The sequence below is a fragment of the Pongo abelii genome, chromosome 8, assembly GCF_028885655.2.
Source record: "Pongo abelii isolate AG06213 chromosome 8, NHGRI_mPonAbe1-v2.0_pri, whole genome shotgun sequence".
In the NCBI taxonomy this organism is placed as follows: domain Eukaryota; kingdom Metazoa; phylum Chordata; class Mammalia; order Primates; family Hominidae; genus Pongo; species Pongo abelii.
The window spans coordinates 18,059,909-18,204,087 of NC_071993.2; the positions used below are offsets into that span (position 1 = coordinate 18,059,909).

The 144,179-nt window shown below is 39.8% G+C and overlaps 1 protein-coding gene and 1 long non-coding RNA gene across 4 annotated transcripts; one reads left to right on the top strand and one right to left on the bottom strand.

The window, feature by feature from the left end:
* The first annotated feature begins 6,935 nt into the window (after positions 1-6,935).
* SLC39A12 (solute carrier family 39 member 12) lies at positions 6,936-91,434 on the top strand. Of its 3 annotated transcripts, none has more exons than XM_002820569.3 (13): positions 6,936-7,043; positions 8,196-8,542; positions 16,375-16,656; positions 20,308-20,515; positions 32,622-32,794; positions 36,009-36,180; positions 42,157-42,329; positions 45,833-45,985; positions 47,839-47,949; positions 50,317-50,383; positions 55,254-55,412; positions 57,749-57,936; positions 90,852-91,434. In XM_002820569.3, exons 2-13 carry the CDS (start codon positions 8,282-8,284, stop codon positions 90,978-90,980), a joined length of 2,076 nt encoding a protein of 691 aa, XP_002820615.2. In that variant the 5' UTR covers positions 6,936-7,043; positions 8,196-8,281; the 3' UTR covers positions 90,981-91,434. The 3 variants fall into 3 exon arrangements, with proteins under 3 accessions (XP_002820615.2, XP_009243433.2, XP_002820616.2); XM_009245158.2 differs by having other exon boundaries at positions 47,842-47,949; XM_002820570.3 differs by lacking the exon at positions 47,839-47,949.
* LOC103891593 (uncharacterized) lies at positions 56,368-65,122 on the bottom strand. Its single transcript, XR_655851.2, has 5 exons — positions 65,089-65,122; positions 64,234-64,322; positions 63,119-63,252; positions 58,891-58,989; positions 56,368-57,974 (listed from the first exon to the last, which is right to left on the bottom strand). It is a non-coding gene; the product is annotated as an uncharacterized LOC103891593 (long non-coding RNA).
* Positions 91,435-144,179: the final 52,745 nt, after the last annotated feature.

The window sequence follows — 144,179 nt, forward strand, 5'->3', positions numbered from 1 at the left end:
ACATCCCTTGTAAGTTGTATTCCTAGGCATTTTCTTTGTAGTAATTGTGAATAGGAGTTCACTCATGATTTGGTTGTTAGTCTGTTATTGGTGTATAGGAATGCTTGTGATTTTTGCACATTGATTTTGTATTCTGAGACTTTGCTGAAGTTGCTTATCACCTTAAGGAATTTTTGGACTGAGATTATGGGGTTTTCTAAATATACAATCATGTCACCTGCAGACAGAGACAACTTGACTTCCTCTCTTCCTATTTGAATATCCTTTATTTCTTTCTCTTGCCTGATTGCCCTTGCCAGAAATTCCAATACTATGTTGAATAGGAGTGGTTAGAGAGGGGATGCTTGTTTTCTGCTTGTTTTCAAAGGGAATGCTTCCAGTTTTTGCCCATTTAGTATGATATTGGCTATGGGCTTGTCATAAGTAGCTATTATTATTTTGAAATATGTTCCTTCAAGACCTAGTTTATTGAGAGTTTTTAGCATGAAGGGACGCTGAATTTTATTGAAGGCCTTTTCTGGATCTGTTGAGATAATCATGTGTTTTTTGTCATTTGTTCTGTTTATGTAATGGTTTACGTTTATTGATTTGTGTATGTTGAACCAGACTTGCATCCCAGGGATAAAGCTGCCTTGATCATGGTGGATAAGCTTTTTGATGTGCTGCTGGATTCAGTTGGCCAGTATCTTACTGAGGATTTTTGCATTGACGTTCCTCAAGGATATTGGCCTGAAATTTTCTTTTTTTGCTGTGTCTCTGCCAGGTTTTGGTATCAGAATGATGCTGGCCTCATAAAATGAGTTAGGGAGGAGTCCCTCTTTTTCTATTGTTTGGAATAGTTTCAGAAGGAATGGTACCAGCTCCTCTTTCTACCTTTGGTAGAATTTGGCTCTGAATCTGTCTGGTCTTGGGCTTTTTTTGGTTGGTAGGCTATTAATTACTGCCTCAGTTTCAGAACTTATTATTGGTCTATTCAGGGATTCGACATCTTCCTGGTTTAGTCTTGGGAGGGTATATGTGTCCAGGAATTTATTCACTTCTTCTAGATATTCTAGTTTATTTGCATAGAGATGTTTATAGTATTCTCTCATGGTAGTGTGTATTTCTGTGGGATCAGTGGTGATATCCTTTTTATCATTTTTTATTGTGTCTATTTGATTCTTCTCTCTTTTCTTCTTTAGATGAAGAGTCAAGACCCATCAGTGTGCTGTATTCGGGAGACCCAGCTCACGTGCAAAGACACACATAGGCTCAAAATAAAGGGATGGAGGAATATTTACCAAGCAAATGGAAAGCAAAAAAAGCAGGGGTTACAATCCTAGTCTTTGATAAAACAGACTTTAAACCAATAAAGATCAAAAAAGACAAAGAAGGGCATTACATAATGGTAAAGGGATCAATGCAACAAGAAGAGCTAACTATCCCAAATATATATGCACCCAATATAGGAGCACCCAGATTCATAAAACAAGTTCTCAGAGACCTACAAAGAGACTTAGACTCCCACACAATAATAGTGTGAGACTTTAACACCCCACTGTCAATATTAGACAGATCAACATGACAAAAAATTAACAAGGATATTCAGGACTTGAACTCAGCTCTGGACCAAGTGGACCTAATAGACATCTACAGAACTCTCCACCCCAAATCAACAGAATATACATTCTTCTCGGTGCCTCATAGCATGTATTCTAAAATCGACCACATAATTGGAAGTAAAACACTCCTCAGCAAATGCAAAAGAACAGAAATCATAACAGTCTCTCAGACCACAGTGCAATCAAATTAGAACTCAGGATTAAGAAATACACAAAACTGCACAACTACATGAAAGTTTAACAACTTGCTCCTGAATGACTACTGGGTAAATAACAAAATTAAGGCAGAAATAAATAAGTTATTTATTTATTTCTTTATAAGAACAAAGAGACAATGTACCAGAATCTCTGGGACATGGCTAAAGGACTGTTAAGAGGGAAATTTATAGCAATAAATGCCCACAACAGAAAGCTAGAAAGATCTAAAATTCACACCCTAACATAACAATTAAAAGAACTAGAGAAGCAGGTGCAAACAAATTCAAAAGCTAGCAGAAGACAAGAAATAACTAAGATCAGAGCACAACTGAAGGAGATAGAGACATGAAAAACCCCTAAAAAAATCCAGGAGCTTGTTTTTTGAAAAGATTAACAGAAGGATCACTAGCTAGACTAATAAAGTTCTACAATTTTTTTTAAAATTAATTTTTTTCTGAGACTTTGGGCTGAAGAGGCTTTGGAGAGAATGCAAAAATTAAAAAGTAGTAGCTTATTTCCCTTTTTGATGAGTGTTTGTCTGAGTCATTTGTGTATCCATACAGCATTGTAAAAAGAATCTTAGATTACAGATAAAAATATGGGGTTCCATTGCAACAGGTAATTGCCCAGTAGCACAAGCACAAATTGACACAGAGAGACCTGCATTTCTGGTGGTACCTACTAGCTGTGTGACCCTGGGTGTTTCTGAATTGTATCGTGAGAAGTTCACTAGGTTTCATTGCTATTATCTGAGAAAATATAATGTTACTTAGCAGAGTGCCCAGACATAAGAGATGATCAATGTTAATAAGCATTATTATAATTATTATTTAGCAAGGTTAGTGCCTTTGAGAAGAGGGAAGATGACATCACAAAGGGACATATGGGGAGAAGCCAGGCCTAGAGGTAGATCATAGTTGAGGGACCTCATACAACTGCCAGAGAAGGCCCCACAAGAGGTAGGCTGGGTGCTGAGGAGGAGAAGCCTCCACTGTCCCAGGAGTGCACTGGTCAAAGTGAATCAGGATCCAGTCCTGCAGCAACAAGGCAGGTTATCCAGTGAGACTTGAGCAGATTTCATGATCTGCTCACTGGAGATGGGCCAGGAAGTGGGGGTAATTGCAGGGACAAGGGCAAAGGACAGGTACTTGGAAGTATCAGGTGTAAACTAAAAATCCTAAGCCACCCAATTGACTGAGTGGATCCCCTCTTGGCCAAAGGGACCCAAGAGAAAGCTTAAAAACTGAGTTCCTGGCTATGACTGATGGAAGGTCAGATATGCCTTGTCGTACCCCTTCTCTTTTGCAGTTTAGACACAACCACTGACCAGCATTCATATTAAAATAGCAACTGTAAGATTGGAACAGCCCTTTTGTGGCAATAAGATGCCAAATTATGAACAGGTCCTAAGACCATACCATACAAGGGTTGAGTACCATACTCTAAGCTATGTTCTAACTGCCACTAGGTTTTTATTTTTCTCTAGCAGCTAAACAAGCACTGGCCTTGAGGTAAGCAATATGAAAACAATTACAACTCATCCAGCCTGCAGGCACTGACTGACACCCCATTCTACCAGCCAGAACTACAGCTTTGATTGGCAAGAGACTGATTTCAGTAATTTTCTCCTGATTGGAGACCACTGGCCATGGACTGGTTCTAGCCGGTTTTCAGAAGCTACATACTGAATACCTTTGTGTGTCTCCTTCACCTTTTGACATATAGGACCTAATTGTAATACATTTAAACTTTAAGTCTCCACCTCAAGGTGAACATGGGTTGTGTGTTACATGCATGTTCAATATGCATGTATCAGGATGACCTTTAATGAATATTCATAGCACCTCCTGTAACCTATTCAATATGTATGTTTTGCCAACCTGTTCACAGCATAAATCTCCTGCCCCAGTGCCTCCTCCTGTGAAGTGCCTGCAAATGCTGGATGGCCAAGGCTGTGATTCCCAGCCTATCACAGTGGCCACCTTGCAGGCTGTAACCCATTTATAAGAAATAAAGTCTATTTTCTAAATTTGTGTGATTTTTTTTTTTCAAGTTAACGTATGTGATAGTGGGACCAGAGAACTTGCTGAATTGGGATTGGACTATTTTTCCTTAGTGATCTCATCACCAAGTGTTAGAGGCTGGGACACAGCTAATAAATGATGCTCAATTGAGACCACCCTGGCTAACATGGAGAAACCCCGTCTCTACTAAAAATACAAACAAATTAGCTGGCTATGGTGGCACACGCCTGTAATCCCAGATAGTCGGGAGGCTGAGGCAGGTGAATTGCTTGAACTTGGGAGGTGGAGGTTGCGGTGAGCCGAGATCACACCATTGCACTCCAGCCTGGGCAACGAGCAAAACTCCGTCTCAAAAAAAAAAAAAAAAAGAGATGCTCAAGTGGTCCCTGTGGGGAGGAGAGCTGGCACTGAGAGGAGCTCACAGGGAGCTGTGGTCGGGTGCCCCTCTGGTCCTGAGCCTGCTCCCTCCTTGATTCTCAGCCTCCACTGGACTCTCAGCTTAAAGGGCATGACTTTCAGTCCCAACTCCCTGCTGCCCTCTTTGACTGCAGATTCTAGACTCTGACTTCAGTTCATCTCAGCACAGAGCTCACAAGACACAAGCCAAGTCCCTTTCCTTGACCGTTTAGTTAAGCCCAACTGTTCCCTGAGGGCTTATTACAGAGAAGCCCGGGCTGGGCGCAGTGGCTCACGCCTGTAATCCCAGCACTTTGGGAGGCCTAGGTAGGCAGATCACCTGAGGTCAGGAGTTCGAGACCAGCCTGGCCACCATTAAATGGCGAAACCCTGTCTCTACTAAAAATACAAAAAAATTAGCCAGGTGTGGTGGCACCTGCCTGTAATCCCAGCTATTCAGGAGGCTGAGGCAGGAGAATCACTTGAACCCAGGAGGTGGAGGTTGCAGTGAGCTGAGATCAGGCCACTGCACTCACCCCTGGGTGACAGAGGGAGACTCTATCTCAAAAAAAAAAAAAAAAAAAGCCTGGAAATTTCTAGGAATATTTGCCTTCTGTATTTCCATTAGTGTTACTGTGTCCAGAATTGGTGGGTTCTTGGTCTCACTGACTTCAAGAATGAAGCAGCGGACCCTCGCGGTGAGTGTTACAATTCTTAAAGATCGTGTGTCTGGAGTTTGTTCCTTCAGATGTTCAGATGTGTCCGGAATTTCTTCCTTCTGGTGGGTTGGTGGTCTCGCTGACTTCAGGAGTAAAGCTGCAGACCTTTGTGGTGAGTGTTAACAGCTCTTACAGGCGGCGCGTCTGGAGTTGTTTGTTCCTTCCAGTGGGTTCGTGGTCTTGCTGGCTTCAGGAGTGAAGCTGCAGACCTTCGCGATGAGTGTGACAGCTCATAAAGGTGGCGTGAACCCAAAGAGTGAGCAGCAGCAAGATTTATTACGAAGAGCAAAAGAACAAAGCTTCCACTGCATGGCAGGTGACCTGAGCTGGTTGCCACTGCTGCTCCTGTTGCCTGCTTTCATTCCCTTATCTGGCCCCACCCACATCCTGCTGATTGGTCCATTTTACAGAGAGCTGATTGGTCCATTTTGATGGCGTGCTGATTGGTGCGTTTACAAACCTTTAGCTAGACACAGAGTGCTGATTGGTGTGTTTACAATCCTTTAGCTAGACACAAAAGTTCTCCAAGTCCCCACCAGATTAGCTAGACACAGAGCACTAATTGGTGCTTTTACAAACCTTTAGCTAGACACAGAGTGCTGATTGGTGTGTTTACAATCCTTTAGCTAGACACAAAAGTTCTCCAAGTCCCCACCAGATTAGCCAGACACAGAGCGCTGATTGGTGCTTTTACAAACCTTTAGCTAGACACAAGAGTGCTGATTGGTGTGTTTACAATCCTTTAGCTAGACAGAAAAGTTTTCCAAGTCCTCACCAGTCCCAGAAGCCCAGAAGCTCTCACTGACACTAGCCAGGGGACTTTGTGGCACCTAGCCCCAGCACTAGCCCCAGCACTCGGGCAGCCTAGAGGGAGCTCCTCCCAGACAATCAAGAGGAAAAGAGGGGAAGCAAGAAAGAGATGGAGACCCGCCATCGTGGCCAACGTTCTGGTCCACGCAAGGGATTCAGCCTCTGATCAAGCCCCAATTCCTGCCCACGCCTCTCCCTCCACACCTCAAGGCAAGCAGAGGGAGCCAGCTCCGGCCTGGGCCAGCCCCAGAGAGCGACCCCCACAGCGCAGTGGCGGGCTGAAGGGCTCCTTGAGTGCGGCGAGAGCCGAAGCTGAGGCTGAGGAGGCGCCAAGAGCGCGCGAGGGCTGCTAGCACGTTGTCACCTCTCATTACTAGCATTCTCTGTGGAATATCCTACCGCGTGGTTCCCATGTTTCATATCCAATTAGTGATGAGGCTAATCATCCTGATCTCAAATTTCCTCTGCCTGCCCACCAGCTGACTTAAACCCCTATACTGTGGGCATGCATTCTGCCCACTCTGAAATCTTAGGATTTAACTTCTCTTGCTTCCTAGAAAATGAACCACTTTGTTCCTTCAGTCATTTACTCACTAATAATTTGTTGAGAAGCTTTGTTTTGAGGAGCGTGAAGGATCTGAGGTAAGAACTACCACCGATGCTGGTGATCACAATATGTGCAGCTGATTAAAGTTCCTCGTTTACACTACCTACATCCCGGGTAAGAATTTCATTCCCTCAACCAATACTTTTCGTTTGAAAGCATCTCATTACGAAAGCCTTCAATCTTTTAGGCTTCTGCGTCCTGCAAAACAAATATGCTTCCAAAGAGCCTATCTTTTCAACAAATCCTTGGTTTGAGCCTGGATGAAACGGTTATTACAGAATCAACTGGAGAGGAAAAAATCTTCATCTAACACTAAAGTCTTTCTATTCTGCAAGGTGAAATCCTTTGACCTAGATTCTGTCCCTTGAAAGGCAAGTGACAGTAGGCGAGCCTAAGAAAATTGGTTAATTCTTGATCTAAAAAGTTAAATTCATGAACCACACTGATTTGATTACCTTGAAAATCTACCAGACAGAAAGTTCTCCCTTTTATCCACCTTCATTGTTACCTTCAGAGCAGCTCTCTCCATAGCAACTGAAAACTTTTCTGGGCTGAAATAATCCTCTCTAGCTCCCAGTGCACAGTCAAAGAATTTTAAAAACAGGGAACTTTGTAACTGTGAAATACTCTCCAGGATTTAAAAGGCTGTGGAGCTCCAGATAAAGAATCGTTTATCTTTCTTCTGAAGGTAAGCACTGGGGTTAGAAATGGTTGCATCATCCTCTGTTACTTTTAAATTGCTAACATAACAACCTTAAAGTGTTGTTGTTGTTGTTTTTAACTCATAAAAGTAATCCCAGTACCTTTGTTACTAGCCCACAGTCATTTACCAGCTCATCTCTGGTCCAAGATTGGACGTGAGATGCTGTTAACATTTTACATGCCTTAAGCCATCAACAGAAAGATAATTTTTTTTTCCAGGAAGTTGATTGGCTCTAAAGTCATCCCCCACTCCTTTAGTCACACTGAGTGAGTGTGTGTGTCATGTTCTTGAGGTCTTGAAAATTCTGTTTTTCTAAGATGCTTCCTGCTCTAGAATCTTGATTGTTAATAAACTAAAAAAAAGACCTGTGTTTTCTGAACATTACTATTTTCTTCTAGTACTTTTCCTTGTCTAAAACTTTTTTTTTCTTTTCTTTTTTTTTTTTTTTTTTTTGAGATGGAGTCTTGCTCTGTCACCCAGGCTGGAGTACAGTGGCACGATCTCGGCTCACTGCAACCCCCACCTCCCGGGTTTAAGCAATTCTTCTGCCTCAGCCTCCCGAGTAGCTGGGACTACAGGTGCATGCCACCATACCTGGCTAATTTTGGTATTTTTAGTGGAGACGGGGTGTCACCATATTGGCCAGGCTGATCTCGAACTCCTGACCTCGTGATCTGCCTGCCTTAGCCTTCCAAAGTGCTGGGATTACAGGTGTAAGCCACCGTGCCTGGCCTAAAACTTTTAAGCTCGACATGATGTTGGTCATTTAGTAGAATTTATTTTCTCTTTTTATTTAGGGATGAGGACCATGAATCACTCGGAGTTCTTTATAATGGGAGAAACATAAAGTGTTTCCCAGCCTGGGTCCTGTAACTTGTACCACCTGTTGGTAAATGGAGAAACTTATGTGATGCTATGTTTAGTTTAGGGAGAGATAATCTAACAAGCTTTTTTGGCTGCTGAAAGTCTATAGCCATGGTACTTTCCTGCCATTTGGGGTTAGAAATTACCTACAGACCCCCTGCTGTGTAGAAACAGCTTGTTATTGCAAATCAGCTTAGCCACCCAATTAATGAATCCTTTCAAACATGTTGGAGGCACAATAATTGAAGGCTTTATTTTTCCCCTTTACCACAGAAATTCCTTTGGTTACAAGTTTACCCCGTAAACGGCAACCCACTCATCTCCATCCAAGACAGACTCAAGGTGGAGGAAGCGTGGAAATGTGCTTCCAGACAAAACTTTCAGTATCCTGGGTGCCATTGTTTCTTCTACTCAGCCGTGTTTTTTCTACTGAGACAGACAAACCCTCAGCCCAGGACAGCAGAGGCCGTGGGAGTTCAGGCCAACTGGCAGACCTGCTACAGGTTCTCTCTGCTGGTGACTACCCACCCCAAAACCACTCAAGAAGCCTCATCAAAACATTGTTGGAGAAAACTGGGTGCCCACGGAGGAGAAATGGAATGCAAGGAGATTGCAATCTGGTTAGTGAAATAGAATGGGGTCAGTTATCAGAGCATGTCCAAAAGAAAGCAATGGATTCTATAGGGATTTATTTCAGTAAAGCAAAATCACAGGCAAATCTTCCAATATGCAATTGGGCAATGCATTCTGGTAAAATAATTTCCATATTTGGGATACAGCAAATCAGCATTCTATGTATAGCACCTAGGGACATTTTTGTTTTTGAAAGGATGATGTTTATGTAAGGCTTTCTAGAACCCTTTTGCATATTTAGAGGTGTTTATTTGTGAGCATGAACTTTTAGTCCTCTTTTCTGATTGACTAATCTTTTTTTAAAGCCTTCAGTGCACTTGCACGTGACTAGTTTTAGATGCTATTTGTTTGCTGGAGCATAATGTGATCTGATATTTGTCCAACATTGGATTTTTGAGTACTTTTTCCTGGCCTGGTATTTCCTAATATTATGCATGGCGGGTAGTTAATGATTGGATAATCATCTTAACGATGAGGAATCTGAGCTGGGGAGACAGATGCTGCAGGTGGAGCTGAAATCGCACCCATGGCTCCTGAGGCCTGAATCACAGCCTGATCTTAGCCTACAAAGTGAATCTCAACCCTGATTGGAATCAGCTGCATAGGTTTCCCAGCATAGCCATGTTTAGGTGTCATCCTCTAGAGACTGAGATTTTACTTGCCTAGGATAGAACTTTTAAAAGTCTCTCCAGGTTATTATTTTATTTTATTTATTTTGAGACAGAGTCTCTCCCTGTTGCCCAGGCTGGAGTGCAATGGCATGATCTTGGCTCACTGCAACCTCTGCCTCCTGGGTTAAAGTGATTCTCCTGCCTCAGCCTCCTAAGTAGCTGGGATTACAGGTACCCAGCACCACGCCCAGCTAATTTTTTGTGTCTTTAGTAGAGATGGGGTTTCACTATTTGGCCAGGCTGGTCTCAAACTCCTGACCTCGTGATCTGCCTGCCTCCACCTCCCAAAGTGCTGGGATTACAGGTGTGAGCCACGGCGCCCGGCCTCCAGGTCACTTTCATATGACGTCAGTGGTGTCTGAGAATTTCTTCATTAGGGAGGGTTGGGTAGGATGGAAGGTGAGAGCTCATGTGTTTAAATGACTACAAAAGAAAAAATAAAACCTACTCCACCATCCCATTCCTGACCCACGAGATTTTTTAGGATGAACCCATAAATACGTAAATGAAAGCATATATAAATAAGTAAAACAAAAGCTAACAACCGTCTCCAAAATATATTTTGGCAGACTTTCTCAATCATGCAGAGGTGAGGGAGGGAGGGGAGGGGAACATTTTCTGACCAAGTGTTTTGTTTTTTCATAACAGAAGAGGTCTTGCTCATAGAGAATTTTTCTCTGCTTTGTGTGAGCAATAAATAATTCAATAATTATTAAAATACCCAATGGTTCCCAGAGGAAATGTGTTATAATAGGCAACTCATCTGTGATGACATTAATATATATAGATAGCAACACAAGACGTCCCACTGGAAATAACCAGAAGTCATCTCTTATTCATGTCCTCTGAGGATTCGCTTCAGGGGAATGTTCTCCTTTAATGACGTGAAGTGCCTTATTAAGGCAGGTTGAATAGTAGTTTTGCCGGGGGGAAGGTAAATATGCAAAATTGTTCTCCATTTTCAGGGCTGGGGGAAGGATTGTTTAGCACTTATTGTTTTCTGTGACAGTATCAGGAGTTTAGCCAACTTGGTCCCCATTTGAATCAGTTCCATTCCTAGGACTTGAAACACCATCTTTAATAGCTTCACCCTCCTTCTCTGTGAAAGAAACGCAGGTGAAGCAGAAGTGAGTCTCAGCTTTACCTGCTCAGAAGGCTTCAGTTCACCCCAATCACCCATCAGGAAGGAGCTTAGGAAACGTCTCCCACCATTCATGAAAAGAGGGAGGAAACAGAGTCCTCTGGATTTCACAAACACGCCGGTTCTGGCGCAAACCACAGGGCTTCAGCTTGTGGCCAAGTCTGTTCTGTCATCTGAGGGGCTTTGTCTGCTGACAGGCAGGGTTCATGCTACAGATTCCATGGTAAAAAGAGAGGTTAAGGGGGTTTCTTCATATCCCTAAATGTCTGAAAAAAGAGGGAAGTAGGTATGTTGAATTTGTTGGGAGGAAAAATGCTTCCAATTGTAGGTCTGTATAAAAAGTGAATTTTTTAACAAGCCAATCTGAAGTATCTGAGAGCACTGCACATTTAAAATAAATTCAGTCAAGCTGCAGTCTTTGAAAATTAATAGTTCTGGACTGATCCTGGCTTTTTCTTTCTTTAATGAGAAGGGTTAGAATATAGTTTTAATGAACTTCATGAGAGATTAAATAACTCCAAAACAATACATTCCACTTCAATAATTATGAGAAGCATAACCCTACACCGGTTTCTGAAAGGAAGAGAGCCCTTTTCTGGCACCTTCTAGTGTTGAGACATGTGGAGCCTCAGCTTCCTCACCCGGAAGGCTGGGATAATAAGCCCCTCAGGGAGGTCTGTGAGGACCATATGGACAAACCCGTGTTCCTCAGGGGTCAGATGTCTGTGAGGGTCAAATGGATGTAGATGTGCCTCTGAGGGAGATATCTGTGAAAATCACATGGACATGTGTGCTCCCCAGGGAAATCTCTGCAAGGATCACATGGACACATATGTTCTCAGGGATCAAATCTCTGAGAATCACGTGGACATACATGTATTATGTCCCAGGAAGATCTCTGTGGACCTCATGGACATGTGCTCCTCAGGGAGATCTCTGTGGGGATCTCATGGACATACATGTTCTTAGGAATCAGATCTCTGAGGATCTCATGGACACATGCAGAAAGTCAGATAAGGAGCTCAAGTTCCTTCTGTTCCCTCTGCCTCACAGCAATGTCTGATTCCTCCTTTTCCAGGGACACTACAGCAGCGCCATTCCTCAGAATCTCCCACCCACCTGTGTCCCAGGCCCTCCTCCACTGTGCTAGATTCAGAGGATTTTGAACCAAGTTCTCCAGGCAATTCTTAGACACATTCAAAGCAGAGAACCACTGCTTTAAGGGTCTCCATTTAATTCACACCTGGCCCTAGCCCCTGACATAACTGTCATGGAATAAAGTGGGGAAAACACCCAGCTTTGTCTTATTATCTAACAATTTTATCTTAACTCTTCTCAGTTAAAAACTTTTTGTCAGTCAGAAGACCCACTAAATCTAGTACAGACCCTAGAGCCAGTACCTGCCATCAGCAACATCCTTCCAGCTCTTTGTCAGGAAAAAAACACATACACGTTCTCTCTTATATTTACAATCAATTGTTAGCCACACCCCACCTCCGAAAAAAAAAAAAAAAAGACCTTATAGAAACCTGAGAACTTAAAAGAGACTGTCTTCTTTTAAGTTCTCAAGTTTCTATAATATAAAAATTCCCATTATTTAAAATCAAATGTTTAACATCTTTCAGTCTAAACCCCCTAGAGTTTATCCTGGAGGCCTGACAGCTGTCTTACTGATGTAGGAGAAGACAGCAACCATGTCGTTTTTTGTCAACTGAGGCTCTCACCTGGCATAGATCATAAGCAAAGTTGAATTTCAAGGCTGGGTGAGGCCATGTGATGTGGCTACAGGATGTGGTGGACAATTATTACCAAGTGTCCGAGTAGCCTGTTTAGCTTGTAAGGGGAGCCTCTCCTTGCATTTTAATCAGTCTTTTCCCAAAGTTTATTTCCTTATAAAGTCATTAAAACTAATTCCCAGAATTTATGAGATTTCCCCCCACTTAAACCTTTTCCCCCACCTGACAAGATTAAAAGGAAAATCAATGGATTATTCCTGAATGAGTCCATTCTTCTTAAACAAAGAATTGCTTCACCAGAGGCAGCAGCCTTGGACAGATCTTGATGCCTGTGGGGTGGCAGTATTTGCAACATTTTGCTAAATAGCCTCTCCCAAACACAACTGAGCCAACTTCTAAAACATTAACAACAAAACAAATCTAGTGGCGTTGAACTGAAAATTCCAGCTCTGTCCTCATCCAACAGCCCCAGTAGTGCTTTTTGTCATATCTATGTCCAGGGGAAGAATTCTTATTTTATGTTAGCTTTTCTGAGGCTTCCACCCGTATTCTTTCCTCAAGCCAACGCCTTCTGTATTAAAATAAATTCTTTAAGATTCAAATATTATAAAAGGGAGAAAGGTTTCCAGCCTATGGTCATTTGATTCACAATTAAGCTTTGATTTAGCAGGCCTCAAAAAATCAAAGCAAATGTGATGCAACACCTGTTCATTCAAGGTTACCAAAATCTCTGTTCAGACAAAAGAAGATGCTTCTACAACTGTTTCAAGCTTTCCAAAGCCAGAAACCAATTGTACCTTCCATATTGTGTGCCTTTTACACAGTTCTGGAATGCCTACCCACACGATTACAGTGCGGACCCTGCTCTCTGCTGTTCCATGCCATGCATTCCAATTCCAACCCTGGAAAGGTACATGGCAAAGACATTGAGGAAGAATGATGCATGGACAGGAGTCTCCGCATCTCAGATGGGTTGAAATATGGTCACAAGTTCTGCCATGTGCTCATACACCAAGCCTTGCCCTGGTCTCATGGCCCCATGAGCATCCTACTCCTTGCATCATAGACATTCTTCTTCCTACCTACCCAGCCCCATCAAACAACCTGAGTAGCACTTGAAAGTATAACATAAACTCATTAAACGCTCTCGTTGTACCATGTCCTTGTTCTGATTGATGTTAGACTTGGAGCAATCTCTTAGCCACCTAACTGACCTCTACTCCCATCAAATAGGAGGGAGAGAAAATTACCTGTCAAAGTGGTTGCCTATCAAGTACATCAGTGAGTCCACAGCCTGTGTTCTCCATGGCACAAAAGGAAGGAATAAAAGAATGGGTCCTGTTCTTCGAAGAGCAGGAATTGTGACTAACAGTGCTCTCAACCATTAGCTGTGTAGCTTTGGGCAAGTTTCTTACCCACTTTAGTCTTGGTTTTCACACATTCTATGAGTAAACTTTTCTCATGAAGAAAGGTGTAATTCATGTGTTCTTTGCAGTATCCTTGCATACTGTACACAAATGTATCCATTAATTCATTGTGCATGAAATAATTGAGTAATTGGTCTTCTAGTTGCTTTATACTGTAAAAATCAAATATTTAGAAATATTTGGTGGATTATTACATAGGCTGGAGACATTTTGTTTTTCACATTTAAAATAATAAAATAGGGTTCTTATTATTGAAAAATTCATTACTTTATGCATTTTTCAGAACCGATTAGATTATGCACCAAGGAATAACTGAATGCAAAAGGTACTCTGCACATTGCTGGGCACATGGCTACCAACAAATTGTAGCTAATAGTACCAATAGTTTAGTTTCAGGAGGTTATTTGGTACAAAGAATGGCTTTATTACACTTTTATTTCAATGGATTCGCCTTTTGGGTCTTGGTGTCAGCCTTACAATCAGCTACCAAGGTGTGGACTTTTCTTCTGGGCTACTTAGGGAAAAGAAAAGGGATGCTGAGGTTTTAGAAGTGGAGCCTGATAACCACATCGAGAGTTGGTCTTAGCAGAACCCCTGGGTCCCCTCTGTTTGAGTACTTGACCCCCTGGAGTTGGGTTCTGGAGAGATTAAAGTCTGTGTGGTTTTATGAAGAATGTGATTATGCTTTGATTTGGAGATGGATGACATTTGTTTTTTCCTGACTCAGATGATTACATAAGCAGATGCTACACAGTGGGTTGTACAGCAGACCTGGAATTAGAACCCCCAAAACTTCCACTTCAAAGAAGACTAGATTAAAAGATATTGTAGTACAATATCCCCACCATGGAACAAATCTGTCTGGGAGTCAGGAAAGGCATTTCTCAATGCTTTCACTCTGTGGCTGTGTCCTAGGGCTGCTTCTCAGATCCTGTGAGAATTTTCAGGAGCTCCCCAACTGTCTCTGAAGAAAGGCAGCTTCCCTCTTGCTGAGAAAGCTTCTGGTCCACAATTCCTGTGTCCTTTTTTCACTTTCCCACAACATTTATCCAAATCCCTTATGCCACGTAAACTTCTCAGATTGCAGGAGCTGGGCATGTGCTTGTGGTTTATGAAACACAGTGGAAGGGAGGAAAGACTTTTCCTCTGACATCTTAAATTCTGTAGCTGGGGGTTGTGAACTAAATGGACAAAAGATGGATTAACAGGAGAAAAAGCACACACATTTGATGTTAATATTTTTATGTGGAATAGGGGCATCATAGAAAAAGTGAAAACTCTAAAGAAGTGCTTAGACCCAGGGGTTTATATACCATTTTAACAAAGAGTAATAAATTGTGGGGATGTGACAAGAGTAAGAAAAAAAGTGAATTTGGACTAGAGATGGTAAATTGTGGGAAAGTGACTAGGAAATATGTATGGGAAACCAAAATGTTTTCTTTAACATTATACCAATGGAGGATTATTTTAGTAAGGTTCATTTGTATAGGTTCATCTCAGCATTAGTTCCCCATCTCCAGTGATAAGAATGTTCTCCTCTTCCTGATACAGCAAGGATAACTTTCTCATGGGAAATTCATGCCCTGCTTTTAGATAGTAAGGGGAAGGGCAGAGAATCCTTCCTGTACCTGCTGTTTCTCAGTTGCCTTCAGCTCAAAATAATCAATATGCTACAGTGGCATATTTTGGGGCAGTATATTCTGATTCCCTTCAACAAAATCATTTTTGGCAATTTCCCTAAATAGGATAGAAGAGGGGCAGATGGAAGTCATTTGTAAAATTTTTATACCTCTTAAGTGCCAGGTATTGTGCTATATGCTGAGGACAGAACTACACAAAAAGCAGATGAAATCTGCTCTTAATGGACCACTGGTTCTCATAGAGAAGAGAGAGAATAAACAAGTAAACAAAGCAATTTTACAATACGAGTGCTATGAAGAAAAATTTTTAAATGGTGTGTTCCAGAATTGTGCTGTCCAGCACAGTAACCACTAGCCCGCATGTAACTGTTGGGCACTTGATTCGTGGCTCATCCAAATTGAGATGTGCTGGTAAGCATAAAATGCACACCAGTTTTCAAAGACTTTGTTCAAGAAGAAAAATATAAAAATCTTAATTTTTAAAAATTTTGATTACATGGTAAAATAATTTAATCTTGGATGCATAAGGTTAAAATATTACAAAAGTTACTTTTAGCTGTTTTTACTTTTTAAAATCTTGCTGCTAAAGAACTTCAAATGACATATGTGGCTCATATTTGCAGTGTGCCTTGTATTTCTATCAGATAGTTCTGTACTAGGGAACGCAGGTTGGGAATCTTTAGGAAGGTGTTGTGAGAGGGTGACAATTTAGGCTGAAACCTGAAAAATGAGGGGAACAAGGAGACCTGGAAGATTGTGGGAAAGAACTTGGTGAAGCTGACATAAAATCACAGGGGCAGAAGTTGAGTGAGATGCTGGACTAAGGCTAAGAGAAGGAAGGAGGGTAGATTAGACAGGAGCCATACCAAAAAGAAGATTGCAAGGAATTTGGATTTTATTCTAAACACAAATGGGCATCACTTTAAAAGCCAAAGAATAATCTGTTTTACACAAGGCAACAGATCAACAACTTGTGGCCAATCTAGTTGGAGACAGGAATTACTCTTAGTGGAAAAAAAGAGTTCCCTAGACGGGCATCATTGTTATGTGGGAGTCCAACTCTCTGAATCTGGCTATTGGTCCTGCCTGCTTTTCTTTTCTATTTGTAAAATGATAAGCAATGAAGACCCTGGTGGTCATTAGTGTTCTGGAACTATTGGCTAAGCTTTGTTTCTTTTGTTGTTGTTATTGGTTTCTTCCACAGTGCTTTGAACCAGATGCACTATTACTAATAGCTGGAGGAAATTTTGAAGATCAGCTTAGAGAAGAAGTGGTCCAGAGAGTTTCTCTTCTCCTTCTCTATTACATTATTCATCAGGAAGAGATCTGTTCTTCAAAGCTCAACATGAGTAATAAAGAGTATAAATTTTACCTACACAGCCTACTGAGCCTCAGGCAGGATGAAGACTCCTCTTTCCTTTCACAGAATGAGACAGACGATATCTTGGCTTTCACCAGGAAGTACTTTGACACTTCTCGAAGCCAGGTAAGAAGGCAAAATTGCTAACTGGCTCTGCTGCTAAGATACAGTCCTAGAGCCTTATTTTCAGTTCCTTATTTATTTCTAAGACATTCAAGGACTTCTAAGGGGGGTAAGTATTTGTGGGTTTTGGTTATGAGATGTTAAATGACATAACTAAAAATTCCAAGTCCAAAGGAGGAAATGTAATGACTAATTGGAAGAGGAGTTTTCGCCAGAAGTTGGGTGGATGGACAGGCAGTCCAGGTGACAGGGCAGCTGTCTTCTCTTGGGTCCCTCTGAGCACTCAAATCAGTGTGACCCAAGGCTTTTTGACCAATTTCCAAGGACTGAGTTGTAGTGGTGGAGAGCAATGTTTCTATTTGCCTTGCCTTCTGGCTGGGAAAGGAGAAGGCAGAGACATTTTGAAAGAGATAAATTATCATTAGTTATTTCACTGAAGAAGCAGCTTGCAAAAAGCATTACTCGTGGTTGCCAGCCCTAGATGATATCCCTTTGTGGCATTTGAATTGTGCTGCCTGTGTAGAGGGTCTATTCAAATGCCTCTCCTCTCTCCCAGCTCCCACCTGGTCTCTGTTGCCTTCATTACTCTTCTAGCAAAACTGGCCTTTCAGTTAGGTTTTTGCTTTCTGGTTTGCAGCGGGAAATCTCAGCAGATAAAGTTCTCTGAACATAAGGTTTATTTAAGCCATTTTTTTTTTAAAGAATTAATTGAGAAGCCATTACTACATTTTGAAGAGTATGGGGAAATCATTTTTTTCTTGAATTATTCATAAACATGTATACACAAATTTAGTTCCTGCTCTCAATTCTGGCATTCTGCAGCTTAACGACCAGCAAACATATCCTCTAATTTGCTGTAAATATGTTTAATTTCTTTTATTGGCAGAGCAAATGGAGAAGCTGTTTGCTAAGGACTTTGTGACTATCACATCTGCAGCTCTAATCCTGTTAATTTCAAAATGCGACCATATTTTTATTCCTATTTTCATTTTAGGAAAAGGGATTCCTAGGCCCAGTGGAGTGGCTCATACCTACAATCCTAACACTTTGGGAGGCTGAGGCAAGAGGATCACTTGAGGCCAGGAGTTTGGGATCAGCCTAGGCAACATAGCAAGACCTTGTCTCTACGAAAATAGAATTTAAAAAATTAGCTGGATGTGGTGGCATGAGCTGGTAGTCCCAACTACTCAGGAGGCTAAGGTGGGAGGATGGCTTGTTCCCAGGAGTTTGAGGTTACAGTGAACTATGACTGTGTCACTATACTCTACCCTGGGCAACAGAAAGAGACCCTACTTCTAAAAGAAAAAAAAAGAAGAAGGGGGAAAAAAAAAGAAAAGAAAAACGGGTTCCTTTACAGAACTGTTTTCTACTTAAACCAGGAGGCGTGCCTACATATAATTTCTTCAGTGCAACATCTATATAATCCAAGTTTGATTCAAACTGGCTGCTAACATTTTAATCCTACCCATTACTGCCTCATGGGTAACTCAGCACTTAAAAGCACTTAAAAGGTGATGTGGTGTGTATTTCTAGGTTTCTGGTTATCCCACACATACTGCAAATACCCAGGCTTCTGAGTATTTCTGAGATAAAACAGCCCCAGAACAGAATAAATCAGTATTAATTCTAGAACTCTTTTTTCCAGCTAGTTTCAGTCATTAAGAGTTGAACACCATTTGTCATTAAGGGTTGAACCCCTGCTGAGTCATAACCCTTCGCTACACCTCAGACCAGTGAACACCTGGATGACACCACTGTCTCTAGTTCCTAGGAAGGGTCCATGAGCTCATTCAACTGGACTAGGATTCTCTAGGAAGTCAATCCGTCAAGACTTTGCAGAAGGCTTTTGGCACTTCACCACATCAGCTGTTCTTTCTGACTAGATGGCGTGAGGTCAGATGAGGTTCTGGCTCACCAGGCCCATCATTACTTGAATTTGCAGGTCTTGGTCTGCACGGGACCCACCTTCCACAGATCAAGTCACTAACGGCTGCTCCAAGTGGGCCTCAACCAGATCCCTAAGAGAATCAGCTTGATACCCTAATCCAGGCAAGCTCCCTAATGGCTCAGAAAGCAACATCTCTCCATTCCTTCAATCTGTTTTGTCCAAACCTCTCTGTGTTTTATCTTCCTGACTCAATCTCTTAATGTTCCCACCTCTTGAATTCTCTCCACTGTTGGCTGATTCCATGGTAAATGAACAGGGATCTCTCCCTAGTGTTCCCATAGCCCCACCTACTGCATGGAGGCTGGGCGTTCCTGACCCCACGCAAAGGACTTCAGGGATGTGAACAATGGTTGGAATTCTCCTTTATCCTCAATGGTGTTTTGAGACCATTATTGTTTCACAACCTGCATGAAACACTCATGCTTCTGTGAGGTTCAAACTCTGTTATTTCAACTTGTTCTTTTCACCCATTGAACTTCTGGCTACTTCTCCAAATTTATCAAAATTTTGGTAACTGATTCTTAGCCTTCCACTCTGCTCTGGACCATGGTTATAAATATGTTCCTGCCAAGCTCTTCAATTACAGACTTTAAAAAAATAAGTTCAATGGGCACTTTTTCTCCTTATCCTAAGTCATTAGAATGCAACCTTGACACAATAACCTTCGCTTGATCTGTCTTTTGATGAATTTATTTTCTCCTTCACTTCATATGAAATGGGCTTAGTACAGTGCCTGGCACATCGTAGGCACTCAAATGTCTGAATGGGAATATGAATGGGAGATAAAGCAAAATTAGAGCTTTTCACATGCTTATAATTTAATTGAGGAAAATTGATATACACATTTGAAAAAGGTCCTATGTCCTCTGGGAGTTCAAAGAACATGGACAGTGTGCCAGGTTTGATGTGCAGTGAGCACATACTGAGCTTGGGACCAGAGGCAGATGAGAAGTAGAGGGGCTCTGTGATGATGCAAGGCAGCAGAGCATGTGTGAAGTCAGGGTAGGGAATGTCAGCTTGAAAATCATTCTCCTGCAGGTTGCACTTAAAGCGGGGAGAGAAACAACCCACCAGTTTTAAGGATGTTAAACAATAAGAGCAGGAGATCCCCTTGGAGAAAACACATCTTTAAGAGGATAGTGAGGCTGGGTGTGGTGGCTCATGCCTGTAATCCCGGCACTTTGGGAGGCCAAGGCAGGTGGATCACCTGAGGTCAGGAGTTCGAGACCAGCCTGGTCAACATGGTGAAACTCTGTCTCTACTAAAAATACAAAAATTAGCCAGGCGTGGTGGCAGGCATCTGTAATCCCAGCTACTCAGGAGGCTGAGGCAGGAGAATCGCTTGAACCCGGGAGGTGGAAGTTGCAGTGAGTCAAAATTGTGCCACTTTACTCCAGCCTGGGTAGCAAGAGCTAAACTCGGTCTAAAAAAAAGAAAAAAAAAAAAAAAGGATAGGGAGAAAAGCTGGATAAATAAGGACCAGTGAGATGAGGGTTAGAAAATTCAGTGCCATGGTAGATAAACACGTAATTTCCAAATAGAGTTGTATCTGAGACAGGAGAAAGATGATGGTCATATTCCTCAAATGATTCAATTTTCTTTTAGACAAACTATTCCTTATCACTTTAGGGGGAAATTTCAGAGATGTTTGAATCAAAATAACTTCAGAAGTTACAATTTTCTCTTTATTTTGTATCTGATTTCAGTGTATGGAAACCAAAACGCTGCAGAAAAAATCTGGAATAGTGAGCAGTGAAGGTGCTAATGAAAATACGCTTCCTCAGTTGGCAGCCACGATCATTACTTTGTCCCTCCAGGGTGTTTGTCTGGGACAAGGAAACTTGCCTTCCCCAGACTACTTTACAGAATATATTTTCAGTTCCTTGAATCGTACGAATACCCTCCGCCTATCAGGTAAGGATGTTTTCATGAATTTGACTTCCAAGTCACACCTACTAAATAAACTATGCCAAAAACAAAGGCCAAAGCTCTTGATGACTGAATTCGTTCAGGTATGTTTTAAATACCATTTTTTATAGAGTCATAAAGTCCGACAGCTTACGTGGCCTTTCAAGGCAAGCATGCTATGAAAGCTATGCGGTGATGAGGCAAAAACAAGGACTTGGCCTATTTCTAAGTGATTGGAATTGTGGATGTAGAGGGAGTAGGAGATTTTATGATTTGCCCTAAATACTAACTGAATAGTTTCTTATTTGGGACGTAATGCTGGGCCAGGCCTAACAAACTGTTGTGTAGAATGAAAGAATAGTATTCCAAATTGTGCAAGACATTTGGCAGCAGTTTCCTTGCAATCATGAAAGTCATTTAATTTCAAATAGAAGTAATGTGAAATAGCCATCCTTGCTGCATTTCTGACTACCTGCTTTTTGGGGCTCCAGGATGAAATGGGATGTCAGAACTGGAATTAGAATGTTTGTTTTGCACATTTCTTTGTACTTGACAAGGCATTAAAAATGAAATGACTAATTCTTAAAATAGTCACCAAAATGCCCCTGAGATGGATTTTTGTTGTTGTTTTTAGAGACAGGGTCTCATTCTGTTGCCCAGGCTCAAGTGCAGTGGTGGGATCATAATTCACTGTAACCTCCAACTCTTGAGCCCAAGCAAGCCTTGCACTCCAGCCTCCTGAGTTGCTGAAACTACAGGTGTGTGTCACCATGCCCAGCTAATTTTCTTATTTTTTGTAGAGACAGGGGTCTCACTATGTTGCCCAGGCTGGTCTCTGATTCCTGGCCTCAAGTGATATGCCTGCCTTGGCAGTTGGATTTTATTTTTTTAAAGCAACTCATTATCATGAGTAAAAAATTGATAATGATTCCTTAATATCATAAAAAATTCAGGCTGGGTACAGTGGCTCACGCCTGTAATCCCAGCACTTTGGGAGGCTGAGGCGGGTGGATCACTTGAGGTCAGGAGTTCGAGACCAGCCTGGCCAACATGGTGAAACCTACGTCTCTACTAAAAATACAAAAAAAATTAGCCAGGCGTGATGGCATGTGCCTGTAGTCCCAGCTACTCCGGAGGCTGAGGCAGGAGAATCGCTTGAATCCAGGAGGCAGAGGTTGCGGTAAGTCAAGATTGCGCCACTGCACTCCACCCTGTGAGACAGAGCGAGATTCCATCTCAAAAAAAAAGTTCAGTTAGTGTTCATGTTTTCATAATTAAAAAAAATTATTTTTATTGAATCAAGATCAAAATAAAGTCCATAAAATGCAAATTGTTGGTTTGTCCAAGTTTCTTTTATACATGTCACACTTAACACTTCTTCCATCTTTTCTATTTTGTTGCAAGTTTTTTTTGTTGAAAAACAAAGGGGGTTGGTTTCCATCTGGAGTTTGCTGATTGCAGTCCTAGTCATCTACCACGCATTTCTATGCATTGTGTTTCTTGTGTAGGGGCTGTTATATGTAGAGGCTTGATAAGGTTGCTTAGCTGTTTTACGTTAGTACCTTCCATTAGGAAGCATGTAACATCTGGTCATCTCTTTTTCAGAAGTTATAAGCTATTGGTGATAGTTGCCTAGATTGATTAATTATTTAGGACTTATAAAATAGTGATCTTCTAACTCTCATTTCTTCCTTACTAGTGTAATAATCCCATAATAGAAAAACTTCCTCTCCTCACTACTTCATCTTGTTGAGGTTCTTAAGGGAAGGTAAAAATAAATTCTTGACACTTTAATTTGACAGTTTTAAAAATAGTAATAGTGGCCATGCATCCTTCAAAAGAGAACAATTTGCTTTTAAAAATATTTATTTCCCGGGCCAGGCGTGGTGGCTCACGCCTGTAATCCCAGCACTTTGGGAGGCCAAGGTGGGTGGATCATGAGGTCAGGAGATCAAGACCATCCTGGCTAACACGATAAAACCCAGTCTCTACTAAAAAATACAAAAAAAATAAGCCAGGCATGATGGCGGGTGCCTGTAGTCCCAGCTACTCGGGAGGCTGAGGCAGGAGAATGGTGTGAACCCAGGAGGCGGAGCTTGCAGTGACCTGAGTTTGTGCCACTGCACTCCAGCCTGGGTGACAGAGCGAGACTCCGTCTCAAAAAAAAAAAAAAAAAAAAAAAAATATATATATATATATATTTCCCTCACATAGATTGTAGGCATTTGTTGTTATGTTTATACCTATGCCTTTAACATTCTTTTTGGCTCTCTTAAATGAAGTCCTCTTTCATCTATCTTCTAGTTGATCTTTGTGTGTGTGTATATACACATATATGTATATATGTGTGTTTCTAATTTTTATAGGTTAATTTTATAACCTGCTTCATGATTATTTTTGTATGATTTTTAGGGGTTTCAGATATATAATACTATCTCTAAATACATATAGTTTTGCCTATTTATTTCCAATTCTCATGCTTTTATTTACTTTCTCATCTAATTGCATTGGTTAATAACCTCAATATAATGTTAAATAGTAGTGGGGATGATCTGCATCCTTATTATGTTTCTGACTTTGAAAGAGAAGCCCATAGTATTTTCTCATTAAGTTTAGAGAACAAATGAGAAAAAATATATTTATGGAGTCTTTCATATTAACCCACATTTTTACATCTCCACTGCTGGTCATTTCTTTAAGTGAACTTAATCAAAATGGGAAATTTACCCAGGTGGTAAATTTGGTCATTTCTTTTCAGCTTAAATAACTTCATTTTGTATTTCTTATAAGGCAGGTCTGCTAGCAATAAATTCTCTCATTCATTGTTTATCTGAGAATGGCTTTTTTTAAACCTTCAATTTGAAGGATTATTTTGCTGGATATAAAATTCTTGATCTTTTTTTCTTTTTCTTTTTTCAAATTTTTGTGGGTACATAGTAGGTGTATGTATTTATGGGGTACATGAAATGTTTTGCTACAGGCATGCAATGTGCAATAATGACATCATAGAGAGTGGGGTATCCATCCCTTCAAGCATTTATTGTTTGTGTTACCAACAGTCCAATTATATTCTTAGTTATTTTAATATTAATATTTACAATTAAATTATTATTGACTATAATTACCATGTTGTGCTGTCAAATAATAGGTCTTGTTCTTTCTAGTTAATTTTGTTATACCCATTGACTATTCCCCTCCCCCAATACATTTCCTAACCTCTCGAAGCCATCCTTCTATTCTCTATGTCCATGAGTTTGATTGTTTTGATTTTTAGATCCCACAAATAAGTGAGAATATGCAATGTTTGTCTTTCTGTGCTTGGCTTATTTCACTTAACATAGTGTTCTCCAGTTTTATCCATGTTGTTGCAAATGACTTGATCTCATTCTTTTTTATGGCTGAATAGTATTCCATTGTGTATATGTACCAAATTTTCTTTATCCATTCATCTGTTGATGGACACCTAGGTTGCTTCCAGATCTTAGGTATCATGAACAGTGCTGCGACAAAAATGAGAGTGCAGATATCTCTTCAATATACTAAGTTTGTTCTTTTGGGTATATACCCAGCGGTGGGATTGTTGGTCATATGGTAGCTCAATTTTTAGTTTTTTTGAGAAACCTCCAGATCATTCTCCATAGGGGTTGTACTAACTTACATTCCCACCAACAGTGCACCAGGGTTCCCTTTTCTCCACATCCTTGCCGGTATTTTTTATTGCCTATCTTTTGGCTATAACCCATTTTAACAGGGGTGAGGTTATATTTCATTGTAGTTTTGATTTGTATTTCTCTGATGATCAGTGACGTTGAGCACCTTTTCATATTCCTGTTTGCCATTTGTATGTCTTATTTTGAGACATGTCTATTCAGATCTTTTGCCCATTTTTGGATCAAATTATTAGATTTTTTTCCTCTAGAGTTGTTTGAGCTCCTTGTATATTCTGGTTATTAATTCCTGGTCAGATGAGTAGCTTGCAAATATTTTCTCCCATTCTGTGGGTTGTCACTTCACTTTGTTGTTTCTTTTGCTGTGCAGCTTTGTAACTTGATGTGATCCCACTTGTCCACTTTTAGTTTGATTGCCTATGCTTGTGGAGTATTACTCAGGACATTTTTGCCCAGACCAATGTCGTCAAGATTTTCCCCAACGTTTTCTTGTAGTATTTCATAGTCTGAAATCTTAGATTTAAGTCTTTAATCCATTTTGATTTGATTTTTGTATATGACGAGAGATGGGTTCTAGTTTCATTCTTCTGCATGTGGATATTCAGTTTTCCCAGCACCATTTATTGAATAGACTGTCTTTTCCCCAGTGTATGTTCTTGGGACCTGTGTCTAAAATGAGTTCACTTTAGGTGTGTATATTTGTTGCTGGGTTCTTTATTGTGTTCCATTGGTCTATGTGTCTGTTTTTATGCCAATACTTCCTGTTTTGGTGACTATAGCTCTGTAATATAGTTTGAAGTCAGGTAACATGATTCCTCTAGTTTTGTTCTTTTGCTCAGGATAGTTTTGACTATTCTGGGTCTTTTGTGATCCCATATAAATTTTAGGGTAGTTTTTTCTATTTCTTTGAAGAATGTCATTGATACTGTGATAGAGATTGCAATGAATCAGTAGATTACTTTGGAAAGTATGGACATTTTGACAATATTTATTCTTCCAATCCATGAATATGGAATACTTTCCACTTTCTTGGTGTCTTCTTCAATTTCTTCCATCAGTGTTTTGTAGTTTTCATTGTAGAAATCTTTCATTTCTTTGGTTAATTCCTAGGCATTTAATTTTATTTGTGGCTATTGTAAATGGGATTACATTTTTATTTCTTTTTCAGATTGTTCACTGTTGGCATATAGAAATGCTGCTGATTTTTGTATGTTGATGTTGTATCCTGCAACTTTACTGGATTTTCTTATCAGTTCTAATAGTTTGTGTGTGTGTGTGTGTGTGTGTGTGTGTGTGTAGATGAAACATAAATTGTGTCATCTGTAAATGAGGATAATTTGACTTCTTCCATTCCAATTTGGATGCCCTTTATTTCTATCTCTTGTCTGATTTCTCTAGCTAGGATGTCCAGTACTATGTTTAATAACAGTGGTGACAATGGACATCCTTGTCATGTTCCAGATCTGAGAGAAAGGGCTTTCAGTTTGTTCTCATTCAATATGATACTAGCTCTGAGTCTAATGTATATAGCTTTTATTATGTTGAGATATGTTCCTTCTATACCCCATTTTTTAGGGTTTTTATCATGAAAGGATGTTGAATTTCATCAAATACTTTTTCAGTATCAATTGAAATGATCATATGATTTTTGTTCTTTATTTTGTTGATGTGATGTATTACATTGACTGATTTGCATATGTTGAACCAACCTTGCATCCTAGCTAGGGGATAAATTCCACTTAGTCATTATGAATGATCTTTTTTAATGGATTGTTGAATTCAATTTGCTAGTATTTTGTTGAGGATTTTTGCATCAATATTCATCAGAGATATTGGCCTGCCCCTCTCCTCCCCTCCCCTCCCCTCCCCTTCCCTTCCCTTCCTGATGTGTCTTTGGTTTGGGTATTAGGGCAATATTGGCCTCATGGAATGAGTTCGGAAGTACTCCCTCCTCCTCTATTTTTTGGAATAGTTTGAATAGAATTGGTATTAGTTCTTCTTAAATGTTTGGTGGAATTCAGCAGTGAAGCCACTGTGTCCTGGGCTTTTCTTTACAGGGAGGATTTTTATTATAGATTATATAGATTTTTCTATATAGATTATATAGATTGTATAGATTTTTCAAATTTATTGGCATATGGTTACTCATAGTAGCCATTAATGATCTTTTGAATTTCTGCAGTATCAGTTGTAATGTCTCTTTTTTCATCTCTGATTTTATTTATTTGGATCTTTTCTCTTTTTTTCTAAGTCTGCTTAAAGGCTTGTCAATGTTCTTTAACTTTTCACAAAACCAACTTTTTGTTTCATTGATCTTTTGTATTGTTTTCTTCATTTCAAATTCATTTACTTCTGCTCTAATCTTTATTATTTCTTTGCTTCTACTCATTTTAGGTTTGGTTTGCTCTTGCTGCTCTAGTTCTTTAAGATGCATTGTTAGATTGTGAATTTGAAATCTCCTCTTTTTCGATGTAGGCACTTATAGCTATAAACTTTCCTCTTAGTACCACTTTTGTTGTTTCTCATAGGTTTTGGTGTGTTGTGTTTCCCTTATCGTTTGTTTCAAGACATTTTTCTATTTCCTTGTTAATTTATCCGTTGATCCATTGGTCATTCAGGAGCATATTGTTTAATTTCCATGTATTTGCATACTTTTCAAAAATTCCTCCTGTTATTGATTTCTAGTTTTATTCCATTGTGGTCAGAGAAGATGCTTGATATTATTTCAATTTTTAAAAATATGTTGAGACCAGTTTTGTGACCTAACGTATGGCCTGTCCTTGAGAATGACCAAGTGCTGAAGAAAAGAATGTGTGTTCTGCAGCTGTTGGATGAAATGTTCTGTAAATATATATTAGATCCATTTGGTCGTATAGTGCAGATTAAGTTTAATCTTAGTTTGTTGATTTTCTGTCTGGAAGATCTGTCTTATGCTGACAGTGGGGTGTTGAAGTCTCCAGCTGTTATTGTACTGTGGCTTATGTTTCTCTGTAGATCTAACAATATTTGCTTTATATATCTGGGTGCTCCAGTGTTGGGTGCATATATATTTAAAATTATTAAGTCCTCTTGCTGGATTGACACTTTTATCATTATATAGTGACCTTTGTCCCTTCTTACAGTCTTTGTCTTGAATTCTATTTTGTCTGATATAAGGATAGTGACTCCTGCTTTTATTTTTGGTTTCCATTGGCATGGAGTATCTTTTTCTACCCCTTTATTTTTAGTCTATATGTGTATTTATAGGTGAAGCGTGTTTCTTATAGGCAATAGATCAATGGTCTTTTTTTTTTTTAATCTATTCTGCTAGTCTATGTCTTTTGATTGGAGAGTTTAGTTCATTTACATTCAATGTTATTATTGATAAGTGAGGACTCGCTCCTGCCATTTTGTTATTTGTTTTCTGGTTGTTTTATGGTCATTTTCTTTCCTTTCCGTCTTCCCTTAGTAAAGGTGATTTTCTCTGGTGATATGATTTAGTTTCTTGCTTTTATTTTTTGTGTATCCATTGTATGTTTTCTGTTTTGAGGTTATCATGAGATTTGCAAATACTATCTTATAATCCATTATTTTAAACTGACAGAAACTTAGCACTGTCTGTATAAACAAAAGCCAAGCAAAAAGAAAATTAATAAAAACTCTGTGCCTTAATTTTGTCCCCCAACTTTTAAACTTTTTGTTGTTTCTATTTATATCACATTGTGCTGTCTATGTCTTGAATAGTTGTTGTAGTTATTGTATTTCATTGGTTTATTATTTAGTCTTCCTGCTTGGGATGGGAGTAGTTTATACAACAGTTACAGTGTTATAGAATTCTGTGTTTTTCTGTGTAATTACTAGTGAGTTTTGTAGCTTCAGGTGATTATTATTATTTATTAACATCTATTTATTTCTGATTGAAGTAGTCCCTTTAGCATTTCTTATAGGGCTGGTCTAGAGTTAATAAAATCCCTCAGCTTTTGCTTGTCTAGGAAAATCTTTATTTCTCCTTCATGTTGGAAGGATATTTTCACAGGATATACTCTTCTAGGATAACAGTTTTCTTCCTTTGGCACTTTAAATATGTTATGCCACTCTCTCGTGGCCTGTAAGTTTTCCACTGAAAAGTCTGCTGTCAGACATGTTGGAGTTCCATTGTATATTTATTCCTTTCCTCCTGCTGCTTTTAGGATCCTTTCTTTATCTTTGATCTTTGGTAGTTTGCTTATTAAATGCCTTGAGGTAGTCATCTTTGGGTCAAATCTGCTTGGTGTTCTATAACCTTCTTGTACTTGGATATTGATGTCTTTCTTCAGGGTTGGGAAGTTCTCCGTTATTATCCTTTTGAATAAACTTTCTACCCCATCTCTCTCCCCGTCTCCTCTTTGAGGCCAATAACTCAGATTTGCTAGATTCAGTAGTTGGGCTTTATTTTTTTTTTAATTCTTTTGTCTCCTCTGTGTATTTTCAAATAGCCCGTCTGCAAGCTTACTAATTTTTTATTCCACTTGATCAGTTCTGCTATTAAGACTCTGATGAATTCTTCAGTATGCCAAATGCATTTTTTAGCTCCAGAATTTTTTAAATTATTTTTAAATTATTTAATATTTTAAAATTTTTTATTTTTAATTATTGGGTTCTTTTTAATAATTTCAATCTTTGTTAAATTTATCTGAGTTCTGAATTCCTTCTCTGTGTTATCTTAAATTTCACTGAGTTTCCTCAAAACAGCCATTTTGAATTCTCTATCTGAAAAGTCACATATCTTTGTTTCTCCAGAATTGTTCCCTAGTGCCTTATTTAATTCATTTGGTGAGGTCATTTTTTCCTGGAATATCTTGATACTTGTAGATATTCGTTTGTGTCTGGGCATTGAAGAGTTAGGTATTTATTGTAGTCATCACTGTCTGGGCTTGTTTGTACCCACTGTTCTTGGGAAGGCTTTCCAGATAGTCCAAAGGACTTAGGTGTATGATCTATGCTGTATCTGCTTTAGGATACAGATCTGCTTTTGCAGATCTGCTGTGATCTGCTGTATCTGCACCCTAAATCCTGTAACACTGTAGTTCTTGCAGACTCATACAGACATCTGGTCCTGGACAAGATCCTGGAGAATTCTTTGGATTACCAGGCAGAGACTCTTGTTCTCTTCCCTTTCTCCTAAACAAATGGAGTCTCTCACTCTCTGTCCTGAGCCACCTGAAACTGACAGTGTACTGACACAAGCACCACTGTGGCCACTACCACTATGACCACACTGGGTTAGACCTGAAGCCAGCACAGCACTGGGTCTCACCCGAGCCCCACTGTAACCACTCCCCGGCTATGTTTGCTCAAGGCCTTGGGACTCTACAATCAGCAGGTGGTGAAGCCAGCCAGGCTTGTGTTCTACTCTTCAGGGTGACAAGTTACCCCAGTTCCCAGGCAGGTCCAGAGGTGCCATACAGGAGCCAGGAACTAGAGTCAAACACCTTAGAAGTCTACCTGGTGTCCTACTGTGTTGCAGCTGAACTGGCACTCAAATCACAAGACGTAGTCCTTCTCACTTTTCTCTCTCCTTTACAAAGGCAGAGGAGCCTTACCCTGTGGCCAACACCACCACAGGTCCATGGGGACAGCTGCCAGACTACCGCCAATGTTCCCTTAAGGCCCAAGGGCTCTTGAATCAACTTCTGGTGAATGCTGCCTGGCCTAGAACTCACGCTTCAGGTCAGTGGGCTCTCCTAGGCCCAGGACAGGTCCAGAAATCCCATCAAAGGGCCAAGTCCTGGAATCTGGGGCCCCCCACCCCAAGAGTCTGCTTGGTACTCTAACACACTGTGGCTGAGCTGATACCTGAAGCCAGCAAATCTCAGAGCCTCACCCAAGGCCCTTGACATAGTACTTGGGTATCACTGCTGGTTGTTTAGGGCCCAAGAGCTCTTCAGTTAGCAGGTGACAAGTCCTGCCCGGACTAGGTCCTTCCCTTCAAGGCAGTGGGTTCCTTTCTGGCCCAAGGCATGTCTAGAAATATTGTCTGAGAGCAAGGACCTGGAAACAGGACCTTGCAACTTTCACCACTGCCCGATACTGCTGTGGCTGAGGTGGTATCCAAGATGCAATACAGAGTCCTCCCCACTCTTTCCTCTCTGTTCTTTAAGTGGAAGTAAGGGGTATCTTTTGGGGTAATGAGCTGTGCAGCCTGGGGTTAGGGAGGGGTAATGCCAGCATTGTCCTGGCTGGTGTCTCAGTAGGTCATGTGCCCCACTCTCCAAGTCCAGTGTCTCTGGGTCCAGTACAGCACTAGGACTCATGTAAAAGTCACCGTCCTTGTGACCTAGACTGCCTTTCAAGTTTATTAGCACCCCAGAGCACTTTAGCCTGAGGTGCCAAGGCTTGTGGGGGAAGTCAGGTTCTAACTGCTAGGATCAGGGGTTCCCCTCTGGCTAGGGCTGGTTTAAATGCTTCCTCCATGGGCAGATGTCAACTGAGTTTGGTCCTGTTTTCCTTTCTGCTATAACAGGACAGCATTGAGTTCAATGCCTCACAATTGCCATGCCTCCCTACTGTCAGCACCCAGAGATGCTCTCTGCACCACACTGCTGCTGCTGGGGAGGTGGGAGAGGGGTGACATCAGAGATTCAAAACTGTTTTTTCTACTTCTTCAGTGCCTGTTTCAGTAATATGAAGTTAAAAACACGTATAATGAGGGCTCACCTGAATTTTAGTTTGTGTGAAGGTGCTTTTCTTGTGTAGATAGTTGTTAAATTGGTGTCCTTGTGGGGAGATGATTGGTGGAGGCTTCTATTCTGCCATCTTGCTCTGCCTCCTCCAGTTTTTTCTGTAGCCCTTTGAATATATCATTTCACTACCCTTCTGTCCCCCATTATTTAGATGGGAAGTCAGCCATTAATTGTAGTGATGTTCCCATGTAGGTGATGAGTCATTTTCTTTTGCTGCTGAGATTTTATCTTGTGTTGTAGTTGTTGTTTTTTGTTTTCATTTTTGTTTTTTTTTGAGACAGATTCTCACTCTGTTGCCCAGGTTGGAAGTGCAGTGGTGCCATCTCAGCTCACTGCAACCTCCACTCCTGGGTTCAAGCGATTCTTCCACCTCAGCTTCCTGAGTAGCTTGGATTACAGGCGACTGCCACCACGCCTGGCTAATTTTTGTATTTTTTTTTTTGTAGAGAAGCGGTTTCACCATGTTGGCCAGGCTGGTCTTGAACTCCTGACCTCAGATGATCCACCTGCCTTGGCCTCCCAAAGAGCTGGGATCACAGGTGTGAGCCACCACGCTGATCCTCAAGATTTTATCTTTGACTTTCAGCAGTTTGACTGTAATGTGTCTGGGTGTGAATCTTTTTGTATTTAGCTTACTTGATGTTTGATATGCTTCTTGAACATGTATGTTCAGGCTTTTACTTCAGATTTTGAAAGTTTTGGCCATTATTTCCTCCAATATTTTTTTCTAATCCTTTCTCTTTCTCCTTTCTCTGACTGCCAATTTATATACATTAGTATACTTGCTCTTGTTTCAGGTCTCTGTCACTTGTTCTTTTTCTTTTTTCTTTCTTTTCTTTAGAATGAATTATTTCTGTTAATCTATACTCATGTTCAGTGATTTTTTTTCTTCTGCCCTCTCAAATATGCTGTTGAGTTCCTCTAGTGAACTTTTTGTTTCACTTATTGTCTCGATATTCTTCAACTCCAGAATTTTCATTTGGACATTTATATAATTTAGATTTCCTTATTAAAAATTGCTATTAATTGACTTAGTATTGTCAAACTTTCCTTTAATTCTTTAAATATGATTTCCTTTAGTTCCTTAAACGTAATAGCTCCGTTAAAGTCTGTATTTGCTGAATCCAGCATCTGGAAATACTGAGATGTATTTATTGACTGCTTTTTTTTTTTCTACCACTGTTGATAACATTTAGGAAAATTCCATTTTAATCATAAGTAAGAAGATGTATAAATCCATATAAATTTACTATTATGTTTATTTCTTCTTTGTACAAATTATTTTTTAAAAGCCTAGAGCTGTACTGAGGGAAACTAATCTGTGATCTTTAAACTGACTGCCATACCATAGTTGCATTAGAAAACAAGATCTAGTTTGTTTCTGGAATCTTGTCTCCCTTTCAGGGCTTTTCTCTCTTTTGCATATACACTTAAAAGGAAAACAATTTGATTGACTTAACTAAAGTAATAATTAATCTACGATGGATGTATAATGCCCCCAGGGAATAATTTCCTAAGGATTAGGCCAGTTTCATCTTTAATTTACATTTTTATAGAAAAAGAAAATCCTTGACTCAATGGAAGGCATTTTCATTGGTGGAAATGTCCATTCCATCATCTCTATGGCTTAAAAAATGATGAGAATTCTTTGTAAGGGAATATCTATGCTGTAGCTATGTGAAATTGTGAGTATTCTGAACTTATCTATTCTATGTGACACCAGATTTTATATGAAATTTCTAGAACTAGACCACCTCCTCAACACTCTCTGGACCAGAAGTACTTGTATCAAAAATGAGAAAATCCATCAATTTCAAAGGAAACAAAACAACATAATAACCCATAATCAGGACTATTCTAATTTCTCTTCATCCATGGAAAAAGAGTCTGAGGATGATCCAATTTCCTGGGATCAGGTATTGCCATTGTTTCTCTTTTTCAAGCATTTGTTACTGTCAAAGGAAGCTCAGCTGTGAAAGTTTTATTAGAGTTGCAGAAAACTTAAAGAATATTGTGTATTATCTTGAAAAGTAAAAATATTCTAGTTCCACCAATTAGTTACGGTTTTCTTTTTCTACAAGTGTAACTCTGTAGACATAAAGCCAGGGTCTTTAGGGGAATGAAATATATTGCTTTTTCCTCCCTTGGGTTCAGATTGAATGAATTAATAATTCAGAAAACATATTGAGCATTTTATGCACACCACTAATCATCCTGGGCATGAGAGATACAATGTTGAACAAAAATAGGCACATATTTTTGCTATTATGTATCTTAAAAGTTATTTTCTGTTACTTCTGCCATGTATAATAGGAATCTGTTGAAGTTGACTCTTTCAAACTCAAGTTTACTGTATTCAACGGCAGGTGACAAGAGTTGATCTCCATATTAATCCATGTTTGTGAGGTTTCCTTAATTAGGGCCAACTCTCAGGAAGAGAACAAATAGGGTCTCTTCATGGAGACCTTATTTGAATAAATAATGATTCATTTCTTATAATTTAGGGGTTACTTAAGGCATGCATCTTCTAAGAATGCTAATAATCATTTTCTGTGCAAAACAAACACAACAACCTTTTCTCCAATAATTCTTCTCTGTTCCAACGTGTGACTTTCTTTGTGATTCTTGATGGTATCCTAACGTGGGACACCAGATTTGAAGACTCTGCCTATATTATTAGGTCAGTGGTTTTCCAAGGGTTGTGCCTGGGCTAGCAGCAGCAGTACCACCTGGGAACTTGTTGGAAATGTACACCCTCAGGCCCCAACCCAGAATCTACTGAATCATAAACCCCAAGAGTAGAGCCCAGAATTCTGTCTTTTAACAAGCCCTGCAAGTAATTCTCAAAACTAAAGATTAGAAACCACTGCTTTTGAATATGTTTGTAAAGCTTCTGTAGAAATCTGATAACATCAACACAAGTACAAACATATTTCAAAATTACATAGGAAGGAATAAAGATGTTTTAAAGATTGTTGGCTGCATAATCTAAATTTTCATTTTCTTTATAAAAAATATGTCATGTTCAAAATTTTATAGAATATAATGAGTCCCCAGTGAGGACATTTATATTAGTGATTTCAGAAGAAATTTACTTAATGACCTAAATGGCACAAGAGCAGCAAGCGAAGATCAAGGGCGCAGAAGTTTGTAATAGAATAACTTACTCTCTGAGAAGGTATTCTAAAACTAGAAACTATTCGGCTTCTTGACAACAAACTGGAGAAAGACACATGGTATTCTCTTCTTGTTTCTCTCTCCATTCCTTTATTTACCAGTCAGGCTTTTTCTGATAGGAATTGTATTATGAAACTATCATCAAAAGTTTGTTGCCAGTGTCCCTTTATTTTTGTCAATATTATTGATGATGAAATAATTACATTGTGCCAATAACAAGTGGTGCAAAAAAGAATCTTGTCTTTGGCATACATTATTTTGATAAAGGGAGAAAAAAACACAAGTTTAGCTTTCTGTGGATGCTTTTTGTAGCAGAAACTTTCTGGAGTTCTTGCCCAATCCCTTACTAAGAAATGCCTTCCTCACCCACAGGAGTGAGGTTGGCACCCATGTTTGAACAGCTTTATTCCATCTCCTACTACTTCGGCAAAACTGATTGAACTAAATGGACACCTGACTCAAGAGATACCATGTGTGGCTTTGCTGAATCAATCAGATCTCTCTCAGGACTTATAGGTGCAGCATTCTTGGGTTCTTGAAGTGAAAAGTCACTTTAGAGTTGGGGCTTATATGGCCGTGAGTTTACGAGAGAGGGCCAAACTGTGAAAGGAAATAGATATATGCAGAGGGAAACAGAAAAAAGAAAATACTTGGCTCAGGGATGGGGAGGGGGCGGGGGTGGGAAGAAGTTTGTGGGTAGAGATCTTGCATCTTTGATTTCCCAGCTTGAAGTTCTCATTCCTTATGAAGCGTGGGCATTCTTTCAATCCCTGGGTTCTTTGAGACCATCTGTGCCTTGCTAATACAATCTCCTCTTGGTTTTCTGATTTCAGTGGGTTCTATTCTATGCACCCAAACATTTCCTGATCAAGATAAAACTTTGTATCCATGAAATCATCTCTAAAGATTTTTATTTGGGGAAAAAGACAAACAGCAACTATGTCATCATTATTTACAGATTAGCAAAATGCCTTCATTAAAAAAAATCTATACCGTGTGGCAAACCAAATCAGCTTTGCAAACCACTGATTTTTAAAACAATACCTTACCGATCGCAACTAAAGATCACAAAGACATTGCATTGGGGTCTTATTTCAATAGAAAACATCCATTTGTGAGAGTGAAACTACCCATCATTCTCATTCACCTGTTAAAACTTTTAAATTGTAATTTTTGAAGTGCACAATGTCAACCTTTATTCTGAGATGGACAAATGTCTTGTGGCCATTTTTAGAGACCGTGGCATTTGTTCTTTCCTTATTCTTCTCTCTCATAAATATGCCTGTACAGTATGAAAACAAATTGTAAATATTTAGGTAAAAATCAGTAAAGTCAGCAACAAATAATGATTTTTTCAACTGTGTGTGTGTGTGTGTCTGTGGAGAAGGGATATGCCGATTGAGAGAGGTAGCTATATCATTTGGTATTTACACAGCAGCTAGTTGACATAGCTTTACTTTCAAAAATTTTACCTTTACTTTTAGGACTTTTCAAAGTACACGTTGCCTACACAGGCTGACTAAATCAAACAGTATTAAAGACAGTGACCTCATTACCATAGGACTTCTGTTTATTGTATGAAGTCTTTATTAACACAAAGCTATCCTCAATGAAAAAGAACAAAAACATGAAGACATTCTAAGGCTGCTGGTTAAAACACCACTCAACACATTGTAAAACACAATGTGTCTTTCTAGGAAAGAAAAAGTGTGCAAAACTCTACTAAATAAGGCTCAGAATGAAAATGAGGTATTGCAGACTTTGGTCAGAGGTTTAAAATATCCTTAGGAATTACATATAGCTGAAAGTTTGCAGGGAAACACATGTCGTACTGGCTTCATGTGTGTGTTCTAGCCATTCCATCTAGAATTCACTCCTCAAGAATGACAACTGGTGGAGAATCTAGTTTAAATATGCGGAGATTAGTAACAATGTTATGTTTTCCTCACACAGACTTGCTTCTCTGCTAGGCAGCTGGTGGAGATATTTCTACAGAAGGGCCTCTCACTCATTTCTAAGGAGGACTTTAAGCAAATGAGTCCCGGGATCATCCAGCAACTCCTCAGCTGCTCCTGCCACTTGCCCAGGGACCAAAAAGCAAAGCTGCCACCTACCACTCTGGAGAGTAAGTTCTAGATCTTCCTTCAGGAAGCTGATGTGCACAATGTATGCAATAATAATAGTAAACGCAGGATACTTACTATATACCAGGCTCTGTTCTAAACATTTTACATTTATCAACTCATTTAATCCTCCTAACAATGCTACAAGGTAGATATTATTTTTCCCATTTTAAAGATGAGGAAACTGAGGCACAGAGAGATTTAAGTGACTTTCCCAAGGACACCCAGCTGGGAAGTGATGGAGTTGCCATTCAAACCCAGGCAAGCTGGCCCTGGAGTCCTTGTTTCCAACCACAATACATACTACTCTTCAATGAATATGTTATTTTTGTATATGATTTATATGAATTAATTATGTCTTCTATAGTTGACTCAATCATGGATCAACATAAAAGGCCATAGCTGAGAGGTGGCATGGTAAAAGAGAAAGCAATAGCATTGGAATGTGGAATGCAGAGCTGAGTCATGCTTTTTTTTCCTCACTTTGTGATCTTAAGCAATTTCTCCCCAAGACTGTTTCTTTTCCAGCCCAGTGGAAAGCAGTGATATCCTATAGGGCTGCCTTTCTCACATCATGGCATGTATAAAAAATGAAAACACATTACAATAAACCAAAGCTCACTGGGCTGTTGTGGGATGAAGGTGACCCATGCAGGGAGATACCAGCCTCCCAGACATAGCTGTCAGCCCCAGGAAGGGAAGGGATCAATATTTGCAGTTACCTGTATCCCACTGAGTCATTGCAATAGATGAGATCTCTCCGAGGGCTTCACTGCATACCTGTGAGGTTCAAATGGGATAATGTGGACAAAAATATCTTCAGTAAATTTAAAGCTCTGTATACTTAAAAGACAAAAAAAAATGGTTGAGAACAATCCATGTTATCTAGTAAAAAATGTGACAATTAACTTACCATTGATCTGAGAGCCTTAGATATATTATTTTCTCAGAGTTGTGTTTCTTTGTCTTTGAGAGAGCCTGCAATACCAATCATAGCTGAGTTGTTCAGCTACCCACCTCTAACTCACAGTGGATTCTGTAACATCAAGTGGCCTAATTGAAAATGTTATGTGAACAAAAACATGCCAGGCCTGAATATCTAAGATTCCACATTCACTAAGAGAAAAAGAGTTCATTAATAGTGAGCAGCTAAATAACCCAGCACTTGGTGGTCATTCAATGAGGCTCAGAAAACGGATGAAGACAGCACTGTGGCACCTAGAGCATCCCCGGGCGCGTTTACATTCCTACCATCTGGCTTGGGGCTGGAATGTACAGGCCGCTTGGAAAAGGGTTTTGAAGTTAAGACCTATGAAAAAAGTTGTATCTCCTCTCACATGAACTTCTAGACACTTCTGGGGAATAGTCTTCCTGGGAAACAGCCCAACACGTCACACTCACTAAAGAATCCAGAAAGGGGCCGGGCGCGGTGGCTCACACCTGTAATCCCAGCACTTCGGGAGGCCGAGGCGGGCGGATCACGAGGTCAGGAGATCGAGACCATCCTGGCTAACGTGGTGAAACCCCATCTCTACTAAAAATACAAAAAAATTAGCCAGGCGTGGTGGCAGGCGCCTGTAGTCCCAGCTACTCAGGAGGCTGGGGCAGGAGAATGGCATGAACCCGGGAAGGGGAGCTTGCAGTGAGCCGAGATCACACCACTGTACTGCAGCCTGGGCGGCAGAGTGAAACTCCGACTCAAAAAAAAAAAAAAAAAAAAAGAATCTAGAAAGGCCAGGTGCAGTGTCTCACTCCTGTAATCCTAGTACTTTGGGAGGGCAAGGCAGGAGGATTGCTTGAGCCCAGGAGTTTGAGAGTAGCCTGGGCAACATAGGGAGACCCTGTCTCTACAAAAAGAAAACTTAGCCAGGCATGGTGGCACATACCTGTGGTCTCAGATACTTGGGAGGCTGAGGCGAGAGGATTGTTGGAGCCCAGCAGTTCGAGGCTGTAGTGAGCTATGACAGTGCCATTGCACTCCAATTGGGTGACAGAGAGAGACCCTGTCTTAAAAACAAGAACCTAGGCCAGGCACGGTGGCTCATACCTGTAATCCCAGCATTTTGGGAGGCCGAGGTGGGTGGATCATGAGGTCAGGAGTTCGAGACCAGCCTGGCCAACATGGTGAATGAAACCCTGTCTCTGCTAAAAATACAAAAATTAGCTGGGTATGGTGGCGGGCACCTATAATCCCAGCTACTTGGGAGGCTGAGGCAGGAGAATCGTTTGAACCCGGGAGGTGGAGGTTGCAGTGAGCCGAGATCGCGCCATTGCACTCCAGCCTGGGCGACAGGGCGAGACTCCATCTCAAAAAAAAAAAAAAAAAAAAAATCACTGTCCTCAATCGAAAATGTTGCATTATGTGAATAGGGAAAAGCTTTAATTTCAAAAGTTCTTTCGAAATTATAGAAATGTATGATATTATACTGAAAGGAGGAAGACTTGGGGAGACATTATTAAGAAAATACTGTTCAGTATGCTGAAACTCAACCTCTAAGCACCACCTTCGACTGAGTTTCCAGGAAAGAGTATTAGGGCCATGTACAAATTAAGTTTCAGACCTATTCAAAGTAGCTGCTCAGAAGTGGCTAAGAATTTAGTGGCTAGGTCAAGCTCTATTGTAATAATGGGAAACTTTAGAGCCTGTCTGCAATTTGCCTGACGCCAATCAAGACTTCATGGCACCTATGCAGGGACCTGGGGTAAATTAGCAGAGTCCTGTGACCACAGGTCAGATATTTTATGGTTTTGAGGCTATCCTTCCTACATGAAAGCAAGTGAAATATGACTCACAGAGAATCTAAAAAGATTTGCTAACCTCTGAAGTTATGAAACATTCATTGTCCTGCATGGGTAGGAGCCCACAGGGGTGGGGTGTAGCAAAATAACTGAAGAAGTTTCAACTTTGCTTTTTGCCTGGGAAATGTCGTACCCTGATTTGTCATTGTGCTTTCTTGGCCTTTTGTGGTCTTTTGCAGTTACCACTTCTAAAATGGGACAGCTTTAAATTTTATTAGACATCCAGATGCCCATGTTACTATTCAAATATCTTTAATTTATGTAATAATTGAAAAGAATGGCATTCCCATATAGAATCTGTGTGGGAAAGAATGGGATATGAAACTTGGTTGAAGATTTTCAGGGAAGTTTCTATAACATGAGTATTTTTATTACATTAGAATGATGAAAGATACGATGACGTAGGTGTCTGAACAATACACATGACATACAGTTTGCCATCTTAACCATTTGTATTTGCACAATTCAGTATATTCACATTGTTGTGCAATAGATAATAGAACTTTTTCGTCTTGCAAAACTAAAACTCTATACCCATAGAAGAACAACTCTTCATTTCACCTTGCTTCTAAACCATTTTATAGGGATTCCATAGCAATGAAAATGTGGTAGTGGGGGTACGGGAATAGATGCTTAAAAGTTTTTTTCCTCTTCTGAGTTTACTGCCAACTCTATTTTAATATTAAACCCCTGGGTAGTTTAGAACTTATATTTCAGTAAAGGTCCTCTTAATATCACAAGCCTATTTTTCTGTTACCAGTTATATTATTAAAATGATCTAGGCTGGGCATGGTGGCTCATGCCTGTAATTTCGGCTCTTTGGGAGGCCAAGGCGGTGGATCATTTGAGGTCAGGAGTTCGAAACCAGCCTGGCCAACATGATGGAACCCTGTCTCTACTAAAAATACAAAAATTAGCCAGACATGGTGGCGGGCACCTGTAGTCCCAGCTTCTCAGGAGGCTGAAGCAGGAGAATCACTTGAGCCCGGGAGGTGGAGTTTGCAGCGAGCTGAGATTGTGCCCCAGCACTCCAGTCTGGGTGACAGAGTGAGACTGTCTCAAAAATAAAAATAAAATAAAATGATCTAATTTAAAGAATGAACCTTTTAGAAAAATGCAAGGGTGATGAGAATGAAATATTTTCTGTTTAACAAACTTTAAGAGGATAGATTTTTTTAAAAAAATTGCAATGAGCTTTAAGTATTTTGATACCAGGATTGTTTGATTTAAATTGTTGTATATCTATAGTCACTGAAGAAAGTGATAGTTTAATTTCATAATTAGCTTTCCTCATTGTTTACTAACTAGTTTGCCATGATGAAATGATGAAAATGATGCCATAGATAACTCCTTATCTCTATGTTGTCTGTACTTGACTCCGAAAGTCATTTCCTCCCTCTCTTTTAATCTTATCTCTTCCCCTTTCTCCTTTATTTCTTCTCCCTTCATATATACATATACATATATATATATTTGTTTTTCTTTTGAATAACCTTACAAATTGTACTTTATAAATATTTTTTAAAAAGGAAGCCTAGAAACATGAAATTCTAAGGATTATAAAAGTCATTGCAATCATCCAAAATGTAGATCGTTCAGATTTTTATTATCAACTGTTACACATTCATTGATCAGTTTTCACCAATAACATCACTCATTTTAGTCACTGAAAATAATATCACTCTGGACATTACAAATAACTCAGACAGCTTTTGGAAGGAAGTTCTTCCAAAACGTGTACTCATTTTGTACACAAACATAGGTCTACAATGCTGCCAAACCTTATGCTTCCTATGTAAGGGCTAGTTTTTTTTTTGCCTTTGAGAAGTTTAAGATATGATTAAAGGGAAATTGTTACTAGTGTTTGTCAGTAGATGTTGTAGTTTCAAGAAATTGTTTCTTTGAGAATTATTTCTTTGGGAATTATTTCTTTGAGGGTTGGAGGTAAGCTCAGTCCTTGATTGCCGCGATAATTTTTAGTAAGGGGTAGTCAGAGTAACTTCAAAACAACAGGGTTATTTGAAGAAAGTCTTGTCTTAGTCCTTGCTATAACAGAATACCACAAACGGATGGCTTATATAAACAACAGACATTTATTTCTCACAGTTCTGGAGGTTGGGAAGCTCAAGATCAAGGCGTCAGCAGATTCGGCATCTGGTGAGGGTCTGCTTCCTGGTTCATGGACTGGTGAAGGGAAGAACTCCAGTCCCTTTAGCCCCTATAAAGACCCTAATCCCATTCAACAGGGGTGAAGAGTATATGGCCTAATCACATCCCAAAGGCGTTACTTCCTAATACCACTCACCACCTTGGTGGTTAGGTTTCAACATGTGAATTTTGGGGAGACACAAACATTTAGACCATAGCAAATCTGTTCATTCTTTTTGTTAAAAATTTAAAAACTTTTTACCGCATATAACACTTATAAGACTGGGTGTTGTGGCTTATGCCTGTAATCCCATCACTTTGAGAGGTGAAGCAGGAGGATTGCTTGAGCCCAGGAACTTGAGACTAGCCCAGGTAATACAGTGAGACCCTATCTCTACTAAAAAGAAAAGCTTAGCCAGGCATGATGGCACCTGCCAGTAGTCCCAGCTGCTCGAGGGGCTGATGTGGGAAGATCACTTGAGCCTGGGAGTTCAGGGTTATAGTGAGCTATAATTACACCACTGCACCCCAGCTTGAGCAGCAGAGTGAGAACCTGTCTCAAAAACAAAAACAACAAAACGCTTATTTAAAAATTCCAAGTTGGGGGCAGTGGGCTTACAACCGTAATCCCAGCAATTTGGGAGGCTGAGATGAGTGGATTGCTTGCGTCCAGGAGTTTGAGACCAGCCTGGGGAACATGACGAAACCCCATCTCTACAAACAAAAAATACCAGAAAATGAGTCAGGCATGATGGTGTGCACCTGTAGTCCCAGGTACTTCGGAGGCTGAGGTGGGAGGATCACTTGAGCCTAGGAGGTGAAGGCTACAAAGAGCTATGATAGCGCCACTACATTCCATGCTGGGTGACAGAGAGAGAGCCTGTCTCAAAATAAAAACAAAACACTTATTTAAAAAATCCATCTCCCTACTGGCTGTTACTGTAAGACCGATTCTTCTGGCATTTTTGCCAGCTGAGGCCAGAATGGAGGGCACTGGGCACTGACTGTGTTTACGATCTCCTTTGACTTAGAATACGGCTACAGCACGGTGGCTGTCACCCTTCTCACACTGGGCTCCATGCTGGGGACAGCGCTGGTCCTTTTCCACAGCTGTGAGGAGAACTACAGGCTTATCTTACAGCTGTTTGTGGGCTTGGCCGTCGGGACACTGTCTGGGGATGCTCTGCTCCACCTTATCCCTCAGGTAATCTGGTCTTTTCCATTTCAGATAAAGTTTGCTTCATTTCTCTTCAGTTTTAACCACTGGAGGTATTTATGCAAAATTTTACTGAGACTTCAAAGAGAGTATCATGGCTGGTGTTTTCCTTAAAAAGAAATATTATTTCCCCAAGGCCTCTCTGCACTTGTAGAAGAGAAGAGATGCCCCAACATTAGGCTCGCCACATAGTAGTAGTATTTTTGAAATAAAGGAAAGAAAAGGTGGCAGGGCACGGTGGCTCACGCCTGTAATCCCAGTACTACGGGAGGCTGAGGCGGGAAGATTGCTTGAGCCCAGGAGCTCAAGACCAGCCTGGCCGACGTGGTGAAACCCCATCTCTACTAAAAATACAAAAATTAGCTGCACATGGTACATGCGCCTGTAGTCCTAGCACTTTGGGAGGCCAAGACAGGTGGATTACTTGAGATCAGGAGTTCGAGACCAGCCTGAACAGCATGGTGAAACCCCGTCTCTACTAAAAATACAAAAATTAGCTGGGTGTAGTGCCATGCGCCGGTAATCCTAGCTACTCGGGTGGCTGAGACAGGAGAATCGCTTGAACTCGAGAGGCGAAGGTTGCAGTGAGCAGAGATCGTACCACTGCACTCCAGCATGGGTGACAGAGTGAGACTCTGTCTCAAAAAAAAGTTGCCATTCAGTTAGTTCACCGAAGACCTGGTTGTTTAAAAGTCCAGAACCTTCCTGTCTCCCTCTCTCTTGCTTTCTCTCTCTCATTATGTGATGTGCCTGCTTCCCCTTCACTGTCTGCTGTGATTGGAAGCTTCCTGAGGCCCGCATCAGAAGCAGATGCCGACACCAAGCTTCCTGTACACCCTGCAGAACCAGGAGCCCATTAAACCTCTTTTCTTTATAGATTATCCAGCCTCAGATATTTCTTTATAGCAACGCAAAAATGGCCTAATTCACTAGTCCTTCTTTCTATTCTGCCCAGAAGGCTGCATCTCCTCAGCTACCTTGCAGGTTGGATTTTTGTTTGGGGTCAGCCAATAAGGGGCACAATGGAAAACTCAGAGGAGGAGGAGAGAGGGGCAGTGGCATTTGTGCTCAGCTCCCTCCTGGCTCCGGTATCGCTCTAGAAGTGGCTGATTTGCTGTGGGCTACGTCTCCAGTGGACAGCTTCCCCACAGCTCCACGGCTCACTGGCCTTCCTCCCTTTTCCCTTTCACCCCTAAGGTTGGCAATGCTTTCCTGCGATTGCCAGTCTCTGGGTGCCTCATTATCCTTTGTTTATACCCTTGACCCTGCCCACCTCTGTGATAGTCTTATCTTTCATGTCTCTTTATTTCAGCCATCACAGTGGAATTTTCCTTCTTGCCTGACTAACAGTGTCTAGATTTCTCTTAAGAAGCAGGTGAGCACCAAGAGGCTGCCTCCTGCTGACGCGTGCTGAGGCTCTTTTTCAGAAAGGAAAGGAGTAAAACTTGAGTTGAGGTCATCTACAGATGAGGTTTTCTCTTCCCTCTGAAATCTCTTACCAGGGATAATGATGGTGGACCAATGATCCCCATTCCAGCAAAGCCTGAGCTGGTTAAAATTTTCCACAAGCCTCTGGCAATTTCCTGCAGGGTCACTCTTGTTGCTTAGAGGCTCAATTGTTATTCAATGTTCTGAAAATTGCAAAGGGAGCATTGGAAAAATAAAACTATTATGAGTTTTAATTGCCCTCATAATCTAATATCCTGGAAATATTTCAGGGCTTATGATTGAGTAGAGGCTGTGGCCGAGGCCTTTTTTCTAGGTCAAAGCAGTGGTGGCAGAATTGTTTACTGCCCAGGAGCCTGAGAAGCAGAAAAAGCTCTCAGGTCAACCTGAGTCTCCCCCAATGAGGGAGCCCACAGCAAAGGTGGACTTGAGGATGGGTGCAACATGTTACAGAGAACTTCAGAGATTAGCTGGGTTTCACGAAATTTTGTAGACAGTCTTTTTTGCTTAAGAAAAGAGATGAGAGCCGGGTGCAGTGGTTCATGCCTGTAATCCCAGCACTTTGGGAGGGCAAGGCAGGCGGATCACCTGAGGTCAGGAGTTCGAGACCAGCCTGGCCAACATGGTGAAACCCCGTCTCTACTAAAAATACAAAAATTAGCCAGGCGTGGTGGTGGGCACCTGTAACGCCAGCTACTCAGGAGGCTGAGGCAGGAGAATCACTTGAACCCAGGAGGCAGAGGTTGCAGTGAGCCGAGATCATGCCACTGCCCTGGGCAACAGAGCGAGACTCTGTCTCATGAAAAAAAAAAAGAGAGACGAGGACAAAAGTTGTTGGAAAGAGGAAGAAAGATGCAGAACAAGTGTGGTGGTGTGCTAGAAGAATCAGTGATCTGTGGCAAGTTTTCAAACGTCTGCACAGAAGTGAGAAAAATGTTACTCATATGATTGCCTTTTTTAGTCAGCTAAATTTGTTCAGCTGAAAGATCTACATTTTATTTTGAGATCTGGGGTTTTTCTTCTGTTTTGTTTTATGATATTACAAATGTTCTCTATTTTGTGCAATAATGGTCATTAGAAGTATTAGGTGGGTATCCTTTAATGCCCTTAGCAAGAGAAAAAGTTGACTAACATATATTGGTTTTTAGTGATATTTACACATACAATGTATATATGTAGATACATATGCATACTCACATATACACACATACATATATGTAGGTACACATAAATGCCTATACACATATATGTATGAATGTATATACATATAATCTATACACATATGGTTTCTTTTTCCTTTTTAAAATTTAATAGTAACATTCTAAATCTGGAAACCATTTATGAGCTACTTCATAAATTGCCTTCTCTGAGAGAAGGGATATGGTGTAGAATGATCTACTGGCTCACAAGAAATCATGAGTTTGACCAATGGAATGACTCAACCAATGGGATGAGTCAATTACAGAAAAATTCCCGACACATTTCTCGTATCCTTTTGTGTCCCAGAGACCTGACAATATTGTCAGTCATACAGTATGCTCCCAATGGAACAAGTTCTTCAAGGTGGATTTCTTTCTTATCTGATATTTAATAAAAGTTTACTTTGATTGCTATAGGGCATGAGAATAAACCCCAGATGAAATATAAAATTTATTAATATTTTATGAAGCATTGTTGTACAAACAGATGCAGATTGGACTCCTGAAAAACAATTTGGCCGAAGGACTGAGTTTGTATGAAAATCTAGGGCACTTGCAGAAATAAAGCTTAGGCCTCATTCTGTTCATTAGCACAAGCTATTCAAAGCTCTCTTTTGTTTTCTATTGTACACAATTTATTTGACCCTGATTAAAGCGTACAGTGGAAGCATTCATATACCCAAAAGCAAACTGGACTTTTAGTGATTGTATTAATAGTTGTCATGCCATTTCCCAGAATGAAAATTAAATATATTCAACACTGGGCCTACTATTTAATAGTTAAGTCATCAAGACTTATCTCCTTCTTTCTCTCTGCCTTTTTTTTTTTTTTTTTTTTTCCTGAAGGTTCTTGGTTTACATAAGCAGGAAGCCCCAGAATTTGGGCATTTCCATGAAAGCAAAGGTCATATTTGGAAACTGTTGGGATTAATTGGAGGCATCCATGGATTTTTCTTGATAGAAAAATGTTTTATTCTTCTTGTGTCACCAAATGACAAGGTATATTTTTAAGCTTTATTTGTCTTGTGCTTTAAAGTCTTATAATACATTCATCTGTTCCTTCACAAGTACTTGTTCAAAAGTAATGAAGTTGCCTGTGTAGGGGATGTCTAATGGAATGCTGATTTCAAGGATACACAGCTCCTTCTAATAGATTATTAATTTTTTAAAACATCTATTCCTGGGCAGTTAATGTACTTGTTACGACCTTTTGTTTAACCTTCATGGTTGGTTTAGGAACTGGGGACTATTTTATGTCTGGGGAATGAAGGGGCCCAACATTCTAGCTACTAATCAGCATTTTGGATGTCTTTCTTAACCTAAACAAATAAGCAAACAAAAGCTTTGAAAATTCATAAAATCGTATGTCATTTTCTATCTTAAAGGCATTTAAAATTACAAAAACAAGCATCTTAGGAATTTTGAAATTTGCGGCAAATCTTTTTTTCAGCTTTAGTAATTTCTTTTATTATGCCAGTAGCTGATAAATGTCTACAAATATCGGCCGGGAGCTATGGCTCACACCTGTAATTTCAGCACTTTGGAAGGCCAAGGCAGGCGGATCACCTGAGGTCAGGAGTTTGAGACCAGCCTGGCCAACATAGCAAAACGCTGTCTGTACTAAAAATACAAAAATTAGCCAGGCATGGTGCCATGTGCCTGTAATCCCAGGTACTTGGGAGCCTGAGGCAGGAGAATCGCTTGAACCCAGGAGGTGGAGGTTGCAGTGAGCCGAGATCGCGCCACTGCACTCCAGCCTGGGCGACAGAGTGAGACTCCATATCAAAAAAAAAAAAAAAGAAAAAATAAATAGCACTTATTGTTTTTCATTCCTAAATTTGTTCAAAATTCTGTTTTATGAATCAACAAATAAAATGAGTTTATGGATGGATAGAGGGATGATAGATGGATAGATACATGATAAAATAGATTTATCTATTTATCCAGGAAGTGGATAGGTCAGTATTTACATTACAATACAATTCTTTCAGCTTTCTATATATTTGAAAACTTTTCAGTAATAAATAGAGGTCATGAATTCAACTAGACTACGAGTCAACTTTTATAAAAGTTTTCTAATAAAGCAGGACTTTTCTTTGGCCTGGGGCTTAAACTAGAATGCTATGGTAATTTGGAAATTAGGAATGCCAACTTCTATTACAGTACTTACCCTAAAAGTTTAGGAACTTACCCTTCATAAAAGAAGTTCTAATCCCAAGAAGCATTAAATAAATAACAAATCCCCACTTATACCCAATGGATTAACATTTCTGGGTTGGGAAAACTAAATTAGAAAGCCAATATACCAATAATTCAGTAGTTAGAAATCCAGTATGGTAATGAGTGAAAGAAATTCTGAACATCCAAAAATGTAGAGTTTATTCAGATTGTTTATGGGCTTGTCAGGGAACTTAAAATGAGTCTTAACTGAATTCCAAGATTTGTAATATTGCCTAAAATAAAAGGAATGCATATGTTTTAGGAACTGCAAATGCTTTAATAGATGAATACGTTTCCAGAGACATTATTTTAGTAGTCACAGGTTACGATACAGTTTTGATTATTATCATTGTGGTATGTCCATGAGAAAGAATTCAGAATTTAATTTTGTGTAAATATAATTTTTTTTTTTTAGTAAATCAAAAGACAGTCTAAAAACTACCACTATTCAAGCCTCATTCAATCATCACTAGACATTTTTGAAGTTGCATTCCATTCTTAAAGCATCCTAGTTCTCTTTTGTGGCAACTACCATTTTGGCCAATAGGCAATGGAATGGAACCATGGCATTGACAAAGACTGCACCTGTGTTCTTCTGGCTTCAACACTAATTTTAAACCATCCTCATCCAGCAGGGCCTGTCACTGGTTAATGGGCACGTGGGACATTCCCACCATCTTGCACTCAGCTCTGAATTAAGTGACCAGGCAGGCAGAGGCAAATCTGCTTCAACTATCCAGTTGGTAGGTTCCTCATCTGAAGCATTCTACTGATCTGATTACCTTCTCTCCTTTATTCCTCAATGAACAAATGAAAATCAGTAGGGTAGATAAACAGATTCCATACTCCTGATTTGCCTGTTCTTAACTATGATAAATGCTGTTTAGAAAACTCTGCCAAGCCCCTGAAAGCTGTAGTGAAGAGCAACAAGCACCCTCCACAGATTCAAATCATTCCTGTCTGCATCACTTTCAAACATGTATGGGTCAGAATGACATCATAGACACGTCCTTAATCCTTGTGTTTACAAGTTTTCATAAACCAGTTGATCTTTGGTTTTGCATTCTGAGTAATCCATAGCCATGACTAGGTGGATGAAAACAGATGTGGAGCAAGGGATTACTTAGTGCACCTAGGACTGGGTTGTTCGTTTCGTAATACAGGAGATAACTGATTCTGCCCAATGAGATGTTTCATAGTAAGTGCCTTCATTCTACTAAATTTTCCACAACAAAATCTTCTATATTAATTCTCAAAGCACAATGTCCAATCATGTTCAAAACAATATTCCCATTCAAATTCTTAAAGTAAGAAGTATAGGAATGGGAAAAATACGAAAGTAATATATAATTGTTAGAATCCCTGCCTCCTGGAACCGTGGCCTTAGGGTAAAGGGTTTACAGTGTAAGGACTGGTTCCTCAGTAGAAATGAGGAGGCTATTCCTGAGAGATTGACATAGCAAAATAGATGTTTGGGAGTAGATTTCAGATCTCGTGCTAACTCAGAGATAGGAACCAGAAATTTCCTTTAAAATATGATTTTAAGAGCCTTAATTGTATTTATTGCTTAGATGTTCTAAATGTGGTTTGAAAGAAGATAACTTCAGGTGGGATTAGTTTTAAAAATCACTTTAATACTGACATTATTCCTTCTCTTTGAAGTGTCCAGAGCCTCAGGATGCATATAACCAAATCTCTGAAGGTACTTTAGTGAGTCTTGAGCTATTTGAACACTCCAGCTCACTAATATACACGTAATTCCTCTTGTTATTTAAGCTGCAAGTTTGACCTAAAGCATAATAGAAATTGTATAAACTTTTAGGAGTGTTTGATGAGTTTAATTTCTTGTTTTTTTCAAGAAACTCGAGGATAAAGAAGAACGTCCGTTTTTTTCTCAATCAATAAGAAGTCCTGAATGTTTGGCTCTAAATTACTTTACATAATGTGACAATAAATAGCTTTTTTTGAAAAACAAGACAAAACATTCTAGAATAAATATCTGAATTCTGGTATTTTCACAGAACTATAAAGCATTGTGATGATAATTAGGTTTTTGATATAACATAAAGGGATCACATTGTTTTTTGTTTCTATATCCTCCCAATTTCAAGTAAGAGGTCTACTTCCTGCTGTCTGTATCCTACAGGCTCTACCTTACTTCTCAGCCATCCTTCTCCAAAAACAGCCTATCATTATCTTTTGAATAGCTGCTATTATTCTAATATGCGAACTTTACTAATATGTAAAATTTACTTTCTCTCTTTTACACACATACAAAATGCATTCATCTCATTACATTTGTGTCAAAATTTGTACAACTTTGGGTGATAGACTTCTATGCATATGCTTTTAAAAGGACATATTTAATATGCAGATAAAAAGTTTTTTATAGAATTGAAATCAGAGGTGTCAAGAGGGAAAATATATTTTCAGAAATTGGACTATGAGTCAGTCTCTGAAATAAAATCATGTAATCTTACCTCATAAAGTCAATTTCAAAATCTCACTTCTCTGTCATATAAAAGGATTAAAAAGAGTTTGAATCTATTATTGTTGTCTTTTATAAGTCAGTGGATCTACTTTCTTAATGGGCAAGATTCTTTTACTGACTGACAAAGCAGTTAACACAGAATATTATGCTGCAGTGAATGAAATGAGGTGTTGAGTTTGCATGGGTGTCTTTTCCATCCAAAATACATCGACTGCTCACAGGTTAGAGGATGGATCTTAAATCGACAATCCACCATACAGGAGAAGTGCTGAGTTAGGCCAAGAATAATTTTTTTTTGATAGCTTTTGAATTTCATAAAGGCTTACATAATTTACGAGTCTGAATTACAGACTGTCTCAGTAGCCTTCAGCTCTCTATGGAAGATTCTGACCTACCTGAGAGTGCTATTTTCATCTAAATATGAAGAGTGCAAAAGGCTTGCTTTGCCCACAGACTTTCAGCTGTACATTGTGTGTGTCTATGAAACCTAGAGGTTCTACTATACATCTAGAGTACTAAAATGTCTTTAAAAACCAACATAACTCTCCAGATGTTTCATTTTCCAACAAAATGATGGCCATTACTTATCTTTCATCAGTTATTTTTTAATTTAAAATAGAAAAGCCCAGAAGATTCACAGGCAGCTGAAATGCCTATAGGCAGTATGACAGCCTCCAACAGAAAATGTGAGTACCAAGCTAAACTTTACATGTGGAAAGTGCCATAGAAAACAGTTATGTCTGTTTTAAAATAAAATGTCAAAACCATATAGATATCATATTGGGTATGTAGTTTATTATGAAAAACTTTACAATAGGATTTGTAATAAAAACTAATTCCTATCCAGCTCTCAAATTTACTACATATTCATATCAATTTTACTCCTTCCTTTAAAAATGAAGTTTTTCTTAGTTGATTTAAACTAATTCCCTTTAGGGGAAACTTCAGTTAATGGAAACACGTGTGTTTATCATAGCTCATTTCTAAACATATTTGTGTGATGATTGAGGCTTTTATTTCACTGTAAAGTATGGATATATCATTGGTTTTTCATCTTCTAGCACAGTCAACTGAAAATTCATCACAAATGTGTTTTATTTATCATACTGTCATTGAGATGGTAGAGTTCAAATCAGTCATCTCATTTATTCACATCTTATTCTAGAACTCATTTGTTCATTTAATTTTTAATTAACAAAGTTTGATTTTTTTTCTATGATTTTTTCTTCTTCTGCATTTAATTTACCAATTTTGGATAGAACTTTATTAACCTGTGCTTATGTTTCTGAATAATTCTTGAAAGTTTTTTGGGTTTTTTTTGTCTGTTGTGGTTTTCATCTGTTGCTCTTGAAGTTTTACCCTGTTTTTCTCACGTATTTTACCCTGTCGTGACACAAACTTCTTAAGGTTTTAACGTTATGCATCATGATGAGTTATTCCCATTCTACCATAATAACATAGCAAATAGTAAAAATAGCTAACATGTATTGAACACTTCTTGTATGCTAGGCACAGGGCTACACAGTTGATGTGATCTCATTCAATTCTACAACTTAAGTAAGAATAAATATTATCTGAATTATACAAATGAAGACAATAGTTGTTAGGTTAAATCACTGCTCAAGATTATATAGCTAGTCAGCTCTAGCACTGGGGAACTAAAGAAATGCTAATGCACCGGTGGGCGCGGTGGCTCACGCCTGTAATCCCAGCACTTTGGGAGGCCAAGGTGGGCAGATCACGAGGTCAGGAGATGGAGCCATCTTGGTTAACACAGAGAAACCCTGTCTCTACTAAAAAATACAAAAAATTAGCCAGGCGTAGTGGCGGGCACCTGTGGTCCCAGCTACTCGGGAGACTTAGGCAGGAGAATGGAGTGAATCTGGGAGGCGGAGCTTGCAGTGAGCCTAGATCACGCCACTGCACTCCAGCACTCTAGTCTGTGAAACAGAGCGAGACTCTGTCTCAAAAAAAAAAAAAAGAAAAAAAGAAAAAGAAAAATGCTAATGCACCAACAATTTTTTTGTGATCATTCAGTCATGCATGCATCAATGCATTCTTTCACATTGTTTTATTAATTCAAGAAATGTTTGAAGACATGCCCTGTTTCAGGCATGTTTTGTGCAGTGAAGAATAAAATAAGCATGGTCTTTATCAATGCAGAATAAAATAAGCATGATCTTTATTCTTAGCTTGGGATGTAGTCGGGGATAGAAATACTACTAAGAACAAACACCATTATAACAACTACTGTTCTAAATGTTTTAGATACATTAACTCATGTAATTTATGTATTTGATTCAAAATATGTGATTACATATTTTGTCCATTTATGCTTTTAGAACATTGCTAGTAATATTTTTCTTTCTAAACTTTTAGTTCCAAGAGTAATTTTAGAATGCTGGGCACATAGTAGGTCTGCAGTAGACTTTTTTTCTCTTTGGTTGTGGTCTTGAAAGAAGGATATGCCCAGTCAAATCAGGAGCTGAAAGAGGATGCTAGATTACGGAGTAAGGATGGTCTTCTTCAAACATTTTGTAGGCCTCCTACCTACCTGCTTACTTCCTGTCAAGCTTGGCATGCAGAATGAATAGCGAATTCATTCTGCATGCCAAGCTTGCATTACTCAATGGCCCCTTTGCCAGGGACATATTGAATTAAGCTTCAAATATTTGATGACTTGTTTTGTATTACCTCATCCATGGAACTCAACTTGTGTTTCAAAAGACAAGATGCAAAAATTCAGTCCACAGTCTGATTTAAATTTTTAAAAAGCACAGTGATACCACTTCCAGCCCCCATGTTTTACCATGGAAAACCTCTGATAGTTCAGAAACATGGAACTCCATATGACTGCCAAGTACATGAATAGAGGTAAAATATTATAGGTAATTCTGTAATGAGTGCATTAAATTACCAGTGAATACTGGTCTTATCTTCCACTAAATAATTTTTTTTTTCAGATGGAAACTCGCTCTGTTGCCCAGGCTGGAATACAGTGGGACGATCTTGGTTCGCTGCAACCTCCGCCTCCTGGGTTTAAGTGATTATCCTGCCTCAGCCTCCCGCTAAATAGTGTTTAAATTATTTTAAGAAATATACACAGTGTGTTCTTTATGGCTTACATGCAAATGTTTATATTTGCCTGTGGCTTGTTACCTATCCACGATCTGACATTTAGAAACCCATGATCAGAGATAACAAAATAATAGCAAATATAGGCCACACTGGTTTCTAGCAGAGTGTAATATTGGCTAAAAATCCTCCTTTGGAATATATGCTATTAATATCAACGCTACATGTTTGCATGTGGAAATTACAAGTTTATTGGCACGTTACAGTGTTGTCAAATGTATCACTTTAAGTTTTCTTAAATTTCCTTTCACAAAGAAGAGCTTTATCTCTGAAAATTGGCAGGAGCAGTTAAATGATCTAGTAGCATTATTGGATTCTGAGAGTTTCCAGGCAATGTCAATAAGAACTCGCTGAATTCAATGATTCAGTATTTATTCTTTGTTCTTATGGCTGTTGCCTGAAATCTTTCCCTTTTTAGCAAGGACTAAAATAAGTTAGTGAACCACAAGAAGGATGTAAGTTCATCCTACAGTGATATTTCTAAATACCCATGATTTTTAGAAGTAAAATACACAGGCCATCTTTGAAACACAGTAAATGGAGCTATCTCCTAGATGGTAATTTGGGTTATATCTGCTATTTACTGAAGTTATTTATCTCACAGTGTGCGATATGATATGAATCAAATCATATTCCCCAAATAAGATGGCAAACCACATTATAATGCGATCTCCCTTGTAATCTTAGGCCATGTAGCAGTTAGAAACCAGGAATTATCCTCTTTCTATTTTTATTTAACACAATTATTAGAATTATGCATTTAGGACAGGTGCAGTGGCTCATGCCTGTAATCCCAGCACTTTGGGAGGTCAAGGAGGGTGGATTACCAGAGGTCAGGAGTTCGAGACCAGCCTGACCATATGGTGAAACCCCGTCTCTACTAAAAATACAAAAAACTAGGTGGGCGTGGTGGCATGTGCCTGTAGTCCCAGCAACTCGGGAGGCTGAGACAGAATTGTTTGAACCAGGGAGGTGGAGGTTGCAGTGAGCCAAGATCACGCCACTGCACTCCAGCCTGGGCAACAGAGCAGGACTCCAACTAAAAACAAAAAAACAAACAAAAAAAAAGAGAAGCATTATGCATTCAGTTCTAACAGTAACAGTAACAGTAACTGCTACTCACACCTGTCACACGATATATACGCAACTGAATAATTAATGAAAGTTTAGACTGTGACAATTGATTAATGACTATTCTTAGCAAATGGTCTACCTAGGCAGATTACTACCAAAATACGTACTATGCTCAAAATGCTTTTCATGTCTGTGAGCTGTTCAACTCTATAATTGAGTTATGCTAACATACAATTTAGAATTTTCAGAACAGAAATTCTGTCCATTAGAAAGCTGAACCCAATTATGATCAAAATTATTTCATTGGCTCTCTCCTGACCAGATAATATATATTATGCAATAGAATTCCATGAAGACAGAAGCTTCTCTTTATTTTGTTCAACATCTAACTGGCCTAGTGCTGAAAGTTATCTTGCAGAAAGACGAAAACTTTGAGTAATTATTCCAAAGCTAACTTTGGGGCCAGAAACGTTGGTCGTGGTTCTATTGAAGTCACAGTGGAGAGTGAATGGGGCGCTTCAGGGAAGTCATTAGCACTCACCAGAAAGGGAAACAAAACAATCACACAGTGACAGAAAGCACACTGCTCTAGATTGACACAGAACAGTCTGACTCAAATAAACAGCTTTGGGAAATACACTCCATTTTAATGACATTCCACTGGGAAGTTTGTCTTGGCCCACTCGGTCTGCTACAACAAACTACCATAGACTGGATGGCTTATCAAGAAAAATTTCTTTCTCATGGTCCTGGAGCCTAGAAGTCCAAGATGAAGGTGCAAGACAAGAGCCAACTTTCTGGTTGTAGATGGCGCCTTCCTACAGCAGGAAGTGGCAGAAGGGGCAAGGGAACTCCTTGGCATCTTTTATAAGGGTATTAATTCCATCCCAAAGGCCCTACCTCCTAATACTACCACACTAGGGGAATAAGTAGAAATGTATGAATTTTGGAGAGACACAAACATTTAGTCTATAGCAAGTTTCTTAAATTATTTTTAAATGCATTACAAAAGACAGACGGGAAGGTCATCACTGGTATTTGGGGAGGCTATAACATGGGTTTTACTTTCTTGTTTTGGCATAACTGCATAAGGTGTTAAAATAATGAATGCCAGCATGTAACTTATCTCATTAGACCAGTTAGCAAAACAGTGACCATACGTTTAAGTGTGTTGGTTATCACACTTGAATCTCTAATCTTGACTTTTGCTGAAACAAAGTGATGTTATTTAATCAGATGGAATATAAGAATGTCAAGTGTAGGTGGGAAGCTTGGTTGGTTTTGAAGCATTTGGTGAAATTTGTAGTGCTCTGTTAATGCTTCTTCTGTGTTTATTTGGTTCCTTAGGTAAAGCCGTTAGTTTGTTAGCAGTCATGATTCTGGTTGGGGACAGCCTGCATAATTTTGCAGATGGCCTAGCCATAGGAGCAGCCTTCTCATCGTCATCCGAGTCAGGAGTGACCACCACGATTGCTATCTTGTGTCATGAAATCCCACATGAAATGGGTAAGTTCAGCAATGGAATTACTGTTTCTGGCCTGTTGAGAAAGAAATAACATCTTTCCAGCTGTGGTTTACTAGGATTCTTTTTCTAGCCTATGATTTAAAGATGAATACTTTCCTTTTATAATTTATTTAAACCATAAGAAGAGGAGGACTAGAAAAATAACTCCTGTACCTTGGAATAAAACCCAGTTAAACTCCTTTTTGATGTTTCCCCGGGCCAGAAATGACTCTATTTGGATTCCAGAGAATTCCATATGGGAGAGAGTCATTCAGAGAAATATTTTAAAGAATTTTGACAGGGACTTTAAAATCTGCATATTAAATGTGAGAAAAATATTGGGAGGGGAACTTTATCCATCACGTCAGCAGATGGGCCAGTAAGATAAAATAACATTTAAATTAAAACCAGCTGGGTGCAGTGGCTCACACCTGTAATCCCAGCACTTTGGGAGGCCAAGGCAGGTGGATCACCTGAGGACAGGAGTTCAAGACCAGCCTGACAACAGGGTAAAACTCCGTCTCTACTAAAAACAAAAACTTAGCCAGGTATGGTGGCCCAGGCCTGTAACCCCAGCTACTTGAGAGGCTGAGGTGGGAGAATTGCTTGAACCCAGGAGGTGGAGGTTGCAGTGAACTGAGATTGCGCCATTGCACTCCAACCTGGGCAACAGCGTGACACTCCGTTTCAAAAAACAAAAGCAAAAACAAAAGACCAAACCATGGTTTCATCAACCTGACTCATACAAAATGTTTAAAGCCAAGCCTAGCATTGAAATGACAGGTGTGTGGTGGCAGATGCTCATAAATCTCTTTTTCTGGATAATCTTAGTTGCCCTGTAACTTTTTTTTCTTTTAATTTTTGTGGGTACATAGTGGTTGTATGTATTAATGGAGTACATGAGATGTTTTGATACAGGTATGTAATGCGTAAGAATCATATCATGCAAAATTGGGTATCCATCCCCTCAAGCATTTATCATTTGTGTTACAAACTATCCAATTATACTCTCTTAGTTATTTTTAAATGTACAAATTAAATTATTATGACTGTAGTCACCCTGTTGTGCTATCAAATACTAGGTCTTATTCATTCTTTCTATTTTTTTTTGTAGTGATTAACTATCTTTACCTCACCTCCACCTTCCCCTACCACCCCACTACCCTTCCCAGCCTCTGGTAACCTTCTTCTATTCTCTAACTCCATGAATTCAATTGTTTTGATTTTTAGATCCCACAAATAAGTTAGAACAATATAGCCCTGTTCTTTGCCTCCCAGGACGCAAGATGGGTTAGAACAGACATTTCTGAAACAGACCCAGAAATAGTAGAGGCTGGTCTGGCATAGGCTCCCAAGGGCAAGGGCTCTTCACAGTCTCTCTGCTTCCACTTTCGCACCTACATTGCCCCTAGGAAACTCTTGCTCTCTTGTGCTTGGAGTGCATTGCTCAAAGTCCTGACACTGACTTATTATTGACCTATCCTTCTTGGAGCAGTTTATCCAAGGTCCTTCCTGGGCTCATTAAAATGCACCTGGTCTGGAAGCCATCCGCTATCTATGGTCCTGAGTTTTGCTACTATAACAGTGATGTAGCCCCCAGTCCTCAACCCAAAACCACAGGGCAGTGCGACAGTCTGCAACAGGCCAGCAGAGATGTTTCAAGCCCCGTTCATGGGAACAATTATGCAATGGAACTAGAAAACTGGGTCCCCAAGCTGTCTACTGAATTTTAGTCTCAATCCCCCAAACTAACAAGTAGATGTTCTCAGATTTACTAACAGGTCAATCTTCTCTTGGAGGGAAGGCATGGAGAGAATGAGATCATTTTCCTATAATCATTTTCTAAACGGAAAAATTTGTTTCCTAACCAACTTTTGCAATGCTGTAAGAATCTCATATTAAGTAGTTTTCTCTCCCCATGGCAGTTTCTGCATAAGTAAATAATAAAAGCCCGTATATTGTCATGATTTCACGTGGCAAATTTCCAGGCCCAAAGATTTAGAAACCCTGGGACAGTGAGTGACTATTTTGCATTTATCTAAGTTGGAAATGTCACAGGATATCAAGAACTCAAGAATATGTCACAGACCTCTCTGTAGATACAATCTTTAGGAGCAACCAAAGGTATGGAACTCTTGAAATGCAACTTCCTAATAGTACGATGAATGGGCTATGAATTCTAGAGAAATATAGGAAAGCATTTTATTTACTGATCACTCAACTCTACCTATAAAATTGGTTCCAGTGCTGACATTCGAAATAGCTAATAGTGCGTTACTTTAGCAAAGGCATCTTCCATTAAATGATAATTACATTTTCCTTTCTTCTTAAACTTCAGGAGACTTTGCTGTGCTCTTAAGCTCTGGACTTTCTATGAAGACTGCCATCCTGATGAATTTTATAAGCTCCCTAACTGCCTTCATAGGATTATACATTGGCCTTTCCGTGTCAGCTGATCCATGTGTTCAAGACTGGATCTTCACAGTCACTGCTGGGATGTTCTTATATTTATCCTTGGTTGAAATGGTAAGCTTGGCGGCTTTTCTATTTGGTTTTTCTAAACACTGAAAATGTGAAACAGAGAAAAAAAAAACAGTAAAAATGGAAGGATAAATGAGTAGAAGAGAAAAATTTATAAAACAATATAAACCATTAAGGAATATTCTTTGTACTCCAAGAAAGTGCATTCTAGGCAGAAAGAACGTAATTTGAGGTACAGAAAATATTGACATTTTCTGTAGCGTTAAAGTGACAGGTGTGTGATAGCAGTTGCATGTAAGACTTTTTTCTTTTAGTGAATTTAATGGAAAGAATGAAATGTTTGCAATCTTCAAAAAGTAATCATCAGCTCATTCGATTCCAGCTTTGGATCTATATATGATGCCTGTATTTCCAGTTGAAAAATGAAAAGTTCTGTCAATCAGCCAGCTATTTTATTTATACAATGCGGAAGTTCTGTTAAATAGCCAGCTATTTTATTTATACAATAGAAAATAATTCAACTGAATTTGTCATTGAATTAAATCACTGTTTGACGTAATTAACCACACATATTTTTAAAATAATGACTACATCTTTGAAGTTTTAATGGCCAAAGGACCATTGCGCTGATGAAATGAGAAAGAAAGATTTTTACAGTATTTGGTCTCTAAAATTGCAATGTATGTTTCCTATAGAGGTCCTTGCTGACCCTAATGATAACTCAGTCATTAGTTTTCTTCCTGTATACCTGATTAGGGAATTGAACCTGGGAAATTTCACATTGTCTTGCTTCTTAAATTCTCGTCTCCATAAGATAAAAGTCTTTTTGAAGGTCACTCTCTATTGGGCTTGTTTACAACTTTAAAAACATCTTAAGGTAAAATCATATTGATCATCCCTTCTCATGGGTTGGAATATGGCAAATAAAAATAAAATAAATTAACAAAAGAAGTACTTAAGGCTGAAATCAGGCTGAGTAAAAGTCAGATATGTTATTACCTCTGTCCTGGAGAAGAAAAAGTAAATTAATCTTGAAGGTAATATGTGGAACAGATTCATTGAGATTGACTACTAATGAAGCAGAATCCAACCATTGTCCTGGAAGTAAAAGAAATATTTCAAAAGGAAAAAAATACAGGAGGCAGAAACCTGTGCTAGTACAACCAGAAAAGCAGTGCGTTGTTGAAGTTAAGTCTTAATAAGGGGATTCTCAAAGTAAACCCTGCCATTTTTAAACCCCACTCTAAGGCTCCTGAGTTTCTGGATGTTTTTCTTAATTCTTATGAGATGCATGCAGATGAGGTAAACACCAAATGTCCTTCCATATTTAGAAATGTTCTTATATATTATCTGTGATGCTCTGAGAACATTCTAATTTTGATAGTAAAGTGAAAGTGGAGCAAATTTTGACCCAGCAATCCTATTACTGTGTATATATTCAAAGGAATATAAATCATTCTATTATAAAGATACATGCAGCACTATACACAATAGCAAAGACATGGAATCAATGCAAGTGCCCATCAATGATAGACTGGATAAAGAAAATGTGATACATATGCACCATGGAATAATACGCAGCCGTAAGAAGGAATGGGACTGTGTCCTTTGCAGGGACATAGATGAGGCTAGAAGCCATTATCCCCAGCAAACTAATGCAGGAACAGAAAACCAAACACTGCATGTTCTCACTTAATAAGTGGGAGCTGAGCAATAAGAATACATGGACACAGGGACGGGAACAACACACACTGGGGCCTGTCGAGGGAGGGTAGGGGTGGGGAGAGCATTAGGGTAAAGAGCTAACGCATGCTGGTATTGATACGTAGGTGATGGGTTGATAGGTGCAGCAAACCACCGTGGCACACGTTTACCTATTTAACAAACCTGCATATGTACCCCGGAACTTAAAAAAATAAAGTGGAGCAAATTTTACCCCTTTTTCTGAACCTATCCCCCAACCTGAGGTCAATGTTATGGAATCCTGCGATTCTTTCAACTTGAGAAATCTGGATTTACAGCTTTGTTGTGACTTTGAAACCACTGTCACTCATTTAATGAAGTGAGCTATACTTTGTTTAAACAGTCTTGAAGGTAATGTGTGGAGCACATCAGTCCTCAGATTCACTCTTGAGCTTCCTAATTTTCAACTTTCGATTTCTAATTTCTCTTTATGGATCAGTTCAGGGCAATTTCTGGATTCTTTCAAAATTTACTCTGTTTTTCACACAGACTGGTTCTCTCTTCAAGTAGGATGAATGTCGATGTCTGTAGTCAATTTGTTTTCTTTGCTTTTGTCTACTCTCCCAGAATTGACCTGGGAAGGTTATCAAGAGCCATTTGTCATGCGGAACCCTAAGCTAAATATGTCATTTTCCTTTCAATGTTCCTGCTCCTTTTCTTGTAAGGGTAAGCAATTGCTTAGAAGAAAGCAATGTGACTGATATCCTGTGAGATTCCAGCTGGCATAAATCTTGACCCTATTGCAAATGGCTATTAGCCGAGGAAAAACCAGCATCCTGGCAGAAAGACAGGAAAAAAAAAATACTTGTGAGTTTCCCGGGGCTACTTCCTATCATCCAGGTCGCTTGCTCTCACGGCCTTCTGAGCAACTTCTAAACAAATGCAGCTCTTTCACATAGCAATAAGTTTAACTGTTGCTGTTCTCTGGGGCCATGCCAAAGAAAATAGTGGGTCATTTAAAGGGAAGAAAACAAGGTTGCAAAGACTCTGAAACAGTAAAGAAAATAAATGCAGCAACTAAAGGGTAAAGGGGAACACTAGATAGAATATACTAGTTAATTGCTAAATCCTGGATATTGACCAGGTACCTTCTGAATAAGGTTAATGTGAAAAGACTAGCTAGATCTTTGTTTGTTTGTTTTAAAGAAGTTGGGTGTGTTATTTCAAACTCCCAAAAGAATAAGAACTAGAGACATAAATGAGGCCATTAGCAATGAGGTCAGCAAAGAAGAAAGTCCTCTCCGGGGAAAAGTGCCAAACTTAATTCTCCAAAGTAGAATTGGCTTATTCAAGTATACTAACTCCAAATTGCCCTGAAGCATGGCTAAAGGAAGTTAAGAATGAATGCCGCTCTGGGTGGCCGGAGGAAATTAATGCTCTGTTATGAAGATCAGTGTCCTAGACTGGGTTTCCTTCAAAGCAGCTGGGAAGACAAAGGACAGGGTGAAAGCAAGTCATTTTGGAGGTGATCCCAGGGAGCAGAAGTGAAGGGCCGGCAAACTGAAACAGAGAAGGAAGAAAAGTCAATACCATCTGTGTTTTTATTAAGTTGACCAGGACTATGGGAACACCATTACACAGGACCTTCTGATGAGGCTCAAGAAATATGCCTCAGAATAGTTTACCTGGGAAAGGAAGAGGCTTTATCTACAGGCTCTTGTCCCTGTGTTCAACACTGGCCCTGCCAGCATTATCTCCCCATCTCCACTTCCAGGTTATACACACTTGAGTACTAAGAGCATTCCCGTAAAGGGGCTCAAGCCATCACATCAGAGAAGCGCAGGGCAGGAGAAAGAGGAATGCAGTGTGGACCGGAAGGAAGACTCTGCAAAACCAATCAACACCTCCTTGGAATGGGTCTCTGCAGCAGTGACTGGGGTCAGAGATGGGGCTGAGTGCATCTGAAATAGCACATGTGATGTCCATTAACGATTGGCCCCTTCCACTCCTCAAGTGCCTTCTTTTCCTCTTAACACCCATCTCTCCCCAAGTCCCTTCGTGGTGGTAGCCAGCCAAAATACTACAAAGACTTAATACAAAATAATAAGTGGAAGAAGCTCCAAACCCTGCTGGCCCTGAGGCCATAGTTGATATTCTTCATCTCTGCTCTCCAGCATCCAATCCTGATCCTCCTCAACTCCAAGCAGCTCTTGGGTTGATCTACATCAACCCAACCCTGGGAGGGGCAACTTAGGTCTTCAATGAAGGGTCTGAATGTTCACTGCTTTGTCCTTGTTAGGCTGTGTATCCTTTAGTTGCCTGGTGACCATTGTTACCAGGCATCAAGAAGCACCAAGAGATGCTCCAAGAAATCTGAATTTGTAGCTGTGTTCCTTCTCTCCTCACCATGCAGCAGCACCCCTAACTCCTCATGGTAACTGTTACAGGAAAGGAGTCCTAATCCAGACCCCAAGAGAGGGTTCTTGGATCTTGTGCAAGAAAGAATTCAGAGAGAGTCCACAGTGCAAAGAAAAAGCAAGTTTATTGAGCAAGTAAAGGGATAAAAGAATGGCTACTCCGTAGACAAAGCAGCCCCATTGCTGCTGGTTGCCCATTTTCATGGTTATTTCTTGGTGATATTCAAACAAGGGTTGGATTATTCATGCCTCCCCTTTTTAGACCATTTGGGGTAATGTCCTGACATTGCCATGGCATTTGTAAGCTGTCATGGCGCTGGTGGGAGTGTAGCAGGGAGGATGATCGGAGGTCAGTCTCATCGCCCTTTTGGTTTTGGTGGGATTTTGCTGGCTTCCTTACTGCAACCTGTTTTGTCAGCAAGGTCTTTATGAGCTGTATCTTTTGCTGACCTCCTATCTCATCCTGTGATGTAGAATGCCTTAACTGTATGAGAATGCAGCCCAGTTGGCCTCAGCCTCATTTTACCCAGCTCCTATTCAAGATGGATTACTCTTATTCACATGCCTCTGACATAATCACTAACAATTACTCTTACCATTATAGTAACTTTCTTCACTGTTGGTTGATCCACTAATATAGGGAGCCCCAAATGAGCAGGTGGTAGTGATAGTTTCAAGTTGACTGGAAACTTTATTGCAGGAGTTCTCAACCCCTGGTCCTGCTGGGAACGAGGCCGCACAGTAGGAGGTGAGCAGCAGGTGAGCAAGCGAAGCTTCATCTGTACTTACAGCCGCTCTGCATTGCTCACCTGAGCTCCACCTCCTGTTAGATCAGCGGGGGCATTAGGTTCTCACAGGAGCGTGAACCTTATTGTGAACTGCGCATGTAAGGGATCTGGATTGCACACTCCTTATGAGAATCTAATGCCTGATGATTGGTCGCTATCTCCCATCACCTCCAGATGGGGCCGACTAGTTGCAGGAAAACAAGCTTAGGGCCCCCCACTGATTCAATATTATGGTGAGTTGCATAATTATTTCATTATATATTACAATGTAATAATAATAGAAATAAAGTACACAACCAATGTAATGTGCTTGAATCATCCTGAAATTATCCCCTTCACCTCCGACCCTCGGTCCATGAAAAAACTGTCTTCCATGAAACCGGTCCCTGGTGCCAAAAAGGTTGTGGACCACTGCTTTCTTGTATTCCCTGGTGCATTCTCCCCAGGAACAGGAATCTGTGGTCTGACAGTACCTAAGTTTACAGGAACAGGGAGCATAAATACCCCAAGTGAAAAAAATAGCAATACTTATCTATCAATTGCTTTATAATTTTGTACTGTTTCTAATCGCCATTATTTCCTTCCTTCTTACTTTGCATTTAATTTTCTCTTTACTTTCTTGCAGCCATGTAAGAGCATCTCATTTTGTCTGAGAGCTGAATATTCCTTCTAAGAAAATTCTCAGAATTGGAAATCTAGAGGATTTCTTAAATCGAGCTTCTCTAAAGTTTATAAAAATTGCCCAAATTGAAAAAAAAAAGCCCTCAAAGTATTGGTTTTTTCCAGCGTTTGGATAAAACAGACTTTATTTTTAACAAATATAATTTGTTATTTAAAGCATAAATTAATTAATTAAAAAAACATAAATGGGTTATGCCAAGGGAAGGTTTATTTTGGATCTGAAACAAAGTTTCAAACCTTTAGGCATTTTTCCTAGGGTTTTTAGATCCTGCCAAAATGGTGTTTCCATAGCAACAGGACTATAGAAACCTCAAGGGGCTATCACTGTAGATGTAACTAGAGATGTCCCTACAATGGGGGGAACTGGACAACTGCCCAGGAATTTAGTACATTAATAGAACCAAGCTGATGGAGGAGCTGTAACTTAGGGAGGAAGCTAATGGAGAAGGAAGTACCTGTCCAATTCATGCCAAAACACAATAAAACATAGCCCAGGTGCCCCCTCCAGATGTATCCAAGGCAAATGAATTGGAATAGGGAAAATATCCAATTTCAAACCCTCTTCCCCCATCAACCTCCCTCATCATATAAGGTTCTAGATCTCTTCCCCCACCCTCACGTTTTTTGGATGCTCTTTAAAAACTTCATTTCCTCTCCAAGACTATCCCTTATGTTTCTTCAACCTTATTTTACTTATCTAATAACTTTGCAGGCAGGGGATTGGGGGGAGCAGGCACCTCAAGAATAAAAAGCAGTCACTCAGAGCAATTTACTTATCTTCCCTCTTGTGAGAAGTGCCTACCAGAAGTAATATCACAGCCAGACCTTTGCCTGGAGCACTTTCAATTTCCAGATAATTTTCCTTATGTGAAAGGCAGGATAAAAGGTATTTTGAATATGAATTTAAGATCCTCTACCTTTAAAACATATCCAAAAATGCAAAAATCAAACCTAAGTATTAAATCTGGCCAATAAATAGGATTATCAATATAGTTCATCCTCTCTACACTTACTGTAGGTCAGTAAATGTAGCAGCTTCAAGAACATGAATTGGGTAAAAACAAAAAAACATTAACTGAGTGACAAACATCCACCTTTCTAGCCAGGCTTCTCTTCTGTTCTTCATCATATAACTATAAAATTTAAACTAGAATCCTAGACTTTTAGAATATTGATCCCATTCCCTCCTCCCCATTTTTCTTTCTTTTTCTTGTGATTTATTGAGTTTGAATGAGTCTTTATCAGAGAAATCTAGACTCCAGGGCAATTCATTCAAAGATCTACAATCACCAAGTCGGGTCTGGTAAATGAATCCTTTCTCCATCCAAAGGATGAGTAAGTCTTCCTTTCTTTGAAGTTTGGCAATACCTAAGTGTAACTCTGTTAAACATCCACCCACAGGAAGAGATTTTGTTTGAAAAAGACATATGAAGTAACCTTGATATACGTATTTGTTTTCAACAAATATTGTAGTTAAAATCAATGAGTTCCACTGGCATCATTTTAAATATCCTTTGGCTGAGAAAGAAATAGCAAGCATTCAAAACTCATTTCAGGCAGCAAAATTAATGTAATTTAACATTCACAATTATTTCTTAACAAAAGCAAGAACGGTGAATCATTCTTACCAACAATTTTGAAAGACTTCTATCCTCTTTCTGTAAAAATCAGTCAAACCCTACACTTAGAAATTTTCTACTGAGAAAATGAGTAATTAAGCCAACTTTGGTGAAGGCTGAATTCTCTCTGTAATTAAAAGAAATTGACCAATCAGAAATGCTGGTATTTTTCTACTCCTCATTCCTCTTTTCTTCTAACTAATTTCTCAAATCATACACACACATACACACAGATCTTCCAAAGCAGTTATTTTAAAAATGCAGTTGGCCCTAGAACAACATAGGTTTGAACTGCATGGGTTCACTTATTCTTAGATTTTCTTCCACCTCTGCCACCCCTGAGACAGCAAGACCAACCCTTCTTCCTCTTGCTCCTCCGTCCCCTCAATGTGAAGATGAGGATGAAGACCTATATGATTGTCCACTTCTACTTAACTAGTAGTAAATGTATTTCTCCTCTTTATGATTTTCTTTTCTTTTCATTTCATTTTGTTTCTCTTTTCTTCTCTCCTTTCTTTTTTTCTTTTCTTTCCCAAAACAAAATAATACAAAGCCCAAGCACCCCCTCCAGGTATTTCCTTCCTTCCTTTCTTCCTTTATTTTTTTGAGACAGATTCTCACTCTGTTGCTCAGGCTGGAGTGCAGTGGGGCGATCTCGGCTTACTGCAGCCTCTGCCTCCCAGGTTCAAGCAATTATCCTGCCTCAGCCTCTGGAGTAGCTGGGATTGCAAGCATGTGCCCCCATGCCCACTAATTTTTATGTTTTTAGTAGAGATGGGGTTTCGCCATGTTGGCCAGGCTGGTCTGGAACTCCTGGCTTCAAGTGATCCACCTGCCTCAGCCTCCCAAAATGCTGGGATTAGAGGCGTGAGCTACTGCACTCATCCCCCTTACGATTTTCTTAATAACATTTTCTTTTCTCTAGCTTACTTTATGGTAAGAATACTGTATATAATACACAGAGCATATAAAATATGTGTTAATTGTGTTATTGGTTAGGCTTCTGGTCAACAGTAGGCTATAAGTAGTTAAGTTTTGGGAGAGTCAAAAGTTATACATGAATTTTCAACTGTGCGGGGATCAGCATCCTAACCCCCACATTGTTCAACTGAACTAAAGCTGGCTGACGTCTGTCTTTGCTGAGCTTTACGACTAAGAATTTGTCTAACTGAATCACTTCCCCTAAGGAAAAAAAGGAGAAGAGAATTGTTAAATACAAGTTTAAAGCAGGTAACATCTTAGTCTGTCCTAATTGTGTGTGACAGTGATGTGCTCTTTATCGTGTAACTCACAGTTTTCAAAAAAATTTAATTTATATTCTGCCGCAAACTGCTTCATGAATTGCCTTGACAAGATCCCATTGGGAAGTGATAGACATATAAGGTTCTGTATTTGAATTATTCAGCAAATAAAATTTTTAAAGCTGAAGATTTTAAAATAACCTTGAGAAAAGCCTCCAGGTTGGATATCCCATACAAGTTGAGAGCTGTGTGGTCTTTGCCTTCTTGCATAATAAGGAAGGTTAAAACAGCTATGTTAAGTTGTTTATTGAACATAAATACTAGTTGAAGAAGACCTAAATTCAAAACAGTGGGAACAAACCTCCCGATTTCAGGAGATTCTTGAGTCAACAGAGTGTTGAGGATTCTACTCTCACTAATCAAATATGATTCTAAAATAGAACATATTCTAACATCCCTCTTTTGATTGATGTCAAAAAGGACAACCAAAAAAATGAATTCCATGAAAAAAAGGAAAAGCACAAGATAGCCATAACCAAACTTTTATTTGAATTCAACCCTCAGAAGATTGTTAAAAGCGAGAATTCATATAATATTTGTAAGCGAACATTCCAGAGAAGATTTTTATTCTCCAGAATGTTGTAGAAAGAGAAATCCTGGAGGACCTTTTTAAGACTCTGTGGCTGATAAAACTCATCTCTGTGCATATGTAACCATCTCCACCAAGGTCCAGTCAGAGGGTCAGCCAGGTTCATTAAAAGAAAGACACTCCAGACTTCCCTCCGTCTTGTTTACAGCAAACCATCACAAAGAAACTAGAAGTAGAAAACCCTGCAGACTATTGAAAGGGCGGCTGGGCATGGTGGCTCGCCTGTAATCCCAGCACTTTGGGAGGCAGAGACAGGCGGATCACGAGGTCAAGAGATCGAGACCGTCCTGGCCAACACGGTGAAACCCCTTCTCTACTAAAAATACAAAAATTAGCCCAGCGTGGTGGTGCGCACCTGTAGTCCAGCTACTCGGGAGGCTTAGGCAGGAGAATTGCTTGAACCCAGGAGGCGGAGGTTGCAGTGAGCCAAGATCGCACCACTGCACTCCAGCCTGGGTGACAGGGTGAGACTACGTCTCAAAAAAAAAAAAATAAAGGGCTTCAATTCTGCAAAAATGGATTCGTTTGTGGTTGTTAATGAAGCGTGAGGACATGAGAGCTGAGTTTATGCTCAGGGACTTTCAGATCTAAACAAAAGTCAGAATTTCATGTTTTTTAGTGGAAAGTAATGACAATGAATCTTTACCAGGCAGTAAGTGACATCTCTTATTATCACATAGGTTCTTAGATCTAACCTAAATGGTGCTTTATTAAAAATATTGTAATATTATAATCTTTATATTATAATAAGCTAAAAAGCTAAACAATGATATTACAATAAGTTAAAAAGATAAGTAGTTAATAAGCATATTACAGTAAGCTAAATATATCACAATAAGCTAAAAAGCTAAACAGTTAAAGCAAACTAAGAATTTTAAAGTTTTAGCTATCATGTTTGGGTCTGATCCATTTTAAGTTAATTTTTATATATGGTGTTAGGTAACCATCCAACTTTATTTATTATCATTATTAGTATTATTATTAGAGACAGAGTCTTGCTCTGTTGCCCAGGCTGCAGAGCAGTGGCATGATCATAGCTTACTGTAGCCTTGATCTCCTAGGATCAAGTGATTCTCCTACCTCAGCCTCCCAAGTAGCTGGGACTACAGGCAACTGCCACCATGCCCAGCTAATTTTAAAAAATATTTTTTGTGCATATGGCATGTCACTATGTTGCCCAGGCTTGTCTTGAACTGTTGGCTTCAAGTGATCCCCTTGCCTCGGCCTCCCAAAGTGTTGAGATTACAGTATGAGCCACCATGTTCAGCCTGTTCTTTCGAATGTGTATATCCAGTTTCCCCAGCACCATCTGTGGAAAGGACTCTCCTTTGTCCATTGAATGGTTTTGGCATCCTTGTTGAAAATCAATTGATCATGTGTGCAAGACTTTGTTTCTGGGTTCTCCATTCTATTCTCTTGGTCTATATGGCTGTCTGTAGCCAGTACCACACTCATTTGATTATTCTAGTTTTGTAGTAAGTTTTGAAATCAGGAAATCTAAGATCTCCAAATTTATTCTTTTTCAAGATTGTTTTGGCTATTTGAGGATCCTTTGAGATTTCATATGAATTTTAGGGTTAATTTTTCTATTTTTTTAAAAAAGTGATAGGGATTTTGATAGAGATTACCTTTAGTCTGTACTTTAAGTAGTATTGATATCTTAATAATACTAAATTTTCCAATCCATGAACATGAGATGTCTTTCCATTTATTTGTTTTAAATTTCTTTTGGCAATGTTTTATAGTTTTCAGTGTACAAGTCTTTCACTTTCTTGGTTAATTTTATTTCTAGGTATTTTCTTCTTTTTGATGATATTGTAAATAAATTTGTTTTCATTTCCTTTTTGGATTGTCCATTGTTTGTATTTATAAATGCAACTAATTTTATGTGTTTATTTTGTCTTTCAACTTTGCTAAATTTATATATTTGGATTTTGTTTTAACATCTTGGGAGTGAAAAAATATATACCTACGGCTTAACAAATTATTATTTAACAGAAAGATGTGTTCTGCAAGCAGTATTTTTAAAAATATAATGCTATAATGCATAAAAATGTGTACATTAAAGACGCATTTACAAGTCAAAAAGATTCTATAATAACCACATAAGCCCTTTCCTCTTGTTTTGTTTTTGAAACCCACTGGAAACAGAAATCAAAATTTAGCTCATTCAGTGTCTGTTTTTCCCTTCTTCAATTTTAAGTTGTTTGAATACAGAAATATGCATTTATGACAATAAATAAAGGAAATCACTATTGTCTTTAAATGTTAGAAGGGATCATGTCTTTTTAAGTCCTTGTGCTGTATGACAAAATTAATCCTTGCATGAATTTTTTTCTTGTTCACTAGGGCAACTTTTCTGGTATTTCCTTAAAGTTTGTGATAGTGAATGCCAGGTACAAACTGCCTTGCTTGTTAGGACTAATATAGGTTTACAAATCTGATGCATCTACAGTTTGAGTGTCATAGTGATCACAGCTGTGAAGAGACAACCTATGTATGGTTTCATGTTTCTAACTATCTGGAAGAAAAGTAAAAAAGTAGTGTGATTGACTTCATGGTGAAGCACTACAACAACTAGCAAGATTGCTAGATGATGTATGGGAGAAGAAAGACGAACTAAGCCAGTTCATGCACTTTTTGGATTTATAAAGGCCAAACGGTCTTCCTAATTTATCAATTTTTCAGCAAGTTGTGATCTCATAGATGAATTTTTCAGTAAATTTTCTTGGAGACACTGCATGGATAAAGGATTATACATATTATTAGGTTGGGCAAAAACTGTATAAACTTTTGGGTACCACTAAGAACCATATTAAATCTATCTATCTATATATCTGTTTAATGGAAAGACTATTACATGTCTCTTTGTAATCATTTTTTAGTTGACATGTTAACAATAATCATCAAAAGACTCCAAAAAATTGAGATAAAAAATTAGCTGAATGCCTTATTAACATTGTTCTCAAAATGTGAATAAGTGAATACTCAAAAGATTTTTTTTTCGTTTTTTCTCTGTGTTGGATATTAGGGAGATGTTCCAGTGACTCTTCATAATAGTGATCACATTTGGGAAAAAAAATCTAGGTGCGTTGGTGGTATAATATTGTGGAAGGCGCTTGGACTAAATCTTGTCCTGAGTATCAATAAGACTGTGAAAAGGCACAGTCTAGTTGGGCCTTAGACATCAAAAACTCCAGTAACTCGAAATATGCTTTAGTTTTTCCTTCTTTTTTATTTTTAAAAAATTTTTAGAGTAAGAGAACTATGGGGGTGGGACATAAAAAGTACAGAATGAACCATAATCATGACGATTCTTCTCAAAGTGGATGTGTAACTCTTGTTAAGAGTGCTTCTAAAGATAAATAATCAACTTTTTTTTTTCACCTACACTATCCAAATGGTGGCCAGTAGTCACATGTGGCTATTATGCCTTGAATGAGGCTAGCATGACTGAAAAATGGATTTTTTTTGGTTAAACTTTATTTTTAGGGCAGTTTTGGGTTGACAGCAAAACTGATCAGAAAGTACAGAGTTCCCATATGTCCCCTGTCCCCACACATGCACAACCACCCCACTATTGACATCCTGCAACACCGTGATACATCTGTTACAATTCACAAACATACCTTAACACATTATCACTCAAAGTCCATAGTTTATGTTAGATTTCACTCCTGGTTTTATACATTCTATGGGTTTTGACAAATGGATGATGACACATACCATTGTATCATATGGAATAGTTGAACTGCCTAAATGTCCCCTGTGTTCTGCATATTTGTTTATTCTTCCTTCCCCCAAATCCCTGTCAACCACTACTATTTTTACTGTCTTCATAGTTTTGTCTTTTTCAGAATGTCGTATGGTTGTAGTGATACAGTATGCTGCCTTTTCAGATTACCATCTTTCATTTCATAATACAAATCTGAGTTCCCTGTGTCTTTTTACAGTTTGATAGTTCATTTCTTTTTAGTGCTGAATAATATTTCACTGTCTGGATGCATCACCATTTATCCATTTACCTACTGCAGGACATCCAAATTTAGTTCCTTTCAAATTTTGGTAGTTATGGATTAAGCTGCTGTAAATACACTTAAGCAGGTTTTTGTGTGATCAGACATTTTCAAATCTGTTGAGGAAATGCCAAGAAATATGATTGCTGGATCATATGATAAGGGTATGTTTAGTTTTGTAAGAAGTTACCAAACTGTCTTCCAAAGTGGCTGTACCTTTTGGCATTTCCATCAGCAATGAATGAGAGTTCCAGTTGCTCTACATCCTCACCAGCACTTGTTGCTGTCAGTGTTACGGGTTTTGGCCATTCTAATAGGTGTATGGAGGTATTTAATTGTTGTTGTAATTTGCAATTCCCTAATAATATAAAATGCTAAGCATCTTTTATATGACTACTTGCCATCATACCTCTTCTTTGGGGAGTCTCTATTCAGGTCTTCCCATTTTTAATTGGAAATTGTCTGTTTTCCTATTAACTTTTAAAACTTCCTTGTCTATTTTGGATACCATTCCTTTATCAGACATTTTGCAAATGTTTTCCCCCAGTCTGTGGCTTATCTTCTCATTCTCTTGACATTGTCTTTCACTGAACTGAGGTTTTAATTTTGGGAGTATATATTTAGGGCAACTTGAATCTATGCTCCTGGATTGCAATCCTGAAGCTTGGCCCAAATAAATTATTTACTTATATATTTTTAAAAACATATTTTAATTTTAATGAAGCCCAGCTTATGAATTCTTTCTTTCATAGATCATGTCTTTAGCATCTTGCCTGAAAAGTCATTGCTATACCTAAGGTCACCTAGATTTCTTTTATCATAATCTTCTAGGATTTTTATGGTTTTGCATTTTTAATTCAGGTCTATGCTTTATTGTGAAGTAATTAATTTTTTCTTTTTGAGACGGAGCCTCACTCTGTCACCCAGGCTGGGGTGCAGTGGCACGATCTTGGCTCACTGCAACCTCTGCCTCCTGGATTCAAGCAATTCTTCTGCCTCAGCCTCCTGAGTAGCTGGGATTACAGGTGCGTGCCACCATGCCTGGCTAATTTTTGTATTTTTAGTAGAGACGGGGTTTCACCATGTTAGCCAGGCTGGTCTCGAACTCCTGATCTCATGATTCACCCACCTTTTTGTGAAGAATGTAAGACTGTGTCTAGATTCACTTTTTTTGTAAGTGGATTTCAGGTTGTTCCAGCACCATTTTTTGAAAAGAAGCCATTGCTCCATTTTATTGTGTTTACTCCTTTATCAAAGATCAGTTCACTGTATTTATATAGGTCTATTTCTGGACTCTGTTATATACCATTGATCTATTTGTCTATTCTTTTAGCAACACAGCAGTGTCTTGATTCCTGTAACATTATAGTAAGTCTTGAAGTCAGGTGGTGTCAGGCCTCCAATATTTTTCAGTGTCAGTCTTTAATATTTAGTTGGCTATTATGGATTTCTTCCACTCCATGTGAACTTTAAAATCAGTTTGTTGATACCCATTAAATAACTTGCTGGGACTTTGATTTGGATTGAATTGAATCTATACATCAAATTGGAAATAACTGACATCTTGAGGATATACAGTCTTCCTACCCTTGAACGTGGAATACCTCTCCATTTATTTAGTCTTTTGATATCATTTGTCACAGTTTTGTAGTTTTTCTCATATACATCTTGTGCACATTTTGTTAGATTTATAACTGAGAGTTTCATTTTTGGAAGTGCAAATGTAAATGGTAATGGATTTTTAACTTTAAATTTCACCTGTTCACTGATGATATAGAGAAAGGCAGTTGACTTTTGAATATTAACCATGTATTCCATAACCTTGCTATACTTGATTATCTGTTCTAGGAGCTTTTTTGTTGAATCTTTTAGCTTTTCTTTACAGTTATCATGTCATCTGTGAACAAAGGCAGTCTTATTTCTTTGTTTTTAATCTGCATGCCTTTATTTCTATTTCCGTCTTATTGCATTAGCCAGAACTTCTGTTATGATGTTGAGAAGCAGCGGTGAGAGGGCTCATCCTTGCCTTTCTTCTGATTTTAGTGGGAAAGCTCCTAGTTTCTCACCATTAGGTATATGTTAGCTACAGGTTTTTGCAAATGTTCTTTATCAAGTTGAGGAAATTACCTTAATTCCTAGTTTACTGAGAGTTTTTATCATGACTGAATGTTGGATTTTGTCAAATACTTTTCCTACACCTATTGATATGATCATGTAATTTTTTTTTCTTTAGCTGTTGATGTGATGGATTATGTTAACTGATATCCAAATGTTGAATCAGCCTTGCATACCTGGAATAAATCCCTCTTGATTGTAGTTATAATTCCTTTTGTACATTGTTGGTTTTGATTTGCCAATACTTTGTCCAGCATTTTTGCATCTATATTTTTGAGAAGCGTTGGTCTGTAGTTGATCTATTGGTGTTCTTTGTTTGTAATGTCTTTGCCTGGTTTTGTTCTTAGGGTAATGCTAGCCTCACAAAATGAGTTAGGAAATATTCCTCCCACTTCTATCTTCTGAAAGAGATTTTAGAGAATTGGTAAGATTTTTTCCTAAAGTGTTTGGTAAAGTTCATTGGTGAGCCCATCTGGGCCTGGTGATTTCTGTTTGGGGAGGTTATCGATTATTAATTCAAATTCTTTAATACATTAAGGCCTATTCAAATTTTCTCTTCCTTCTTGTGTGGGTTTTAGCTGACTTGTTTTTCAGGGAATTAGTCCATTTCATCTGTGTTATCAAATTTGGGGGCATAGAGTTTTTCCTAATATTTCTTTATTATCCTTTATTGTCCACGGAATCTGTGGTGACATCCTCTCTTTGATTTCCAGCATCAATACTTTGTATCTTCTCTCCTTTTTTTTGTTAGCCTAGCTAGAGGCTTATCTATTTTATTAATCTTTTCAATGAACCAGATTTAGCTTTGTCGAATTTCTGTATTGATTACCTGATTTTAATTTCATTGATTTCTGCTCTTTCATTATTTTCTTCTGCTTGCTTTTGGATTTAATTTGCTCTTCTTTTTCTAGTTTCCTAAGAAGGAAGCTTTGAATATTGAGTTTAGATCTTTGTTCCTTTCTGACATATACAATGTCTGATTCTTTTCTGAAATTCAATGCTCTGAATTTCCCTTTGAGCATACTTTCACTCTTATCTCACAAATTTTGATAAATTTTATTTTTATTTTCATTCATTCAAAACTTTTTTAGTTTCTCTTGAGATTTCTTTCTTAACTCATGTGTTATTTAGAGGTATGTTATTTAATCTCCAGTTCTTTTGGTATTTTCCAGCTATCTTTCTGTTATTGATTTCTAGTTTAATCCATATGTTCTAAGAATAGAAATTGTATGACTTCTATTATTTTAAATTTGTTAAGGTCAGTCTGATAGCCCAGAATGTGGTCTATCTTGGTGAATGTTCCACGTGAGCTGGGGAAGAATTTGCAGTCTGTTCTTGTTGGATAAAGTAGTCTATAGATGTCAATTATGTCCAATTGATTAATGTCCTACTGAATTCAATTATGTCTACTGATTTTCTGCCTGCTAGATCTGTTCATTTTTTTATCTTCCAATTTTTTTTTAGGTTCAAGGGATACATGTGCAAGTATGTTACATGGGTAAGGTGCATATTGTGGGGATTTGGTATACAGATAATTTTGTCACCTTGGCAATCAACGTAATACCCAATAGGTGGTTTTACAATCCTCATCCTCCACCTTAAGTAAGCCGTAATATCTATTATACCCTTCTTTGTGTCAATATTTATTTCCCACTTATAAGTGAGAACATGTGGTATTTGGTTTTCTGTTTCTGTTTTAATTCACTTAGGATAACGGCTATCAGCTTTATCTATGTTGCCACAAAAGATGTAATCTTTTCTTTTTCATGGCTGTATAGTATTCCATGGTGTATCTGTACCATATTTTCTTTATCCACTCCACCATTGTCAGGCATTTAGGTTGATTCTATGTCTTTGATACTGTGTATAGTGCTGTGATGAACATATGAGTGCATGTGTCTTTATGATAGAATGATTTATATTCTTTTGGATATGTAGCCAGTAATGGGATTGCTGGGTTGAATGATAGCTCTGTTTTAACTTCTTTCAGAAATCTCCAGACTGTTTTCCACAGTGGCTGAACTAATTTACATTTTCACCAGCAGTATATTAACATTCCCTTTCTCTTCAACCTCACCAGCATCTGCTGTTTTTTAACTTTTTAATAATTGCCATTTTAATGGGTATGAGATGGTGCATCATTGTGGTTTTGATTTGCATTTCCCTAATGATTAGTGATATAGAGCATTTTTTCATATGCTTGTTGGCCATGTGTATGTCATCTTTTGAGACATGTCTGTTCCTGTCCTTTGCTCATTTTTTAATGGGGCCATTTGTTTCTTGCTTGTTAATTTATTTAAATTTCTTATAGATTTTGGATATTAGACCTTTGTTAGATGTATAGTTTGCAAATATTTTTCCCATTCTATAGGCTGTCTGTTTACTCAGTTGAGAGTTTATTTTGCTGTGCAGAAGCTCTTTAGGTTAATGAGGTCCTACTTGTCAACTTTTGATTTTTTTTTGCAATTGCTTTTGGAGTCTCTGTCATGAAATCTTTGCCAAGACTGACATCCAGGGTGGTATTTGCTAGGTTTTCTTCTAGAGTTTTTATAGTGTTAGGCTTTACATTCAAGTCTTTAATCCATCTCAAGTTGATTTTTGTATATGGTGAAAGGAAGCGGTCCAGTTTCAATCTTCTGCACATGGCTAACCAGTCATCCCAGCACCATTTATTGACTAGAGAGTCATTTCCTGCTTGTTATTGTCTGCTTTGTCAAAGATCAGATCATTGTAAGTGTACAGCTTTATTTCTGTGCTTTCTAACATGTTCCATTGGTTGGATAATTAAGTCTTGTTGAATCAAACCTTTTATCATTATGTAATGCCCTTTTTTGTCATTTTTGATCATTGTTGGCTTAAAGTCTGTTTTGTCTAAGATAAGAATAGCAGCCCCTGCTCTTTTCTGTTTTCTGTTTGCTTAATAGATATTTCTCCATCCCTTTACTTTGAGTTTATGGGTGTTCTTGCATGTGAGACGGGTCTCTTCGAAGAAAGCATAATTTAGGTCCTGCTTCTTATCCAGCTTACCACTCTGTGCCTTTTAAGTGGGGCATTTAGCCTGTTTATGTTAAAGGTTAATATTGATATGCATGGATTTGATCCTGTCGTCATGTTGTTAGCTGGTTGTTATGTAGACATGATTGTATATTTGATTTATAGAGTCAGTAGTCTATGTACTTGAGTGTGTTTTTGTGGTGTCCGGTAATGGTCTTTCATTTCCATTTAGCACTTCCTTAAGGACCTCTTCTAAGTCAGGTCTGGTGGTTACAAATTGCATTAGCATTTGCTTGTCTGTAAAGGATTTTATTTCTCCTTCACTTACGAAGCCTAGTTTTGCTGGATATGAAATTCTTGGTTGAAATTTCTTTTCTTTAAGGGTTCTTAATTAGGCCCCCAACATCTTCTGGCTTGTAGGGTTTCTGCTGAAAAATCCACTATTAGACTGATGAGTTTCCCTTTGTAGATGACCTGCCCCTTCTCTCTAGCTACTTTTAATATATTTTCTTTTGCATTGACCTTGAAGAATCTGATGACTATGTGTCTTGGGGATGGTTGTCTTGTATAGTATCTTGCAAGGGTTTTCTTCTCTGAATTTTCTGAATTTGAATGTCAACCCCTGTAGTAAGGTTGAAGAAATTTTCACGGACAGTATCCTCAAATATGTTTTCCAACTTGCTTACTTTATCTCCCTGTCTTTCAGGAATGCCAATGAGTCATAGATTTTATCTCTTTACATAATCCCGTCTTTCTCAGAGGTTTAGTTTATTTTTTTTAGTTATTTTTTATTTATTTTTGTCTGACTGAGTTAATTTGAAGAACCACTCTTCAAGCTCTGATATTCTTTCCTCATCTTGGTCTATTGTGCTGTTAATACTTCCGATTGTGTTATGAAATTTATATAGTGAGTTTTTCAAATTCTATCAGCTCACTTTTGTTCTTTCTTAAAATGGCTATTTTACCTTTCATTCTCCTGAATTATTTTACTGGATTCTTTAGATTTCTTGGAATAGGTTTCAACTTCCTCTTGAATCTCAATGATCTTTGTTGCTATCCAGATTCTCAATTCTATGTCTTTCATTTCAGCCATTTCATTCTGGTTAACAGCCATTACTGGGGAGCTAGTGTGGCAGTTTGGATGTAAGGAGACACTCTTAATTTTAGAGTTGCCAGGGTTCTTGTGCTGGTTCTTTCACATCCGTGTGGGCTGATGTTCCTTTAACTGTGGTGTAATTTGAGCCTGGTCAGTTAGCTTCGTTTCTGGATGTTTCCAGAGGGCCAAGGCTTTATGCAGGGTCTTTTTTTGTGGCTGAATTCTAGTTCCTGGTTTCACAGAAGTCTATATTAGCATAGTATTTTTAGTATTGAAATTTGGACTCTAATCCAGTGTATGGTGCTTAAGAGTAATGACCAGTAGACAGGCTCTTAGCCTCTTTGTTCCTCTGTATTTTCTTGTGTTTGCATCCATGCCCCTTTTCAGTGCTGAGAGTGTAGGCTCCTCTCCTATTTGAGTGCTGGTCACAGATCTCAGCTTGGCCCTCTGGGGCTGTGCACCACAGCCCTGGGGCAAGCTCAGGCTTTTTGTTCCTTCCCTAGCTAGGGGGCAGCAGGGATGGGGACCTTGACAGTGGCAATGACAGAGGCCCTTTCACTTGTCTCTTGGGGCTCCACCCAAGAGAAACACAGAACTGCTGTCAATTAGAATGATCAGCCCAGGGTGGAGTGACTGCATTGCAAGCCCAAGCTGCCTGGTAAAGAGCAGGGATGTCAGAGGGTTCATGGGGAAGACAGTCTGGCCTCTCCTTTCTAGGGCAGCTGGGTTATGCTGGAGGTGCAAGTAAAGTACTCAGTCTTTTTGTTCCTTCCAAAGCCTGGTGGTAGGGAACCAGGTAGTACTGGTAAGGGAAGGTTCTGCTGCTACAGCAGTGGCAGAGGGGCTGTCAGTTTCCTCTGGGAACTCCATGATGGAGAGACACAAAGCCACTGCCAATGGGAATGTTCACTGGGGTGGGGTGGCTCCACTGCAAGCCCAATCTGGGGGCCCTGCCTGGTAAAGAGCAGGGAGTCCAGGGCTCACAGGGAAGAGAGACTGGGCTCCTCTCATTATGCTGGTTGCAGTGTGCTGGAGGTGTCAGCAAAGTGATCAGGGTCTTTATTCTCTTTCCAGCCCAAGGGCAGCAAGGGTAGTTCCTCTGTAGCAGCATAGCTGAGATTCTGGGTTATCTCTGGGATTTCCTCCCCAGAGAAATGCAGAGCCACCACCAACCGAAGTGCCCAGGTTGGGGCAAGGAGGCTGTGCTGTAGACCCAGGTCAGGAGGCACTGCTCAGTGAGGAGTAGCAGGGACAGGGACCCCTGTGGAAAACAGTCTGGCCACTTTTCCATAAGGCAGCTATGGTGTGCTGGAGGCCTGCAAGTCTTAGACTCTTTGCTCTAACTGCAGCCTGAGGGCAGAATGGGTGGGGGCTGCAGCAGTGTCAAAAAGGGCAGGCCTGTTGGTTACCTCTGGGATCAGCATGCCAGAGAAATGCAGAGTGGCTACTGGCCCTAGTGCCCAGGTGGAGGTGGGGTGGCTGTGTCGGGGTCCCAGGCCAGTGGGCTTTGCCCGGTAAGGTGTTGATGAAAGTGAGGCCTGTAGTCTGTCTGCTTCTCAACACTGTGGTTGCAAGAGAGCCTGGCTTCCCTTCTTGGTGGAGCTAAGACAGCTGGTGCCATGTGTTCAGGAATCCAAGGCCCTTGGGATTCCTCATGGGCCTGAACAGTGGCTCTGCCCTGACTCCATGTAGCTCTCCATGTCAGTCTGGAGGAACTGAGGGGAGGTCAGGGGGATCTCTTGTGCCCAGGATTGCATAGGTCCATGGAAGAAATGTGGGTCCCCAGGCACTCTTGCTCACTTAATATTTCCCTTGGTGGGTACCCTGCCTTGGCTCCATTTCTGTCGCTAGTGGGCAGCTCTCCTTTCTCACTCTTCTCCACTCTCCATGGGTCTCATTACTTCCTTGATGATTCTAAACATGCCCTCCTGGATGATCTATTTGAAGAGCTAGTGTTTACTTGCCACTCTTTGTCTTCTCTGTCAGAGAAGCACACACTAGCTACTTCTAGTGAGCCACCTTGACCCAAAATCCCTCTGTTTATTTCTAATGGACGAATGTTAAAGTCTCCAAATCTAGTTGTGAATAAATCTATTTTTCCTTGTAGTTCTATCCATTTTTGTGTCACATATTTTAATGCTGTCTTGGTAGGTACATACACATTAAGGATTTTATGTTTTCCTGGAGTATTAAATCATTTATCATTATGTAATACACCATGTATCCTTGATAACTATCCTTGCTCTGAACTCTGCTCATTCTGAAATTTAAGATAGCTACAACAACTTATATACCTTTCTCCAACCCTTTACTTACAATCTATATTTTCTTTTTATTTAAAGCATGTTTCTTGTAGATGGCAAGTAGTTTGGTCTCATTTCTTGATCCACTCTTATAATCTCTGTCTTTTAATTGGTATATTTAGATAACTGTTATAGTGATTGCTTAGTTGAATCAATATCTACCATATTTGTTACTGTTTCATATTCATTACCTTTGGTCTCTGTTGCTCTCTTTGTCTTTCACACTTTTTTTGCCTTTTGGTTTCCAATGAAGCATTTTACATGGTTCTGTTTTCTCTTATTTTTATTTTTATTTATTTTTTTATTATACTTTAAGTTTTAGGGTACATGTGCACAACGTGCAGGTTAGTTACACATGTATACATGTACCATGTTAGCGTGCTGCACCCAGTAACTCGTCATTTAACATTAAGTATATCTCCAAATGCTATCCCTCCCCCCTTCCCCCACCCCACAACAGGCCCCGGTGTGTGATGTTCCCCTTCCTGTGTCCATGTGTTCTCATTGTTCAATTCCCACCTATGAGTGAGAACATGCAGTGTTTGGTTTTTTGTCCTTGCGATAGTTTGCTGAGAATGATAGTTTCCAGCTTCATCCATGTCCCTAAAAAGGACATGAACTCATCAATTTTTATGGCTGCATAGTATTCCATGGTGTATATGTGCCACATTTTCTTAATCCAATCTATCATTGTTAGACATTTGGGTTGGTTTCAAGTCTTTGCTATTGTGAATAGTGCTACAATAAACATATGTGTGCATGTGTCTTTACAGCAGCATGATTTATAATCCTTTGGGTATGTACCCAGTAATGGGATTGCAGGGTCAAATGGTATTTCTAGTTCTAGATCCCTGAGGAATCGCCACACTGACTTCCACAATGGTTCTCTTATTTTTAGCATATAAATCATGCTTCTTTTAAAATTTATTTTAGTGGTTGTGCTAGAGTTGCATTATACATTTACAACCAATCCAAGTCTATTTTCAAATAGTATACTACTTCACAAGTAGTGCAAATACCTTGTATAAAATATTTCCAATTCTTCCCTCCTGTCTCTCGTATCACATATTCATTCATTTCACTTACACATGAGCATACATAATTGAATCCAATATTGTAATTATTAACAACTGTAACCTGTTAGATCAACTAAGAATAAGAAAAATAAAGGTTTTTATTTACCTTCCCTTATTCATTCTCGAGTGCTATTCTGTTTTATGTAGATCTAAGTTTTTGACCAGTGTCGTTTCCCTTCTCTCTGAAGAATTTTTAACATTTCTCAGAAGGCATGGCTACTGGCAACAAACAAATTCCCTCTATTTTTGTTTTCTGAGAGAGTCTTTATTTCTCCTTCACTTTTGAAATATAATTTAGTCGGGTGCAGGATTTTCGGTGGGTGGGTTTTTTCTCTTAACACTTTAAATATTTTAGTTCACCCCCTTCTTGCTTGCATGGTTTCTGAGAAGTCAGATACTTTTCATCTTTGCTTCTTAAAAGGTGAGATATTTTTTTCATCTGGTTTCTTTCAAAATTTTCTGAAGTTTAAAGTCGATATACATAGATGTAGGGTTTTTTTTAAGCATATCTCTTGCTTGATGTTCTTGGAGCTTCCTATATCTATAATTTGGTGTTTGACATTAATTTGGAGAAATTCCCAGTATTGTTTCAAATATTCCTTCTGGTGTTTTGTCTCTTTCTAATATGTTATGCCTTTTGTAGTTGTCCCAAAGTTCTTGGATATTCTGTTTAGTTTTCTTTTTTCAGTCCTTTTTTCTCTGCTTTTCTGTTTTTCAAGTTTGTTTTGTAAAATCCTCAAGCTCAAAGATTCTCTCTTTAGCCATTTCTAATCTACTAATTAGCTCATCAAAGACATTCTTCATTTCTGTTACGGTGTTTTTAATCTCTAGCATTAATTTTTTGTTTTTCTTATAATTTCCATTTTTCTGCTTACATTTTCCTTCTGTTTTGAATGTTGTGTCCTTTTTTTATTAAGTTCCTTAACATATTAATCATAATATTTTAAAACTCCTGGTCCAATCATTTCAACATTTCTATTACATCTGATTTTGATTCTGATGGTTGTTCAGTTTCTTTAAACTGTTTTTTGCCTTTTAATATGTCTTGTAATTTGAAAGGTGAACATGTTGTACTGAGTGAACAGAGTTGTGCTAAATAGGCCATTAGTAATGTGGTAAGAAGGAATACGTAGGGGAAGGGGAAGGCTCTATAGTCCTTTGGTAGATCTCAGTCTTTCAGTGAGCCTGTGCCCTTGGACTATGAACTTCATCAGTGTTTCTCATTATCCCTTCCCCCAAGTAAGATAGGATAGCTAGAAAGGGCTGAAATTGGGTATTTTCCTTCCCCGGGTGGATTAGGCTTTGATAAAACCCCAACAGGTTAGGTTCTGGTTAACCAATTTCCCCTGAGGGAAGATCTTGTTAAGAGCAGAATGCTCTGGTATATTTCAAAATGATTATTTTCCCTCTCCCTCTACCAGAAGCATGAGAAGATTTTTCTCCAGTTTTCACTGTGAGAAACCGTGGAGCTCCTGGAGGTAAAACTCACAAAATCTGGGGGCCTTCTATGATTGGGTCTTCCGGAATTTTAAACTCAGAGTTGTCCAGGCTGAGTTTTCAGCAATTCATTGATTGCAGTCAGATTTTCTTAACATTCCACTGACTGGTTCTAGCAGAGGTTTCTGCTACTGGGCTTTTGCTCCAGTAAGTTGTGATTGTCTGAGTCTACCTGCTGTCTCTCCAATGTCTGAGACAGTGTGTACCTTTCTCTGATGCATGTAAAGAGAGTTGTTGGTTTTTCAGTTGATCAGCTTTACTTGTTAGGAGAGAGTGGCAATTGCTCATTTGTAAGCCAAATGGTGACTTGCACCATCAAGTTCCATTTTGTTCTTAGACGCCTGCCTTCTGCAAGGACAAACTAAGCCATTTACAAATGGGCTGGAGTTAGAGACTCCCACAGAATGTGTGTTCCTCCAGAAATTAAACATAATTAGGATGCCCCCCAAGATAAGTTTCTGAGTTTTCTTCTTTATCACAATTCTTAGAAACAAACATGGATGGTTCTGCTTATCCAATGCAAATGTATACCTGCCTCCGTGTGCACAGTGACTTTTAGGATCCCTCTTGGAAACAGATGTCATACATCAGTTAAGTGAACTTTATGAATGGAGAAGCAAATCACTTCTAAACATTCATAATGCCAAAAGCTATGCATTCCTGAGAGAGAAAAATGCTTAAAGTACAACCTTACCTTCATAGGAGACGTCTCTAAATGTCATCAGTAAATGAATATTGTTTCTATATTTGAATTGCAAATTTTTATCAGTGAAAGCTCTTTGACATCTTTATCTTGGAAGCATTGGAAGCTGATCTTTCTTCTTCAGTGTGTATATTTATAAATCATGAATAAAGGTAAATGTTGAAATATTTGATAATGGGTCTTTAGTGATGCCAACAGGAAACCAGTTTCAGGTTACAGATGGAAGTGGACAGAGAAGGCTTTGCTTGTCATGAGAGTCTGAAACTTAGATGTACAAGAAAGAGGGACAAAATACGAGTTCCAGAGGATGTTTTATAGATCATCCTTCTTTGTGACAGGTCCTCCCTAGTATACAGTTATCACACAGGACCAGATGCTGGTATTTGTCTGCTTTCTTTCCTGATGGTTCTTCTAATTTTCTTCATGAGTATTTATTTTAAAGCTTTGACTTGACTAGGAAGGCAGATATAGGGATTGACTCAAATTTAAAACAGTTTCTTTCTTTCTTTTTTTTTTTTTTTGAGATGGAATCTCGCTCTATCGCCTAGGCTGGAGTGCAGTGGTGTGATCTTGGCTCACTGCAACCTCTGCCTCCCGGGTTCAAGCAATCCTCCAGCCTCAGCCTCCCGAGTAGCTAGGATTATAGGCACCTGCCACCACACCCCTGTAATTTTTGTGTTTTTAATAGTCGGGGTTTCACCATACCGATCAGGCTGGTCTTGACCTCCTGACCTCAGGTGATCCACCCGCCTCAGCCTCCCAAAGTGCTGAGATTACAGGCATGAGCCACTGTGCCCCACCAAAACCTTTTCTTTTTTTTTTTTAATTTTTATTTTTTAGTAGAGATGGGGTTTCGCAGTGTTAGCCAGGATGGTCATGATATCCTGGCCTCGTGGTCTGCCTGCCTCAGCCTCCCAAAGTGCTGGGATTACAGGCGTGAGCCACCACGCCCAGCCCAAAACATTTTCTTAATGTCACTTTCTAAAGTGTTCAGAAATGCTACTTAGCAGTTAGCCATCATAAATAGTTTTCAATTAGGTAACAGAACTTGCGAGGACCATTCTCTGTGGCTAAGTCGTAGTTTGTGGGCTCTGCTGCATTTTAAGGAATTTCTTACCTGTGCCTTGATTCACAATTGAAAACAGAACTCAACAATGGCAGACCAAAGGGATGCACTTTAGCTAAAGATTTTTTATTTCCAGAAAACTACAACTACTTGACTAGCAACTCTTTGCATCTACTGATTTGAGTTGGACAACTTGTGAAACATAGTGGTAAAAAAGGAAGTTACTTCTCTACTTCAAGGTTTCCAAGTTTCTGGCAGAAATCTAAAGAACATTTCTCTTAGCACTACCTCTGGGCAAGACACTTTTGCTAAAATGTCCTCCTTTTTCTCTGTACCTTTACGTCATTGTTAATATACTGTATTCATCATTTTCCCTCCTCTACTCTTAGAGTATAAATCAAGATCTGTAAAATTGCTCAATAACAGGACTTAACTGCCCTGGAGGAAGAAGGGATTTTTCTTTCTTTTTTAAAATGCAGAGGGAAAATGGTGGCATTTAAACTCTTGCCAAAAATTTTTAATTTCTAACAAAAAAACAAAATAAATACTCTTGAAAATTAATTCATATGAACCTTTATTTTCCTTCAAAATTTACTGGCTAAAATGATGGAAAAAATATATACATATATGGAGATTAAGAGAAGGTGGAAAGCTGTAATTAGATAGGGTTTGAGTTTTGGCATTTCGTATTTGTAGCTGTTGGAAAGACTTTCAGTAGGACTCTCTGGTATTTGGTATCCAAGAGATATTATGGTTCATATGTTCATCCATAATCATACTAAAAAGAGCCAAGTATTGTCACAAAAGCAGGTTTAGTTGGGTTTCTCACCAAACTGATTTACATGTGAACATGGAAAGTTCACATATGCCACCGAAATTGAAATGGAAACTTTTATTTCAGATGAGAATCTCGATAAACTTTTTTTGAAATGTTGATTTGCACTGTTTATCCATATCCATGAGCTTGCAAACTTAGTCTTTTCTTTCTTTTTTTTTTTTTTTTGAGATGGAGTCTCGCTCTGTCGCCCAGGCTGGAGCACAGTGGCGCCTCCAAGGTTCACGCCATTCTCCTGCCTCAGCTTCCCGAGTAGCTGGGACCACAAGCGCCCACCACCACACCCGGCCAATTATTTGTATTTTTTTAGTACAGATGGGGTTTCACCATGTTAGCCAGGATAGTATCAATCTCCTGACCTCGTGATCTGCCTGCCTCGGCCTCCCAAAGTTCTGGGATTACAGGCGTGAGCCACCGCGCCTGGCCAAGTCTTTTCAAACACGTATTGTCTGCCTTGAAAACATAGAACCAGTACTATGATATCTTTTACAACAAAGGCAGCCTAATAACTATATCGTTGGCATCTTGTAGTCAGCATTTTAAAAATTATATATATGTATATATATATTCTTTTTTTTTAAACGAAGTCTCACTCTTGTCGCCTAGCCTGCAGTGCAGTGGCACAGTCTCAGCTCACTGCAACCTCTGCCTCTCAGGTTTAAATGATTCTCTTGCCTCAGCTTTTCAAGTAGCTGGGATGACAGGCACCCGCCACCATGCCTGGCTAATTTTTGTGTTTTTAATAGAGTCTGCGTTTCACCATATTGGCCACGCTGGTCTTGAACTGTTGACCTCAAGTGATCTGCCAGTCTAGGCCTCCCAAAGTGCTGGGATTACAGGTGTGAGTCACTATGCCCAACCTAAAAATTATTATAGATTATACCTTTTTCCAAAATTTTTTGGACCATTTGATTTTCCTCCTCTTGAATTACCTGTTTGGTATCTTTTGCCTGATTTTCTATTGGTGTGTTTGCTGTTATTGTTTATTGATTTATTAAGTGTTGATTATTGATTATTGATAACTAATTCATTATTGATTGCATCATGTATTTTATCAAATTTTCATCAAGTGCAGTGACATTTTTATGCTTAATAGGACATTTCTACCATTGATATTTTCCGTTTTTTTCTAATTAGACCAGTTTGCCCTTGGTCATAATAGACAAGGATGAATTTCAGATAGAAAGGGTGAATCTCAGATAGAGAGTTGGTCTTTGCAGTTCTCTGTATGTTCACTACAGTTACGAGGTAACCTGGTTTCTTGTCCTCCTTCTGACATCACAACAATGTGACTGTGGGTGAGCTGTTATCCTCTCTGAGCTAATGTTTCTTCAAAACTGAAAGGAGTGAATAGTTTTATCACTTGCAGGATTATGAGAAGTGAAAGGGGGGAAATATATAAGAAAGGATGTGACAAATAGACGTAAATGAAAGACAAATAAAATAAGCATTGCATAAGACTTTGTAGCCAGGACAACCTGAAAGACCTGGCAGGAAAGAAGTGCTGCTAGAAGGCACAGCTGGGCCAGGTGCAGTGGCTCACACCTGTAATCCCAGCACTTTGGGAGGCCAAGGCAGGCAGATCATGAGGTCAGGAGATAGAGACCATCCTGGCCAACATCATGAAACCCCCTCTCTACTAAAATACAAAAAATTAGCCAGGTGTGGTGGTGCGTGTCTGTAGTCCCAGCTACTTGGGAGGCTGAGACGGGGGAATTGTTTGAACCCGGGAGGTGGAGATTGCAGTGAGCCAAGATCACACCACTGCACTGCAGCCTAGCAACAGAGTGAGACTCCATCTCAAAAAAAGAAAAAAAAAAAAAAAGGCACAGCTAACTGTATGGCAAGTTATCATAGGGTCCATTATTTTGATTAAAAAAAATGCAGGAGCCTGTTGCAGCTCCTGAAGACATTGTATTCCACGTAAATGTTGCCTCTGGAGTTGTGCAAATATTCATGGTGTTTTCTGGTGGATAATGCCATCATCTATATGCAAGAATAAAGAATTCTTGATTTTCTCAGTGGGAGTAAGGTCACTGACGCTCATAAAAGATACATTCAATTCAGTAGGTATTAAATCCTCCAAGCAAGCAGCAGGTCTATAAGCTTAGGCTAGTGAGAAAAATAATAGATTGAACAAATGTTTTAAAAATTTGGGACAATTTTGTAATCCCAGCACTTTGGGAGGCCAAGGTGGGCGGATCACCTGAGGTCAGGAGTTCAAGACCAGCCTGGCCAACATGGTGAAACCCAGTCTCTACTAAAAACACAAAAATTAGCCAGGTGTGGTGGTGTGTGCCTGTAATCCCAGCTACTTGGGAGGCTGAGGCAGGAGAATTGCTTGAACCTGGGAGGCGGGGAGGTTGCAGTGAGCTGAGATCATGCCACTGCACTCCAGCCTGGGCGAGAAGAGTGAAACTCTGTCTCAAAAATAAATAAATAAATAAAAATAGTTGGGACATGTTTTGGATTTACCAGAAACAGCTTGAAATTCTGCTATAATTTATAAGATATTAATTCTAGCTCTGTGTTTTTGTACCTAAAACATTTTGGTGATTAAATCGACCCTAATCTAGGATCTACTTCTCCCCAGCCAAAGACCCTTGCTGGAAGTGTGAGGCAAAGATGGAAATTCAAAAGTGAGCTTTCTAAAATGTAGGTTCATGAAGATATTGATTATTTGAAAAGTCATCTCAAATTCTATCTCTTGAACCAGAACCATTTTCACTACCATGCTTCTATCTTGCCTGAAATACTTTTCTCCGTAATAGTCCACTCAAAATAATCATGATGGTTCAATAAATGACATATACTTTATAAGTCTTTGCCAACAAAACCTTTCCAGAAAACACTTCTACTGTGTACTTTATCGAAGACTAAGAACAGCCAGGTGGCAGTAGGGACAGAGATGGGATATGCTGTTAATTCAGCCATGTTTTATAAAAGATAATTAATAATCTTGTTTGAAAAATGAGGAGGAGGAGGAGAGGGAACTACACAAGGTCTTATTCCGTATTTGGAAATTAGATTAATCAAAGTTTGAGCCTGTAAATGACCACAGATAGTATAATTGTGTCTCACAGATGCAGTTTGAGATGCAGCTTACTGGGACAAAGGAAGGTGATGGCCTATGTTGTCTGGCTTTGGACAAAACTATTTAAAAATACTGAAAACTGTTGAGAATCAAAGTTTTTGGGCCTGAGTGTGGTGGCTTATGCCTGTAATCCCAACACTTTGGAAGGCTGAGGTGGGAAGATCAGTTGAGCCCTGGCGTTTGAGATCAGCCTGGGCAACATAGCAAGACCTCGTCTCTACTAAAAATTTTAAAATTAGCTGGGTAGGGTAGTATGCACCTGCATTCTTAGCTACTCAGGAGGCTGAAGTGGGAGGATTGCTTGAGCCCAGGAGTTCAAGGCTACGGTGAGCTATGATCACATCACTGCACTCCAGCCTGGGCAACAGTGAGACCCTGAATAAAAAAAAAAAGAAAAAAAAAGTATTGGAAAATTCCAGTGTATGTACCTTGTTAATCCCTCAAGAGTACCATCAAATGCAAGCTCTTTGAGAACAAATACCATTTCTTCCCTATACATATAAGCCTTAATCTACAATTCTGCCGTGTCCACTGTGGATGTTGAATTAATATCAAGGCATTTAGAAACCAAAACACTCTGAATGTTGAACTAATACCAAGGCATCTAGTAAATGAAAGATATTCATTCACCACATACGAGGAAATGGGGAAAGTTTATCATAAATCCATTGTTAACTGTATGAGAAACTTGCAACAATTACGTCTAGTTCAAACATTAAATAAATGTAATTTAAAACATATATGTAATGTATAAAACATAAAATCAAATGTTTCAGCTGCTTTTTTCTGTCACTTTACTACAAAATTGAAAATATAGACTGTTTTATCCACATTCCATAGATTTTCCAAAATGGCATTTTGAATTTATAATTGATGAATCAGATAAGATTTTTCTAAAGCATAACATGTTTAAACATGGCATAAAGACACCAAAAGGGCATGTAGTTTGTTTAAAATGGTCCACCCAGGAGAGCAGTTCTGGATCCTACTTTGTCTTTGAGTCCATTGCTCCATGCCAAGATGTCAGATGGCAGGTCATAGTAAACCACCCTCATGCCATTGAAGTAACTACCTAAGATGAAGAAATATCTCAAACAGAGCATTCAGGGTGCTCCTCTCCATGTACTTAAAAATCTGTCACCCTGGCCGGACATGGTGGCTCATGCCTGTAATCCCAGCACTTTGGGAGGCTAAGGCAGGTGGATCACCTGAGGTCAGGAGTTCAAGACCAGCCTGGCCAACATGACAAAACCCTGTCTCTACCAAAAATACAAAATTAGCCAAGCATGGTGGTGGATGCCTATTGTCCCAGCTACTCGGGAGGCTGAGGCAGGAGAATCGCCATAACCCAGGAGGCAGAGGTTGCAGTGAGCCAAGATCATGCCACTGTACTCCAGCCTAGGCGATAAGAGTGAAACTCCATCTCAAAAAAAAAAAAAAAAAAGTGTCAAACCATTTTCTATTGCCATAAACCTATTGCCATAAACCTAAAGTCCTTGATCATTCATTTGACTGAAAAAATAATCTGAGTCGTTCTCTACTGGAGGTGATTTTTATCCCCCAGGGAAAATTTGACTATGTCTGGAGGCATTTTTGGTTGCCATGATTGGGGACAGAGACGCAACTGACATCTAGTAGGAGCCAGAGATACTGCTACACATCCTCTAATGGACAGGAGAGGGGTCTCACAATGAAGGATTATCTGGCCCAAAATGGCAAGATTGAGTTAAATCTCCAATCCTTGTTGACACGAGCCTGTGTCCCAATGGAAATGACTGTGTAATGAAAGACGTATGCTTGCTCTGACCTTCTCAGGGTGAGGGCTTTGAAATAATTTGAGACAAATACACCTTGGGGCACTTCACATAGATGCGTGAGTGAACCCTTCCCTCTAAATGGTGTTAGGCCATTTCACAAACATCAAATAGTTGCCATGTGTTTCTCTGAGAATAAAATATAGCCACAGGACAGCCTGGTCAACACAGTGAAACTCTGTCTTTACCAAAACATACAAAAATTAGCCGAGTGTGGCAGCACATGCCTGTAGTCCTAGCTACTCAGGAGGCTGATGCAGGAGAATTGCTTGAACCCGGGAGGCAGACATTGCAGTAAGCCAAGATCCCACTGCTGCACTCCAGCCTGGGTGATAGAGTGAGACTCTGTCTCAAAAAAAATAAATTTTATATATACACACACACACACACACACACACACACACACACACACCATATATATGTGTGTATATATGTATATGTATATACATATATACATATATATACATATATATATGTAGCCACAGGACATAATGTCCTTACTGTTCTAAAGATCAGGAAGACCTTAGTCATCCCTCTCTCTCTCCTTTTCTTCCTCCCTCCCCCCACATATGTGTATATATGCTTGGTCATATATGCATATATGCCTTATATCAACCTGTGCATATAGTAGTTTTATAAACCTAATAGAACTGTCCAAAATAATAATTTTCATGCATTATCTACTTCACATTTAAACATTTTCTGAAAAGTAAGAGTTGGGTTTGTTTTTGGTTGGTAACTATGTCATTTTAAGACTGCTACGAAAGGCCAGGTGCAGCAGCTCATGCCTGTAATTCCCAGCATTTTGGAAGGCCGTAACAGGCAGGTTGCTTGAGTCCAGGAGCTCGAGACCAGCCTGGGCAATACGGGGAAACCCCATCTCTACAAAAAATGCAAAAATTAGCTGGGTGTGGTGGCGTACACCTGGAATGCTGAGGTGAGAGGATCGCTTGAGCCCAGGAGGTTGTGGTGAAATGTGATTGCAGCCGTTGCGTTCCAGCCTGGGTGACAGAGCAAAGACCCTGCCTCAAAAGAAAAAGAAAAAAAAAAAAAACTTTGCCAATCCCGGGATCCTCATAACCACAATCAAATGGCTTAATTTTAGCTTACATTTCAAAGTCACGGTAGAGTAGGTATTCAGCATTTTGTAACTGTTTTGGGAATTTTAAAGGTTATTAAGTTCTGAATAACAGTCGCTCATGTTTTCCCACCAAGCTTTTCCCAGCAGTTGAATATATCTGGATCTTATTCTGGTTTTTTATTCTTTTTTTAGCTTCCTGAAATGACTCATGTTCAAACACAACGACCCTGGATGATGTTTCTCCTGCAAAACTTTGGATTGATCCTAGGTTGGCTTTCTCTCCTGCTCTTGGCTATATATGAGCAAAATATTAAAATATAAGTTAGGATCTTCAACCTCTTTCAAAAATGCATTTATATAGTCTTACTTTGTTTCTTTCATTGCACTCTATAGTGATTTTTAAATTAAGGATTTTTTATCTTAGGCAAAGCGTGTCTCTTTCAATTCATTAACTTATTAATTTTATAATGCAGTTTTATTTTTGGAAACATATGAATATCAGACTGTCCTTAATTGAAATTTTGTCTTTGGTTTCCAACACCATGATGAAACTCTTGCTTTTTAAAAAGTAGTTAGTAAATACTGCATGAATTTTAGTAAACTTTAAAAAATAGATTTTTTCCCTAAGAAAGAATGTTTGTAGCATTTAAAGTGTACAGATGCCTGTTGGGATAAAATCAACTGCAACTTCTTTGATGTTAATTTTTTTTCCCTGTGCAATTATAAACTATAAGCAAGTTAAGTGACAAGCAAATGTAATAAAGACTAGTTTTAATATGGTGGTTTTTATTACCTTCTGTTACTGGATGTCAGATTCTGAGTCATCGCTTAAAAAAACAATATATAGTTCACCCACTGACTCTAGAGCGCTCGTGAACAAGCCATCTTGGGAGACCTAAAGGATAACATGTCAGCATTCTTCTATGTAAGTCATCAAATGAAATCTGTTCCAGGGAAGGGGAGCTGGAAACACAAGACGAAGTTTAACGTTTTTAAAATAACAAAACTGGAGTCAGGCAGTAAATGAATGGCTAAACTCTCTCAGATTTAACAGAGGATATTTATGGGAATAATCTCACTAACACATGAGATATATTTTATCTTCTTTCTGAGGAAACAGAATCCTGAACAGGATTTCAGTAGGTAAGTTCATGAAATGTACATGCAATTTACTGATAACCTAGCAAAAGTATTAAGACAGAAAATAACCCTGGCTTTAGAAATTTTTCTTAGAAAACAGATGCCTTATATTTTTCTTATTTTTTAAGTGATATGTCTTGACAAGGGAAAAAAGCCCATTTTACTGCCAAAATGACTCATGGTGCTCAGTCAAAAACATCTCTCCTATCTCTTACCAGTAGGTTTTGTTGTTGTTGTTGTTTGTTTGCTTGTTTTTGTTTGTTTGTTTTTTGCTATGCCCTACCCAAACACAATATTTTTTTTCAACTACCTTTCTTTGATTTCAAAATGAGGTGGATTTCTTCTCCAGTTGTCTTTAGAGCTTAATTTAAGCAAAGGCCATGCATCATCAATGGATAGTGCAATAGTTCTAAAACTTTGGCACAAACAAGAATTAACCAGAATACTTATCTATGAAAAACACAGACTGGCCAAGCGTGGTGGTTCATGCCTGTAATCCCAATGCTTTTGGAGGCCAAGGCAGGAAGATCATTTGAGACCACCAGGAGTTTGAAACCAGCCCGGACAACATAGCAAGACCTCAACTCTACCAAAAAAAAAAAAGTTAGCCAAGTGTGGTGGTGCATACCTGTACTCCTAGCTACTAGGGAGGCTGAGGTGGGAGGATTGTTTGAGCTCACGAGTTCAAGGCTGCAGTGAGCTATGGTCATACCTTTGCACTCCAGCCTGGGCAACAGAGCAAGACCCTATCTCAAGAACTAAACAAAAACACAGATTGCTGGGCTCCATCCCTCTATTCTGATTCTGTAGGTCTGAAGTGAGGCCTGTGACCTTGATTTTGAACCACTTCCATGTGATGCTGCTTCTGCTGGATGGGGCACCACTCAGTACCACTGGTGTGATAGATGTTGGGCCTACTTGGCTTCAAGAAAGTTTAGGCACACACCTCTGTTGCCCAAGAGTCAAGTCATGTGCTTTTGAGTAAGTAGGCTAACACATCTACAAACCACGTGCTAGATGCGAGCTCCTGGGCTAAAACTCCCTTTTCTTTGTCTTCTTGCCATGGGACATCAGATCAATCCCAGGAATTATTGGATTAGGACTCCATGCAGCAGTTTTTTTCATATTCATATTTTCCCTAAAAGGTAAGCAGATTTGACACATAGAGCTTTGCCCTTAATTTTTAAGAGGATAAACTGCAGCTGAACAAAAATCTCTTTGTACAGGTCAGCATGGTGTGGAGGTCAAAATACTTGGCACTGTCTGTGTTTGGGTTTCTATGACCAGGTTCTGATTTTGACATTAAGCATTAATTTATGCCATTTTAATTAGAAAAGTTCTGATGGACGACTTTGTTCCAAGTTCAAGTTTGGAGTCATTTAGAGCTGGCTAAATTAAAATTCTTGGTATGAGCTGCTCACCTTCAAGTTAGAGGAAGTTAAGTTTAACCCCCTGCTGAGGTTGGAAATAGTATGCAGAGAGACCTAAAGGAAGTGAGCTGTCAGAGGATTTAGGAGGACATCGTCAGTGGGTGTTTGCAAGCCTATCACTAAAGTGCCTTTATTGTAAGCAGAAACCTGTGGTCATCTGCAGAAGTCATTTGAAGAGCAGTGTGCTGCCTTGGACCCTGGGGACACCTTTCTAGATCACCATCTCTCCCCTCCTCTGCCTTATCGCTGGTTTTGTGTTCTTCCAAGGAGTTCAGGTTCCAGATAACAAACCCTAGCCTGAGATGGACCTCCAGTCACAAGCAGACTTAGAATTGCTAGAAAATCACTATTCCTCAAAACTGAGTGGCAAGAATAAAAGGATGATGGCAACTATTTTCTTTCTAAATATGTGCAGAGTCTAAATTTGACTCTCCATAGCGTCATCGCTTTAAGCTATTTAAGTTATGTGTTACTCACTGATCTTTGGGGTGAATGGTGTTTTCCTTGAAACCAGATTTCTCAATAGCATTCGGGTATTTATGTTTCCCAGGCTTAAACTTAGCATTCCACTGTATTTCGACTTGGTGATTGACTTGTCATTGTTATTTCTTTCTCTGAACTAGAAATGCTTCTGGAGAAAAATCAAAGAGCATATCACACAGAAATCTTATGTGAACATCTATCATCCATAGACAGGGCCATCTTTAGGGATGGGGAATTGGCCCATGTTTCTGTAGTGCTGAGAGCAGAGCCTGGGAAGCTGGTTCCACTGCTTTATGCTGGACAGGACAGAAGTCTTAGATAAACGTGTCCATCAATTGTGGTCACTACAAATCCCTCCCCCACTTCCCAGAACCCAGATTTGGAGGTGAGACTGTGCCTCTTCTTATGAGACACACCTCTCTGGGTTCTGCACATTTACAATTTCATTTCCCCACCTAAACTGGAAAGGAAGGGCTGGGTCATGAGGCTACTAACCACTTGGGTAGACGGCACTAATCAGTTAGGTTCTAGGCAGTCATTAAGAATTCAGACTCTAAACTACAATTTTGGTTCAAATCCCAGCTACACTGCCTAATAGCCTTGTAACTTCTTAGAACAACAGTTTCTTCTTATGTAAAATAGGGCTAAAAAGAGACCCTCCCTCACAGAATTCTGGTAAGGTCAATATGGGATACTGCTCGTGAAGCACTTAGCACTGTGCCTGGAAAATACTAGTGGCTCAATAAATGTTAATTTGTTATCACTAACATCATCATCATCACCATCGGTCCTCCCTTCTTTCATCACAGTTTCACAGTTTACCTCTCAGTGCTGTACCTTTGGTCAATGAGACTTTTTTTTTTTTCTTGGTGGAAAATGGAGACCAGACCTTTTTATATAACTGCAATCTTCAATAAGGTCTCCAAACCAGCTCCCACCAGCCCTTTGAAGTTGTCCTGAATGTTTTTTCATATTGACTCAACTTCCAGAGCTGGAGACATGGGGGCCCCCTCTGGTGTGCCCCATTCTGCCCATTCTTCCAGGCTTACAAGCAGCATGAGCCCCTCTCTCTTCTTCTTTATCTCTCGTAACAACTGAAAATCCATTATGTTCCACTCCAGTTACACTTCTAAGGCTGAATAATGGAGACTCACAGAGAAGAAACTATCTGAGGTCATTGTTATTGTCACAGTTTGATTTCAACTCAGGGAAGACAAAAAGCAGTTCAACTAATTTCTCCTATTAGCAATGCACCTGCTGAGGAAATCAAACCACCTCTGAAAAGAGTCTAACACCATCAAGGTAAACAGGGCGTCTGCTCACTGGGTCTCACGGTCTCAGCATTTCCATTAAATTTCAGGGTATGTAGAGTGATCATAGACAGCCCACAGTATCACATAGTGCTAGCCCTGGAACCAGCTTCAGAGATTTAATCCAACTCTTTGATTTATATTGGTGATGTAATAGCAAGTATTTTTATAGCACTTATTATATACCAGATACTGCTAACAGTGCTTTATGAGAGTCATTTAATTCTAAGAACCCTGTGATTATAGGTGTAATGCGGTTTTCAATTCCATTTTACAGACGAAGAAATTGAGGCCCAGAAAGGTCAATTAACTTGCTCAAATTTACAGAGCTGAAGTAAGCTCCAGAGTCTGTTATACTAATCTCTACCTCCCACCCCTTCTGCATAGAGAAACTGGGGTTCAGCGAGTCTGAATTACTACCTAAGCTCTTATCTCTGGAAAGGAGTTTACCTAAGACTAAATTCTAGATCTCTGAATTCTAGTCCAGCAATCTTAATCTTTACAATCTTCCCTGGTCCTGCTCAATCAAGCCTTCTCACCTATAAGGTCTCAGTCATCTGAGGTTACTTTTACTATTCCAGTTCATGTTAATATCCCCCTATCGGGACCTGCAACCTATGCAGTAAGTTTTTGCGTTGCCTTCTGGGTTTTCTAATTGTTGATTAATGGGATGGTAAAGAAAATGATCAGAAGTGCTAGCTCCAGATCTAGCAGCAACTGTCTGTGAGTTTTCAGGCTTCCACTTCCTCCTCTGAAAAATGGGAGATTAGACTAGATGATCCTTTAAGATCTCACTGAATACAGGCCATTCAATCCTGAACTAAGGACTCTCTTCCCAGTGGAAGGAGTGGTTCATCCACTGCACATCAAATAGCACACAGCTTATGGCAGGTTCTGTTATTCTTGTAGAAGCCATTAGTACAGTAGGTTGAATAGTATTTCCCCAAAATTAATGTCCAGCTGGAACCTCAGAATGCAGCCTTATTTGGAAATAAGGCCTCTGCAGATATAATTAGTTAAGGTTGGATGAGATTGTATTGGTTTTGGGTGGACCCTAAATCCAATATGACTGGTGTCCTTGTAAGAAGAGGAGAGGACACACACACAGAGAAGATGGCCAGCGGAGGACAGAGGCAGAGGATTGGATGATGCAGCTATAAGCCAAGGAATGCCAGAGATTGCCAGTAACCACCAGAAGCTAGGAAGAGGCAAGGAAGGATCCTTCCCTAGTGCCTGCAGAGGAAGCCTGGCCCTGCTGACACCTGGATTTTGGATGTTAAGCCTCAAGAATTGTGAGAATACATTTCTGCTGTTTGAAGTTACCAGTTTGTGGTTACTGGTTGTACAGCAGCCTTAGGAAACTAATGAACTTTCTTTTTTTCTTTTTCTTTTTTCTTTTTTGAGATAGTCTCGCTCTGTCACCCAGGCTGGAGTGCAGTGGTATGATCTCGGCTCACTTCAACCTCCACCTCCTAGGTTCAAACAATTCTCCTGCGTCAGCCTCCTGAATAGCTGGGACTACAGGCTTCCGCCACGACCCCGGCTAATTTTTGTATTTTTAGTAGAGACAGGGTTTCATCATGTTGGCCAGGCTGGTCTCGAACTCCTGACCTCAGGTAATATGCCAGCCTCAGCCTCCCAAAGTGCTGGGATCACAGAAATGAGCCCCCACGCCCAGCTGGGAAACTAATGAACTTTCTAAAGGAGGAATATTCCCAAACATTAAAGCCCTTGGGATTCTCCTCAGCATAAATATTTGAAGAATTATATTTTTAAAACCTAGGTTAAGGACTGCAAACTAGAAAGTGTCACTAAGGGTCACTCTCTCTTTAGGTTCATTTTCTTCAACAAACTCAACAGACTGGACCCAACGGAGAGAACATGGCTATTACCTTTGTAGATGACACAAACCAAGAAGACACGTAACTATGTCTACAACAGAATGACGCTTCTAAAAAAGTGACAATCAAGCTGAAAGCAACTTGAATGATGGATGATAGGGTTACGTAAACGTCAAAAGTAAACCTCACACAGAATGCCCTTCAGCTCCTGAGAATGACGCTACAGATGAGAAATCTACATACAGAGCAGCAGCTTTCAGTATATAGGTTTATATTTTAAGCAATAAGACCTTTTTATTACAGAAAAACTTGTGTGGAATCTGCACAGATGCTCTTAAAACTGCCTTGGTAAAAGCCAAGGAATGGAAATCAGGGCCCTAATTTCTTGGTCTCTCCCTTCTCTTCCTGTAGAAGTCTCCAAGGGATCCCTACTAATATTCTTGGAAGAATAAAATCCTGTATTGTGAGTAAATATTTCAAATATTTATAGTTTAAAAAGTATTCACGACCCATTGAGTAAAAAAGCAATTTACCAACTGAGCATACAATTCCATCGTTGTGAATATACAGTATGATATACTACATATATATCCATATTGAAAATTTTCTGGAAGACTATACACTAAAATGTTCATAATATTTCCTAAGGGGTGGAATTTAAATGACACAATTTTGCTTTTTTAAAAAACAACCTATATTTCATTATTTTTGGCACCGCTATGTTATATTTAGCTTTGGAAATAAGAAACGAGTAAAATAAATTAAAAAAAATATGTAAGAACTCTGGAAGATTGGGCCATTATTAAACAACCTAAAATTTCAAAAAGATAATGAGTGAAGTCGCCTATGTGTTCAAAAATCTGCCATATGGGACTTCTGGATTCCAGTCTGACATGTAAGGAGCTTAGAAATCATTAGAAGAAAAAAGTCAAACACACCAAAAAGCAACAATTCTTCTAAGGTCCTTCAGAGAGCAAAGGTCGCAGAGTAAATTGTTGGCCTCAAAATGTAAGAGACAGATACAGAGAACTGCAACTTACCAAAGCAGAAGCCCAGGAGCAGAAAACACTGCAGGACCCAGGACCAGTATCCAGTAACAAGGTAGAAAAAACTTAGATTGGCATTGATTAATTGCTCAAATCATACTGTAGAGAAGTTTGAGAGCTAAAACCCTAGGATGGCCCAGTTTTGCATGGAGGACCCTCACGTGCATGATTTTTACCTCCAGGAGCCCTACCAGGTTCTCACAGTGAAGACTGCAGAAAAATCACCCTGTGCTTCTGGCATGGGGAGGGGGAAAGTAGCCATTTGGAAATACACCAGAGCATTCTGTTCTTAACAAGATCTGCCCTCAAAAGAAGCCATTTTACCAGAGCCTATTTGATAAAAATACCAGAGACTGCCAGCCTGGAAAAAGAGAAATGCCCAACTCCAGCTCCCCCTAACCTTTCTGTCTACCTAAGAGAGGGAAAATAAAAACTGAGGTCACAGCCCAGGGACACGGGCTCATGAAAAGGATGAGCCCTAATCATAGGATTTTAGAACACTTCCCCTCCCCTACACCTTATCAACACATCAACAGAGCTCTTGTATAATAACAAGGCCATGCAACTGTAAGCACTGTGCATCTCACATGTGATTTCAGAAGAGGCATCTCGGAGAAATATAAAGACAACATGGGAGAGAAGAACAAGGATACCAGAGGAAATTTTAGCCTCTGACAACTACAGCTCCAGCAAACACTAATTATAGCCTAACCCCTGGACAGATAAAGGACTAGTACCTCAGTTCCTTTCATTTTGTGTATCGTGTTGGCTTTCAACATAAAATTACAAGGCATACTAAAAGACAAAAAACATAGTTTGAAGATACAGAGCAAACATCAGAACCAGACTAAGATATGGCAAAGATGTTAGAATTATCAGGCCAGTAATTTAAAACAGCTATGACTATGACTGAAAGATAAAAGCCTCTAATGGAAAAAGTGGACACCATGCAAGAATGAATGGAAAATGTAAGCAGAGAGGTAGAAACTTTTAAGAGAACAAAAGGACTGGGTGTGGTGGCTCATGCCCTATAATCCCAGTACTTTGGGAGGCTGAGGTGAGAGGATCACTTGAGCCCAAAAGTTCGAGGCCAGCCTGTGCAATGTGGTGAGATCCCATCTCTACAAACAATTCAAAAATTAGCTGCACATGGTGACATGTGCCGGTGGTCCCAGCCACTCTGGAGGCTGAGGTGGTAGGACTGCTTAAGCGTGGCAGGTCGAGGCTGCAGTAAGCCGTGATCATGCCACTGCACTCCAGCCTGAGAGAGAGACAGAGACACAGAGAGAGAGAGAGAGAGACAGGGAAAGAGAAAGAAACAGAAAGAGAAAGAAAGAGAGGAGGAACGGAGGAAGGGGACGGAGGGAGGGAGGGAAGGATGGAAGAGGGAAATGCCATAAATCCCAAACACTGGAACAGAAATGAAGAATGCCTTTGAAAGCCTCCTCAATAGACTGGACATGGCCAATGAAAGAATCATTGAACTTGGAGAAATGTCAATAGAAACATCTCAAACTGAAATACAAGGAGAAAAAAGAATAAAATAGACAAAATAGAATATTGAAGAACTGTAGAACAATTAGAAAAGGTGTAACATGCACATAATGGGAATGTGAAGGAGAAGAAAGAAAAAAGAACAGTAACCATTTGAAGCGATAATGAGTTAAAATTTTCCAAAATTAATAATAGACATGAAACCCCATATCTAGAAAGCTCAGAGAACACCAAGCAGGAGAAATACCAAAAAATGTACACCTAACCATGCCATTTTCAAGCTGCAGAAAAAGGCAAAGAAAATACATTGAAAGAAGCCAACAGAAAAATATTTTTACCTTCCTTTGCAGGAGCAAGGAAAAAAATAAGAATTATATTGGCCTTCTCTTCAGAAACCATGCAATCAAAAAGAGTGGCATGAAATATTTAACGTTTCAAGGGATGTAAGCCACCAATCTCTAATTCTCCACCTAAAGAAATTATTTTTCAAAAGTAAAGGAGACATGAAGACTCTCTCAGACAAACAAAAATTGAGGGAATTCATTGTCAGTAGACTGGCCTTGCAAGAAGTGTTAAATATAAATTCTTCAGAAAGAAAATGAAGTAGAAAGTTGCATCTACATAAAGAAAGGAAGAGCACTAAAGAAGGAATAAATGAAGATACAATAACATTTTTTATTTTTCTTATTCTTAATTGGTCTAATAGATAACCATTTAATTAAAATAATATCAAAACTGTATTTGGTAATTATTGTTTACAGGTAGTTGAAATGAATGGCAGCAGTGTTATAAGGAATGGGAAGAGAAATTGGGAGTACTCTGTTAAGGTACTTGCCCTACATGGGAAGGGATGCAGTGTTATTTGAAAGAGGACTTGGATTAGTTGTAAATGTATATTGCAAAATCAAGAGCAACTGCTAAAAAAATTTTTAAATGAAGTTTGATATGCTAACAGAGTAGAAAAAATAGAAGCATACAAAATGGTCAATTTAAACCAGAGAATGCAGAAAAAAGTGGAAGACCAAAACAAAACAAGTAAAAAAAAAAGACCATGAATAGAAAACAGTAACAAATGTGATAGATATTAAATCAACTGTATGAATCACTTTAAACACCAATCGTCTAAATACATCAATTAAAAGACAGGATATTGTCAAAGTGGATACAAAAACTAAGACCCAACTATATAAAGAAAGCCAGTTTAAATATAAAGACACATATTTAACATTAAAATTAAAAGGGGCTGGGTGTGGTGGCTCGCGTTTATAATCCCAGTCCTTTGAGAGACCAGGGCACGAGGATCTCTTGAGGCCAGGGGTTCAAGACCAGCCTGGGCAATATAGCAAGACACCATTTCTACATAAAAAATTTAATGCATTAATTACATTTAAAATTAAAAGGATGACATTCCACTCCTGGGTATGTACCCCAAAATTTGGAAATCAGGGATTCAAACAGATATTTGTATACCAATGTTCATATCGCATATTTGCGGCAGCAAAAAGGTGAAAAATTTTCACTGAATCAATGAATACAATAAAAAAAATGGTGTATACATACAAAAGAATATTATCCAGTCTTAAAAAGGAATAAAATTCTGACAAATGCTATAACATGGGTGAACTGTGAAGATATACTCAGTGAAATAAACTGACACAAAAGGACAAATATTGCATGACTCCCTATATGTGAGGTATCTAGAGTAGTCAAATTCACAGAGATAGAAAATAGAATGGTAGTTGTCAGGGATTGCAGAAGGGGAAAATGGGTACAAAGTTTCAGTTTCAGATAGCGAAACATTGTGGAGATGGATGGTGGTGATGGCTACACAATGATGTGAATGTACTTAACACCACTGAACTGTACACTTCCAAATGGTTAAAATGGTAAACTCTATTTTATGTATATTTTACTTTAAGAGAAATAAAAACAAAAGAGATACTCTATGCTAGCATTAATGACCAGAAAGCTGGAGTAGCTATATTAATTTCAGACAAAGAAAACTTCAGAGAAAGGAAAATTGTCAAGGATAAGGAGGAGTACTACATGATAATAAAAGAGTCAGTTCTCCAAGAAGACATAATAATTCTTAATGTGTATGTGCCTAACAACAGAGTGCCAAAATATGTGAGCCAAAAACTAATAAAACTGCAAGGAAAAATAGATTAACCCACTATTGTAGTTGAATACTTCAGTTGGCCTCTATCAGTAGATAGAAGAAATAAATAGTAATTGATAGATCTAGCAGGCAGAAAATCAGTAAAGACGTTGTTGAACTGAACAACACCATCAGTCGATTGGATCTAATGACATCTATAGACTACTTCATCTTCATCCAACAACAGCAGAATATACATTGTTCTCAAGCACACACAGAGCGTTTACCAACACAGACTACATTATGGGCCATAAAACACACCTTAACAAATTTAAAACAATAAAAGTTATATAATGTCTATTCTCAGATCACAGTGGAATTAAACTAGAAATCAGTAATAGAAAGATAGCTGGAAAATCCTCAAATAGAGATTAAACAACACATTTCTAAGTAACACATGAATCAAGGAAGTAATCTCAAGAGAAACTAATGTATTTTGATTAAATAAAAATGAAAATACAACTTATTAAAATTTGTGAGATGTGTGAAAGTAGTACTTAGAAATTATCATCTTAATCTATTAGAAAAAAAAGAAAGGTCAAAAATCAATCTATGGTTCTACTTTAGGAAACTAGTAAAAGAAAAAATAAACACAAAGTTAAGCAGAAGAAAATAATAAAAGAGAAACTGAAATTTAAAACAGGAAATTAATGGAGAAAATCAAAGAAACCAAAAGTTGGTTCTTGAGCAATATAAATCTCTGGTGAGGTTAACTAAGAAAAAAAAAAAAAGAAACAGGACACAAGTTAGTAATATCAGAAATAAAAGAGATAACATCCCTGCAGATCCCACAGTTATTAAAAGGATCACACAGAAATACTATGAACTGCTCTATGCTCACAATAGATAAAATGCACCAATTCCTTGAAAGACACAATCTGCCAAAACTCACAAAGAGACCGAGATAACCTGAATAGGACTACAAGTATTAAAGAAATTGAAACAAACATTAATAACCTTCCAAAACAGAAAGTACTGGGCCCGCATGACTTTACTGGTAAATTCTATCAAACATTTCAGAAAGCAATTATACCAATTATCTGCAATCTCTTCCAGAAGATAAAAGCTGAGAGACTACTTCCTAACTCACTCAATGAAGCCAGCATTACCCTAATAACAAACCAATATCTCTCATAAATATAGATAGAAAAACCTTCAACAAAATATTAGCAAATAATTAAAAAATGTATAAAAAGAACTATATACTATGACCAAGTGGGATTTATCGTAGGTACGCAAGTATGATCAACATTTGAAAACTGATTATTCCATCGTATCAGCTAAAGGGGAAAAATTATACGATTATATCAATAGATCCAGAAGAAACGTTTCACTAAATCCTACACCCATTCGCGATTTAAAAATGGAAAAAAGACTCTCAGCAAACTAGGAATAGAGAGGAATCTCCTCAATTTGATAAAGAACATCTGCAAAATCCTGCATCTAGCATCATGCTTCAATGGTGAGAAACTTGAAGCTTTCCCACTAAAATCAAGAATAGGACAAGGATGTCTCCTCTCACCACTCTTTTACATCATGATCCTGGAGGTCCTAGCCAATGCAATGTGACAAGAAAAGGAAATAAAAGATACACAGATTGAGAAGGAAGATGTAAAATCGCCTTTGCTTATAGATTCCATGATTATCTATGTAGAGAATCTGAAAAAATTGACAAAAAACTCCTGGAACTAATATGCTGTGATAATGAGTCAGTAACAGATTATTTAGGCTACTGCCAGTTCCAGAACTCAATTGTTGACTTGCTACTGCTCAGACACTTCCTTTATGGTTAACATTAAAAATTAGGTAAAAATATGACAAGTTAGCCAGGTGTGGTGGTGATGCACACCTGTGGTCCTGACTACTCAGGAGGCTGAGGTGGGAGGATCACTTGGGCCAGAAGGTTGAGGATGCAGTGAGCCATCATTGTGCCACTGCTCTCCAACCTGGGTGTCTCAGTCTCAAAAAAAAAAATAGATAAAAATTTAAAAATAAAAAATAAATATGACAGGATCTGTGTTTAGTTATCTTAGTTTAGAAGTGAGCTTTGATGATAAATTTCACATCTACATCATATGATGTAATGAAAATAACTTCCCCCAACCATACCACTGCCAGTACTAGAGTCATCTTTATATGTTAAGCACTGACTCTGTACCCAGCACTCTGCAAGACAGTGTATCTTCTCCTTTAATCTTTAATGAAACTTTGAGGCAGTTAATCTTACATGAGTCCACTGATGTTTATAAGATATTGGCAAGGGGTTAATAGCATCTATCTTTCAGGTTCAGTGTAAGGAACACAAGAGAGAATGCATTTGAGAGTACATGCAACCATAATTCTCTATACAAAACAGATGACTTTGTTGCTGACAATTTATTTAAAGAAAAGACACAATCAAATTTGAGGTCAGGTACTAACATTTGTCTGACTGTCCAATTATGTCCTGCATCAAGACAATTGTCAGTCTGGTCACTTAGAGCCTAAACAGTTAAACAGAATTTTTCTCTGAAATAGATATGTGATGTGAGCAGATACAGTTTCTTACACAGAATCATGGGCTGCTATCAAAGGAGGGTTTGATAACCTACAGCTCAATGTGGTGTGATCAGAAATATGTTGTTAGAGGGTTATGGATGACAAGGGGCTAGCAGCAAAGGAGAGAAAGCAACAGAAAGGGGTTTGCAGAGGCTGGCTTAGCTGAGGGGAAAGGAGGAAGTTGGGAGAGGGAATACAAGCTGTTCAGACATGATATTAAAGAGGTGTCACAGCCTCAATTCTGATTCCAGAAGTCCTCCTTCCACAGGACCTCAAAGAATCCAGATGTCAGGGTCTAGTGGGCTGTGGTCCAAGGCTCCCACCAGGATCATGGTTGGGTCCCCACACCTCAGCCCTAGAGGAGTGTGTCTGAATTCCAACACCAACCCCAAGGTTAGCTCTGCTAGACCGATTGCTCCTGCTCCTGCTCCTGCTCTTGCTATGGGCTCAGCAGAGGATTTGAGAATCCAGGGCATGGCAACCAAGGGAGCAGGATGGCCCTGACCATAGCACTGCAGCTGGTGAGGGGCAGAGCTGCACCCTAAACCCAGCCCTCCTGACCGCCTTTTTGAGTCTGTTTTCTGTCTTTTGCTCTGATCTTCTTTTTAGACTTCAACTGTCTTCCTCTTAAGCAAGAACTTCCCTTGCAAAAAGATTAACAATATTATTTATGCAACTCTAGAATGAATATATCCACATCACATAATGGGAGTAGCTACTCCCTCCATATCAAAGACTGCCAGCACTACAAGCAACACCTCCATTTGTCAAGCACCAGCTGTGTACCTGGCACTGTTCCAGGCAATATGCAGATATCCACTACTCTGAGGTAGTTATTCTTAAATGAACACGTTGGTGTTTAGAGAGCAGACAGCCATATATAGGGATCATTCAACAATTCTCATAAACTTACATTTTGTAGTCTGTTTACTGATGGTGACATCTGTTTATTAGTTCTACCCTCTACAACACGAAGTATGGGAAGAACATAGGTTTTGGAGCCTGACAAAACCTTGCTGTGTTAATTTGGGCAAATTCCTCAACCTCTCTGAGCCTCAGTTTCCATCACAGATCTAATACTTTCTGCCTTGCAAGATTGTCATATGTGTAAGGAACCTAACACAGCTCCTTCCATGTAATCAGTACTCAATAAACCACAGCTACCATTATATTGTCACTTCTGTTAATATTATTTACCTGCCTGGTTTCTAGAAAATGAGTAAAGCTTAAATTGAGTTCATTCAAAAGCAATCGTAATAATAATAACACTAGCAACATTTGTTGAACATTTTCTATATTTGGAGCACTGTTTATAAATGATCATATTATCTCATTTAATCCTCACAACAACCTTTACTACCTACTTCACAGTATCATTATGAGAATTGATGAGTAAACACAGTCATGAACCTCACAACACTGCTTCATTCAACACCATGCCATATCTATGATCGTGGCCCCATAAGATTATAATGGAGTTGAAAAATTCCTATTGCCTAGTGATGTCTTACCCATCATAACATCATAGCAAAATTACTTAAAAAATAAATTTAGTGCAGCCTAAGTATAGAGCATTTCTAAAGTCTACAATAGTGTACAGCGTGAACCCTGAATATCAGAGACAGGTCTCAGTTGATTTAGAAAGTTTATTTTGCCAAGGTTGAGGTGACACAGCCTCAGGAGGTCCTGACTACATGTGCCCAAGGTGCTCAGAACGCAGCTTGGTTTTATACATTTTTGGAGACATGAGACATAAATCAACATAAGTAAGATGAACATTGGTTCCGTCCGGAAAGGTGGGACAACTCGAAGCAAAGGCGGGACAACTTGAAGATGGGAGGCAGCTTCCAGATCACAGGTAGGTAAGAGACAAATGGTTGCGTTCTTTTTTTTTTTTTTTTATACTTTAAGTTCTAGGGTACATGTGCACAATGTGCAGGTTTGTTACATATGTATACGTGTGCCATGTTGGTGTGCTGCACCCTTTAACTTGTCATTTACATTAGTTATGTCTTGTAATGCTATCCCTCCACCCTCCCCCCCACCCCACAACAGGCCCCGGTGTGTGATGTTCCCCTTCCTGTGTCCAGGTGTTCTCATTGTTCAGTTCCCACCTGTGAGTGAAAACATGCAGTGTTTGTTTTTCTTTTTTTTTTTTTTTTTAAATTTATGAAGTATTTATTGATCATTCTTGGGTGTTTCTCGGAGAGGGGGATATGGGAGGGTCATAGGATAATAGCGGAGAGAAGGTCAGGAGATAAACACATGAACAAAGGTCTCTCGTTTTCCTAGGCAGAGGACCCTGCGGCCTTCTGCAGTGTTTGTGCCCCTGGGTACTTGAGATTAGGGAGTGGTGATGACTCTTAAAGAGCATGCTGCCTTCAAGCATCTGTTTAACAAAGCACATCTTGCACCGCCCTTAATCCATTTAACCCTGAGTTGACACAGCATATGTTTCAGAGAGCATGGGGCTGGGGGAAAGGCCATAGATCAATAGCATCCCAAGGCAGAAGAATTTCTCCTAGTCAGAACAAAATGGAGTCTCCTATGCCCACCCCTTTCTACACAGACACAGCAACAATCTGATCTCTCCTTCCTTTCCCCACACTTCCCCCCCCCCTTCCTTTCAACAAAACCGCCATCGTCCTCATGGCGCTCCCGATGGTCGCTGTCTCTTCGGAGCTGTTGGGTACACCTCCCAGACAGGGCAGCCGGGCAGAGGCGCTCCTCACCTCCCAGACAGGGAGGCCGGGCAGAGGCGCTCCTCGCTTCCCAGACGGGGCCGCCCGGGCAGAGGCGCTCCTCGCTTCCCAGACGGGGCCGCCCGGGCAGAGGCGCTCCTCACTTCCTCCCAGACCGGGTGGCAGCCGGGCAGAGGCGCTCCTCACCTCCCAGATGGGGCGGCCGGGCAGAGGCGCTCCTCACTTCCCAGACGGGGCGGCCGAGCAGAGGCGCTCCTCACTTCCCAGAGGGGGCGGCCGGGCAGAGGCGCTCCTCACTTCCCAGACCGGGCGGCCGGGCAGAGACGCTCCTCACTTCCTCCCAGACGGGGTGGCGGCCAGGCAGAGGCGCTCCTCACCTCCCAGACGGGGCGGCCGGGCAGAGGCGCTCCTCACCTCCCAGACGGGGCGGCCGGGCAGAGGCGCTCCTCACCTCCCAGACCGGGCGGCCGGGCAGAGGCGCTCCTCACTTCCCAGACCGGGCGGCCGGGCAGAGGCGCTCCTCACTTCCCAGACGGGGCGGCCGGGCAGAGACGCTCCTCACTTCCTCCCAGACGGGGTGGCGGCCAGGTAGAGGCGCTCCTCACCTCCCAGACAGGGCGGCCGGGCAGAGGCGCTCCTCACTTCCCAGACTGGGCGGCCGGGCAGAGGCGCTCCTCACTTCCCAGACGGTGTGGCGGCTGGGCAGAGGCGCTCCTCCCTTCCCAGATGAGGCAGCCAGGCAGAGGCGCTCCTCACTTCCTCCCAGACGGGGTGGCGGCCAGGCAGAGGCGCTCCTCACTTCCCAGAGGGGGCGGCCGGGCAGAGGTGCTCCTCACTTCCTCCCAGACGGGGTGGCGGCCGGGCAGAGGCACCCCTCACCTCCCAGACGGGGCGGCCGGGCAGAGGTGCTCCTCATCTCCCAGACGGGGCAGCCGGGCAGAGGTGCTCCTCACTTCCTCCCAGACGGGGTGACGGCCGGGCAGAGGCACTCCTCACCTCCCAGATGGGGCGGCCGGGCAGAGGCGCTCCTCACTTCCCATATGGGGTGGCGGCCGGGCAGAGGCGCTCCTCACTTCCCAGATGGGGCAGCCGGGCAGAGGCGCTCCTCACTTCCTCCCAGACGGGGTGGCGGCCAGGCAGAGGCGCTCCTCACATGCAGTGTTTGTTTTTCTATCCTTGCTATAGTTTGCTCAGAATGATGGTTTCCAGCTTCATCCATGTCCCTACAAAGGACATGAACTCATCCTTTTTTATGGCTGCATAGTATTCCATGGTGTATATGTGCCACATTTTCTTAATCCAGTCTATCATTGATGGACATTTGGGTTGACTTCAAACTATACTGCAAGGTTACAGTAACCAAAACAGCATGTTACTGGTACCAAAACAGAGATATAGACCAATGGTTGCATGTTTTTGAGTTTCCAATTAGCTTCTCCAAAGGAGACAATATGCATTTATCTCATATCAGATATGCATTTATCTCAGTGAGCAGAGGGATGACTTTGAATAGAATGGGAGGCAGGTTTGCCCTAAGTAGTTCCCAGCTTGACATTTCCCTTTAGTTTACTGATGTGGGGGCCCCAAGATTTATTTTCCTTTCACAACAGTAATGTCTTAGGGCGTCACAGTCACTCACCACTCAGTCACTGACTGACCCAGAGCAAAGTCCAGTCCTGCAAGCTCCATTCCTGGTAAGTGCCCCAGACAGGTGGACTTTAAAAAGTATTCTAAGTCTGGGCACGGTGGCTAATGCCTGTAATCCCAACACTTTGGGAGGCTGAGGCAGGCAGATCGTGAGTTCAGGAGTTTGAGACCAGCCTGACCAACATGGTGAAACCCCGTCTCTACTAAAAATACAAAAATTAGCCAGGCGTGGTAGCGGGCACCTGTAGTTCCAACTACTCAGGTGGCTGAGGCAGGAGAATTGCTTGAACCTGGGACACAGAGGTTGCAGTGTGCTGAGATCTCGCCACTGCACTCCAGCCTGGGAGACAGACCGAGACTCTGTGTCAGAAAAAAAAAATCTTCTACACCATATTATGACCACACCTTTTCTATGCTGAGATATGTTTAGATACACAAATACTTATCATTGTGTTATAGTTGCTACAGAATTGAGCACAGTCACATGCTGTGCAGGTTGTAGCCTTGGAGCAATGGGCTGTGCTATCTAGCCCAGGTGTGTCGTAGGCCGCACCATCTAGGTTTGTGTAAGCACATGCTATGATGTTCACACAACCACGAAATTGCCTACTGATGGATTTCTCAGAATATAACTCCCTTGTTAAGCGACATACTTTTAAGTACTTAGAATCATTTCTGGCATACAATAAGTGCTATATGTGTTTCTTAAAGTGAAAAAAGGTCAATACTCATATTTCCTCCATTCACTTAATCACAGAGATTACGTTTACTTAATCACAGAGATCAGGGAACTCAGCCAAGTCACACAGCTAGAAAGTAGTGAGGTTGGGACCCAGCCCCAGCAGGCTGACTCCTGCAGCCCCTACACTTAACTGTCACAGCGAACTGTACTGGTATTTTCCATGGATGCACCCCATGACGGAAATGAGAGGTGTGACTTACTGTTGCGTTGTTCTGCATGTTACCTCTTTCCCTCCTTTCCTCCGATAATAATTTCATTCAATTCCCTAACATCCAGTTCTCTCTCTCTCTTCATCTGCTTGGGTGGTCCTTTGTTTCTAGAGAGCAATCCAACGACACATGTCCCTTTCCTCTTTCTGGTCACATAGTGGTCTTGAAAAATCGCCATTCTCTCTCAAGAGACGTGCCGTTCAAAACAACCTCATTTCCCTTCACACTGTGTGGTGTAGGTCAAGCTTTTTATTAAAAATGTTCCTGCCTTTCTCCTTCCCTCTGTGAGAGTCCCAGATTGTTCCTCATTCCCCCTTTGCCCAAATCTGGATATCATTCCCCCAGAGTCTCAGGAAACACGTTCCAGAAAATCTGTATTTGCATTTCATGATTATGCAGGAGAAGTGTGGGGACATATGTTACCTTTCAGCAGCTTGTATCCAAAGAGCCAGGCCTCACCACAGAATGTAGGCTCAAAATTAGCGCAATCGTTTACCTTGTCTTCTGAGTGATCTGTGTTCCGTGTCTTTGCACAGAAAGCTCTGTTCGTGTTCTGAGTCTGTTATTTTGATCTATACGATAAGAAAATCACTATCATTTGAATCCACAGCTTGAGAGGGCTGCTTTGCTTTTCATGTATGATAAGTTCTTAAACACAAGTGAGATGGAAAACATATTGTGCAACTCTCGGGAACTATTTAAAATGTAAAATATAAATATTTCTCCTTTGAATGTACTTAACTTAGCGAGCCCGTATCTGGTTTGTGTCCTTTCAGTCATCACACTGACATTGTGTTTGCTATTCCTTCATTTAGCTGAGTCAAAATGAGCTAGAGAAGTGAAAATCAGCACTTCAGCCTGCTCTGTGGAGCAGAGCGCAGGAAGGTTGCCAAGCCTCCCTTGATCGCATAATGCCTCTCAGATAAGGTTAACGCTGCAGTAGGCCCTGCCTCGTGCTAGTATTTTATGGTGACAGCTCGAGTCTCCCATTGCAATGAATCTATTGTGAGGAAAAGCAAACAGAAAAGTCAACCCGCTGAGGGTAGCGGGGCCCATACTTGGCCTTTCTCATGCTAAACCTGGGCCCATGGCTGCCATTGTCTGGTCAGGGCCGACTCAAAACCACCCACTTCTTTTCCACTCCTGACTGGAGGGATTTAAGAATTTCTGGGCCAGGCGCAGTGGCTCATGCCTGTAATCCCAGCACTTTGGGAGGCCGCGGCGGGCAGATCAGGAGGTCAGCTGTTCAAGACCAGCTTGGCCAATATGGTGAAACCCCGTCTCAACTAAAAATACAAAAATTTGCCAGGTACAGTGGTGCGTGCCTGTAGTCCCAGCTACTCAGGAGGCTGAGGCAGAAGAATTGCTTGAACCCGGGAGGGCAGAGGTTGCAGTGAGCTGAGATCATGCCACTGCACTCCAGCCTGGGAGACAGAGCGAGACTCTGTCTCAAAAAAAAGCAAAAAGAATTTCTGACTGTAAGAGTAGTAGGGAGGAGGGACAAAGAGGGGTTGGATAATGGGTACAAAAATATAGTCAGATAGAATAAAATACAGTGTTCAAAAGCTCAATAAAAATTTTGGTTTATTTCAAAATAACGAGTACATTTTGAATATTCCTAACACAAAATGATAAATGCTTGAGCTGGCGGATAACCCAATGACTTAAAATTGATTATTACACATTGTATGCTTGTATCAAAATGTCACAAGCATCCCATAAATATGTATACCTATGTATCCATAAACATTAGAAATTGAAATTTTAAAAATTTAAAAACTAAGACTCTCTGAATGTAGAAAAACAAAGTAAGAGGTAGCGTCTTCCCTCCGGCATCCTCCCATTCCGCCAGGTTGAACTGCCACTATTTAAATAAGACTGAAATCCCATTCTTCTCTCACATCTCTTCATCTGCAGACGTCTAGCGTGGGCCCCTTCCTTCTGCCCTATAATTTAGGACTGAAGACACGTAAAGTTAAAGGAACAGGGGGAGTGGGGCTGTCCGATTCCATTCTGTGAATGGAGCATTAGATAGCGATGCTTGTAGCCAGGCATGGTGGCTCATGCCTGTAATCCCAGCACTTCAGGAAGCCGAGGCAGGTGGATCATCTGAGGTCAGGAGTGTGAGATCAGCCTGACTAACATGGTGAAACCTCGTCTCTACAAAAAATACAAAAATTGGCTGGGCGTGGAGACTGGTGCCTATAATCCCAAGTACTTGGAAGGCTGAGGCAGGAGAATTGCTTGAACCCTGGAGGCGGAGGTTGCAGTGGGCCGAGGTGGTGCCACTGCACTCCAGCCTGGGTGACTGAGTGAGACTCTGTCTCACACACAAAAAAAAGATAGTGATGCTTGTGGGATCACTATCTCATGCTGCATTAGAGTGGATGTGGTTTTCTATATGTCCTTTTTTCAAGTCTTCTTTTGTTATGAGAAAAATAAAACAACAAAAGAAACTTTATAGGGTAAAGGTAAAAAATATCTTTGCTAAGACGAGATAGTTAATACTCGGGGGACAGCTCTGGTGAGAAGGTGGCTTCCAAGTTTCCCAACCATGGAACCCTTTGCTCAAGCAAAATCTCACAAAGTCCAACCATCACTGAGGTTTTTCTGGCTATAGGAGTGTGGTGGGAATCCTGGAGCTTCTCTGATTGGCGCCACTATTTTCTGTCTTATGAATTGTCTATTCTAGATAGTTCATATAAATGGATTTATGCAAATTGTGTCCTTTTGTGTCTTGCATATTTCGCTTAGCATAAATGTTTTCAAGATTTATCCATATAATGGGATATTTGAGAACTTCATTCCCCTTTATTTCTGAATAATATTCCACTGTGTTGATGCCACGTTTTGTGTATCCATTTATGTGTTGGAAGACACTTGGGTCTTTCCACCATTTAGCTATGTGACTACGCTGCAATGAGTATCTGTGTGAGTTCCTGCTCGCCATTCTTTTGGGCATATGCCATACTTGGAATTGGAATTGCTAGATCACATAGAAACATCACATTTAGATTTTTGAGGCACAACTAAAGTGTTCCCCACAGCAGTTGCACCGTTTTAAATTCCCATCAACAATGTAAGAGGGCTCCAATTTCTCAACATTCTTGACAACAGTTGTTATATTCCATTTTCTGTTTATTTTTTCCTATACTCATTCCAGTAGGTGTGAAATTATCTCATTTTTTGATTTGCATTTCCCTAATGACTAAGGATGCTAAGCATCTTGTCATGTGCTTACTGTCCATTTGTATATCTTCTTTGTAGAAATATCTATTCAAATCCTTTACCTATTTTTTGAAAAGATAGACTGGATTTTTAGAGCAGTTTTAAGTTCACAGCAAAATTTAGTGAAGAGTACAGAGATTTCCCATGTATTACCTGCCTCCATTCATAAATAGCCTCTCCTATTATCAATATTCCCTACCAGAGTGGTATATTTATCACAGTTGATGAACCTGCATTGACTCTTCATTATCATCCAGCATCCATACTTTACATTAGGATTCTACATAGCATAACATTAGTATTGCATTATGACACTCCTAGTGTTATAGAATGTGTAGATTTGGACAAATGGCTAATGACATATATCCACCATTGCACTATTCTGCAAAGTAGTTTCACTGCCCTAAAAATCCTCTGGGTTTCACCTGTTCATCCTTTCTTCCCCCTAACCTATGGCGACCACTGATTTTTCTCTTGTATCCATAGTTGTCCCTTTTTCAGAATTTCCTAAAGTTGTAGAAATACCATATTTAGCCATTTAAGGTTGACTTCTTTCACTTAGTAATATACATTTAAGTTTTCCCTATGTCTTTTCATGGCTTGATAACTCATTTCTTTTTAGCACCAAATAATATTGTATTGTTTGAGTATACCACAGTTTATCCATTCACTCAGTGAAGGACACTTCGGTTGCTTCCACATTTTGGTAATGATTAGTAAGGAGGCTATAAACATCTGTGTGCAGATTTTGATGTGTATATGAGTTTTCAGCTCCTTTGGGTCAATATCAGGGAGCATGATTGCTGGATTGTATAGTAATGTTATGTTTAGTTTTGTAAGAAATCACCGAACTATCTTTCAATGTGGCTGTACCATTTTGCATTTCCACTAGCAATTAATGGGAGTTCCTGTTGCCCCATATCCTCACCAGCATTTGGTGTTGTCAGTGTTGTGATTTTGGCTATTTTAATAGGTATACAGTGATATCTCATTGTTGTTATAATTTACATTTCCCTGATGATATATGATGTGGAGCATCTTTTCGTATGCTTATTTGCCATGTGTGCACAGGTCAAATGTTCGTTGCTGAAATGTTTGGTACTCGAAGTGTTTCAGAGTTAGGACTTTTTTTCAGATTTTGGAATATTTGCAGTATACTTACTGGTTTAGCATTTCTCATCTGAAAATCTGAAATCTGAAATGCTCCAACGAGCGATTCCTCTGAGCATCATATCAGCGCTGAAAAAGTTTTAGATTTTGGAGCATTTCAGATTTTCAGATTAGTGATACTCAATCTATATCCTCCTTGGTGTGGTATTTGTTCAGATCTTTTGCCCCACTTTTTAATCAGGTTGTCCATTTTCTTATTGTTGACTTCAAGAATTCTTTGTATATTTTAGGTAACAGTCTTTTATCAAGTAAGTTTTTTGCAAACATATTCTCCCAGTCTGCAGCTTATCTTTTCATTTTCCTGACAGTGTCTTTTAGAAAGCAGAAGTCTCTAATGACGTCTGTCTTACCAATATTTTCTTTCATGGACAGTGCCCTTAATATTGCACTTAAAAGTCATCACCGAACTCAAGACCATCTAGATTTTCTCCTATGTTACTTTCTAGGAGTGTTATAGTTTTACATTTTATAATTAGATCTACAATCCATTTTCAGTTAATTTTTGTGAAAGGTGTAAATCTGTGTCTATATTCTTGTTTTGTTTTGTTTCGTTTTGTTGCTTGTGGATGGCAAGTTGTTCCAGCACCACTTGTTGGAAAGACTATCTTTGTCCCATGTTATTGTCTTTTCTCCTGTGTCAAAATCCGTTGACTATATTTATGTGGGTCTATTCCTGGACCCTTTTTTATGTTCCATTGATCTATCTGTAACTTTATAGTGGTTGCTTATCCCTAATCCAAAATTCTCTAAAATCTAAAACTTTTTGAGTGCCAACATGATGCTCCAAGGAAATGCCCATTAGAGTATTTCAGATTTCAGAATTTTGGATTAGGGATACTGAACTGGTAAGTAGACTGCAAATATTCCAATCTCAAAAAAAGTTTTTATATTAACCTTGTATCCTGCAAAATTACTGTAAGTGCTTATTAGTTCCAGGAGTTTTTTTTTTTTTTTTTTTTTTTTTTTTTTTGCTGATACTTTTGGATTTTCTGCATAGACAATTATGTCATCTGCAAAGACAGTTTTATGTTTTCTAATTGATGTAACTTTTATTTTCTTTTTTTTTCTTGTTTTATTGCGTTAGCTAGGACTTCCAGTATGATACTGAAAAGGAGCGGTTAGAGAGGACACCCTTGCCTTGTTCCTGATCTTAGCATGAAAGCTTTGAGTTTCTTACCATTAAATATGATGTGAGCAATAGGTTTTGTGGATATTCTTTATCAAACTGAGAAAAATCCTCCTCTTTTCCTCATTTACTGAGAGTTTTTTTTTAATCACTAATGGGTGTTGGATGCTTTCAAATGCCTTTTCTCCACCTATTCATATGCTCATGTGTTTTTTTCTTTATCCAATGGATGTGATGGCTTACATTAATTGGTTTTCAAATTTTGAGCCAGCCTTGCATACCTGGGATAAATTATACTTGGTTGTTCTGTTGTATAATTTCTTTCATACGTTGTTGGATTTGATTTGCTAGTATTTTGTTGAGAATTTTTACATCTATATTCATAAAAGATATTGGTCTATGGTTTTCTTTTCTTATAATGTCTTTGTCTGGTTTTGTTCTTAAGGTAATGCTAGTCTCATTGAATGACATAGGAAGTATTTCCTCTGCTGCTTTCTTCTGAAAGATATTGTAGAGAATTGGTATAATGTTTTCATTAAAGGTGTGGTAGAATTCACTGGTGAACTCATCTGGGCCTGGTGCTTTTGTGTTTGGTAGATTATTAATTATTGATTCAATTTCTTTAACATACCTAGAGCTCTTTAGATTAATTATTCTTTGTGTGTGCAAGTTTTGGCAGATTGTGTCTTTCAGGGAAATGACCTATTCCATCTAGGTTATACAATTTGTGGACATAAAATTGTTTATAATATTTCTATATTATACATTTAATGTTCATGGGATTTATGGTGATGTCCTCTCTTTTGTTTCTGATATTAGTAATTTGGATCTTCTTTTTTTCTTTGCTAGCCTAAGAAAAAAGTTAGCCTAGAGTCTTATTGATTTTATGAAAGAATTAGTTTTTGGTTTCATTGATTTTTCTATTAATTTCCTGTTTTCAACGTCACTGATTTCTGCTCTAATTATTTATTATTTCTTTTTTTTCAAATTATTTTGGATTTAATTTGCTCTTCTAGTTTTCTAAAATGAAAGATTAGATTATTGATTTTACACTGTTCTTCTCTTCTATCATATGCATTCAATGCTATAAATTTCCCTCTAAGTACTTTTCTCTCTTGATAAGTTGGGTTTTGACTTTCATTTAGTTCAAAACATTTTAAAGTTTATTTTGCAATTTCTTCTGTAACTCATGTGTTATTTAGAAGTGTGTTGTTTAATCTGTATTTTGAGGATTTTAAGGCTTTCCAGTTATCTTCTTGTTCTGGAGTTCTAGTATAATTCTATTACGGTCTGAAAGCGGACATTTTATGATTTCTTTTAAATGTGTTAATATGTATTTTTATGGCCTAAAATATGGTCAAACCCAGTAAATATTTCATGTGAGCTTGAGGAGAAAGTGTATTCGGCCGTTGTACGTCTACAGGTGTCAATTATAGTCACTTGATTGATAGTGTATTGAGTTCCACTGCGTTCTTACTGATTATCTGCCTGCCAGGCCTGTTCCTGATAGAAAGCTGTTGAAGTCTCCAACACTAATAGCAGATGCATCTATTTTTCCTTGCAGTTTACTTGGCTAGAAGTTTGTCAGTTTTATTGTAACAGAAACTGCTGTACGTAGACCGTTAGTAATGTGGTGGTAAGGCGAAGGGGAAAGAGGATGATTTTATAGTTTTTTGATTAGGACTTTTAGTGACCTGATGCCTCTGATTGTGAACTTCACAAGTGTTTCTCAGTGTTTTTCTTCCTCCTTTGGTGAGGCTGGATGGCTTGCGTGGGCTGGATTTTGGCATTTTTCCTCTCCCAGGTGGAAGGTCTGAGCGGCTGATGGCTGGCATTTGGTATTTCCCTTCCCCAAGGTCAGTTAGGCTCTGATAAAGCCCCAGCAGCCTGGGCTCTGATTAACTAACTAGATTTTCCTGAGGCAGACCTTGTTAAGAAGAACGCAGTGTTCTGGTTCCTTTTCTCTCCCACCCTCAGAAGTGGGAAGAGATTCTTCTCCATTTACTGTAAGAACCTGGTGAAACTCCTGGAGGTAAAACTCACAAAGGGATGGAGACGCCTATGACTGGGTCTCCTGGAGTTTTTACTGTTCAGGCTTGTTCCTACTGAGCCTCCAGGAATTTGTCAATTACAATTAGGCGGGACACTTACTGGTTTCTGCTCTGGTAAGTTGCAATTCTCTGCATTGGCCTATCTGTCTCTCCAATTTCTGGGGCAGTGCTGTGCTTGTGAAGCCTCGCTTCTTTTATGGATCCAGGAAGAGTTGTTGATTTTTCCATTTTTCAGCCTTTTACTTGTTATTAGGACACGCTGGCAACTTCCAAGCAGTACAGGAAACTGGAAATCCCTCTGCCTATTTTTTTATTGCATTGTTTGTGTTTTTGTGGTTGGGAGTCGGGAGTTCTTCATATATTCTGGTTTGATGATCAGATACGTCCCTTATAATTTGCAAATATTGTCTCCCATTCTACAGGTTATCATTTCACCTTCTTGATAATATTCTCTGATGCATACAATTTTTAACTTTGGTGAACTTCAATCTATCTATTTTATCTTTAGTTGGTTATGTTTTTGGTGTGTAAGAATCTGTTTACCCAATCTAAGGTCATGAAAATTTACTCTCATACTTTTGTGAACTGTTTTTTTTTTTTAACTTGTCTCTCAGGCACTTCCCATATATAATCTTACTTAATCCTTGCAACAAATCCAAATGATATTATTTTCCCTTTTTGATAAGGATATCTAACCTTATAATAATTTGCTCAAGACTCTACTACTAGTAAAATGGTAGGGCAGGGATTTAAACTAGTGTTTTAAAATTCCTGACAGGTACTAATTTGGAGGATTCGGGAATAAGATACCATAATTTACAAGATTTCTCAGGAATTCTGCAATCATAAGTTATTTAAAAATAATTTCAACATTTTCATACACTTTACTTATGATTATGTCTATCTTTGGAAGGTATGTTTGACAAATGAGAAGTATTTAGTAGCGTTTATGAAGTATAGTGAATGTTCAAATACTAGAAAATGGTAGGAAATGGTATCGAGAGGTATTCAAATAATGTAACATTTGGATTTCCTAGCAAGCTTAACAGAACTACAAAGAATCCCATGTAGAAATGTGCCAACGTAAGGATGTATGTGCTTCTAAAACTTGGTATTTCTTAGAACAGCATTCATAGAATTTAAATGGAGCATGATATGGGTATAAGCTTATTAACATTTATTTCCTGTACCAATGTGACTCATTGTCAGCATCACACAAGGCCAGAAACATACACGCACAACACAGCAACAGCCACAAGCCAAACTGATTCAATTGTGAATGCATGTCTCCTATATTGATAAGCTTCAGTTCATGCTACAGAATTATAATACTTCCCCCAAGTTTTCAACTGATTTTCAGGATTTGGAGAAATCTAAATTTTCTGAGAAATGCCAAGAAAGAATTCTTGCATAGAAATAGTAATTAGAACCAGGTCTGGGTTTTTTTTCCCCCTTCTAAAACTCATGTTCTTTCCACGACTATATCTGGCAGGCTCCCAAGAGCCTCTAAGAAAGAGGAAAAGAAAAGACCATTGGGTTTTATGGCTAGGAGGTCTTTGGTGTAACATCTTGAGAGCGATTATTGGGTATGTTAGTTTCTTATTGCTGCTGTAATAAATTACTACAAATTTATTGGCTTAAATCCATGCAAGTTTATTCTCTTACAGTTCTAGAGGTCAGAATTCCAAAGTAAGTTTCACTAGCTAAAGTTAAGGTGTTGGCAGGGCTGGTTCCTTCTTGAGGCTCCGCTGGAGAGTATGTGGGGTTTTTTTTGCCTTTTCCAACTTAAAGAGGCTATCTTTATTTATTGGCTTGTGGTTCAGTCTTAGCCTATTTGTAGTCTGTTTGTGGTGCCATCACAAAATACCACAGATTGGGTAATTTATAAAGAAGAGAAACTCAGTTCTCATAGTTCTGTAGGCTGGAAGTTCAAGATCAAGGCACCAGCAGGTTCAGTGTCTGATGAGGGCTCAGTCTTGGCTTCCACAGTGTTGCCTTATTGCAGCGTCCTCCGGAGGAAAGGAACACTGTGTCTTCCTATGCAGAAGAAATAGCAGTGAAAAGGGACAAACTCCCTTTAACAAGCCTTTTCATAAGAGTACCTGATCCCATTCATGGAATTGAATCCCTCATGACTCAGTAACTTCCTAAAGGCCACACCTCTTTATAATCTTGCACTGGGGATTAAGTTTGAACATGAGTTTTGGAGAGGACACCATCTTTAAAACCATAGTGATATGGACAGGAGGCAGTGAAATACTGAGTAGAAGAGAGAGGTTCCCTGGCAAGGGCCCCACCCTCAAGTCTGGAGACCCACAGCACTAAATGAGAACAGGCATTCTGTTTTTATGCTCAAACTGGCCTTTTAGCCTGCCATTCCCCCTATCCTGCCTCCATATCAGCCCCAAATCCCAAGCACCAGGAGAGATCAGCAGACCAGTGATGGTGGAACGATGCAGCAGAGAAAGAAGAGGAGGGATGCCTGGACACCAAGAGGAGTCTCGCCGGAGGTGGTCGGAGAAGAGTCCGGCACTTGGGTGGCCTGACTCCAGGGAAGGACCACCTTCCCACTCCATTCCCCTTCCAGCTCCCTGTCCATCTCACTGAGAGCCACCTCCTCCTCATAATAAAACCTTGCACTCATCCTTTGAGCCCTGTGTGATCCGATTCTTTCGGGACACGGGGCAAGAGCTTGGGATACAAAAGGCTGTCACACTGGCCTTCTGCCGTTGGCGATAAGGCAGACGGTCCATTGAGATTAACACACAAGCCATCTGTAGATGGCAAAGCTGAAAGAGCATGGTAACACTAGAGTTACAGGCACCCACTCCTAAACACTACCGCAGGGTCGATAGCCCAAAGCACTCATCCCAGCCTCTGTGCCTCCCTGTCTGCATGCACCCCTAGGAGTTTGAGCTGTGGGGCAACCAAACAGGTGAGCCATATCCCTGTTGCACATCCTGTGAGGGGAATCGGGGGGCTCTCCTGTTTCAATAGCAGGCCGCTTCCTCCACCTTCAAAGCAAATCAGTCCAATCACTGCTGTCGCTACACTGCTGTCTCCTCTCACTTGGTGACACCTTCATTTCTCTTGAAGGACAACTGTGATTACATGAGGTCCATCACATACTCTGGAAGAATCTCCTCATCTAAGGATCTTTAAATTAATCATATCTTCACAGTCTCTTCTGCCATACAAGGAGACATTCACAGGTTCCCAGGATTAGGACAAGGTTATATTTCTGAGGCCATTGTTCAGCCAACCATGACTCTGGGGAATGTGGCTGCTTATTATTTAAGCATAAAAGACATATGGGATGGGCAGAACCTGGCAATCAGTGAGCCACCTATAGCAGGGTCCTAAAAAATGTGCCCCACTGCCACTAAGACCACATCCCACTACACAAAATCCAGGGTCCAATAGAGGTCAGCAGGCTCCTATCCTGATCAAAACCAAAGGCTGGTGATGGCTCTAAACTGAAATTACAAGTGGCTCAAAGTGGAAGGAAAGGAGATAAGGATCCAGGTGGCCAGTGCTCTGAAACTCCAGTGAGCAGCCACCATGGGAGTCTATAGATAGGGCCTGAGCTCCTGCTTAAGCTCTCATTTCAAAGCAGTTCCAGGATCTCTGAAGGAGGACAGAGAGGAGCCGCATGTGGCTTCAAGGCTTGCAGGATAACCGGAGGAACCAGCTTGCTCCTGCACTAGAAATTCGGATTGTAGAAAAAAAAATGCAAAGGCATAGTTCTTACGACATGAGGATCTTGGTAGAAAGCTGGCTTTGGAAATCATGCTATCCAGCTGGGTGCGGTGGCTCATGCCTGTAATCCCAGCACTTTGGGAGGCCGAGGCAGGTGGATCACAAGGTCAGGAGATCGAGACCATCCTGGCCAACATGGTGAAACCCTGTCTCTCCCCAAAATAAAAAAAAATACAAAAAATTAGCCAGGCGTGGTGGCATGTGCCTGTAATCCCAGCTACTCAGGAGGCTGAGGCAGGAGAATTGCTTGAATCCAGGAGGCAGATGTTGCAGTGAGCCGAAATCATGCCATTACACTCCAGCTTGGGCAACAAGAGCGAAACTGCATCTCAAAAAAAAAAAAAAAAAAAAAAAATTCATGCTATCCAAACTCAGCATGGTAAGTTATGGGTGCAGTGGGTGAGCTATGACTCAAGAACAACATGAGACCCGTTGACTGGAATTGGGAATAGGTTCAGCAAATCAAATCTAAAGAAAGGAAGACTTTGTTTTTCTTAAGGTTATTGAGTTTTATAACTATTGAGTTTTGTAACTGTCTGTACGTGCACATGTGTGGGCATGTGTGAATTTTAAAAAGAGTACATTTGACTTATCTGATGTCAGAATCATGCACGAATATTGCCTATGGCTTCCTGCTGCCAGGTGCAATGTTGCAATAATTAAAGTAAAATTCTTCTCCATATAAACCCATGTGAGAGTTCCTTGAATATATTCCTGGAATGGAATTCCTGGGTCATAAAGTATACTCAAGTACCGGATCATCTCCAGATTGATGGCCTCTGACCACATTTCCTAGCAGTGCATAAGGATTCAGGTATTCTCACATCCCTGTAAACATTTGTCATTTTACAGCTTACTAGGTTTTGCCAATCATTTTATTAAGTGATAGCTCTTTGTCACTTTAATTTGTATTGTTCTGATTACTGATGAGTTTCACCATCATTTCACATGCCTTATTGCCATGTGGCTTTCCAATGCTATAAATCTCTTTGTATCTCTTGCTCAGTTTTCTGTGGGACTTACCTTGTTCTTGGTTGATATCAAATGCCTCTTGCATTTTCTACATATTAATCCTTTGTCAGTTCTGGGTATTGCAAACGACTTTCTCCATTCCTTCAATCTCTTTTTTCCATGATGTCTTTCACTAAACAGAAATTCTTAATTTTAATATAATCATACTCATCAAGTTTTAGCCTTGTTGTTTGTGCTTTTGAGATTTTGTTAAAAAATTTCCCCTATCACAAGTCACAGAAATATTTCTTTATATTTTCTAATAACTTTAGACCTTTAATCTATTTTGGGTTCACTCATCTGGTGCCAGACAGTAATTCAGCATTATTTTTTTTTTTTTCTGCTAGTGGTCTAGTTTTCCTAACACTAGCTATTAAATAATTTATTCTTTCCCTAATGATTTGTGGTGACATTTTATGACATAGTAAGTCCCCCTAGATATATGGGTCTGCCTGTGAGCTCTCTCTTTTCTGTTCTGTTGGTCTACTATGCTGCCAGAATCATACTTTAAAAAATTACTGTGACTCAGATAATCCTTAATGATTGTTATGGTGTGTTCCCTTTATAGATTTTTTTCATTTATTTATGTATTTATTTACTTTTTAAAGACAGAGTCTTGCTATTTTTCCCACCTGATCCCAAACTACTGAGCTCAGGCAATTCTCCTATCTCAGCTTCCTGAGCAGATGGGATTGCAGGCGTACACCACCATGCCCAGCCTTAGATTTTCTTTTAAGAATGACTTAGCTTTTGAGGACCTGCCCTCTTTTTTCTTTCTCTTTTTAAAGTTAAAATATATCATAGTTTTTAAAAGTTGTATTAGTATAGCACACGTACAGAAAAGCACACAAATCATGACCGTAGGTCAGGCGCGGTGGCTCACACCTGTAATCCCAGGACTTTGGGAGACTGAGGCAGGTGGATCACAAGGTCAGGAGTTGGAGACCAGCCTGGCCAATATGGTGAAACCCCGTCTCTACTAAAAAATACAAAAATTAGCCAGGCATGGTGGCGGGCACCCGTAATCCCAGCTACTTGGGAGGCTGAGGCAGGAGAATAGCTGCAACCCGGGAGGCAGAGGTTGCAGTGAGCTGAGATTGCGCCACTGCACTCCAGCCTGGGCAACAGAGCAAGACTCTATCTCAGAAAAAAGAAAAAAAAAAAGACCGTACAGCTCAATGACTTTCCACAAGGTGAACACACCTGGATAACCAGTACTCACATCAAGAAACGAACCACAACCCAGAAGGCAAAGGAGCAGAGGAGGCCAAGGCAAAATAAACGGGCGATACAATAATGCCTCTTTTAGCTAAAACAGGACTGTCTTTCAAAAGGTGAGCTCTCACTGAAATATGTGCTTGATACTCCTGAATTGCCATAATGAGCACATCTAATCATTCATTGTGCACATACTTGGGATGCAACTTACACTAGCATTGTAGCTTTTCTCTCTTTTTAAAAAATGAACTTAGTTTATTAAGTCAGAGCTAATTTTAAATACATGTGGCCATTTTGCCTTTTGATATTGTAAGTGGATGGCTCCCGGGACAAGAAGGGCAGCAAGGCACTATCTGACCTTACTCTGAGATAACACTCTCAAAACCTTGTCACTTCTGATTCTCAAAAGCCTTGTCCTGGGGTCCAGGCACTCCCTACAATAAGCAAAGCAGACAAACAGCTATGCCCCAGAAGTGCTGAGAAAGTCTCGAGCTCAAAATGTCCCTCCTGAATTTGTCAGATTTTCCTTCTATTTCTTTAGCTCAAGTGTTATCGACCTTGACTCTTTTTTTTTTTTTTCCAGACAGGGTCTCACTCTGTTGCACAGGCTGGAGTGCAGTGGTGCTGTCGCGGCTCACTGCAGCCTCCACCTTCTGGGCTCAAGCAATCCTCACACCTCAGCCTCCTAAATAGCCAGGACCATAGGCATGCACCACCATGCCCGGCTAATTTTTTAAAATTTTGTAGTGACAAGGCCTCACTATGCTGCCCAGGCTGGTCTCAAACTCCTGGGCTCAAGCAACCCAGCTGACTCGGCCTCCCAAAGTGCTAGGATTATAGGCATAAGACACCATGCCCAGCAACTTTAACACTTCTTACCCTTTAAAAAGGCAAGTGCCCCTGGGTACCACTGAATGCACCATTTAAGCCACTGTATTTAAAAAATTCAACAAGTTTTACATCTTTCCCTGCTGTAATGTTTTGAGGGAGTATCACAGAAAGATGAATACCCAGAAAGGGCAGAAAAGGAGTAGGCAGGGAAAAAGTGACATCTGTGAGAATTAGTACAGTTGAGTGGTTAAAATATCCATCACAGGCTGGGCGCGGTGGCTCACGCCTGTAATCCCAGCACTTTGGGAGGCTGAGGTGGGCGGATCATGAGGTCAGGAGCTCAAGACCATCCTGGCTAACATGGTGAAACCCCGTCTCTACTAAAAATACAAAAAATTAGCCAGGTGTAGTGGCAGGTGCCTATAATCCCAGCTACTCTGGAGGCTGAGGCAGGAGAATGGCGTGAACCCGGGAGGCAGAGCTTGCAGTGAGCCAAGATCGCGCCACTGCACTCCAGCCTGGGCGACAGAGCGAGACTGTGTCTCAAAAAAAAAAAAAAAAAAAAAAAGATCCATCACAGGAGACATAGGTTCAAATCCTAGCCTGGCTACTGTAACATCTGTGTGTTTTAGGGGTCATTGCATGTAACTCCATTAAGCGGTGGGTTCATTATTTATAGCATAGAAGAATGATAGTCCTAAGGTTGTGAGGCTCTGGGAAATGGAAATAATAATGGTAATAGTATGGTGAGAATTAAGTGAAATATTTGTGGTAGTTAGAAGAATGTCCCTCAAAGATGCCCGTGTCCTAAACCCAAGCATCTATAAATATATTGCCTTATATGTCAAAAGGGACTTTGCAGATTGATTACTATTAAGGACCTTGAGGAGATGGCAAAGGGGAACTAAGTTTGCAGATGGAATTAAGGTTGCTAATCAGCCGATTTTAAACAAGATTATACTGGATTATCTGTGTGGGCCCAGCATAATCAGAAGGGTCCTTAAAAGTGGAAGAGGGATGCAGAAGAAGAGAGGCCAGTGTGATGTGAAGAACTGGACCTGTCGTTACTAGCTTTGAAGATGAAGGAAGGGGCCATGAACCAAAGAATGTGGATGGCCTCTAGAAGCTGGAAAAGGAAAGAAAATGTTCCCCTTAGAGATTCCACAAACAAACACAGCCCTGCCGACACCTTGATTTTAGCCTCATGATAACTGTATCAAACTTCTAATCTACAGAACTATCAAATAAAATTGTGTTGTTTAAAGCCACTAACTTGATAGTAAATGATTACAGCAGCCATAGAAAACTAATGCAGTATTAAAAATCATAATGACATGCTGGGTACATAACAAATCATCAATAATCACAAGTTAATTATGCAGGATAAATAGGAAAAATACTGAATGCTTCTAAGGAAAATTTAATCTTTCACAGTTTTGCGCACAGCTGACCCTGTGGAGGTCCTCAAAGGCCTGCTCTTAAAACCACATAGAAACTCACAGAGCTGGGTTTGGAAACTAAAATACTTCTTAGTATTTAGCATTTGGGATTGTCACGTCCAAGTTTACCCCATCGTTGTTCTGCCTGAAAAGCACTTGAAAAATGTGTTATAAAATGTATGTATGTATGTATGTATCCACTCTAATTCATAGAAAATTAAGTCTATTCCTGGACTGTAGTAATTCTAAATGGATGTAACCCTATCTTATTGGTTGTCCTCATTCTAGTGCAGGCTCCCATTGCCTCTCACAAAGATGATTTGAACAGCCTTCCAACCAGTATTAAGAACATCGGTGGCTACTGCCTGCCAATCCGTCTTCCACAGTGTATCCATGGTGACTTTTAGAAAGAAAAATCTGGTTATGTCACCCCCCCAGCATAAAGCCTTCAATGTTTCCCCATCACTTGTAGGAGAAAGTCCCAAATTCTTCAGTGATTTTCAAAGGACTTTTCTGTTTGTTTCAAGCCCCTTTCTTTTCTAGCTCGAGATTTCACAGCCTGCCTACTTAAATTGGATGCTCTGAGCCACCAGGGTAACCCCATCATTCAAAACCATAAGTTGCACCCACCTGCCTCCTTACTTTTGCTCTGCAGTTTCCTCCTCCAGAATGTCTTTCTCTGACAACTTAGCAAGTCTGAGTCTTACCCAACATTGTCAAAAGCCTTTACAGATCACCCCAGCTTGAAGTCATCTCCCCTCTGAGTTCACAGAGCATGCCATACTGTCCATCTGCTACCTTCTAGAACAGTGATTTTCAAACAAACCTTAGCTTCTCTATAAACATGTAAGTCTTGGAGGGGAAAAGAGTGGGAGGTGGAGGGAACAATAGCTTACATTTTGATGAGTCCCACACAGTAGCTAGAATAGTGCCTTTCCTTACAGTAGCCACCACCACATGTGACTGTGTACATTTAATTCAGTTGAAATTTATCGAATTAAAAATTCCTGAGTCACACCAGCCACATTTCAAATGCTCAGAAGCCACGTGTGGTTAATAGATGCCATACGGGATAGCATAGACACAGAGCATTTCTATCATCACAGAAAGTTCTACCAGTCAGTGCTGATCTAGAACACAGAAAATGATCAATAATATCTGAGGAGTAAAAAAACAAGAAAGGGAGAGAGGAAAATTAGGAGGGATGGAAGATCACTCTGATTTTCAAAGGGTGTCAGGAAAAATTGTCCAAGACTTGGAAATGAGCAAAAGAGATTATTGAGTGTCCTTCCTGCAAAGGGTTGGCAAAACTCTCTGGGGATTCTTTGGTTCTATAGGGCTGTGCACCTTTGACTGACTTTTTTTTTCTTTTTCTTTTTTGTGATGGAGGCTCGCTCTGTTGCCAGGCTGGAGTGCATTGGCACCATCTCAGCTCACTGCAACCTCCACCTCCCGGGTTCAAATGATTCTCCTACCTCAGCCTCCTGAGTAGTTGGGATTACAGGCAAGCGCCACCACGGCCAGCTAATTTTTGTATTTTTAGTAGAGATTTCACCATGTTGGCCAGGCTGGTCTCGATCTCATGATCTGCCCACCTCAGCCTCCCAAAGTGCTGGGATTATAGGCGTGAGCCACCGTGCCCAGCTTGACTGACTTTTTATTATCTAGGCAATTTTCCAGCTCTGTAAAGGAGGAAGTTAACATGCAGAAAAGCTGATAGAAATGCAAATAATTCTTGCCTGCAGTGATGCAAATAAACTTTGTTCTACTAGAGAAACCATTCATTTCATCTTCTTATAAAAGATAATCTCAAATATTACATTTCATTGCCCCATAAGATATTAACACATTTTATATCTATTAGTAAATTTATTTCGGTATTCTTAACTGACTAGATCTCTGTTCTTCAAAGTCTCTTTGAATATATCTTAGAATCTTACTAATTCTTTGATTAAGTTGGATAAAATCTCAAACATCTTAATTTTTATATATGCATGAGATGTATGTTTTTAACATTTTAAAAATTATACCTTAGGTATTTCGGAGGCTGCAGTAAGATACCCGAGTGGGCTGGGTGTGGTGGCTCACACCTGTAATCCCAGCAGTTTGAGAGGCCAAGCTGGGTGGATCATGAGGTCAGGAGTTGAAGACCAGCCTGGCCAAGATGGTGAAACCCCGTCTTTACTAAAAATATAAAACTTAGCCTGGTGTGGTGGCACATGCCTGTAATCCCAGGTACTCAGGAGGCTGAGGCAGAGAATTGCTTGAACCCAGGAGGCGAAGGTTGCAGCAGTGAGACAAGATCACGCTACTGCACTCTAGCCTGAGTGACAGAGCAAGACTCCGTCTCCAAAAAAAAAAAAAAAAACCCCAAGTGGACTCACCTAGAAGCCTGATTAAAATGCATTGCCGGAGCAGTACACTTCACGGGCTGTGCAAGCCCAGGTCTGCCTTTTCTTGGCTCCCAGACTGAATATTAAAAAGCAGTAGAATTTTAACTTTGCTGACTCTCTGTTTCTTTAGGTTATTTTATCCTCTCTCTTATTTTTGGGGTTTTGTGCATGTATTTGTTTTTGATTCTTGTTCATACAAAGCCACTAAGTCATTCAATATTATTTGCAAAAATGGGATTTAGTTTTATGATCTGTTTTGGTGATCCTTGTCAGATAAATGATGGAGAGGAATGAGAGTCATGTTTTTAACTTTTTAAAAATTATACTTTAGGCCACGTGCAGCGGCTCATGCCTGTAATCCCAGCACTTTGGGAGGTTGAAGCAGGAGGATTGCTTGAGGCCAGGCATTTGGGACCAGGCTGGGCAGCAAAGCAAGGACTCTATCTTTACAAAAAAAACAAAACAAACAAAAAATAAATAAATAAAAATTAGCCAGGTATGGTGGCGTGTGCCTGTAGTACTAGCTACTCAGCAGGCTGAGACGGGAGAAACACTTGAGCCCAGGAGGTCAAGGCTGCAGTGAGCTGAGATCACACCACTGCACACCAGCCTGGGTGACAGAGCAAGATCCTGTGTCTACCAAAAAAAAAAAAAAAAGAAAGAAAAATTACACTTTAGCAGGGCAAAGTGAGTGACAAATGAGAAGCTCCTTTGCCAAAAGTCCCTTTTAAGATACTGGTCCCCATACACCTAAGCAAAGAGAATTTAGAGGAGGCTTTGGAAAGAAAAAAATTGCCAAATCTATAATCTCCAAGACAGTGAAAATTGACAGGATAACAGACAAAAGTAATATAAAGGTGAAAATGTGCTTTGTAGTCCCTGAATATGTAAAAATAAAGGATATAATAAAGGTGGGACAGGAAGCAGAGACTTTTTGAGTTTGTTTTCTGGGTTGAGATATTAACAAGAAGAAAAGGTCTTTCAACAGCATCCCATGTGGTCAAGGTAGAAGTTTGCTACTTTTACATTATACTTTGAAATATTAAAAGAGGAAATAAAGAATGAGAAATAGTATAGCCAGGACAAAGGTTTTTTATGAATATGAAAAGAAATAAGAATAAAAATAATGATATCGAAGGAAAAATATCTTTACCCTCTTGGGTTCAGTACCTGGTGGTCTGCAAATTACAGTAACAAAAGGTTGATTAATAGGAGAAAAACACAATTTGTATGAATATCTATTGGTGTTCACAGAAAAGAAGTAAAATTCAAAGAAGCAGCTAGACTTGGGCTTTTATGCCCTTTTAGCGAAGGAAATGTGGTTAGGGCTTCGAGGAACAACAAATTGTGGGGAATTTATTTACTAGGAAATGTATTGGGAAGAGACGTCCAATCTTTGGCTTCCCTGGGCCACATTGGAAGAAAAAGAATTTGTCTTGGGCCACACATAAAATACACTAACACAAATGATAACCGATGAGCTAAAAAAAAATTGCCAAAAAATCTCATATTTTAAGAAAGTTTACAAATTTGTGTTGGGCCACACTCAAGGCCATCCTGGGCCACATGCGGCCCGTGGGCAGTGGGTTGAACGAGCTTGATATAGTGGAACTGATGGAAAACAAGAGTTATTTCAGTAAGATCGGTTTACAGACTTGTCTCAGGGTCAACGCCCAGTCTCCAATGATAAGAATTTTTCCTCTTTCTGGCAAGGGTGGAGGGAACACACTCACAAAGGGAAATTTGTCTGCTACTTTTAGGTAGATAGATAACTCTTCTTGCATCTGTTGATTCTCAGTTGCCTTCAGCTCTAAATCATCTTTATGCCGAAATGGCATATGTTAGGGTGACATATTCTGATCCCCTTCAATGACTTTCTACAACTGTATTAGGTTTTGATGTGTGAAGATCAACAAAAATTAAAGAAAGCACTTATTCATTCATTTATTAATTCCTTCAATGAACATTTATCGAATACGAACAGTGTGCCAGGCACCTGGCCAGGAGCTCAAAATAGAGACATTCTTTGCTCTCAAAGGCATTCAAGCTGGTAGGGTCAGATATGGAAGTTAAGTAAAATACAATCCCAAGTGACTGTGATATAAGTATGTGCATGATACAAAAGGAACACAATAGCATAAATTATTTCATCTGAGGAAAAAAAATACTGAAAACATGAATGTTGCAGTTATTTTCCAGGGCTTCTGACCAACTCTGAGTGCAATCAGAAGTCAGAGTCACTCTGTGACTCAGCAGTGATTACTGTCAAACAGCAGACTTAGCTAGCAAATTTGTGTTTACTGGAAGCTATGTTCAATAAACAATTCGTCTGGAGACATTACTTTAGTTGAAAACGTATGTCTTTAAAAGTTTTACCCGTTGGTATTTTCTTCAAAAGAAAAGTAAACCAATGAAACAATAGTAATTATAGCTACATCCAGTAATATATCACTGTAAATATATAATATCTATTTTTAATTATATATAATATATATTTTAATGATGTATATCATACAATTATTTTATTATATAAATATATTTTTTCATTTATATGTATATATATAATTTGGGGTCTTGGGAAGATTTAGTGGTATCTCCAATCTACTTCAGACTGTCTGTTGCACTAACACACACCAAATACCTGTGTCTGACTTACTTTTTACCTAGTCTGGGAGCCTTTTGATGAAATGCTTTGGATGGAATTTTATGTAGTGACCTCTGTTCACTGTGAGAAAATGCATTAGCTGGATTTGTTTAGTTATTTCTATGCCTCCAGTCAATCTTTTTCTTAGAAGTTATCCTATAGCTTACATGCAACTGCTCACCAGAGCTCAAACTTATGCAATAGGCTTTTCTCAACTAGCTAAACAGATCTAATATCCGTGGCTGCTGTCCTAACTGCTTGATGTCTTTCTATGTACCTATTATAATCCAATCTCAAGTCTGTTACAAATAAACTTTACCCTTTCTTAAGCTATCAATCATAGGCAGGAACTCTGTGAATTAAATTAGTTGCCCTGAGCAACACTGGAGTGTTGCATATTTCGAGGAAATCAGCATGGCTCTTTGAAGTAAACAGGGGTAATTTTCCATTCTTTTTTAGAAGACTTTGTGCCAGTAGAAAAATCAACTCTCAGTGTGACAATAATATAAATGTGCCGATCTCCAACCACTGTCTAATTCAACTGCTGCTAGTGCCAGAAGAAACGTTCTTTTGTGTGGAAATTCATTCTGTGATTTGGGGCAGTCTGCTGTGTATGGGGGCAACAGAAAAACACACAATCGAGATGGTTGTGCAGGTGGCCCTGTTAGGACATGACAGCTGTAAGTGGCCATTTATTCTGAAAGTCAAGCTGCTTACTTCAGTTTGCAGAAAACGTAGCAATTATTTTAAATTACTTTTCAAAAATCTTATCTCTGACTTCATCTTTCTCTGTTGTAAAAGCTAAGTTCATGTTAGCTGGTCCATGTTGTCAAAAGGATTTCCAGAATGCACTTGTGTCTGGGGCCATTTTGTTTTCCCCTGGATCTTTCTGTCAGTTTGCTGTGTGATTGTGAGCATCTAATTCACCCTCCCACCCCACTGGCCATTTTACAGAGAAGGAAACAGAAACAGAGGGCCCCAGAATAGTGGCCTCAAGGCCCTCCAGCTGTTCAGACAGGATCCAAGGCTTCTAATTACAAATCCCACTTGAAGTGGGACTAAGTATTCCTTCTAGAGATTTTTGTTTAATCAATTGTACATAGAAATGTCTTGCTACAATACAGTAGTTCTAATTATGTCCCTTGAAACCTAAATGTATATGTATTATGTGGCTTATACTTGGAACCACTGTTTCTTTTCTCTCAGTTGTCCACCGCTCGTGAGCCATGAGGATCTGTGAATCCTGCCTGCCTTCCACCCTTCTTTCAAAAGACCTCCCATTCCTTCCAATCCCAGATTTTTAGCCTGTTCACCTTCTGCCTCAACTATTTTCATGGCTACTGAATTACAGCTGCGTCTAGCTTCTCCCTCACCCAACTAGTTCCTCCCACACAGTGTCAGCAAAAAGTAGTCTGACCGTGCTCCAAACTGAGAAATGGCTCCCTGAACCTAAAACTGGGGCTCACTGACCTTGAGGTATTTGGGGATGTCTTCTCAGGGCTCTGTGAATTTCTATGTATGTTGAACAATGTTTATGTCATCATTTTGATGGGAATGTGTAAAATATAAATATGGAATGATTAGTGTGGATGGACGATTTCAGCATTCACATTTGTTTTTTGCGTTGTCCCCCATAGAGCAAATTTTTAAAAAGCTAATTCAGTTTTTCTTAAATTTGTGTTTAGAGCTATAAGGACCTTGAGATTGAGTGAAACAATGGAGCAAGTTTTGGAGGGGCTATTTGGACAGGACATGGGTATGTTCAGAATTGAGCCACATTTTACAGATTTCTGTAAAGACTGAACATAATTATGCCCAGTGGTAGGTGATTTTCAAAAATAATTTCCAACGCCAAAAATCTCAATCAGTTGGATGTCAGTTCTATGTGCGCTGCAAAATACAACATGGGTCTATTTGCTTTACCCCGTGAGTTGGTTCTTTGGTTTTCTGATGGTTCCATAAGGCTGGGAGTTTGTCAAGAGCATTGCAACTGGTGCTTTAGAGCTCGAGAGCATTATTAAATATTTCCCCATGCGGCTGCCCAGTCCTTCCTCCCACTCTTGTTATCTCTTCTCAGAGTCTGGTGACTAAGGTTTCTGAATTATAAGGTACACTTTTCAGGTGAACAGTCATCCTCCCCCATTTTCTGGCTGCTTGGGGCTGTGTTTCAGCTCCGAATCACCAAGCTTCTTCTCTCGTATCCTTCTGGTTTTAAGATAGCTGATATTTGCATCATGTCTTCTCCGAAGCCCCTTAGATCTCAGCTGAAAGTAGAGGGTGGAGATAGGAAGATGGGATGCATGTTCTGGATCTTTGAGGGGCTGCATAGATTTGTTTATCTTTTCAGCTTGGGTACCCTTCTCATTTGTTACTTCTTGCCTTCTTGGCCCTCTACTTTGTTTGTGTTCCTATTCTTTCTCCTCCTTCCCTCCATCGCTCTCTCTCTCTCAGTCTGTGTCTCTGTCTCTCTCTCTGTCTCTGTCTCTCTGTCTCTGTCTCTCTGTCCTTCTATGCCTCTGTCTCTCTTTGTCTCTCTCTCTCTCTGTCTCTCTTTGTTTCTCTCTGTCTCTCTGTATCTGTCTCTCTGTCTGTCTCTGTCTCTCTGTCTCTGTCTTGTCTCTCTCTCTCTCTGTCTCTCTGTCTCTGTCTCTCTCTGTTTCTCTCACTCCCAGGTCATGTCTGACAAATCACATAGATTCCTTTTGACTCCCAATTTCTGTCCTACATAACAACACTTTTAAAAAGTAACAGCAATTATGAAACCCATGAAATATATCAGGTGCTCTGCTGTTAACTTTTATACTCTGTATTTCATGAGACTTTTAAGAAAACCAGCCCTGTCATTCAGGCAAGAGAGGGAATTTCCTGGCTCCTGTCAGTAGATGAACTCCACTTCTCTCCAAAAGCTAATATCATTTGTATTTCACACCCCAGGATTTCAGCCAGGAGAGAAAGATGAACTGTATTCATTCTAGTTCATGTACAAAATACTACCTGCCTTTGTCTCATGAAGCTTTTTGGTCTCACCTGGGCCAGGTGCCCACATTGGGACTAGTCAACTGGGACCAGAGACAGGAACATGCTTTATTAATATAGTAACTCCCATTTGGATCCAGGGATGGACAGGGAGAGGCAGGCAGGAAGGAATGGGTACCCAGAAGATCATCTTAGGTATCCATTTCATATATATGTGACAGCATTTGGCACTCTCAGCAACAGCTGAGGTCAACATTACTATTTCCACTTTACAAATAAGGAGAGACTCTTGGGGAAGTTAAACCACACAGATGATAAGTGGTTGGTCAGATTGATTTCCAAATCAAAATGTATCACACTTCCCACAATGACATGACACAATGTTTCGATGAAGATAAACACTGGGTTGCTTTAGTAAAATAAAGGAATTCTTAACCAATTGTTATCTAATATTACACACTGGATGTCACTAAAAAGTCATCACTTAATTGTTGGTTACTTTCATAAATCCAAATAATGTGATGTTAGAGATACAAGGGACCTTGGGACATGATCTTCTCTAGCCCCGAACCCAATCAGAATCTCAACTGCCTTCACTATCTGCATAAGCACCTTTACATCCTATACTCTAAGCTCTCAGTTCTTGGACCACCTGAATTCTGATCCTTCCTCATTCTCTCACTTCTTACTCTCATCTGCATACCCCAGATATATCACTCAAACTGGACATCCAAATGTCACATTCTCTGACTACACCTTGTCTCTCTGTCTCTGTCTCGCTGTCTCTGTCTTAATCTGACCAACCATTTATCATCTGTGTGGTTTAACTTCTCCAAGAGTCTCTCCTTATTTGTAAAGTGGAAATAGTAATGTTGACCTCAACTGTTGCTGAGAGTACCAAATGCTGTCATCCTCATTCCAGCTTTCTCAGGTTGTCCTACTGCCTGCCATTGTCTCATTGAGATATCTGATCCCTTAACACTCCCTCTCCAACTTCCACCCCTGCTGTGATGTCCCCTGCTCCTCCCTTACCTCCCTATTCAGCCAAAAATGAATGTTTCTTCCTGTCGGTTGCTCTCTGTCCATTTCTTCCCCGTCTTGCCTCCTCGGTCTTCACATAATGTTTGTGCAGCAAATCTCCAACCTTGAACCAACTAAATTGTTTTTACTTTCTACCTATTACTACTCTCTGGAAAACAAACAAACAAAACAGCCAAAACAAAGCAAAACACAAACCTCACAAAAGCAGATTGCTACCACTAAGAATTAACACTTGGGATCTCATTCTCCCATCCTTGCAGTGGTTAGTTCCAGACTTCACTGTTTTTGCAGACTTCCTACCCCACAGAATTCTCCTCACTCTCAACAGGGCTGCGCCTTCTACTACAGAGGGAAAACTGAAGCCTTTATATGACAGTTCTCTTATGTTCCAACATGAAAACCTTATACATCGAGCTTCTTTCTCTAGGGTCTGGGAGTCATTTCCCATCCTTTTCAGACAGCATCATCTATGAATTTTCTTCTTCCTGTTAGTGATCTTCCACTTCTTCCTATTCAATAGCTCTTTTCTGTTGAAATGTTTAAAATATGCACTTCTGCTCACCAAAAGAAAACAAAAAAGCCTGCCTCTCTTTTGTAGGCTGTTTATGATCTGTCACCAGTAGAATATGAACTCCTCAAAGAAAAAGATGATCTTTCCCCACTATAGTTCCTGGCTCTTCATAGAGGTAATTATTAATAAATATTTGATAAAATGAATGAATACACCAGTTCGAATGCCTTGTTTGATTGATAGATAAGGAAACTGAGGCCAGGTTGATGTGATGACCAACCGGGTTTTATTGGACATTTGTAAATGATAAGTGTTTTTCCCAACATTTGACTGATTGATTGATTGATTGGAGACAGAGTCTCCCTCAGTCACCAGACTGGAGTGCAGTGGCGAGATCTTGGCTCAGTGGAACCTCTGCCTCCCAGGTTCAAGTGATTTTCCTGCCTCAGCCTCTCGAGTAGCCAGGGTTACAGGCACCTGCCACCATGCCTGGCTAATTTTTCTATTCTTTGGTAGAGACGAGGTTTCACCATGTTGACCAGGCTGGTCTCAAACTCCTGACCTCAGGTGATCCGTCCACCTCGGCCTCTCAAAGTGCTGGGATCACAGGCGTGAGCCACTGCACCCAGCCCCAATACTTGATTTAGTCAACTGATACAAGTATAGCTATACAAATATAACACGTATCATGATTTGCATTTTGTTTGGGATGCTTCTGAGATGAATTCTTGGAGTTACTAAAGAATAACGTTGCCAGTGGATATGGTGAGATGACTTTGGATTTAATAGAGGAAAGAAAATTCCTCACAAGGAATGGCTCTTTGGGAAAGATTGTTGTCAACACAGCAGCAAGAACCTTTTAAAACTGATGACAGATTATGACACTCCCATGCTCAAAACCCTTAAACGCTGCCCATTTCATGCAAAATAAAAATGCAAGCCCTGACCGTCACATCCAGGACTCTCCAAGATCTGACCTTCCTTCTAAGCCCAATCTTCCCATTTCTTATGTCCTCCCTAACTCACCAAGCTTTCTCCCCACAGGGTGTCTACTCATGTTGTCTTTTCCTGAAAGCTCATCCCCAGAGAGCCACGCCACTCACTCCCTTTCTCTCCTTTGCTCAGACACCTCCTTCTCAGTGAACTTTAGGAGGCTCCATGTCAGTCCCTGAAACTTCAAGAATACTTTCTCTGCTTATAGAAAATAATCATTGTGCAAACTTTCCTGTGGTGTTGGAGCAGGAATGGCAGCCACCAAGGACCTAGGAAAATGTCAAGGCAGAAGTTTTGGGTTAGAATGGCTCCACCTCCCCCATCTACTTCCTCATGCCCCCTTTCCTTATCCCAGAAGCTGCCTGTGAGCTGGTGTGTGGATGCTTCCCTGGGTCAGGGCAAAGCCTCACAGGTCTGCCACATCTGAAAATGCCTGTTCAGTCTGTTCTCTTCCCATCCCTACCCTCCGTCATAACCTCCTTTTCCTCAGAGCAACTAAGTTGCTGAGTTAATAAATCTGACACTCCAGCCTGGGCAACACAGCAAGACCTCATCTCTACAAGAAAAATTTTTTTTAAATTAGCCAGACATGGTAGCATGCACCTGTAGTCCCAGCTACTCAGGAGGCTGAGGCAGGAGGCTGGCTTGAGCCCAGGAGTTAGAGGTTACAGTGACCGATGATTGTTCTACTGCTCTCTAGCCTGAGTGACAGAGTGAGAACCCCGTCTCTAAAAAATAAAATAAAATACAATAAAATATAAATAATATATAAGTAAATAAATGTATCCATACATCCATACATCCAACACTATAGGTAAAAAAAGTCTGCTGTGTTTATTCCTCTCACAGGCTGTTTGCATCTTAAAAGATGATCTTTCCATTAATTCAAACAGATGTGGAATTGGGAGTTCATATAGGGAAGCCACTTTTGACTAGGGAGAATCTTGCAGGACCCAGGCCTCCTTTGGGACACAATCCAATTCTGTGACAAAATGAGATGGATGCCTTACTTTGAGAGTTGCTCAAACCCTGAGAAGTAAGGAATTGCTTCTTTAAAAGATCCATAAAAGGCAACTTGTTGCTATATTGATATTTTAATAGCAATATGTCCCTCAAATAATGTTATTCCATTTCATATTTCATATATATATGTATATATATATATATATATGCTTTCACATTTCACATATATGCATATGCTTTTTCAAGTGTCATTTTTTTGGGAAAGTCGTTTCTGTAGCATTTGAGCAGGGCCGTAGTTCTGCAGTTGTTTTTGGCTAAAACTCCTCATTAGTTTCAAAGTGCAGAGTTTGATGATCATGGCCTTCAGGTTGTGCTCTGTTTTTAAAGGAAATATTTAACCATAGAGCAGGACACCCTATCACAGGCACTTAATTTAATGTGGAAACCCAGCTGTTACTTTGTCTGAAACTTTTAGTAACTATTAAGGAAGGTGAAGTGGCAGAATTGCAACCTGAACTATGGTTCGTAACTCTGGGCTGAAACTTGTTTTTGGAAGAAAGCTCTTGGGTTGGTTGAAAAGATAACTCATGACATGGCGGACAGCCCCAAAACCTAGAGCCAGAAAACATGGAACGCTTCAAACAAACAAAGCCCAGCCTCATCTTCAAGCTGTTGTTTCTTGGTCCTTGGCCAGAGGAAGAAATGTGGGACTCCTGGGAATTGTGCCCAGTGCAAGAGTTCAAAGCTCCCTTTTGGAACGGATTCTGAGTACCAGCAGATAAAAGGCCATCCTTATTTTAGAAAAGATTTGGGCTGCTTTACTCAGTGGCCTGATCTCGAAATAGTCCAGAACGTGCTGGTCTCCCTGTACCTATTGTCCATGTCTGTTTCCTTTAGTCATCAGCTTTCCTCAGGCTGTATTTTGGGTGGGCTTAAAAAAATATAATAGCTTTAGAAATTACGTAGTAGTTAGAATGAAGATTTTATGTAGAAAGAGCAGTTTATATAAACTCCAAGCATGAAAATTACTCCAAATGATAGGATTCTGACTTGGTGCATTTGCAGAATTTCAGACTGGATTACTGGTTTTGAAATGAATCAAATTGTGTGAACGCAAAGTAAAATTTCTTCATCCAAATTGAACGTGATATCTCCAGAGATTCCCCTGACTTTGCCTCCTTTCTTTAAATATAGACAAAATAAAATAATAATCTATCACTCAGCATTTGGTTTTTAAAGTTTATGAGCAACAGTAGAATAATATGGGAGGGAATTCGAGTGATTCTTTGTGTATTAATGAGGATGAAGGAATATAATAAGACAACTGGAAGCTTTGTCCTTTAATTGGTATTGTGTAAGCTCCTGGGGGAGTTACTATATTTCCCCCAGGAACATAGTAATTCATTTGAACGCAAGGATCGTTTTCTCAGTGGATTATTTTCCCAGAGCCTAACACAGTGCCAGGCAAGTTGTAAGTGCTCAGTGTCTGTTGAAAGAATGAATACATTGTGAATAGTGCCGCAGTAAACACAAGTGTGCATGTGTCTTTATAGCAGCATGACTTATAATCCTTTGGGTATATACCCAGTAATGGGATGGCTGGGTCAAATGGTATTTCTAGTTCTAGATCCCTGAGGAATCACCATGCTGACTTCCACAATGGTTGAACTAGTTTACAGTCCCACCAACAGTGTAAAAGTGTTCCTATTTCTCCACATCCTCTCCAGCACCTGTTGTTTCCTGACTTTTTAATGATCGCCATTCTAACTGGTGTGAGATGGTATCTCATTGTGGTTTTGATTTGCATTTCTCTGATGGCCAGTGATGATGAGCATTTTTACGTGTGTCTTTTGGCTGCATAAATGTCTTCTTTTGAGAAGTGTCTGTTCATATCCTTCTCCCACTTGTTGATAGGGTTGTTTTTTTCTTGTAAATTTGTTTGAGTTCTTTGTAGATTCTGGATATTGTGGCACTACTCACAATAGCAAAGACTTGGAACCAGCCCAAATGTCCATCAATGATAAACTGGATTAAGAAAATGTGGCATATATACACCATGAAATACTATGCAGTCATAAAAAATGATGAGTTCATGTCCTTTGTAGGGACATGGATGAAGCTGGAAACCATCATTCTCAGCAAACCATCGCAAGGACAAAAAATTAAACACTGCATGTTCTCACTCATAGGTGGGAATTGAACAATGAGAACACTTGGACACAGGAAGGGGAACATCACACACTGGGGCCTGTTGTGGGGTGGGGAAAGAGGGGAGGGATAGCATTAGGAGATGTACCTAGTGTAAATGACGAGTTAATGTGTGCAGCACACCAACATGGCACATGTATACATATGTAACCAACCTGCACGTTGTGCACATGTACCCTAGAACTTAAAGTACAATAATAAAAAAAAGAATGAATACATGGAAGAATACTTTTTAGTATAATCTTTTAGGGACTATAAAAGAAAAAAAATCCTTGTGGTATTTTAAAACAGTATTGGAAGGGCTATATATTTGGAAAGTTCAGATAAATCACTAATGGAGATACTGTCCAGTAACCCAGTGAGCAGTTGGGTTGGGAGGATTGGTTGTGAGTTGGGAAGAGACAGAGAATGAGGTACACAATATAATTTGAGTCACAGTTCATTGAGGCCAGATAAGAAATGGGAAACGGAATAGATTGAGTGTGGTCACATGATATCTACGGACTATTGGGAAAATATTGAAAGCTCCTAAGCAGAGACAACTCAGAAAAGGTGAGTCTCATTTCATGGACTTTCTTGGGCAAATATACATGGGAATACATGTTCGGGGTTAGTTCAACATATTTTTTAGTTTTAAGACCTTAACTAAGGATTCCCCCAGAACTCCTGAAAAATAAGCTTGCACTGACTACTATTCTGAGCCTGCACAGGTTTGAGCCTTATATTCTTATTTGCTTTTTTTTTTTCATGCTTGTTAAAACTGGCAACATCAACTACTTGGGCTCCTCTAAGCAGACCTTAGCCCAGGCAGCCTGGCATGGGCCCCCACCCAGCAGGTGCCCACAACCTGCCTGGATGTCCCATCTACTAATAGATGGACTTGACAAGCAAGTTCAGGCCTGTGTATCTCAGGTATCATTCGTTGTTTACCATATTGTGACTGACTTGGGTCCATCGTCATCCATGCTCAGTGAACTGGTCGTTCCTGGGGTTCTATATGTTTAAGATCTGAGGTCTATACTTGCATGAAGGATGTGGACCTTAAAATTAACCAAAACACAGGTTCAGTTTCTCGCTGCTTACAAACTCCAATTAGCAAGAGCAAGGTCTGGTATAAAGAAAGTAACTTTTTATTCCATAGTTAGCTTAAGAGAAGAAGCACAGGCTTCCTGCCTAAAAGGTCCTGCTTCACTTTTGGAGCAGAAGGTGGGTGCCTTTAACGGGGAAAGCCTGGCATGAATGGCATACAGAGGAGGAATCAAGCAGGTGGAGAGTCCACATATCGATGTCAGGCGCTGTCTGCCAGGTGGTCAAGCTGGTGACTTTTGGTGCCTTCCTGGGAAGGACTAGGTCGTAAACGTGGCTGAAAACTCTCCAGGTGGGAGAGTCTTGTAGTAGGTATACTTTGGGTTGTAGACGGACTGTTTTTTGTGTGTGTTTTTTTGTTTTGTTTTTTGTTTTTTGTTTTTTTGAGACAGTCTTGCTCTGTCACCCAGGTTGGAATGCAATGGCGTGATCTTGGCTCACTGCCACCTCCACTTCCCGGGTTCAAGCAATTCTCCTGCCTCAGCCTCCCGAGTAGCTGAGATTACACTCATGCGCCACCATGCCTAGCTAATTTTTGTCTTTTTAGTAGAGGCAGGGTTTCACTATGTTGGCCAGTTTGGTCTCGAACTCTTTACCTCAGGTGATCCACCCGCCTCTGCCTCCCTAAGTGCTGGGATTACAGGCGTGAGCCACCGCACCCGGCCCGGACTGTTATTTCTTGAGGCAACCTCCTGGTGGGTGAGAGTTCCACTTTGGGACTTCCAAGCACATGGTTAGATAATCTCACCCTGAAGGGAGTATCTGGTGAAGGGGAGGTAAAAGGCTATCACTGCATTTCCAAAGAGCTAAGTAGGAACTGGGATAAAGGAGGAAAAAGAAAGGAAGAGAGAGAAAAAATATAAACTATCTCTTAGAAAAATGGGGTTATTCGATTACAAAAAGTCATGCTTTGCCAGCGCCTACTTATGTCTTGTTGGAAGAAATTGTGAGGGGGACAGTGAGGTTGGGAGGGTCCACAGTAACCCTGAGGAGTCATTGTAAAGGACAATTTTCTAAAATATTTTATATGGCATCCTTGAGATTTGGGTCACTAGTTCCAAAGTCATTTTCATTTATTTTTGCATTTGACCAAATTAAAATTTCTATTTCTTTTCCTCTTTATATCACATTCCCCTTTATACCAAGGCATTTTATTCACTTTCAAAATCTTTTTGTCCTCTGTAAACATTCTCACTCTAATCAGAGTCCCTTGGGATGCACTGACTGCCTGCTCTGAGCTCACGGCTGTGCTGGATACTGGAGAGACCATTCTGCCTATCAAGTCTTGACACTCCATCCCTTCAAAGACACTATCATCTAACTAAGGAAACAGAATGAATACAGGAGAGCCCTAAGTCCTGCAGGAATGCAGAGGGGTATTCATGAGGGATGGGGTAGTCCAAGCTAGAGCACAGGCATGGTACGATGAGAAGGCGTCAGAATGTATATGGTGCTGGGGGAGGATGGTCTAGACAGTGTGTGTGTGTTGAGGGGAACATCAAGGGTTGATCTGTACTGGGTCACAGAGCGCAGGGAGTTGCTATAGCAATTCAGGCATACAGTGGTTAGGGTTTGGATGAGGATGATGAAAAGGGGAATGGAGAATAAGCTGAGGTCACTGAAACATATGAAAGGAAAATAAATAGAAAAGTCTATATGATGAATAGAAGAGCTGTTCGTTATTACTTCTTGTTTTTCTTCTTCCTAAAGTATGCTCTAACAATCCTGTAACATAATGTTTTCTGAATTTCTGAGTATTTTTAAGATAACATGCTTTTTGGCTAATGAAATAGTTATAGCATGATACAGTAGAGAACAGAATGAGTATAGGATAACTTAGAGCCATAGAAACCTACATTCCAACCTGGGCTCTTAGTGATGTGACCTTGGGCAAGCTAGTTCACTTTTTTGAGTAAATTTTTACCATCTGAAAATTGAAGATAAGAATTCTCCCTAAGATAGTTATGAGGAATGTGTGATAGGGAACCCCTTCTCTTGTGTATCTTCAGATAATTTATGAAAACCTAAAGAACTTCTGGGATGTGTAGCCCCAAATTTTAGGCCATAGGTCACCAAATACCAGCCACAGACCTTATAAGAGGCCTTTGCCTCTCAAGTTGCAAAACCAACATCCCACCACTTATGTAATCTGTATGAACACATGTCCCAATCCCTACTTTATATATTTAATTTTTAACGTTTGCAACTTTAAAAAAAATAAAAACACAAATATAGGAACAAAAATAATCCTTGGTTTCCAGTTCCCAGTGGCTCTTCTTTTTATTAGGTATCGATCTGAGCTTCCTCTCAAGAATGTCTCTGTATTTGCTGCAATTATCTTATAAATGAATTGATCTTTTCATGAGTGAGTTTTATTTTTTTTTTTACAAAAATAGAAAACTTCTGCAATAACAAGGTTGAGCATTTAGCTTTTCCCTTTCAGGAAATACATCAAATAACAATAAAGTACAAGAAACATTGCATTTGAATTATTTTTTAGCTTTCTAATTGTCATTATTTTAATTATCAGCCAGGTTTTCTCTCTAGCTCTTACTCAGCCACAGCCTGGGTAGGGAATGCAGACTGTTGAAAGTGTACTTGGGATGGGAGAAGAGGTCTTTTTTTCGTATTAATCAAGAGTAAATTCTCTTTGGTAAGAAAAATGCAAACTCCGCAAGGTTTAGAGAGACATGAGCCAGGCCAGATCTTGATGTGGAAAGCTGAGGGACTAGAGTAGAAGGAAGGAAGACTTCCAAGTTTCATGTGAAATCTAATGGTTTTGTTTATCTAAGTTGCACAATAACAGGATTTTGTTGTTGTTGTTTTTGAGATGGAGTCTCGCTCTGTCACCCAGGCTGCAGTGCAGTGGCACCATCTCAGCTCACTGCAACCCTCGCCTCCCAGGTTTAAGCGATTCTCCTGCCTCAGCCTCCCGAATAGCTAGGACTACAGGCACACGCCACCACACCCAGCTAATGTTTGTATTTTTGGTAGAGATGGGTTTTACCATGTTGGCGAGGATGGTCTCAATCTCTTGGCCTCGTGATCCGCCCACCTAGGCCTCCCAAAGTGTTGGGATTACAGGCGTGAGCCACTGTGCCCGGCCAATAACAGGATTTTATTGAAGACTCAATGTGTGCTAGGGCTGGAAATTCAAAGGCTGTTCTCAAAGAGCGTGAATCCTTGTGTAAGTAGAAAAAAATCCTCTTATTTTCAAAGCTGAGAGTATTGTGCAGACTGTCCTGGGCTCACGGGGTGGTGGGGACAGAATACTCCTTATGTAGAAAAATGGTCTTTTTGTGGGAAAATATCTAATAGGTCTTTAGATTCGATGAATACATTTTAGTGCCACTCTGAATGAGAAAGAGAGAGAGAGGCTGACCTCCCAGTAGATAAAAGAAGGAAAATGTCCAGATAAGCAGAAGAGTGGAGGTGGGTGAAGAAGACCCTTCTCTGAGGAGCAAGATGACCAATGAGAATTTCTTTGCTATAGATAATGGGGATTCAAAGTAAAGTGGCACTCGATATCCTAAGTTATCTTCAGCTTTTCTATGTTTTGCGATTATTCATTATGGTCCCACATTTTTAAAGTCCTAAAACTTCAATGAAATATCTTAAAAATAACAACTTTCTTTGGAGAATAAAGGGGAAAATACAAGATAAATCATGAAAAACATTTTAATGGGCAAAAACGATGACTGAGTGTCCAATAGTCTAACACACTCTTTTTCGTTACTTTCACCTTTCATTTCTTTTTTTTTTTTTTTTTTTTGAGAAGGAGTCTCTCTTCGTAGCCCAGGCTGGAGTGCGGCAGCGCCATCTTGGCTCACTGCAAGCTCCGCCTCCTGGGTTCACGCCATTCTCCTGCCTCAGCCTCCCGAGTAGCTGGGACTACAGGTGGCCGCCACCATGCCCTGGCTAATTTTTTGTATTTTTAGTAGAGACAGGATTTCACTGTGTTAGCCAGGATGATCTCGATCTCCTGACCTCGTGATCCGCCCGCTTGGGCCTCCCAAAGTGCTGGGATTACAGGCATGAGCCACCACGCCCGGCATCACCTTTCATTTTCTGTGAGCCATTTTACAACTCTGTAAGGTAGAAAACAGTAGCAATGCAAATGCTTTTTGTTTAA

What these genes read in the sequence shown, in the direction of transcription:
- SLC39A12 (XM_002820569.3), top strand. Translation starts at nt 8,282, where the DNA reads ATGTGCTTCCAGACAAAACTTTCAGTATCCTGGGTGCCATTGTTTCTT. An exon ending in ATCCAATTTCCTGGGATCAG is followed by an intron (nt 32,795 to 36,008) that starts GTATTGCCATTG and finishes TTCCTCACACAG; the next exon opens with ACTTGCTTCTCTGCTAGGCA. An exon ending in TGCTCCACCTTATCCCTCAG is followed by an intron (nt 42,330 to 45,832) that starts GTAATCTGGTCT and finishes TTTTTCCTGAAG; the next exon opens with GTTCTTGGTTTACATAAGCA.